The 144,179-nt window shown below is 43.6% G+C and overlaps 2 protein-coding genes across 5 annotated transcripts in view; one reads left to right on the forward strand and one right to left on the reverse strand.

The window, feature by feature from the left end:
• Positions 1–11,071: 11,071 nt before the first annotated feature.
• On the reverse strand, positions 11,072–83,887 carry mapk8b (mitogen-activated protein kinase 8b). Of its 4 annotated transcripts, none has more exons than XM_055661830.1 (12): positions 83,758–83,887; positions 46,447–46,622; positions 45,412–45,541; positions 40,804–40,862; positions 40,169–40,307; positions 35,664–35,829; positions 32,939–33,010; positions 29,364–29,546; positions 25,182–25,306; positions 20,949–21,012; positions 20,064–20,141; positions 11,072–14,353 (listed from the first exon to the last, which is right to left on the reverse strand). In XM_055661830.1, exons 2-12 carry the CDS (start codon positions 46,566–46,568, stop codon positions 14,208–14,210), a joined length of 1,284 nt encoding a protein of 427 aa, XP_055517805.1. In that variant the 5' UTR covers positions 46,569–46,622; positions 83,758–83,887; the 3' UTR covers positions 11,072–14,207. The 4 variants fall into 4 exon arrangements, with proteins under 4 accessions (XP_055517805.1, XP_055517809.1, XP_055517807.1 ...); XM_055661834.1 differs by having other exon boundaries at positions 11,072–14,358; XM_055661832.1 differs by lacking the exon at positions 32,939–33,010 and adding an exon at positions 33,905–33,976.
• A 25,888-nt stretch (positions 83,888–109,775) lies between these two features.
• Positions 109,776–144,179, forward strand: part of LOC129712842 (tyrosine-protein phosphatase non-receptor type 13-like) — a 212,237-nt gene continuing 177,833 nt past the window's right edge. The window contains exons 1-2 of the mRNA XM_055661561.1: positions 109,776–110,147; positions 136,031–136,171. Coding sequence (XP_055517536.1) covers positions 136,048–136,171 — 124 coding nt within the window. The 5' untranslated portion in view covers positions 109,776–110,147; positions 136,031–136,047. The remainder of the gene's footprint in view (positions 110,148–136,030; positions 136,172–144,179) is intronic.

The following is a 144,179-nucleotide window of genomic DNA, read 5'->3' on the forward strand; positions in this document are numbered from 1 at the left end:
TCGTTAGTGTTAGGGATGTCTTACACATCGTGCAAGACAGAGGATATAAAATAAGCTTTTTCAAATTTCAGTTGTACCCATGGATGTTACATTTCAAATCTCAATTTTTATTGAGGTGAAAAATGTAATGAATTACTTCCTATATAGTTCATATGTTTTATCACTAACAGTCAAACACATCTGCTATGATGATATAATGATACGTGTGAGGAAAGAAATAATATATTCTGAACAAAATGTGTTAAAGAACTTTACAAGAAAACAGAATTCCTCCAATTGCAGTTTTAGAGATATCAAACTTGTCTGAGATATTTTTTTTACAGATTCCAATAAAATGAAGTTCAGAAATCTCCCCCAGGTTTCACATAACTTTTAAGGCAATAAAGAACATACAGAAACTTCTATTAATAACATATCACAATCTAACTGTGCAAAACAAAGAGCTGGAACTGCTCAGCAGGTCAGGCAGCATCTGTGGAGGGAAAGGACGGGCGACATTTCGGGTCAGGACACTTCAGATCGAAGTCTGAAGAGGGATCCAAACCAAAACCATTGTCTTTCCATTGTGTCTGAAGGAGGGTCCCAACGTGAAATGTTGTGTGCTCAATCCCTCCACAGATGCTGATCTCGAGTTACTCCAGCACTTTGGGTTTTGCTCAAGATTCCAGCATCTAGAATTCCTTGTGTCTCCATAATCTAGCTGGGTGCATTCATGAGCGCAATGCATTTCACTATTACATATTGATCAACTCACATTCTTTGTAACCAGAGAACTATAAATATTGCTAAATACCTTGGACTGCCATTCCTACAATCATTAGCATCAACTACAACATTGATAATAATACAAGTATGGCATTTATTTGACAATATGATGAAACATACTTACATTTGATAGGGCATCTTTGAACACCATATTCTCCATAATATCTGCTCTACCAACTTTAGTGAACTAGATGCGGAGGGCGCTCAGCATCGCCAAGGACTGCTCTCACCCCAACCATGGACTGTTTACCCTCCTACTATCCGGGAGGCGCTACAGGTCTCTCCATTGCTGAACCAGCAGGTCGAGGAACAGCTTCTTTCCGGCGGCTGTCACTCTACTCAACAACGTACCTCGGTGACTGCCAATCATCACCCCCCCCGGACACTTATTATTATTTATTCAAATCGTTTGCTATGTCGCTCTTCCAGGGAGATGCTAAATGCATTTCATTGTCTCTGTACTGTACACTGACAATGACAATTAAATTAAAATTGAATCTGAATCTGAGATTCAGATTCAGATCTGAATCTGAATCTAGATGCACTGTGGAGCGTATAACTGGCAAATGCAATTGCACTGACCGTCACTGACCAATGTCTCCCCAAAGTTTTTTCGACAGTCGCCTGCAGTTGCCTAAAAATTTCCCTAAGTGGGACTGGCCCATTAGTGTGCAGGGATCGCTGGTCGAACGGACTTGATGGGCTGAAAGGCCTGTTTCCCTGTTGTGTCTCGAAACTAAACCAAAAAATCTGAAAATACTGTACATGAATACAACCAATTTTTGGAATATCAGAAAACAAGGATATGGGAGACTGGGGTATCAGAGGCGAGCATAGATCAGCCATGATGGTGGGTTAGGCTTGGGGCACTGAATGGTCTAATTGTGTTCATATTTTCTTGTGCTATAACACTGGAGCAACAGTGTTGGTTCTGCAAACAGCGAGATTTGAGCACTGAGCACAAAGATAAGGAAATGCATGAATAATCACAGCTACTGATTTATAGTTTCACAAAAGAAATTGCACAGCTATGGAATTTGATGCGCATACCAGTAAAAATGTCAGTATAATGTGCAATGAATGTGAGCAATTATTCTGTGACAACATATCAATGCAATAATATATCACACATGTTGTAAGCAATACTCCTGTAATGGAACAATGTCCTTTGAAAGAGGGCAAAGTCGTGGAAGATCCAACCTTGTTAAACCTGTGCATCTGACATGCATATTCAATGCCACACTTTGATCATCATTGGTGAATATATCTGTCCATTATTGCCTCAAATTTCACATTCATGCATTGGCTGGATAAGCATCCAGAATGCCAATGAGTAGACAAAGGCAGCAATTAACACATATTCTTTAAAAACCATAAATCATAACACAAAGCTAATCAGATTGCTCCAAATACTTTTTGAAACTCCATTCGAGTTGCTTAATATGAACACAAACAGCGGGGCATTAGTTACAGCTGACAGGAGCTTTGATCTAATACCATTTGTTTGTCAGTTCGAGGTCGGTGAAGAGGCAAGCATATTGGATTCAGATGTCCGAGAAGCAGCAGCTTCAACAACAAGGCTACTCAAATGAGCAGAGGTTTCCACACACACACAACACACACACACACACACACACACACACACACACACAATGCACACTAGTAACTGCCCCGTGCGAAACCCACAAAAATCTTGTTTCCATTGAAAAACTCTCCAACATAACTATATATTGCACTGTAAACAACAAGTTTGTTGATTTCCTTGCATAAAATATTGAAGAACATAGAACATACAGTAGAGTGCAAGAACGGTTTGTGTTGAACACGACACCAAGATTCCTTATTTGCTTGCACATAATCTGCATATGTCCATGTCCCTCTCCTACAGACTCTTCAATGCCTCTATCGTACCTGCTTTAACCACCGTCGCGGGCAGTGCATGCCAAGCACGCATCATCCTTGAGCTGCACATCTCCTTTACATTTTCACCTTAAAGCCATGCCCTCTAGTATTTGATGTTTCCATCCTTGGGAAATGGCTCTGGCTGTCTACCCTATCTATTTCTCTCAGAATTTTATAGCCTTTTGTCAGGTCTCCTGGCAACCTCCCGGCATTTCAGAGAAAATGATCAGTGTCTGTCCAACCTCCCCCTGTAGCCGATACCCCCTGATCAAGGCACCATTCTGATAAACCTCATCTGCACCCTCACCAACACCTCCGCATTCTTCCTGTTATGAGCGATCAGATTTTCGTTAGTTTAGTTTTGAGATATAGCCCGGGAACACCGAGTGTGCGCCGACAAGCGGCCCCCCACACACTAATATTATCCTACACACTAGGGACAATTTCCAATTTACAGAAGCCAATTAACCTACAAACCTGTACATTTTTGGAGTGTGGGAGGAAACCGGAGCACCTGGAGAAAACCCGCGCGGTCATGGGGAGAACGTGCAAACTCCGTACAGACAGCACCCGCAGTCAGGATCAAACCTGGGTTTCTGGCGCTGTAAGGCAGCCACTCTACCGCTGCGCCACCGTGCTGATCTACTCAAAAAACTAAAAATGCGGCTAATCAAAGTCCTATAAAACTGCAACTTCCTGACTCTTATACTCAATGCTGGGAGCAATGAAGGCAAACATATCTTTACCACATCATGCACATTACTGCCTGGTGGACTAGACCAACGGAAAATGTTATTTCCACAAATGAAAATTTCCAAAAGAACTGCTTATTGCACTGACAATAGCCTATAGCTTGCCTTGCGTAAAATGTTGAAGATAAATTAAAGGATCAAATTAATATTTTTGTAACTAGGCAAGAAAAACAATTGTTAAGCTGTCAGAAATAAATTATTTAATGATTCAGATTATTACGAACAATTTAACATCATATAGACAGTTTTCCCAAGAAATCCTTGTAAACCAAACCCTAATGTCTAATTTGCCATTAAGCAATGATTTGCCTAATATTTTATGGTACAATACATATCCTTCCAAATATGGGCAGTGCAGTCATGCAGCTGATAGAGATTCAGATAATTTCAATTTTAATTGAGCTGTTGCCTCATAGCTCCAGCATCCCTGGGTTCAATCCTGACCTCAGGTACTGTCTATGTGGAGTCTGCATGTTCTCCCCGAGTTAATAGGAACAATTCATATGGAGTCTGGGGTTTACTTTCAGAACAAGCTCTCTTTATTGCAATGGGTAGGAAAGAACTGCAGGTGCTGGTTTAAATTGAAGATAGATACAAAATGCTGGAGTAACTCAACCGGACAGGCAGCATCTCTGGAGAGAAGAATGGGTGACGTTTCTGGTCGAGACCCTTCTTCAGACTTTATTTTTTATTATTCTCTTTATTACAAACTTGCCAACTTGAGAGACAAGTCCTGGGGCAGCTGTTTATAATCCCAGGACAGATGTTCATAAACACAAAGCATATATCGATTTCTGTACTGCCCTGTGTAAACCTATCTGCATTTCCCCTTCCCCCTGGAGTCGGTGGAGTGGTTGTTAGACAGTGTCCAGGCATCGGCTCACTGGAAGGTCACCTTATTTGCAACTGGGCAGTGCCACCAGGTGGCGCCGTACATGTCGTCTTGTCCCTCTCTTTTGTTGTTTTCAGTCTGTTTTTACTTGTATGTTTTAGTGTATCTTTAGTTGTTGTATTATTTGAGGGTGGGGGTTGGGGGAAACTTTTTTTTAATCTCTTCCCTCGACAGAGATGCGACTCTTTCCGTATCGTATCTCCGTCCGCACTGCGGCCTTAACATCGTGAGAGCTTCGATCTCCCCGACGTCGGGGTTACGATCGCAGACTGCGGGAGCTTCGATCACCCCGACTGTGAATGTTTCGATTGCCCCCGACCACGGGAGAAAAGGAGGGAAGAAGGTATACGTTACTTGCCTTCCATCACCGTGGGGAATGCGAGTTCACCGAAAAACAAGATGGCCGTGCTGCCGGCGCTGGTGGGGACGCGGAGGGATTGCCGTGAGTGCAGTGACCTTAGTATTTGCAGGGACATGGCTCTGTGAGGACATCCCCGAGTCTGGCGCGGCTTTCTGACTGTTCGGGCGTACAGGGACTGCAGCGAGAGTACAACAACTCTGGTCACATCACGGTAAAGGAGCGTGTGTGTGTGTGGTGCGGACATTGAACTGATGGCTATGAGTCTCAGCTTATGCTGTGTGCCCTGGGGATTCTCACACTCCCCTGTGGTGGATGTTTAAGTCTATGTTGAATCTTCATGTAGTTATGTATCGTGTTGCTTTTTATTTGTATGACTGTACAGTAAATCAGATTTTGCTGTATCTCGGTACACGTGACAATAAAGGACCATTGACTGGTTTAAAGAGAGAGCGGCCACTCACCCAGGCTTGAAGATCATCCTACATCTTGGGCTGATGTACCTCAGCCCACTCTCCACTTTACCCCATTGTCTGCCATGACCTATAATGTCCCTGTGACTGCGTGAGTTTCCGCTGGGTACTCCACATCCTCCCCACATCCCAGAGATGTGCAGCTTTGTAGGTCACTTGGTATTGCCTGCACAGTCGGAATCTGACTACTGATGCAGGCTGCCCTTGGGACGGCTGCTACGGAGAGGAGACAGTTGCCCACCTCTTTGCAGTGTGGGGATTTGTAGAGAGAGCCTGGAGATTGATGCAAGGGCCCTTTTTACGGTTACATGAACAGAGGACTCTCTGATTTACAGACATCAAGTGGAGATGACAGATCATCAACTCACTTTGGTCTGTCAGAAACTTGTTGGCCTCCCAGCAGAGCAAGATGTCCGTCGGGGGATGTTGCCCGCTGGCTCGCTCCAGTGCAGGAGTGCGTGCTGAGGGATGCACTGGAGCTCGGTGCAGCCAACGCCAAGGCTCTGTGGGAGAGGACCACTGTCTGGGCCCCATCCACCACAGGACACTAACAGGCAGAGTCTAGTGGGGGGACACACACCCCTCAAATGAGAGAAGGGATATCACCCCAGTGGAAAGGGGGTTGTGTTTAAAAACAAGTGCGAACACTACAGGGCACGGCACAAATAAATGCATAGATGAGAGAAGAGCTTTGCACATTGTTTATTTTGTATTTATTTTTATTCTGAATAAATTTTATTTTTGGATAAAATACTTGGCAGCTGTAAATTACCCCAAGTGGGCGGATGAGCTGCAGAATCTGGGGGTGGGGAAGGAATTGAAGGGAATGTGACATCATTAAAATGGGGTGTGTGGAAGAACGGTATAGATGTGTGCCTGACCCCAAGTGTGAACGTTGAGAGTTATAGACTCGGTTTCCATCCCACACAAGTTTGTCGTAATTTCGTGTGGCTTTTTAAAACAACCTTGCCCTTGCTGGGAACAATAGACACCATTAATTGTCCTTTCATGCTTTAACGCTATTATCATCATCATCACTTGGGGTCGGCAAGGTGGTGCAGTGGTGAAGTTGCTGCCTTACAGCACTTGCAGCACCACAGACCCGGGTTCGATCCTGACTATGGGCACTGTCTGTACGTTCGCTCAGTGACCCCCGTGGGTTTTCTCCGAGATATTCCGTTTCTTCCCATACTCCAAAGAAGTAGGTTAATTGGCTTGGTATAAGTGTGTGTAGGACAGGGTTATGCCCCTGTCCCACTTAGGAAACCTGAACGGAAAACCCTGGAGATTTTGCGTCCCACCCAAGGTTTCCGTGCGGTTCCCGGAGGTTGCAGGAGGTTGCAGGTACTGGTAGCAGGTAGGGAGACTGACAAAAACCTCAGGGAACCTCCGGGAACTGCACGGAAACCTTGGTTGGGGCGCTAAGTCTCCAGAGGTTTCCGTTCAGGTTTCCCAAGTGGGGCAGGGGCATAAATGTACGGGGATTGCTGGTCGGTGCAGACTCGGTGGGCCGAAGGGCCTGTTTTCACGCTGTATCTCCAAACTAAACTTTCCTCATGTATAACATTCCCGTCAACAGAACTCCCATTTCAGAATGGTCTCAACCTGAAATGTCCCCCATTCCTCCTATCCAGAGATGCTGCCTGTCCCGCTGGAGTTACTCCTTTGTGACCATCTCCCATTTTAGCTGATTGTAAAAATTAATTTGAAGCAATTAGAACAAAGACAACTTGATGTGTCAGTAAATCCTATCCATGAGAAACCTTGCCAAACATTTCCCCACCACAGATGCCAGGCTCACAGTCTATAACTTCCTGGATTATTCCGACATCCCTTCCCAAACAAAGGAACAACATTGGCTAGGTGTGATTAGTGCAGATACAACGATCTTTGTCAAGGTCCTAACATTCACCTCTCCCGCCCCTCAATAAACTGGGATAGATTCCATCAAGTCCTGGAGACTAATCTATCTTAATGCTCTTCAAGAGACCCAACACCACCACCTCTGTGTCAAAATGCTTTGGTATAGTCCATACCTCACACTGTTCACTATTCTCCAAGTCCTTTTCCTCAGTGATGGATAATGAAAATATGCCTTTAGCACCTTGCCTGCACACTATGACTTCAAGCATAAATTTCCCCCCCTCCCTTTATCTTTGAGTGGCCCCACCCTCTTGTTTTTAACTGTATGTAGAAAATGCCTTGAGACACTGTGTAATCTAATCTGAGTCATATTTCTCTGCCTCTTCCAGCCTCCTAACTCCCTGTTTAAGGTCCCCCCTGCTTCCTTTAAATTCCTCAAAGACAATGTCTGATTTAATCAGCCTAAACCTTCCAATTCCTTTTTGACCAAAATTCCAATCTCTCTCAACATCAGAAGTTTCCCTACCTTACTTGTTCCTGCTCCTGCTTGCTGGAATATGCCAGAACTCTTATCAGCTGCTTTTTAAATGACTTCCACATGTCTGCTGTGGACTTACCCAGTAACAGCTGCACCCAGTTAACTCATCAAGCTCCTGCCTAATCAAGTGTAGGAAGGAACAGCAGATGCTGGTTTATACCTGAGATACCCACAAAAATGCTGGAGTAACTCAGTGGGACGGGCAGCATCAACGGAGAGAAGGAATGGGTGACGTTTTGGGTCTCAACCTGAAATTTTGTGTCTATCTCCTGCCTAATTATGTAATTTTTTGCCACTTCACCTGGTCAGCCTCATTTCCCAATATTGATGATTAAAGTCACCCACTAAGATAACCTGTTGCTTTTACATGTTTTTAAATCTGTCCACATATCCGTTCCTCTCACATTGGCTGGTGGAAGGCCTATATTATAAGGCAGCAGCACAGTGGCACAGCGGTAGAGTTACTGCTTTACAGCACTAGAGACCCAGGTTCGATCCTGACTACGGGTGAAGTCTGTACGGAGATTGTATGTTCACCCTCTCTGTCCGTGTGGGCTTTCTTCGGGTGCTCCAGTTTCCTCCAACATTCCAAAGTCGTGAAGGTTTGCAGGTTACTGTAAATTGTCCCCAGTGTGTAGGATAGAATTACACACACGTTGACAGGTGACCAATGGTCAGCTTGGCTTCAGTGGGCTGAAGGGCCTGTTTCCATGCTATACCTTTAAACTGATCAGTGAGTGTCCCCGTGTTATTTTCTAGCTCTCCCCACATCACCTCAGTCCAGCTGTGACATTGTCACTGATTAGTAATGCAACTTCTCAACCTCTCTCTCTCCCTCTAGGGCGGCACGGTGGCGCAGCGTTTGCAGTGTCGGAGACCCGGGTTCGATGCCATCGACAGGTGCTGTCTGTACGGAGTTTGTACGTTCTTCCCGTGACCTGCGTGGATTTTCTCCAAGATCTTCGGTTTCCTCCCACACTCCAAAGATGTACAGGTTTGTAGGTCAATTGGCTTGGGGAATGTCAAAATTGACCCTAGTGTGTGTAGGATAGTGTTAATATGCAGGGATCGCTGGTCGGCACAGACTCGGTGGGCCGAAGGGCCTGATTCTGCACTGTATTTCCAACTAAAACTATCATGCCTAAAACACTGGCCCTCTTACCACCATGTCTCTATAATGGAGACATATTAATGAGCACATATCATAGTTCCATTAGTACTAGTATAGACCATGTGCTCCACCAGCCCTTGAGGGAGAAAGTAAAACTAAGGGACACTGTTCAAAAATCAAGTGTGTTCAATGGAGACAGATCGAGCTAAGGCTTTCCCCCTACAATGTGGCAAGGTTTCCTCAGAATCAGATTATTTTTTAAAGCAGTCTTGATAGATGGGCTAAAACAATTACTGGGGTTCAGTAGGAATGCAGAGATAAGGTTATATTTAGATCAGACAAGAACTTATTGAATGATAGAAGACTTGAGGAGCTACGTAATGTAGCCTATTCTGTGTACTATTCATGGCTGTATGTTTACTTGCATGCCAGGGATTTTGGATGCAGTTCCTTCTCACTCTTTCTCTCTCTCTCCCCAGTGCTTTAATATTCCTGCTCCATGACTTATGAGGGTATAGGACAGCAGTGTGTTACTCACAGGAAAACCATGGCAGATGAACATGCCAACAAGGATTTTGCTGTGCAGACCTGCTAGCCAAATGAGACCCTGTAGGAAGGAACTGCAGATGCTGGTTTACACTGAAGATACACACAAAATGCTGGAGTAACTCAGCGGGACAAGCAGCATCTCTGGAGAGAAGGAACAGGTGACGAATGAAACATCACCCATTCCTTCCATCCAGAGATGCTGCCTATCCTTCCGAGTTACTCCAGTATTTTGTGCCTAACTTTGCTGAACGAGACAGTTCTCCCATATGTCACTTATGGCTCGGTTACATCATGGTGGGTCAAACCTGTTGAGAATACCCAGCAAATCTTGGTGGTTTTATGGTATTACCGAACGGACTAAATTTAAAAGGTGCACGCACAGTGGCACAACTTGTAGAGCTGCTACATCCAGAACTGAGATGTACAAATCGACTTGGGAGTGCTGATCGTATTGGCAGTAAAGGCAAACGTAATGCTAGTATTTATTTAAAGAGGGTTAGAATACAAAAACAGGAATGTAATGCTGATGCTCTATAAGGCACTGGTCAGGCCTCATTTGGACCATAGGGAGGAATTTTGGGCACCATATCTGAAGATGTGCTGGCTCTGGAGAGGGTCCAGAGGAGGTTTACAAGAATCATCCTAGGAATGAGTGGGCTAACTTATGATGAGCGTTTGACAGCACTGGCGTTTGACAGTACTTGCTGGAGTTTAGAAGAATGAGGGGGGACCTCATTGGAACTTACCGAACAATGAAATGCTTTGATAGAGTGGATGTTTCTACTAGTGGGAGAGTCTGGAACTAGATGTCATAAGGATATTCCTTTTGGAAGGAGATGAGGAGGGTGGTGAATCTGTGGAATTCTTTGCCACAGAAGGCTGTGGAGGCCAAGTCAATGGATATTTTAAAAGCAGAGTTAGATTCTTGACTTGTATGTAGGTTTCTCCCGGTGCTCCGATTTCTTCTCACATCCCAAAGATGTGCTGATTTGTAGGTTAATTGGATTCTGTAAATTATCCCTAACGGGTAGGGAATGATATTGGGAAGTGGGATAACACACGACTAGTGGGAACAGGTGACTGACAATCGGCATGAGGTCGGTGGGCCAAAGGGCCTGTATCCATGCTGTATCTCCAAAACTAAAATGTATCCAAATGGCTAAATCCAAATCACAAAAATAAAGTTAGCTGAAAAAAATGCTAGTGGTATAAAAGCAGACTATAAAGTTGGTAACATGTTTATTTCCTTACTGGGAAATTTCTGTTGGTATCTTGGGTCCTGTAGAGACAAGAGCTGGGAATTCCAGCAACATGCCTGCCCGCCCGTTTCAGTTGCAGCTGGAAAAACTCAATTATCTCTTCTTGGGCAGTGACATGGGATTGTGGAAGCCTTGCTTCCATCCTGATATTGTGGGTTCAGAAGTGGCTGATGAGACCCCATGTGAAGCCCACAGAATCTTCCACAGATGGGGCAGGCAAGCAGATTGCAAGTTGGAGTGCTTCCTCCCTCTGCTAATTCTGGGACGATTGCAGCAATTTTAAGACTATTTCTTGGGGGAAACAGAGTCACTTGATCATTTTGAAGGTAGACACAAAATGCTGGAGTAACTCAGCGGGACAGGCAGCATCAAATATCATAGAAGGCTAAGATAGACCACTCCTGCAAAATCCAATGGACTGACGTGTAGTACGCAACGGATCGGAACCTCCGCCATTTTGGGCAGCATCTCTGGAGAGAAGGAATGGGTGACATTTCGGGTTGAGACCCTTCTTCAGATGTGATCATTTTTCTCAAGTTGAACTCCTCCTGCCAATGTTCCCACTCTCCCATCCATCCACCCAGGCAAGACACGTCAGATCCAAGAGAGTTACACTTCCAACATTTATTTTTCCCATATTGGAAGATCATGGTGCATCGACAAAGCATGAAATACAAATTCACAAAGTGTAGCTTCACGTAAAATGTTGGGACTACCGAGGGTCACAGTGGGTATAAAAAAAAGAGCTTACTGTAGGAATTAATTCCCAGAGAGGATAATATGCGACTGAATGACAAATTTTGTGTATGAATTACAGTGAAAATAAACCATTTCTTCCGCCCCCTTTAAATTTGGCACTGACAGCATAATTATTTGTGTATCTCACACGCGCACACACACACACACAGTCAAATGATGAGAAAACGGTGAGAGTGATTTTCACTGAGGGAGGGGGAGAGGAGAATAAACACTGACGAACAGGATAAGACATTTTGTCTTTAAGTAGTAATTTAAATGTAAAACACACAACACTCAGAACCACTGCAGCGTATATTTTGTGATCTCTTGATTTGAAACAAACTGGAACGGAAACAGAAAATACTGCAAAATTCAGAACGGGATGGTGGACTCTGTGAATAGACTGGCTTCCATTTTCATGTTGATAGCTGAATGTGGTGACAAACTTTAACCAGTTTCACTTTCAGCTGCCGACTGTTATTATGTTTGTGCGGAGATTTTCTTCTTTTTGAACCACAATTTAGCGGGTAATTTCACTGCACCAAGCGAGCAGCTATGATGCCCTAACAGTGTGATATATCGAGCTTCATGTTTACATAATTATAAAAATCTATAGGTTAAAAATAAAACTGGTTAGCATCTAATTTGCAGCCTGGTTCAAATTTCAGGGTTGTATTAAATTATGCCAGTAAATTATGAAGGGCGGAACATTTTCATGAAACCCTCAACATGATTTAACTTGTGTTTTAACCGACTGTAATCAGGATAAGCAGACAGGTATTTAAATCTTATCCCCACCTTTAATCACCAGTGTTAAAGGATGATCCACTTCCAGCACAAAAGGATTAAGCTTTGACTGTGTTCAGGGTGGTTGAGAGAATCTTTGACAGAAGGAGTTACTATTTCAGAAGGTGTTTTGAACTAGAAGGTTAAGAAACTAAGTTATCCTACGCTCTGGGAAATTGCTCACGTTAGATCGTTCTGCCACCATGAACATCCCACGAACCCATTAAGCTACGCTTATTACATGAGCACTCATAAAATGAAATAAATCATTCCATTTTGTTATGAAACTGTACATACACTGTCAGCTCACAGGATGAATGGGGTTCGTTAAAATGAACATTACCTTGATTTTAGTTTAGTTTAGAGATACAGCGCGGAAACAGGCCCTTCAGCCCACCGAGTCCGCACCGACCAGTGATCCCTGCACATTAACACTACCATACACGCACACACTAGGGGCAATTTTACATTTTTATACCAAGCCAATTAACCTACAAACCTGTACGTCTTTGGAGTGTGGGAGGAAACAGAAGATCTTGGAGTAAACCCATGCAGGTCACAGGGAGAAGGTACAAACTCCGTACAGGCAAGCACCCACCCGGGTCTCTGGCGCTGTAAGGCAGTAGCTCTACCGTTCTACCATCGAGCCGCCCAATATTATTTATTAGTTAATATATAATATCCACTCTGCTTCAGACATGCCAACAGTACACGCTGGTTATCCCCATTTAGTAGAGGGGTGGGGAGGAGGGGGGCAGAAATATTGGGGAGGGAGGCAAGAACATCATTCAACATATATGCACTAAAATGACTAACCCAGACAGGGTGCCCTCAGCGACCCAACGTGGCACTTATTACCATTGTGTTTCTCATTATACGGGAAGAAAACACCATCATCCCCTTCAAATCCCCTCCCCATCCTCAAAAATAGGTCTACCATACCACAGCTATTTCCATCTTTACAATTAAATCTGTATCACAATTTGCAAATATTATTGCAGGTTGACTATGAGTAAACAAATATACAAACACATTAAACATTTCTCTAACAAAGTACAGGCAGAACAATATTTTCTCTGAGGCGACGGTTTCAGCTGTGAACTTGGCTAACTTCCGGGGATGGACCAGAGACTTCTTTAACAACAGAAATAAATTAAATAAGTTACGTTCCATATTGTACTGACTGGTAAGAAAGTGGGCAGCTCGACGTCCTTGAAATCGTACATTGATTGTGTGAGGTAGTTCATTCATTATTTAAAAACCTCTGGAGACACGATGCACTTTATACGTGACAGATCTTAATGCCTGGAATATAACACTACGCCATGGATTCTGGTCAAAGTTTTTTTTTGTCAAGTTGTGTTAGGAAAAGCCAGCTACAAATGAAACTTTTTTTTTATTGCTGGGCACTCTACACTGTGAACTCCTGGAATAATAGAAAGGAATTAAACCAAATCACCTGTAATTAGAAAGAACAGCTCATTAGGGTCAATGTGATCGTATTACAATGAATTCAGAGCTGGCACTCGATAAAATAAAACACTCATTCAGTCTTGTGATATCTAATCTTCTCAAAACCACGTGTTCACATCTCAATTCTGCTCCCCTCCACTGCCCTGTGCATGGAGAGGTGATTGTTCTTACTGATATTGTGTCATTATTCCTAACTCTGTACACAGTAGCCCGACTCAAAATGGCTGAATCAAAATTTAAAACGCACTCGGGCTTAGCTTTGGATGTGTAAGCAGGCAAGCCACAGTCAACCAGGATTTATTATGGACACTGGCAACATGGTAACTTATAGACCTAGTCCACAACTAGCAGTTAGCCAAGTGGAGTAGAGAAGTACCCAGAATACTCAAAGGGCAGAAATCACTTCATGCGACAGTGACACGTAGCCTAACTAAGTTGCTCCTCAACAAACTGGAGGCCGGAGCTTATTTGTATTTTTCTGTTCCTTCTTCCTCCAAAACAGACTTAAATGTAGTGATGTTAAATGCAAGTCCTTTACAAATGTACAAGTCATGCTTTAGGGTTGTTGCCCCACACTAAACGTTGCTGTGTTTAAGTTACTGTGTCAAAATCCAACAGAATTCAAAGTCATATTTATATGGCAAACCGATTCCAATAAAATTAAAATGCAATTAGAGCTTTTTAAAAGCTGGTCTACCCTCTCTATCATTCAGCGCGAACAGTTAGAACCCAGAGAGAGGAAGGCTAGTCATCTGCAACAGCCCAGAGGTCCTGTTGATGTCTCTAGGCTGCTGTCTGTATCCGAGGCCAGCGTTGGATCTGTTGACATGGAGGATACATCGTTGACAGATGAAGATGAAGATGGATGATGTGAACCATTGATCATTGCTGCACCTGTGCTATGAGAAATAAGGAAACACAGTTAGTAATGGAGGAGAGGGGTCATTTTTTCGCGTTGTTACAAATGAGCGAATCGACCACATCAATAAAAGTCAATGTCACAATATAAATTAATCAAAACCACATTGTGCCAATTGAAACTGACGAACTAGAAAACCCAATCACGCGTAGCAAAGCAATGTGGATAACTTTGACAACCAGTCCTTTTGTCACCAGCGGTACAAATTCAGGACTAATTTTCCACCAGGTGGCATGGTGGTGCAGCATTAGAGTTGCTGCCCCACAGTGCCAGAGACCCAGGTTTGAGTGTGACTACAGGTGCTGTTGGTATGGAGTTTGTATGTTCCCTCCCTCCCCAAGACCTGTGTGTGTTTTCTCCAGGAGCTCCGGTTTTCTCCCACACTCCAAAGCCATACAGTTTTGTAGGATAATTGGCTGGTATAATTGTAAATTGTCCTTAGTCTGTGCAGGATAATGTTAGTGTGTGGGGATCGCTGGTCGGCGTGAACTCGTTGGGCCGAAGGGCCTGTTTCTGCACTGCATTTTTAAACTAAACTAAACCGGCTCAGATACCGGTGCAAGTCTTGTCAACGGCTTTAAACAAAGTTACAGTGGTCGGAGAAGAAATTTCAGGCTGGTAAGATAAGTCCCGACCCGAAACATCGTCTGTTCATTTCACTCCACAGACCCATTGAGCTCCTCCAACACTTTGCTTTCTGCTCAGTGTGGTTTATTTGGTTCCAACAATGAGGACGTTTGTTTGGAGACTGACAATTTCCAAAAGAAAAAAAATATTAATTTAACAAAAAGCCCTTTGAAGTAATTACTCCTTTCCTGATATCCCACCATTGGGCATCTTTGCATCAGCTTAATATCTCTACTTGAACCTTTCCATTTGTCTGCTTGGCTTCAGTAGATGCTATCATTCTACCAAAAGCCGTTCTCTGAACTGCTTCCGACATCATTCTTGAGCAGACAAAATAACCAATAGTACTTCTTCCCACCCTGCTTCCTGTAAGGACTCTATTCCCTACTCCCAATTCCTCCGTCGACACGGCATCTGCACCCAGGATGAGGTGTTCCAAACCAGGGCATTGGAGATGTCCTCATTCTTTAGGGAATGGGGGTTCCCTTCTTCAACGATAGACGAGGCCCTCACCAGGGTCTCTTCACATATCCTGCAGCTCCGCTCTCACTCTCCATCCCCCCCACTCATAACAAGGGCAGAGTCCCCCTTGTCCTCACCTTCCACCCTACCAGCCGCCACATACAACAGATAATCCTCCGACATTTTCGTCACCTCCAACGGGATCCCACCACTGGCCACATCTTCCCATCTCCTCCCCTTTTGGCTTTCCGCAGAGCCCACTCCCTCCATAACTCCCTGGTGAATTTGTTCCTTCCCACCAAAACCACCCCCTCCCCCGGTACTTTCCCTTGCAAATGCAGGAAATGCTATACTTGTCGCTTTACCTTCCCCCTTGACTCTTTCCAGGTGAGGCAGAGGTTCACCTGCACCTCCTCCAACCTCATCTATTGCATCCTCTGCTCTAGGTGGCAACTGCTCTACATCGGTGAGACCAAGCACAGGCTTGGCGATCGCTTCGTCCAACACCTCTGCACAGTTCGCATTAGGTGCCTGGTGGCTCAGCCAACTCCCCCTCCCATTCCGAATCCGACCTTTCTGTCCTGTGTCTCGTCCATGGTCAGAGTGAGTCCCACCGCAAATTGGAGGAGCAGCACCTCAGCGGTATGAACATTGACTTCTCCAGTTTCAGATAGTCCTTGCTTTCTCCCTTCCCAGCTCTCCCACAGCCCACTGCCTCCACCTCTTCTTTTCTTCTTCCCACTCCCCACCTCCCCACCTCAAATCAGTCTGACGAAGGGTCTCGACCCAAAACATCACCTATTCTTTCGCTCCATAGATGCTGCCTCACCCGCTGAGTTTCTCCAGCATTTTTGTCTACCTTCGATTTTTCCAGCATCTGCATTTCTTTCTTAAACAAGTAGTTTTAAATATCAGATTCAGAGTTTGCAATTACCCGGGACAGAACAACCTTAAAACTTGCGCCACATTCTCCACTCTGTCTGTGCCGAACATGATGCCAAGTTAAATAAATCTACTGTGCCTGCATATGATTCATATCCTTCCAGTCCCAGTATATCCAGGAGCATGTCCTAAAGCCTCTTAAATGCCACTGCCATATCTATCGCCACCATCACCCTTGCTGTGCATTCCAGGTACGCATCACTCTCTGTGTCAAAAAAACACAACTCCTTTAACTTTTCCACCTCTGACCGTAAAGCTTGCCTCCCTAGTCATTACCACCCTGGGCACAAGGTTGTGACTGTCTACCCTATCTATGCCTCCCAATTTTATATACAACCAGGACTCCACTCAGCTGCCGACACTTCAGGGAATACAATCCAAACCTCTTCTTGTATCTAATACTCTAAAATCCAGGCGGCATTCTAATAAATCTCTTCCGTACCCTCTCCAAAGCCACGATATCCTTCCTGTGATGCAGTGATCAGAACTGTACACAATACTTCAAATGCAGCCCCACCAAGTTCTGTAAATCTGCATCACAACTTCATGAGTCTTATACTCAATGCCCCAACCTTTGCAGTCAAACATATCATACGTTTTCTGTACCCACCATCTCCTTGTTGCCACTTTGTGGGAGCTAAAGACTTGGACCCCAAGATCCCTCCGTACATCAATGCGTTAAAGGTCTTGCCATGAACTGCATATTTTTTGCCTTATATTCAACCTCCCAAAATGCAACACCTCACACTTGCTCATAATTAAACTCCATCTGCCATTTTTCTGTCCGTTCTGTAACTAATCTATGTTCCGTTGTATCCTTTGACAGCCTTCCTCACTGTCTGCGACTCTACCAATTTTGGTATCACTACAAACTTACTAACCGGCCATCTATATTTGCGCCAAAGTGGAACAATAAGTGGCAGCTCCTAGATCACGGGGAACTTGGTGCAATGATGGAAACTGTGTGAACTGTGGAGAAGCATTGAAACAATGGAATCAAGTTGACATACAATTGCAGCAGAACTGTTACATTCCTCCTGCTTTTGTTACACTATTCACTACTCATCAACACATCAAAGAATAATTTAGAGTAATATGTGATAGGTATGCTCGCCATGAAATCATGCCGAAATATTGTTACTTGGCAATGCATGAACAGCACAGATTTATAATAACAGGAAGCCAAGCAGATGATGCTTTTTCTGATACTCTTTAAGCAGACTGGCTGCAACAATGATTTAAACGGGACTCTTTTTGTTCATATTCTCAGAGCCAGCAGCAGTTGGCTGGGGCTGAACAAACTTGGAAAATGCAACTCTACTACAGAAAGAGATAATTAATTGCGGATAGAGAAACAAAGAACTGAAGATGCTGGTTAATACCCAAAAGGTCATAAAATGTTGGAGTAACTCAGCAGGTCAGGCAGCATTTCTGGAAAACATGGATAGGTGGCATTTCAGGTCGGGACCCTTCTTCAGAATAGACCCAAGAGCAAAATGGAAGTGCTGGGGGAACTGGCTCAGCAGGAAGGAAAGGACAGAAGATATTTTGGGTTGTGATCCTTTATCAAACTGATGGAGAAGTGGGGTGTAAGCTGGAAAATAGAGGTGGGTGGGACAAAGACTGGCAAGTGACAGGTTGAAAACTGCAGAAGCTAGTTTACAAAAACGTGCTCAGATTGAAGGGTCCCAACCCAAAACATCACTTATCCATGTTCTCTACAGACGCTGCCTGACTACTAAAGCTTCTTTATATAGTAGTAGATATTTACAGGGGAAGGGGTTGATTGGCAGATGGGTGGAGTAAATGTCAAAGATTAGAAGAGGTGAGAAGGAGACGGTAGAACATAGGCGCTTTGGCTCAACTTGCCCACATCGACCAACATGTCTCATCTGCCTGCACCTGCCTGCATTTGGCCTATATCCCTCCAAACTTGTCCTATCCCTGTGGGTTGAATGAAATGTGAAGCACAAGGGAGGGATAGGGGTGGAAGGGGAGAGAGAGGACCATATCCAATAACCCAAGATACCTGGACCCAAACTTGGAGGCAGCAGGTACCAAACAGACACCATCAAACTGGCAGCAAGTATATAACTTGTTTCAAATTAGCATTCATCGGATAGGAAACCACCTCCCACATTAGGGGTCACCGATAGGAAAGGCTGGAAAGGGAATTTCAATTTAGTTTGTTCAGGAGATACTGACACCTCTTTGGCAGAAGGTGATCAACAGGTTTCAAGGATCAGATCAAGGGCTATGGGGGAGGCAGAAGCATTAATTCCTCAAATGATCTTTCTCTGTGCCCATTCCTGAGCACCATGTCCTGAATGTTTGATGCTGAATGACTTCCTGCTAGTCCCAGCACAAACTCCTCTCCAGTAAGGCTTGTCACAAATGGATTTGGAAAAATAAAAAACAGGGGTTCGCACAATTTTTTATTGTTAGAAAATAAGTATTATTTGCATTTGCAAGTATTGGATTTATTTTACTTAGGTGCTGAGCAGGCTTTAGTTTAGTTTATTGATACAGCGCGGAAACAGGCCCTTCGGCTCACCGGGCCCGCTCCAACCAGCGATCCCCGCACATTAACACAATCCTACACCCACTAGGGACAATTTTTACATTTACCAAACCAATTAACCTACAAACCTGTACGTCTTTGGAGTGTGGGAGGAAACCGAAGATCTCGGAGAAAGCCCACGCAGATCACGGGGAGAACGTGCAAACTCCGTACAGACAGCACCCGTAGGCAGGATCGAACCCGGGTCTCCGGCACTGCATTCGCTGTAGGGCAGCAACTCTACCGCTGCGCCACCGCGATGGCTAATGGCAAACAACATTCGATGCTTTGAGACAGACGATACAAACTGTAGCCATCTAGTATCTGAATGATGCTTTCGTCCCAGGGTCATCCATTCTCACTGTTGCTGGCTCAGTAAATACATACGGAAGTTCATTGGATTTTCAAGTAAATTAATTCCAGGCTGAATTACTTGGCCTGGACATTAACACTGGAAATTGATACCTTATCAAAAGCATCTTTAACTAATCATTCAGGAATGAAACAATCCATGTGAAAATATAATAGAAAATGGAAAAAAAATGCTGTAAAGACTCAGGTCAGTCAGCATCACTGGAAAGAGAAAAAAACATTTTGTGTCTGTGACTTTTGTGAGAATAGCCAAAAAAACATTCCAAAGTTAATGCTGCAAGAATGTCTGCCTCCAGCAGATGGTAGTACTGCACCATGTAGTTTATTGAACAGGAAATACGTGTACCTGCAGGCACTGATGCTGGAATTCTGAGCAAAATATAAAATGCTGAGTAACTCAGCGGGTAATGCAGCATCCATGGTGACTATGAATCACATTCACTCTGGTTCCCTTCCACCGTGTTGCTCAAAATTAAAATTAAGACTCTCAGTGCCGGGCATTAATTTCAGTTGAAACGATGTAGCTTTATTTGAAAGCAGCTCCATTAAAGCACAAGTAGTCAATTTTAATATCAAGATCCATCCCCAATCATTTCAAGTAAACTAAGCTATATTCATATGGGAGTGGAAAACATTCACAATGATTCATCACTATTAGCCCGGCAGATCCACAAACACAAATGTGTACAGTATTGCACTAAAATATGTTTGCAATAACTAACCTAAAGAAGGTGGCTGTCCTCTAACAACACCATTCTTCATTCTTTCTTCCCACTCCAGAACTTCCTTATATATCAACTCTGCAGACACATTTACAATCGTTATTAATTAAATGATGTTCGGAAGACACAGTCACCACAATGCAATAATCGTTATATCTCTATTGTCTGGCAATTAACTAGTGTTTACTGTTCATCTTCACAGTAACCACCCTCAACTAGGTAATTCTGCATGTAACATGGAACTGCGGATGCTAGAATGTTGAGCAAAGTATAAAGTGCTGGAGGAACTCAGCAGGTCGGGCGGCATCTGTGCAGGGAATAGACATGTGCCATGTCGGGTTGGGGCCCTTCTTGACTGATGGAGTAGAGGGGAGAGAGCTGGTAGGAAGAGGTGAGGAGACTGGGTGGGGAAGAACCTACTCCACCAGACTGAAGGGTCCCGACCTGAAACATCACCTTCCCATTCCCTCCGCAGGTGCAGCCTAATCTGCTGAGTTCCTCCAGCTCTTTGTGCTTTGCCGTTCTGCAGGTAAATTAGCATTTGTAGTCATTACAAAAATGTATAGGAAAAAGCAAGCTTGCTGGGTATCTTCGTGGAAAGCTGAAGATTAGACATTTGTCAGTCGTCACCGCTGGAAACATTGGTCTAGAAATTCACTGGTCACCATGAGGCTCATTAATTCACCACAATACGTCACCATTAACAACTCTCGAGGTCCACACAATTTTGTGCATACCTTTGGTATAAACCAGCATCTGCAGTTCTTTCCTACACATTGGTTCTTCTGTACACATAATGCAGAGTACCTGTAATATTCTGGGCATGGGTCATGCACATCCCAAGCATTACACCTCAAGCCCTAGTTTTAGAGTACATCTCGTTACCTTTCCATTCATCTATGGTGTGATCCCTCTCATCCAGTTGCTTGTCATAGATCTTGGGTGGAGGCTGGAAAAATAAATCAAGATCGCATGAGGCAAATCCATGATCAATAGGGAACTTTCAACAATAAACAACTCAAAGAATAGATTGTAACGGTTTGATCACTAAAGGGCCTGTCCCACTTGGGCGCCATTTGTGCGTAATTTATGTGACAGGCCAGTAGTGAAAATCGCGCGCCAAGTGCCACTGAGGGCCCTGCCCCCTTTGAGAGCCATTTGCGATGTCGTTCATACTTAGTCCGATCTCCGTGGCAAGATTTTTCCCAGTAAAAATCAAAGAGACTATGGTGAAAAATTTTCAAAACTACGCGCGCTTTATACCCAGGTGGTCACGTGGTGCGGCGCTCAAATGGCGCGCAAATGGCGCACCGACGGCGTACAGGCGGTGCATGGTTATGGACGTTGACGCACGGTGATGAATAGGCAACGTTCGTGCGTCACCGTGTGTAACCATGTGTCACCACGCGCTACACGTATGCCGTCAGTACATCAGCGTATGCCATCAGTATGTCAGTGTACACCATCAGTGCGTCACGCAGGCGGCGTGCGAGGATTTTGAGCCTCACAAAATCCAGGGGTGCCACAGGTTACAGCGCGTCACTGCATACGCCTCCACGCCTCAGGACGCGCCAACCAATTTTTAGGATTTTGCGTAAATGTCGCGCAAATGATGCCCAAAGTGGGACAGGCCCTTTAGTGCTTGAACTATGCCTTGACTGATAGCACGTTATAGGGCAATGGTTCGGAAATGTCTCCAATGATTAAGAGTAAAAATAATGGCTCCAATTCAACAGAGCACATACAGATTAGGCTTGTTGCAACTCTTACAACTAGACACACAGTAGAAGGTGCTGGGTTAACCCAACATTAATCATAAACATAACATGGCCCTGCCGCCCACGGCAAAGAAACATTTAACCTTAGCAACATTACATGCCTGAGAAACAAGCGCTTTGGGAATCGATATATGAAGGTCACAGAGCCTTCTTTAAATTAGCCTTTACTTGAGCTGCTTCATGGACGGAAATCATTCTTTAGAGTCACTGATTTTCATTGCTAGCTCCGGGGGAAAAGACGACATTACTAGTCAAATTTAGTTATGGCTTAAAGTGGGATAGGAATTGGGTGAATGAGGACAGGGGCAGAGAAATGGGAAAGCAAAGATGGGACGTTTGATCTGCTTCCAGTATCGCGCATGAATTTACATCCTCTGGGTGCTCCGGTTTCCTCCCACATCCTAAAGATGTGCATGTTTGTCAGCTGTCTGGCCTCTTTAAATTGCCCTGAGTGTGCAGGGAATGGATGAGAAAGTGGGATTATATAGAAATGATATGAACGGGTGGGCGATCGATTGTCCACGTGGACTCAGTGGGCCAAATGGCTTGTTTCCATGCTGTATCTCTAAACCAAACACAAATTAAATTAATACCCTGCACGCCTGCCTCTGTCTGAGGGATAGACACAAAAAGCTGGAGTAACTCAGCGGGACAGGCAGTATCTCTGGAGAGAAGGAATGGGTGATGTTTTGGGTCGAGAACCGAAACGTCACCCATTCCTTCTCTCCAGAGATGCTGCCTGTCCCGCTGAGTTACTCCAGCATGTTGTGTCTATCTTCGGTTTAAACCAGCATCTGCAGTTTCTTCTTGCACATTTAGTCTGTCCGAGGGACAGCTGGCTGGGAAAGCTGAAGGGATTTAATTTTACCATGGAGTTTTAATGGGATTGATAGATCCACAGTACCTCATAGTCTGCATCCCAGAGTACCAAAGGTGGCTGCCCCAGGAATAGCCATTGATTTGGTGGTTACGTTCCAATACTGATTAGATGCTGGATTAATTATTACGTATTAGAGAGGGGCTTATTTTACTTTAGTTTATGAGGTACAGCATGAAAACAGGCCCTTTGGCCCACAGATTTACACCGACCAGGCAGCTGAGGCCAAGTTTTTCCATATAGGTAAGGAGGGGTTTGATCAATGTAACTGGGAAGAAACACAAACCGGGTATTAAATATGGATAGGTCAAGAACACACTGAATAATAGAGTGTGTTATACAGGCTGAATGCTCCAACTCCTGCTCCTGATTTCTACGTTTCGTAATTTAACACAGGTTGAAGGCAAGCTTGTAACTGGAATCACTTCAAGACGGGCAGCGATGGGTTAGCTGAGCTCAGGCCACTTCAAATGGTCTCCAAGGCTAGGCCTAACTTCCACCCAATGTGTCCATACATCAACAGCAACATCTGTTAGCTTGTCTGTAATATATGTCACAGAACAGTGGAGTGGAGCTTTTATGTAATCAGGTTTCTGTCAGAAATATCTTTAAAACAATATTTTATGTGCAGCACTAAACCATATTCTATTTCTGTTTCAGAAACAAGGGACTACTCTATGCAGAAATTGTTTCTCCCTGCTCCCAATCCAATCATTTTTTATTGACTTCATGTTAGAATGCTCAACACATTTGTCCTTCTAAATTAACTGACTGACTAAGAAATGTGATGAGCAGCAGTGTTCCTTTTTGCGCAACAGATGGGGGAAGCAAAAATCAATCTTCAGAGTGGAAAGCAATGGTAATCATATGAGGCAAATCACCACACTCCAGATATACAGGCACTCACTTTCAGCTGCAGGTCACACTGACACCAAAGGCATGTTTTTTTTACCATCAGACATGTTCCTAATGAAGTCACACATAGTTAAATTAGGAACAGATGACGTTTCAGGGGCTCGACCCAGAGCTTCACCTGTTCCTTTTTTCCAAAGATGCTGCCTGGCCCACTGAGTTACTCCAGCTTTTTGTGTCTATCTCCGGTTTAAACCACCCAAGGTTTCCGTGCGGTTCCCGGAGGTTGCAGGTAGTGGAAGCAGGTAGGGAGACTGACAAAAACCTCCGGGAACCGCACGGAAACCTTGGGTGGGGCGCAAAGTCTCCAGAGGTTTCCGTTCAGGTTTCCTAGGTGGGACAGGGGCATTAGGAGCATCTCTAGAGAACATGGATAGGTGACATTTTGGGAAACGTCACCTATCCATGTTCTCCAGACGTGCTGCCTGACCCAGTGAATTACTCCAGCACTTTGTGTTTTTTTTAAAAAAGAGAAAAATAGAGATTCTTCATATCCATGTGCCTTTATATCAAAGGTTCCCACCACAAAATGGTCAACGCTGCACCACAGTAGGGAAACCAACAGCCGTATGAGCAAAGAGACAACTTTGCAAAAAGGAATGACCAGAAAGCCAATCTGCATGGCAATAAAAACCACAGAGATACAATTTGTTCAGAGTTCAGAATATTCCAAACACAAATTTGTCATTAAGTGCTTTTATATATATTGTCCACGGGATTGCTTAAAACCTAACATCAAAACACTAATGAAAGCAAAATGCACTATGACTACAAAGTGCTTCAAACACTTGAAAATTAAAGCAACATGGGATAGAAAATGGATAAAAGGTACAGAGCTGATGCAGAAAATGTGCCTGCTAACTCTGTACATGTTGCCCAGCGGCTTGTGAATAGTTAATTCTGGAAGATATTGAAGACTTAGGCCAATAGATTTTCGAACACAAAGGAAATCCAAGGATAAGCAGAAAACGGGAAAAGACAAAGATAAGATAAATCAGGTTAGAGCGGCAGCAAGGCTACGGCTGTTCCTTTCTTAAAATGTTTTTGGGCTTAAGCTATGTTTTTTCTGATCTCTAATATCTGAAAAAAACATATTTTCCGCAAAAAGCAGTTTTGAATTGCAGGCAGGACTTCTTTATACTCATTTTGCTAAGACTTTACTTTAGACTTTAGAGATACATTGCGGAAACAGGCCCTTTGGCCCACCGAGCCAACCAGCGATCACCCCGCATTATCCTACACACTAGGGACAATTTACTATTGCCAATTATCCTACAAACCTGCATGTCTTTGGTGTGGGAGGAAACCGGAGCCCCTGGAGAAAACCCACGCAGTGTCAAGGAAAGCGTGCAAACTCTGTACAGCCAGCACTTGTAGTCAGGATCAAACCCGGGTCTCTGGTGCTGTAAGGCAGCATATTTACTGCTGCACCACTATGCTGCCCCAAAGCTTTCAGAAATGAGTTTAAAAATGGTTGCTTCATACTTGAGGCTGCGAGTCATGTATGTACATTGATCAATGTGTGTTCAAGTGCAAAGACTCAATACTTACAGCTTCTACTTCCGCAGGATCATACCAGACATTAATGTACGGGTGCTGCAGAGCATCATCCACAGAAATCCTCTTTGATGCATCTATTACAAGCATTTTACACAACAAGTCTCTGGCTTGACTTGCTGTAACAAAGAACAGAGTCCTTCAGTTATGTAGCGCTCATCGTCAGATTGAGTGTCTATAAACACAATATAAACCTTATAACAAACACAATTTTAAAAAGTGACTTTAAATTGATTTTATTTTTGGTGATATGAATTTGATACCAAGGTGGTATGAATTTGGGTTGACAAGCCAAGACAGAACATGTTTGATCCTTGGCTGTATGGAACACGGATCAAAGAAAGTTGTCCAGTTAAGTATTGCTAATTGTCAAAATGGATACTGTCTATAAGCGTAATATGAATTTTACATTAAACAATACAAAGTGATTTTCAATTAAATGTTTTCCTGAACCAGCAATAAGGCACAGAGATCTAAAGAAAATCCACAAATACATGCAATTGGTGATCGATTAATTAAATTTGACCATATATCCAGCTGCAATTGGTGATTGCCGGCATTAATTATATTTGACCACACATAATGCATTAAACAAAAATGGTGTAAAGTTCCTTTAATTTAGAACAAATGAATTTGCTGTAATTTAACAGCTTTCGTGTGGAGTGCTGGAGAAGACTGGAGATCCCGGAGAAAACTCACACAGTCACGGGGAGAATGTACAAACTCCGTACAGACAGCACCTGTGGTCAGGATTGAACCCGGGTCCCTGCTGCAGTAAGGCAGCGACTCTACCGCTATGCCGCCACCAGTTATGGTGCTGCAAATAATTTTTGGTACGTGATATTGAAACACTCTCGACTCTTGCTTCTCAATTGAGCTTAATAGCAGGGAAAATACTTCAAAACAAGGCAGGAAATGTACACAAGGCATATCTGTTCCTTTCAAACAAATCCATGAGACCTGGAGAAATCTACTTTGAAAAGCAGCACCAGCTTCTTTGATGTTTACTTGCTAAAGTAAATACAGTGTCGTCTGTCTAAGCGCTGCCTAGATTACGTAACAAAGACTGAGTCACAGTTTAAACGCATGATGTTCTAACTGAGAGATGGCTGCTTCCAATGAGGCAAGGATGATACCAATTAAGGTGATATGAATTTGTGTGGACAAGCTAAGATCCTTGGCAGTATGGAACATGGATCAAAATAAGGTGTCCAGTTAAGTATTGCTAATTGTCAAAATGGATAGTGTATCTATAAGCATAATATAAATTTTATAATGAACAATAAAAAGTGACTTTCAATTAAATGTTTTTGTGAGCCAACAGAGATCCAAAAAAATCCCCAAATATCTGTAATTGGTGGTTTTTTTGTTCTGTTGAAGTGGAAAGAATGGTAGATTGTTTTTTATTTAATGTAGTGGCAATATGGCCAAAACGACCTTGGTTTCCAGCTTTGATGGAAGCTGTTAAATTGATTTGACATCACCTCGAATTTCTGTAACAGCTGATTCAGATCAAAATTGAAGACCAAAAAATGAATGCTGCCTCATTCGACAATTTTTCATATAAACTGGAAACATAACATATTGTTCATTCTCAGTTTGAGGTGGAAGTTGCTTGCTAATTTGTGCTGTAATTGCACAACCCTTACATTAGCTAGTGTTACAATGTGTAGTCAGATATCTTTAGCAAGAGTGCACAACTCAAGGTGAGCCAAAAATTCATCCAGTCTAGATGAAGGGACTCGACCCAAAATGTCCACTGCCCATCTCCCTCCACAGATGCTGCCTGACCTGCCAAGTTCCTCCATCTGCACTCTTTATTTTGCTACAGATTCCAGCATCTCATGCTTCCGGTGAACTAATAATTGACTAATCCCTAACTGAAGGAGTTGAGCGGAATTTAGTGTCGGTGCTGAATTTTTCAAACAGGATGCAAACTGGAAAGGAAATCCAGAAGCATTTATTTATGCAAACACAGCTGTTCTTGCAGACGCCTATGCAACAAAATCGTTATCTATATGTCTAGCTCCTGGTTCTGGCCTCAGCAGGCCCTCACACATGACATTGGGATAAATATTGCAGAACAAATTTTAAGACTGCTGATAAACTCAAATAGCAGACACAAAATGCTGGAATAACTCAGCGGGACAGGTAGCATCTCTGGAGAGAAGGATTGGGTAACATTTCGAGTGGAGACCCTTCTTCAGACTGAGATTCAAAGGAGGGGTAGATACAGAGATAAGGAAGTGTAAGGTGTGAGAACGAGACATCAAAGGGGGTGGAGATCGAGGAAAGTGTCAAATAGATCATTATTAGCTGGGAGAAGTTAACAACAAAGTAAACAGTGATAAAATTAAAATTTTCTCTATCAAGCATCATTGTATTAATGGGTGGACAAACAGGAGAGAAGATGATATAAAGTGATGGCTGTGTCAATTCAATTTTCATGGGGGCTTCTGGATCATAAATCGAGTGCTCAGTAAGAGCAAAGGGGCAACTTGCAAGTAGTCATGGACATATCTTGTTAAAGAAGGAACTGCAGATGCTGGAAAATCGAAGGTAGATAAAAATGCTGGAGAAACTCAGCGGGTGAGACAGCATCTATGGAGCGAAGGAAATAGGCGACCTTTCGGGTCGAGACCCTTCTTCAGACTGATGTGAGGGTGAGGAGGGCAGGGACATATCGAGTGGTTACGGTGGCCAGTCTGTCTAAAATCTTAATTATAAATTATTAAAAAATATTCAGCATGAAAGGGTTGCTTGCAGGGGAACTACAACAGAATTGACCACCTAGAGAGAGAGGTCATATACAAAATATTGTAAACTGGCAGGTAGGATCATCTGTTGGGCAGTGGTGATGCAGCTGGCAGAGCCACCTCATTGCACCAGAGATCCTGGTTCGATCCCGACCTCTGGTCTTGTTTGTGCGGAGTCTGCACGTTCATCCTGTGACCACGTGGGTTTCGTCCAGGAGCACTGGTTTCCTCCCACGTACCCAATGATGTGTAGGTCAGCGGGTCAATTAGCCACTGCAAACTGCCCCTAGAGGGTGCTGGAATCTAGGAGTTGATGGGAATGTAGGGCGAATAACATGAGATTGGGTAGAGTGATACTGGCTGTCACCACGGACTCTGTGGGCCGAAGGGCCCGTTTCCCTCTGTATGACTATCCATGACTTTTGTTGATCTGCTTTTCTGTTAGCCTTGACCTTTTCTTTTATACCTGGATGGGTTTAAACCAAACTCAGAATATCTGTCAGAGAAAATATCTTCAAATGACTGGACTCAAATGCATAAAGGCTTAAGTGATTTTGGAACCCTCATCTATAAAAAAAACAGGTGATAAAAACCACAACAACCCTTTAGTTCAGTATCTTCAATATTTGATCGCAGGCACCCTGGTAGATCAGTAATTGAAGGCTCAACCTTTGACTCTTTCAGATCACGAACTGAACTGAACTGACCATCATATTTAGTAATTTCGCCATTAAAGTAGAAAGACTGATTCAGCTGAACTCCTGGAGGTTCAGAGACTATAACTGAAGCAGTAAACATTCGGATCAGTTGACTATTAAACATGATGTGGTGAAGCTATATGAAGAATTACATCAATAAAATTCTGAACATTTTCAGTTCAAATGCAGATTGTGAATTTTGAGTGCCATTACTTAGTTTTCTTTTAGTTTTAGCATTAGAGAGATACAGGCTCTTCGGCCCACAGAGTCCGGGCTGACCACCAATCACCTGTACGATAGTTCTGCACACTAGGGATAATTTACACAAGCCAATTAACCAGCACATCTTTGGGATGTGGGAGGAAACCTCAATCACCTGTAGGCTAAATCCCCGTGTTATCGCACATTCGCATCTTACACATGGGGGGGAATTTACAGAGGCAAATGAACCTACAAAGCTTTGGGAGAAGAGAGGAATCCGGAGCTCCTGGAGAAAACCCACACGAGGCAGGGACAATGTACAAATTCCACACGGACAGCACCTGTGGATGGAACCTGAGTCTCTGGCGCTGTGAGGCAGCAACTCTACCGCTGCGCCACTGTGTCAACCTGTTGTACTTCTACTACAGTCCCCAAACCAACACACGTTATTCTCATAAATCATACAAAAGCATTAAAATAACACTTGAGACACTATTGTATAAATTGTATCTTTCCATTACCTTTCAGCTTGTTGTGCTCAGAGTCTGCAGGAAAGAGAACATCAGGGAAGAGTTTCTCAAAGCTGTAGCCTGTATACTTGGGCCTGTTCTCAACGTACGTCCTAACTGTTGGCTGCAACTTCTTCATGAACTCGGAGGCCGGTGTTCCTAATTGCTCAATCACTTTGTTCCACTGATCAATGTCTAGAGTTAGGTAGCTGAGAAAAATATTGCATAGATGGCACACAAAAGAACAGCAAAGCTGTTTCATCAACTTTAGCATTGTCACTTTGGGTCATAGTTTTTCATTCAGAACAGTGAAATGTGAATGTGGAGCTATATATTTAAACATCTCCTGCAAAATGAATCATCTTTGGTTATAAAGTTGCCAAAGTTTGTGCAAATCAAAATAAAAGGCAAAAAATCTCTTTAAATGCTGGAATATAATTTTATAACCAACTTGGAAATTTCCACTGATTCAATCAGTTTATTTTCTGCACCGTAGAAAGTTATGGTCAGGGTAGTAAATCAAATAGTTTAGTTATACAGCGGGGAAACAGGTCCTTCGGCCCACCGAGTTCACGCCCACCAATGATCCCCGCACATTAACACTATCCTGCTAGGGACAATTTACAATTTTACCAAGCCAATTAACCAGTTCGCCATTGGAGTGTGGGAGGAAACCGGAGCACCCAGAGGAAAACCCACGCAAGTCACGTGGAGAATGTACAACATACGTACAGACAGCACCCGTAGTCAGGATCAAACCCAGGTCTCTGGTGCTCTAAGTCAGTAACTCTACCACTGTGCCTCCCTTATATACGTCTCAAAACTCACCACAAATATTTGTCAAATTACATGCTCTAGTTTTAAACATGGGTTTGGCTTAGATTCTAACTAAATTACACAAGTACAGTTAAACCGAGTGAGTGAGTAGTGAGGGATGACTGAAAGGCACGACAAATAATGTTGGAATAAATATCTAATGCCGCAATACCTTCATAGCAGAGGAGGCAGTTTAAAGTCAGAGCATGCCACTTTAGATTGTAAAATGTTCGTAACCATAAATGTTTCAGTGCCTTGGTGTAGCTGAAGACACTTAATATTATTATCGGTAAAGTTGGTTTTCTGACTTATTAATTTCTATTTGAAGGGAACGTTTAAAACTAAACATTCAATTGCATTCAACTGCTGAAATCAAGTATAGTGCCCTCTGTAATGTTTGGGACAAAAACCCATCATTTATTTATTTCCCTCTGTGCCCCTCAATTTCAGATTTGTAATAGAAATAAACTCACATGTGGTTAAATTGTCAGATTTTATTAAAGGGTATTTTTAGACATTTTTGGTTTCACCATGTGGAAATTACAGCTGTGTTTATACATAGTTCTCCCATTTCAGGGCACTATAATGTTTGGGACACATGGCATCACAGATGTTTGTAACTGCTCAGGTGTGTTTCATTGCCTCCTTAATGCAGGTATAAGAGAGCTCTCAGCACCTAGTCTTTCCTGCAGTATTTCCATCACCTTTGGAAACATTTATTGCTGTGTATCAACATGAGGACCAAAGTTGTGCCAATGATAGTCAAAGAAGCCATTATGAAACTGAGAAACAAGAATACAACCAGCCATACCTTAGGCTTACCAAAATCAACTGTTTGGAACATCATTAAGAAGAAAGAGAGCACTGGCGAGCTTACTAATCGCAAAGGGACTGGCAGGGCTAGGAAGACCACAGCTGATGGCAGAAGAATTCTCTCTATAATGAAGAAACACCTATCCGACAGATCAGAAACACTTTTCAGGAGTTGGGTGTGGATTGGTCAATGACCACTGTCCGCAGAAGACTTCATGAACAGAAATACAGACACTACACCGCAAGATGCAAACCACTGGTTAGCCACAGAAATAGGATGGCCAGGTTACAGTTTGCCAAGAACTACTTAATAGAGCAACCACAGTTCTGGAAAAAGGTCTTGTGGACAGATGAGACGAACATTAACTATATCAGAGTGATGGCAAGAGCAAAGTAGGGAGGAGAGAAGGAACTACCCAAGATCCAAAGCATACCACCTCATCTGTGAAACGCGATGATGGAGGTGTTATGGCCTGGGCATATATGGCTGCCGAAGGTACTGGCTCACGTATCTTCATTGATGATACAACTGCTGATGGTGGTAGCATAATGAATTGTGTATAGACACATCCTATCGACACAAAACTGTATAGACACATCCTATCTGCTCAAGTTCAAACAAATGCCTCAAAACTCATTGGCCGGCGGTTCATTCTACAGCAAGACAATAATCCCAAACATTGCTAAAGCAACAAAGGAGTTTTTCCAAAGCTAAAAAAATGGTCAATTCCTGAGAGGCCAAGCCAATCACCCGATCTGATCCCAACCGAGCATGCCTTTTATGTAGCCCCCAAAACAAGCATAAGCTAAAGATGGCTGCCATACAGGCCTGCAGAGCATCACCAGAGAACACACCCAGCAACTGGTGATGTCCATGAATCGCAGACTTCAAGCAGTCATTGCATGCAAAGGATTTGCAACAAAATACTAAACATGACTACTTTCACTTACATTACATTGCTGTGTCCCAAACATTATGCTGCACTGAAATGGAGGGACTATGTATAAACATTGCTGTAATTTCTACCTAGTGAAACCAAAATGTATAAAAATGGCCTTTATTAAAATCTGACAATGTACACAAGATTTATTTCTATTACAAATCTCAAATTGTGGAGTACAGAGGGAAATAAATACACGATGGGTATTTGCCCCAAACATTATGGAGGGCATTGTAGATTAAATATCAAGATAAATAAATTTGCAAGCTGCATAAGGAGATTAGTGGGTCTGAATTCAAATCCTGAATCGGAGTGTAATTTACTCACTGTAGTTGCAGGTGTTTGTATCACAGTTAGGTTAGGAGCGGAGAGGGTCCCTTTGATTTCCAAGATCATAATTTGTTGTCTGTGTAGAAGGAAGAAGCACTTGCCTCTGTGATACATTGGGCCGACAATACAGACAAGGTGCCATATGTAATGTTGGCGAAAGACTCACTCCACCTCAGGAAGGTTACAGTTTGCAAAGAGGGGGGTGGGGAACCTATCAGAAAGTGACCAATGGTTTATTCCTTCTCGGTGGAAATGTTCCGTGCTCTTGCAAATGTCTTGCATTAAGATGGCCATTAGGGCTGCTCTGTAATCAATCAATTGATGCCGTAAAAAATATTCCAGAGAATTTCACTCCATTTGCATCAGCCTACATTAAAATTGCTCAAATCAGGCAAGCAAGCTTGAACGTATCGCCATATCCTGCTATTCTTTACAAGTGTGTACTGTGATTTCAATGCTAAACCTGGATTTAAATCTCTTCACTGTATCAACAGAAGTACATGATGAAATAATGACACATGCAAGGAAAATCAGATAATGTTCTAAAATGCACTATAGAACTGCTTTCTTCATGCAACATCCTAACACAGGGAGGAAGAAACAAGTACATGACTTGCAAACACGTGGGAATCTGGATGGCTAATCTGAACCTTTGCACACAATGCTCGAGGTCAAAGGGAAGGATACGATCTGTACCAGGGAACAACACACCACCTCTGATCATTTCTCCCATGATGCACCCAACTGACCAGATATCAACTGAAAACAAAATGCAATGACATGAAATTAGCATGCAGAAACTGGATTCAAAATAAATTTAAAATAAGATCAAACAGACAAACGAGGACAAGTTGCAATCTGACTGAAATACTGAGGAATGCTGCAGAAAGAGGCTGTTTGTGTCTGGCTCCTGGACATCAATTGTCAATGTGTTGGAAGGAACTGCAGATGCTGCTTTAAACCGAAGATAGACACCAAAAGCTGGAGTAAGTCTGAAGAATGGTCTCGACCCGAAACATCACCTCTTCCTTTTCTCCAGAGATGCTGAGTTACTCCAGCTTTTTGTGTCTATCACCAATTGTGAATTGCAGGATTAAATCAAGATTGACACGTTTTATTCAAAGCTCTGTTTTTGTTTCCCAACCAATTTTCTACTTCTAAGGAGATATTTCAGAATTTTTGTTTAAATAACTTTGTTATAAAACAGTAATTTGTGATGATTCCCTCAAGTGAAATCTCAAAACTAATCAACATCAGAAGTTAATGCAAGTTCGCCCCAAAACAGCCGACTGCAGCATTCATGATTAGATTTGATGAAAATGCACGGGTCAGACACAGACATACAAGCATCGCAAGGCCACAGGTATATGGTCACAACAGATTTAGCATAGATGGTCAGTACATACAAACTCAAAAACAAAATAACCAGCAGAGACTGTATGTCCCACAGCCAGGTGCAGCCTCCCTAAGAGAAATTTGCAAGGAACAGCTACAAGTCCTACCTGGTTAATTTAAAATCACGACAGGGAAACAATCAATTTTAAAAACTTGTTTTGATAAAAAAAAGATTGCATCAATTGTTACGGGCTTTGATTTGAAATGGCAAAACGGAAGTTGCCTTAACAGAACCACTGCAAGCAGCATTAAGGATACAGTCCCTTCCTGGAAAGAGGATTTTGTGACGAACCATTTCTCCCATAATGCACCCAACAGACCATAAATCCACTACAAGTTTCCGTCGTAAAAAAAGGATAAGTTATTTTGTTGAAGCCGATTCGACCAAAATCACTACTTATAATAGAAGCACGTCTTACACATGTATTGTTTGTAAGACACAAAGAAACAGTACGTTGCTGGAAAATCATACCACATTAATGAAGCTCTCAACCCTTCCCCGCCCACCTCAACAAATGCAGTAACGGCGTTGTGATGGGAGCACATTTACAATACAGTAGCACATAGAGATGGATTAATTCAAAAGAAAGCACATCAATGCTCAGGACATCAAATTCAACATTATCATAAATAAAAAATAGTTGTATACACTGCATCACTCAATCCGCATAAAAAGCTTTCCTTTACCATTCAACTTCATAATGAATTAAGAATCTCAAGTATTTAGTGAAAATAACACTCATAAAATAGGTTGCAGCACCGAAAAATATCTCATCAACAACAGATACCGCCAGGCGTATTAGTTAACCTCGAGTTTGTATTATTACATATTTCTCAAATTCTCCATAAATTAAGTACAACATAATTTATATATCGGATTATGATTAATACCACTATTTTCATCTATCACTTCCTTGCCACTTGTGTGAATCTATTTACCCGCTTCGCTCATCTTTCGGAGTAAATACTTCCAATATTTCAACCCAAATTGCTCAATTTTTCGATCTAAAATCAATCCGAATCCAGAATTAAAGCCCGAGTATTTTTTAACTCTAGTCTTGTCACTAGATTTCCAGAGTTACTAACAGGAGTTACTACCATGGGATCCATGTAAAACAACAGAATTTTAGGTTTTTGTTGGTTAAAAAAAAGAGACTTTGCAAGCTCTGATTTTTAAGCATTTTCCAGTTTACTCTGATCGATGCTGCATTAAATTAGACTAGTTTTATAAATGCTGACACATTACCTTTAAACAAATCCAAAATTGCTATATTCCCTAATTACAGGTCCACCACTGAATTTCCGACAACTGATGGTTGGTGCCTTCTTTAATTGGGACAAAATCATCAGAACCTTCTTGAAATCCCACCCAGACGTCCCCCTCGAAAATGTGACACATTGGCCGGGAAAGGCGGCAGATCTCAACCTCAACGGGACTTCCCTGTTGATCAGCTGGTCGAACTTGCTGCCTGCGGCTGGGACTCTGGAACTCCAGTCCGGCAGATCCCAGAGACTAGTTCCACAGCCGACTTTGCGGGCCAGTATTTCAGCCCATCAAGATCGTGACCTGTATACGCCCGGCAAAACGGAAAATGTGGCAAGGCTCGGGATCCAAAGGTGTTTGGAAAATCGGTGGTGGACCTGTACTAACAAATTTACTGCAAGAGTTATATATCTTTAATGTTAATCAAAAAAGACAGCATAAAAAAATAGTAGAAAGTACAACTCTTGCAGAAGTACATTAGTAAGTACGATCTTGCAACGTTGTATACAATGCAGTATAATTCACTTATTCTACATTGCAGAGTTCAACAATTAATCTTTAACCAGATAGATATATCCATTGTTAACTGTAATTCGATCGTCAATCCAAATGAGTAAAAATGGGTAAAATATGTACAGATATTTAACTGTGAAATATCCAGATTGACTCAATAAGACCAAAACATTTCTAATACGATGATCCAAAGCAATAAGTAACCTTTCCACATGTGCACATACGTGAGACAACACTAACCATTTTCTTTATATCCCATTCCTAGTATGACCTCTGGAGCACGGTAGTATCGTGTAACTACATAAGGCGTCATCAGGAAACTAGTTCCTGCTGTTCTTGCCAGTCCAAAATCTAAGATCTTCAGTGTGCAGTCTGCTTTCACTACTATGTTACTTGGCTTCAGGTCCTAAAAGGCAGAAACAACATTATATATATTTTTTTGGTTGCAAAGTCAGAAATAGTATCCCATTTCTCATTGTGAAGTACAGTCAGCACAAGATGGAAAAAATAAAAACAGTGCAGGACACGAAGTGCCGGAGTAACCCAGCAGGTCAGGCAGCATCTCTAGAGAACATGGATAGATTCACAAACTGCTGGAGTAACTCAGCAGGTCAGGCAGCATCTCTAGAGAACATGGATAGATTCACAAACTGCTGCAGTAACTCAGCAGGTCAGGCAGTATCTCTAGAGAACATGGATAGATTCACAAACTGCTGGAGTAACTCAGCAGGTCAAGCAGCATCTCTAGAGAACATGGATAGTTCAACAGAACCAGGAATAGAAGATAATCACAATGTAGATGAGTAATATGATTGGGATATGTGGCTTAAAAACCTATAAAGATACACCTCTTAGGCCAGAGCAAGTATTCCTTGCAGTTTAGTTTAGTTTAGCGATACAGCACAGAAACAGGCCATTCGGCCCACCAAGTCCCATCTTGCATAGTAGGGATAATTTACAGAAGCCAATTAACCTGCATGTCCTTGAGATGTGGGAGTAAGCTAGAACACCAGGTGAAAATCCATCCAGTCGGGAGAAGGTGCAACATCTGTACAGACAGCCCCCGTAGTCAGGATAGAACCCAGGTCTCTGGTGCTGCAAGGTAGCAACTATACCGCTGTGCTATTGTGATGCCGGTAAACCATACTTACAAAGGTAACTGCATATCAGCCCCACAGGAGCACAGAAAGTGGGTGTAAATACACATTTGAAGATATCAAGCCACCATCCTATCACATTTCATAATTTGGACTATGGGTCGTGATGCAACATGAGAAATGTCAAGCCAGAAAGTTCCCATTTGCTTCACTGATCATGCAGTATGTCACTGACAATCAAAAACACAAGCTAAACGAGGAAGATGCATAGATGAATCACTAATCTATTCGATTTTAAGGGTGGTTCTTAATAGTTGCACCCATTTATAGAGTTCCTCCTCATCAATTAACTTTTCTTTCATATAACACTTACCCAGACTGTGTTCTTCATGTATTCCTGCTGCTTTGCAATAATTTATTCACAGAAATACAATTCCTGAACAATCAATTGCCTTTAACACTCAGCCCAATCAGATAACATTTTATCAAAGTTGTTCAAACAGCAGAATTTAATTCAGAAAGCACAGATAATTGATTTATTATATCAGTGGGAAGGCTTTGAGTACCAAGCTACATTATATTGTGTCGTACACAAGAAATAGAAAAATGGACAGCACAGTAACACAGCTGGTAGAACCCAGATCCTGACCTCGGGCGCTATCTGTGTGGAGTTTGCAGGCCCAAGTGGGCTTCCTGCAGGTGCTTTGATTTCCTCCCTAACAGCAAAGACGTGCGGGCTTGTCGATTAATTGTTCTCTGTAAATTATCCCAATTGCGTAGGAGAGGATGTGAAAGTGGGATAAAATAGAACTAGTGTTAAGGGATGATCGATGTGCACTTGGTGGGACAAAGGGCCTGCTTCCATGCGCTATCCTTCAATCAATCCATCTCATTCAGGTTTGGAAGAGCTAAAATAGTTGCAAAAACCGACAAATGCAGTACGTTTTATTTAATCTTTCACTCTGCAATAATGAAATGGGCAAGTTACCTTTAGGCAGCTGAACAGAAGAACAAGGCAGCATGATGAGAAGTAATTATTTGAAGGTTGAGCAGAATATAAATACAAACAGAGACCAATTGAGTCAAACATCTGCTCCACTTTGTGACTACCTTAGGTCACAGAGAGTACAAAGGAATGCAAGTTCAGTCTGTGATGTTAGCACTAATATCTGCAATGTGCTATCAGCTACAGACCTCACTGGTGAATAATGCCTGCATTATCAGGGTATCTGAAGATAATGACGGTCTTTGGAACTATTCTTCAACCGTGGAATTGCCCTTTAGAAGGAACAGAATTTGCAAGAAAATAGGGCAAGAGTAAAAGTCACAGGTTGATCAACCTTTTCGTTGAAGTCCATCCTGATGAAAATGTTTGACATTTAATGGAATAAGTGATGCAGCATGGAAATAGGCCCTTGGCGCACAAACTCCATGCCAGTCATCGATCATCTATTCACATTAGTTCTATGTTATCCCACTTTCATATCCATTCCCGACACACAAGGAGAAATAGTTCAAGTTCAAGTTCAACTTATTGTCATGTGTCCCTGATAGGACAATGAAATTCTTGCTTTGCTTCAGCACACAGAACATAATAGGCATTGACTACAAAACACATGAGTAAATAAACTGATAAAGTGCAAAATAACAGATAATGGGTTAATGGGAAAATGAAAAATAACAAATAGAGGACAATTCACCTACAAACCTGCACGTCTTTGGGATGTAGGAGGAAACCAGAGCACCCAGAGGAAGCCTACATGGCAACAGTGGAATGTACAAACTCCGCACACACACCCACAGCACCCGAGATCAGGATCGAACCCGGGTTTCTGGTGCTGTGAAGTAACTGGTCTACCAGCTGTGCCACTGTGCCGTCTCTCAAGTTCCTCCAACAGTTTGTTTTGCTTCAATTCTTTTTGAAGAGCCCAACAAATTCAACCAGTGGATATCTGTGAACCTCAACCAAATAATCCTTGCACGCTGAGAATGTGAATGAATGTTGGTGGACTGATTATGGACATGATGGGTCAAATGGCCTTATTCTGTTCCTAGAACTTATGACCTCCCAAATACTGACTGTACATTCTCACTTCAAAAAAGTTGACGAGAAATCTTTCTATGAGAAAATCTATGAACCATTTGTTCCTTTAAGACAACAATAGTACAACATCCTCCCCCTCCCCTCCACCCGTACCACAGACTGAGAGCCAATTTGAGCCATTTTATTTAGAAACAAAGAAAATTCCAGATTTAAAAAAAACATAGTGTTGTTACAATGAAATCAATCTCTCTGTGAATTTAAATGTTAAATCAGAGCTGCATTGACTCCATGACATTTGAAAATAATAAATTCTAGTTTTTGGGCCTTATTCCAGAAACATAAAATCTATACAGGGTTATGTTTAAAATCCGCGTTTAGAATGACTACGTCAATACAAATGATTTCTTGTCAACATCCCCTGTAAACCATTCTGCCCATTACAATCAACTAAAACATCAAACCACAACTCTTGCACGGAGGGAATAAATATAAACTCACTGCAGTTTTGCACCTCAACATGTGTAGGAAGGAACAGCAGATAAGACACAAAATGCAAGAGTAACTCAGAGGGTCAGGCAGCATCTCTGGAAGAAAGGAATAGGTGATGTTTCGGGTTGGAACACTTCTTCATTTCAAAAAAGATTGACGAGAAATCTATTTATGAGAAAATCTGTGAAGTAATTGCTCCTTTAAGCCAAAAGAAAACAACCTGAAGGGTTCCGAAATGTCACCTATTCCTTTTCTCCAGAGATGCTGCCAGATCCACCGAGTTACTCCGGCATTTTGTCTTGCATTTCAACATTCCTGAAACAGGGACAGATTATGACCTTGCACTCAGGACGATTATAGTTAGCACATTGATTCAATATAGAATATGTCTGAAGGTTAACCATCAACTACTTGAAACATTTTCACAAGCAAACACACAGCAAAGCAGAACTTATAGGTTAATCCTGAAGAGGTGAGAGCACATTAGAAAATGGCCACCTTAGTCAAATACTTTCTTCCCCTCTCTTCAGCTATACATTTTAGTGTTAATTTTCTTTCCTCAGAGTATGAGTAGCAGCAAAAGATTTCACTTAGAGTTTTCTCTAATATTACTGAAAACTAGGAATTAACTAGAGCAGAGGAGGATTTCTAAATGCCACGCGATCCTTCTGTAGGAAGGGATCTCACCCTTCCAGACCTTGCAGTCAGAAAATAAAAACCAGGAACAAAACTACAGCCTGGCATACTGGGCGTTACTACAAAGTACCAGTCAACATGTTACCACTGGCAAGATTACATGAGCAATGATCGATTGATTGTGTGATACTCTACTGTCACCTGTGCTTGGTACAGTCAGATTCTTAGTTTGCATACAGTATTAGAATGTAAGATTTGCCGCATAAAGGGCACTGACAAAAGGTAACACTAAATATCTGAAGACATGTTCTGACCTGAAACATCACCTGTCCATCCCCTTCACAGATGCTGCCTGACCTGCTGAGATCTTCCAGCACTTTGTATTTTGCTTAAGATTCCAGCATCTTGCAATTCTCAATGCTAGATTTGGAATTGCCACACTATAAATTACAGAAGATTCATCAATAAACGCTACTGACCCGGTGTATAATGCCAGCTGAATGGAGGTGCTTGATGCCACACAGCATCTGATAGAGTAGGTAAGACATTCGCTCATGGTCCAGCTCCATCTGGATCACCTGGCAGAGATTGGCATCCATAAGCTCCATCACTATGTAACTGCCAGCAAAGAGGACAATCACAGAGAAAGAAAAACATTCATAGATCATCAATGGACAAAGAATGCATCGAAAATTTGTATTCATTTATTGACTAGCACTGCAGTAGACTTTAGAGATACAGTACGGAAACAGGCCCTTCGGCCCACCGAGTCCGCACTGACCAGTGATCCCCTATACACTAACACTACCCGGCACATACTAGGGACGATTTACAATATTACCAAAGCCAATTAACCTACAAACCTGTACATCTTGTGGGAGGAGAAACCCCACATGGTCACAGGGAGAACGTACAAACTCCGTATAGACAGCACCCGTAGTCAGAATCGAACTCGGGTCTCTGGCGCTGTGCGGCAGCAACTCTACCGTTGTGCCACTAACATTGGACTAATCTACCAGAATGAGCAGACACAATGATGGCAAGGTGTGAAAATATCTGACTTCAATATTAAATTACGTTTTCCTTCTATACACAATCATGATAACAGACTTACACATCTTGAAATTCTTCAAGGGATTTTTGTGGAGTAAATACATTCAGCAGGCCAATTATCTGGAATAAATTGAACATCCCATTATTAATTTAACAAGTGTTCGATTCATGCAAATTATAAGTGTACTCCCGTCTATAGACTGTAATAAGAAGTTAATAAATTTCATTGCCGAAGACATTCAAACTTAATTATTAATAGTCATTAAGTGAGCTGGCAAGCAGGAAATATCACCCAAAAAATTTAACTCGTTAAATTAGCATTTTAATTAGTTTGAAATTTCAATTCTAATCATGAAACAGAGGAAAAGGCTTTATTGAAAAAAGACCAGTTGTTTAGTGTCAGATGAAATAGAGAACCCAAGGTCTCAGCAAGATGCTTGCAGCATCTTATCAATTATTTTGTGCCATCACAAAAAATTTTTTTCCAGTAAAAAATAATTCACACCCTTATTCATAACCGCATCCTTTAATTACTGATCCTACATAAAGGTGTGAATTCCTGTCCTGCCACAAAATGTTCACGGAATGAACATTACAATGCTGTGAATCCATGGGTTCCAAAGATTTGAAGCCGCATTTTGTGATGCTGTCGAAAGAACAGCAGATGTCAATTTATTTTCTATGCAGATAAAAACCAAATATAATTCTGGTACGTTGTGCTGGAGTAGCCTCGTAATTTAAAAACAAATTCATTTTTTCAAAATTGTGACTAGGTTCTTGTGGGAGAAAAGATACCTATCACAATAACAAAACATTTGGTATCACAGATAGATTCTGCATCGTACTTTACTCCGCTAGGAGGTTCTTCGGCCTCCACCATCCAGAATTGGGGAATAGAGAAAAGGATTAGCAGAGTGTGTCGTGCCCCCCCCCCCCCCCCCCCCCCCCCCCCCCCCCCCCCCCACCCCACATAACCTACAACTACTGCTGGAAAGCACAACGGGACAAATATCCAGCATGAACCAAATCTGACATTGACTTCCCCACCGCCGCCGACCATTCAGTTATCATGGTCAAAGCTGGTATGGAGACTAACATCTTAAAAGCAAAACAAACCCCCTAAAAATAAAAAATAAAGATACAGGCTTTGAAACAGTCAAAAAGTCATATAGCATGTAAACAGGCCCTTTCGGCTCCAGTTGCCAAGGTGACCAAGATGCCCCATCTACACTAGTCCCACCTGCCTGTGTTCGGCTTTATCCTTCTAAACCTTTCCTTCCCATGTACCTGTTCAAATATCTTTTAAATGTTATTATAGTGCCTGCCTCAACTACCTCCTCAGGCAGCTCGTTCCATATACCCACCAGCCTCCAAATTGCCCCGCCGGTTCCTTTTAAATCTTTCCCGTCTCGCCTTAAACTTATGACTTTTGGTTCTCATTGCCCCATCCTTAGGCAAAAGACTGTACCGCTGCGTCACCAATGTGTACATGAGTGGTAAATCTGGGAGTGTGGTGAGTGGGGAAGGGTGTCGTTGATGGAAATGCAGGGAGAATAAGGTGGGTTAGGACAAGGTTAATGAATGGTCAGCACACACATATCGGGCCAAAGGGCCTGTTTCCATGCTGTACTGCTCTGCAACTATGAAAAGGAATACCCAGCCACGGGAGAGAGCATGGGGCTGAATGCCAAAAGGAAGTTGTGGCAGCTGCAAGAATGGCAAGGGCTTGTTAAATGCAGTTATAAGTCTGCAGAAAGTACAAACAGAAGGACATGGATCAGGACAGAAAAGCAATTTAAATTTTGCAATTGTTTGGCAATGAGACAAGATGAATTTCAAAAATACCCAGCATTTTTCTCGAAAAAAAAAAGTTAATATTACAAGTTGTTGTTGACCTTTTACAATAAAAGGGCCATTTTTGGAGCAAACAGGAAAATAGCTGGTTATCTGAAGTTCACTGTCGGATGCAATGTGCCAAGCTTGATGAGGAGCTGTGGTTTCTCGAGCTTCCATTGGGCTTAGCTGGAACAGCGCACAAGACCAGACCAGGGGTCAGAGAGATTGGGACGGGAAACAGAGGTGACAGGATCTTTGGAGATGGTGACTTCATGCACTCCATGTATGCAATGGGCAGGCACTTTTAGTAACAGCAATGTACATCATCATCAACATCATTTTTGCACATCAAAACAGTAAATCAATTTTCCAGTTGAAATGCAAAAAATAATATCTCTAATACCTCTCTCCCCTGTCAGTTACCTGGATTACACCTCCTCCAACTCTGCATCTTGCAAAGACACTATCTCAATTTCTCCGTCTCTGCTCCCAATGTTGAGACTTTCCATTCTTGGACATCTGAGATGTCCTCTTTCTTTAGTTAATGTGGTTTCCCCTCTGCTGTCATAGATGGATCCCACGGTTCTGTTCTTGCACCCCTTTCCCCAGATGGAACAAGGTTAGAGTTCCCACATCCTCACCTTTCACCCCACCAGCTTCCGCATTCCCAACATAATTTTCCGACTTCTCTGCCACTTCCAACGTGATTCCACCATCAGTCACATCGTTCCATCCCACCCCTTTTCGTCTTCTGCGAAGATCGCTCCTTCTGAAAATACTTGGTTTGCTCATCCCTTCCCACTTTGTCTTTGCATCCTTGGCCTATGCCAATCATCTGCCTACCAACCTCCCCCCACCTGCATCCACCCATATCTGGACCTTCCCCCATTTCAGCTCTCTTAACCCCCCTCCTCACCCCACAAACAATGTCCTGACCCAAAACAGCACATATCCATGTTTTCTAGGTGCTGCCTGACCCACTGAGTTACTCTAGCACTTTGTCTTTTTTTGTGATCTGCAGTTCCTTGATTCTCTCTTAAAATGATTTGTTTGCATGCACATCTCTCATTTGCATATGTTTTATCTCTCATGCGAGCATTCTTTTTATTTATAACATTGAAGACATTCATACATTGCAAATATCTCCTACAAAGACTATTTGAGACACGTTGAACACACCAGGGTAGGGGAACTACCCTCAACCCACTAACCATGTGTTAAATGCGCAGAATGGAAGCTAATTCCAAAATGTAACCCCACATACCTTAATGCTGCAAAGCAGCCAAGGTCATATTTCCATCTCTTAAATTTGAGCCCTATCATTAATCATAAAACACCATGGGTCTGGATTTTGCTCCAGCTGTCACACACACACACCAGGGACTGGACTCTAGGTCTAGCCAAACCCTGGCCAATTTCATGGGTTTTTGAAAAATCAATTATACTCGGCAGCTTCCCAGTAATGTACCTGCTCTGCTGAGGAAACGTGTCAGTTGGCCCGTTTGAAAATTTGAAAGCAGATTAAAGCGATGTTGAAAATACAAGCTTTGCACCTGATTGTCATAAAAATATTGCAAGTGGTTTATTAACATCCTTTGGGGAGGGAAATCGCCTTTACCCTCATTGACCAGTCCCAAAGATCAGTGGCTGAACGCCCTCAAATGTGACTCTCCAGGAGGAGAAGTTTGCCATTCGATGTGCAACAAATACCAGCCCTGCCACTGAATGCAAAGAGGATCAACAATTCATGGGTACAGAAGCGTTCTAAATAACAACACAACATTTTTGAGAAATGCTCTCTGAAACTATTGGAATTAGCGCAATGACAATTTAAAAGCCCTGTCCCACTGTACGAGTTCATTCAAGAGCTCTCCCAAGTTAACAAAAAAATCAAACTTGTGAAAGCACGTAGAATGTACGTAGCGGGTACGTCGGAGTTCAGGGACGTCTCTTAGCGGCTCGTAAAGCTAACGGCAGGTACTCAGGAAACGCGGTATGCTCGGGAAGACTCGTGAAGATTTTTCAACATGTTCAAAAATGTGCACGAGAGCCCCGAGTACCTACGAGCGGCCAATACCGTAAATCTCCGAGTTCGAATCAGGGCAAACTCGGGAGAACTCTTGAATGAACTTGTACAGTAGGACAGGGCTTTAAGTGGTACAGCATGCAAACTAAACTTGAAGCGGCTGAATGGGTACAAAGCAAGGCAAGGCACGACAATAGAATTAGATGGTTTAGAACAGAAATCTCAGGCCGAGGGAAAAATATCTCAAGTTGGGGATGAGATATTCTGCATTGTCCCTACTATAAATTAATAAAACATCTAATCTATGGAAAAAAAGGCACTGCACCTGTAATACCCAATTTTATTTAATCATCAATATAAATATGATCTGGAGAAGATGGAAACATCAAAGGAGACTACAACTATTTGCTTACTTCCTAAAGTGCAGAGATTATATACAAGGCAATGGAAACATTGTAACGAAGATCAGGTTTCAAATCCACTCTGATGTTAAGAGCCTCTTACAAGAAAACAATTCAGAACGAGGATAACATTGGTGATCATTTAATTCAAAACACGGAAAGCATTAGTGGGAAGGAATTCAAGGCATTACTGAATTAGCATTAACTGGCCTTGAACATTGCGAATTAAGATTTTCTCCATAAAATCATCTTTCATTAAAATGATCAAAGGACTGCTTAAACAACATTCAAGAAATGAGAAAAAATAATTAAACCATAATCAAGTTAGTTCTCAGCATCCAATGGCTTTTTTTTTTAATTGGTGAATTAACTTTGCACGATAAAGTAATATATTAGAGCTTCTTACATTTTTATGGTTGACACATTTCATTAGAACTAATTCTCTGTAAGCCCTTTTTGCATGGGTCTGGTTTTGAAATGGCCGGCTGAGCTTCTTGATCGCCACATTCCTGTCGAGAATTGCATCGTAGGCTGCACTATAACATGAAAATAAAACATCCGAGAAAAACTTTGTATGCAATGACAAAGCAAACATATTAAATTCAATTCACTAGTTCTTAATCAATTCATGTGCTTACAGTGAACATGAAAAGCAACGTGTTATTTAATCAAACTTGAATAGCACATTGAAAACTAAATGATTCGAATATCTGAAATGGTGGGACAATGGTGGGACACCCCCTCTTCTTTCCCTATTTAACACTCTTCAGTCTCCTTTTCACCTCGTCTTTGTCACTTTCCTCGCCCATTTGTCAATCAAACCCACCTCACCTGTATTCACCTATCACGCTCCAGGCTTGGCCAGTCCTGCAATTCTTTTCCAGCTTTCTCTCCCTATCCAACCCCCACCACAACATCAGTCTGAAGAAAGATACCAACCCGAAACGTTGTCCATCCATTCCCTCCACGGATGTTGCCTGACCCACTCGAACACTTTGTGGTTTTGCAAAAGCAAGTGCTGCTCTCTTGTGCAATGTTAGATTCAACCTGCATGACCATAGAACCGTTGGGACAGAAAAATTGGTATTGATGCTGCTATATCCTATACCAGCCATATCTCTTCTAACCTGTAAGTTCCAGGTTATTAATTTGTTGTCTGATATATGCATTACAGTAAAATACTGATCCTTTATTAAGGTAGGCAAAAATGCTGGAGAAACTCAGCGGGTGAGGCAGCATCTATGGAGCAAAAGAATAGGCGTCGTTTCCGGTCGAGACCCTTCTTCAGACTCAATTGGCAACGTTTCGAGTCGAGACCCTCCTTCATTAATCCTTTATTAATGTGATCTTTCCTTACTATATGAAAGGGTTGTTTCTGGGAATCACTACCTTTCCATTTATACGTTTTAAATAAATGCGGATGTCAAAGCAGTGAACTCACCACACAATGCCCTGTGCGCCAGAACCAATAGGTTTTAGGTTTTGATAGCGTTTGAGGACAGTGAAGGTCGAGTCCCCAACCTCCACACTGTAGAACAGGTTGTCACGTTTGTTCCTGTTCATGTTGGCTGATTTGGTTCAACAATGTGCATTCATACGCAAGAGTCTCCGTCCAACCTGCAAGGAATGCAAATATTTTAAAAGTTGAACAAGGAAAGTGATGAAAATAATATAAATTGAGCACATATCATGTTTGCTTCCTAGATGGTTTGGAGCAAGTTATTAGCAACTTGTAAATGGAGCAAGCATTCAAGGATATCAGGCTAAGTTGAAAAAGTGGACTGTACCTATAATGGTTCAGCAGGTTGGAATATTCCTGGAAGGTTTCAGTCTCTATACTTAAACCTCACATTTAACATATCCTACCAAACCCTCAAGACTTGGTGTCAGCACTCTTCTCTGCAACTGGATCCTTGATTTCCTGACCAACAGACTCCGATCAGTGAGGATAGCAGACAAATCATCCTCCATGAGAATCCTCAACACTGGTGCTCTGCAAGGATGTGTTCTCAGCCCCCTTCTTTTACTCCTTGTACACTCACGACTGTGCAGTCTTGTACAATTTTCAAATTCGCAGACGACACCACCATTGTGGGCCGGATATCAAATAATGATGAGTTGGGAGTACAGGTGGGAGATCGAGAACCAGGTGTCCTGGTGTCGAGACAACAACCTTCCTCTTATTGTCAGCAAGACAAAGGAGACAGTGATCGACTTCAGGAAGCGAAGTGATACACACACCCCAGTTTGAATTGATAGTGCCAAAGTAGAGATGGTTAAAAACTTCAAATGTCTAGGAGTCAATATCTCCAACAACTTCTCCTGGACCACCCATATTGAAGCAACGACCAAGAAAGCACACCAACGCCTCAACTTCCTTGGAAGGCTTAGGAAGTTTGGCATGTCCCCTACAACTCTCACCAACTCCAACAGATGCACCATAGAAAGCAGTTTATCAGGATGCATCACAGCTTAGTTTGGGAGCAGCTCCATCCAAGACCTCAAAAAAAAATCGCAGCAAATTGCGTACACAGCCCAGACCATCACACAAATCAACCTCCCTCCTACTTATACCTCATACTGCCATTTATACCTCATGCTACCTTGGCAAGGCCAGCAGCCGAATCAAGGACGAGTCGCACCCTGGCCACTCCCTCTTCTCCCCTCTCACATCACTCAAAAGGTATAGAAGTGTGAAAACGCACACCTCCAGATTCAGGGACAGTTTCTTCCCAGTTGTTATCAGGCAACGGAATCGTCCTACCACAACTAGAGAGCAGACCTGAACAACTATCTTTTTGGTGACCCCTCGGACTATCCTTGATCGGATTTTGCTGGCTTTACCTTACACTAATTGTTATACCCTTATCATGTACCTATACATTGTAAATGGGTCGATTGTATTCATGTATTGTCTTGCTGCTGACTGGATAGCACGCAACAAAAGCTTTTCACTGTACCTTGGTACACGTGACAATAAATTAAACAACTGAATTATTAGGAATACTGTATAGTATTGTTGCATTCCCATCCTGTGTCGTTAAAAGATAGACAATTTAGCAAAGTGGAGACATGAAAGTCTCACACCAACAAACAATTACCCACAGATATAGCACAGAATCAGGCCCTTCGGCCCATTGATCCACGCCAACCAGCGACCATCTCCATAAACTAGCACCATCCTACAACACAATTTACAATTTTTACTGAAGCCAATTAATCTACAAACCTGTGCATCTTTGGAGTGTGCAAGGAAATTGGTCCCTGGAGAAAACCCACGCAGTCACAGGGAGACCATAGAAACAGCACCCGTACTCAGGATCGAACCCGGGACTCTGGTGCTGTAAGGCAGCAACTCTACTGCCTCATTGTTATTTTGCTTCACAATTCTATGCCAACATTTTCCCTTATAAATCCCTATCCCCAAAGTCCCAAATTTCGCCTGAAGAAGGGTCCCTATCCAAAAGATCACCTATCCATTTTCTCCAGAGGTGCTGCTTGACCCGCTGAGTTAATCTGGCCCTTTGTGTCCTTTTCTGTAAACCAACATCTGAAGTTACTTGGTTAAGAAAGAACTGCAGATGCTGGAAAATCGAAGGTAGACAAAAATGCTGGAGAAACTCGGCGGGTGCAGCAGCATCTATGGAGTGAAGGAAATAGGCAACGTTAAACGTTGCCTATTTCCTTCGCTCCATAGATGCTGCTGCACCCGCTGAGTTTCTCCAGCATTTTTGTGTATCTGCAGTTACTTGTTTTTACAGTTTGTAGTGATAACCCAATTGCTCCTGACTTGAAAACCCCGCCTTGAAAAATAGGAGGAAAACACCAAAACCAGTATAATTACAATTTGCGCTCTGAAATCCTCTGGATAAAACAGGAAACATAAAATAATACACAATGACGTACACTGGCAGGATGTGTAATCTTAAAATGCTCTGACTACAAGCAATTAAGCACTATAAAAGGTCACACTGAAGTAAATATTTGCCAAAAAAAAATCAACTAATGCACAAAATTGCAAACAAATGCTTGCTAGAAGACCGACCTCGGGAATATATTTTATTATCACCATCCTGTTTTAATCAATTAAAATGTACTTCAGTATGCTCCCCTTTAACCCCAGACCACACTACTTCATTTATAAGCTCACAAAATAGTTTATCAATAAGCTGAGTTTATCAAGATCCATTTAACTTCAACTATCTTGGCCTTTAATATGCCCCGCCATGTTTACAAAGGTCAAATTTTGTCATGAATAAGGCAGGTTCCTGTTATTCTAACATTGAATCTGCCAACAATCAGTTCCTCGGTTTTACTAATGCTGAGATCTAGGTTGTTGTTCTGGCACCATTTGGTCAGTTGATTGGTCTCCCTCCTACACACTGACGTAGTCGGCAGATTTGAAGATGATGTTGGAACTATATCCAGCCACACAGTCGCAGGTATAGAGTGGTAGAACAAGGGGTTGAGCACGCAGCCTAGAGGTGCTCCCGCACTGATAGTTATCGTGGCGGGAGTGTTGCTGCTAGTTCATACAGATTGTGGTCTGTTGATGAAGAAATCCATTTTCAGAGTGATCCGCAAAGACTCAGTTCTGTAGCAATGTTACAAAATTTTGAGATTAAAAAAATCAAGTCTGCAATTTATCCCATCAGATAAAGCATAACAATAAGTTTAATTTGACACCTAATTCACTTTCATATCTCAAGTAATAAAAAAGTTATGGCCATTTTCATACTCGGAAATTAGCATCTTTGTTCCCTATTGATTTTCTATGGACATAACAAAAAAAGCTGTGATCGAGGACAGTCAAAAGCCCATAGCCTTCTTAAAAATTAAGAGAACTGAATGAAATTTTCAGTTATCATAGATTGAACCATTCTGAAACAAATATAAAATAATCTTACTTGGAGGACCTGAAATTAAAGCATATAATTAGTTAGTCACCCAATTGTAGCTAATTTCAAACTTCAATTACTAGATCTAAACATCTATCCATTTCTTAATAAATGATTAACATTTTTAAATAGCCTAAGTGTCCAAATAATATTCACAAATAATTCACAATAAAACATGATTTTTAAATCTCATTTACATCAATTTATAGGCCAAATGGAAGGAATTTAGTGTTCAATTGCTGTAAATTAAAGTCAATTTAAATCGGCTTTCTAGTGGGTTCCTGTGAACGCGCTGGTTTAGAACGTTCACATTGCGCTGGATTTGTGCCCTCAAATGCCCAGAAAAATACTGCGGGATATAAAGAGTCCAAAATGAACTATTCGCTATAGAAAACTTTATATACAGGGTTCTTAAGAAGCCCTTTTTAATGTGAAAATAAGGTACATACCTTTAATTGTTTGCTTTATAAAACCCTGGGGCTGCGAGAGATTGCGGGTTGAGAGAGTGATTTTTAAACTACTATAACTATTATACAAGGCCATAAAAACTAATAATACCTTTTGCGACGGGGTCTTTCAGCGATTTTCCATTAATGATTTACTAGGCTGAACATTTTCGATTGCAACAGCCTAGTAAAAATCGCGTTTTAAACCCGCCCCCTCTAAACAGCGCCAAAATCACACATGGGGCTGGGACAGATTCTCAATGACGATTCAGGTAGGTTTTGTAACATACCTAAGTTTTGCGAATTTGGTTAGTTTGGTGGGGGTGAATGAGTGTGTTGAAGGCCAAGCCAAGTTCTAGGAACTAATTGCAGCATTTCTCCTTAAATTTATTTTTATTTTTTTTGATTCTCATTGAGTTTAGTTTTACAATGGCCCCCTCAATGCTGGAATTTAATACTTGCTGTCGTCGTGCCAAGGGCTGTCACTCTCACCTCACCTCTCAAATTTGTAACACAACATCACAAGGCGATTGAGCCCACTGTACTCTGCACATTCTTAAATGCAATTACAGATGAGCAACAAATGTTCGTCATGCCAATGATATTTACTTTTCTTAAATGAATAAAGCCACACACAACTAAAACTGGTTTAATCTTCCACAGTTCCCAGAGAGAATGCATAACAGGGCAATAGACCCCACTTTTTGTGGGGCTTTTGTGATTGATACAAATTAATTATTTATCTATCCTTGGTGAAACAAGAAGATAGTCATGCTTCAGAATCTCTTGTCTTATGTCCCTTCATTTATCTTCCTAATATTTAACCTTTGTACGGTTTAGATGTATTCACTATATCTAGGGTGGCACAGTGGCGCAGCAGTAGAGTTGCTGCCTTAAAGTGCCAGAGACCCAGGTTCGATCCTGATCACAGGTGCTGTCTGTACAGAGTTTGTGTGCTCTCCCGTGACCTGTGTGGGCTTTCTTCGGCTGCTCCGGTTTCCTCCTACGCTCCAGGTTTGTAGGTTAGTTGGCTTGGTAAAATTGTAAATTGTACCTGGTGTATGTAGGATAGTGTTAGTGTGCGGAGACTGCTGGTCGCCACAGACTTGGTGGCCTGTTTTGGTGCTGTATCGTAAACTAAACTACATCTCATGTTCCAGGTTTCCACATAACAATCCAGACCTCACAGTTAGTAAATGACCTCCATTCGCTTGCTGCATCAATTAATATAGCAGTATAAACAGTGTATGAACCGTATACACTGACCGGTGTGACATGTATGCTCAACACCTAATGAACAATGCAAACGGTGAAGCATTTGTCCCTTACCCATATGATTTCATAAACTGAACCACGCAAGGTCACACTGGATCTGTCTACTGACATACACAGTTAAAGACAGCAGAAGGTCAAGCTCTTTACTCCTGATATATGAACTTTCTATAGAAGTAAAGACCGATAATCATTTAAGAATAGAAAGCCGTGACCTTCAGTCAGTAGATTCACCAAATGGAGGTGCAAAGCTTCATAGATAGACACAAAATGCTGGAGTAACTCAGCGGGTGAGGCAGCATCTCTGGAGAGAAGGAATGGGTGATGTCTCGAACCGAAACGTCGCCCATTCCTTCTCTCCAGAGATGAGGCCTCACCCGCTGAGTTACTCCAGCATTTTGTGTTTACCTTCCATTTAAACCAGCATCTGCAGTTCTTTCTTACACATTTATGCAAAGCTTCATTTGCGGCTGCCCGTTTTGACAATCTAACCATTGATGCTTCATGAATAAAATCACATTCATTATCTAGGACCTTTTCTTTTTAAGGTCTAGGCACTCCATTTTCTTTGTGCTTCAGGACCTCTCTTTTTTACAAGCCACCCATTTTCAAAAACAAATGCTAGCAGAAAAAATGATCCTCTACATATCAGAAAGATATAAGGAAATATTAAATTGTTGCATTGTTAAGTCATAAATTAAGGCATCGTTCCTTCTTACCGCTACATGTAGCACAGTCAATTTATTTAGCTGGAATTAAAAATTGCCATTTCCCACGCAAATAAAATTCCAGGATCATAAGAGAGTTTGACTTAGTACAAATAAACCAGCGGTCGGCCAGGCTTATAATATTGCACGCTTCAAGAACAGCCACCTGCAGATTTTCAAATTAACTTCAGAAGGCTGAATGGAAATCAATTGCCACTCGAAGGATTTAAAAGATTTAACTTCAACATTGTTCCACCACCCGCTGAGTAATTTTACAGCAAGAAAATGATAACATAACCAAGAGCAAGCTAAAACAATTAAGTGGAATCTTTCAGCTCGAAAGCATCCCAAAATAAATTACAGAATTCACAACTCTCAAACCAAGAGAAGAAAATCAATGGATTGATATTTCAGTCTTTCCTTCAGGCATATTTCCCAGCAAAAGAATTTTCTGAATTTTATGATCTCAGGTCAATGCAAGGAAACTGTTTGCCAAGATTAATGGCGATGGGTTATATTGCCTTCAATCAAATGTCTGGGTAACAATGGATGTTAAATATGAGATTAAGTTATTTTGCCAATTCTTTTCACAAGAGGAAAGCCTTCGGCACATCTGCCTTTCCTGTACAACCTATTATTCTGATCATGTTTTTCTGCCAACAATGGAAATAAAGGGTGTAAAAATGTCTTTAATTATGTTTTTACAAGCTCTGGCCAATAGATGGAGCAAGGAGATGCGTCCCAGTCTCTCTCAGTTCTGTTGCCATTTTTTATGTTAAAAAAATCAATTGGCCATGAGTAACCCAAAAATCAATTTACAAGTCTCGTGTTAGATAGGCAGAAATACTGAGACAGTGATCGAAAAGACAGGTGGGTGATGAACTCTAAAGCAGATCAAACAAAGTGCAAATCAGTGAGCAGAATGAAAAGCAATCTAAACTATATGGTGCACAATTTTAAAGAGGTTTCACAAATTAAGCTACCTGTGGACGCACATACCATGACAAACGGCATTATAAATTGCGACCATTTTGAAAAACATAAATTTGCTTTATTATGATAAAACACCATCGGATCGTAGTTATGTAATTACCAAGTACCGCACAATTTTCACAGATATGACGGCACGGTGGGGTAGCGGTAGAGTTGCAGTCTCACAGTGGCAGAGACCCGGGTTCGATCCAGGCTTGTTTGTTTGTACATTGTCCCCGTGACCTGCGTGGGCTTTCTCAGAGATCTTCGGTTTCCTTCCACAATCCAAGGACGTACAGATTTGTAGGTTAATTGGCTTGGTATAAATGTAAAATTGTCCCCAGTGCGTGTAGGATAGTGTTAATGTGCAGGGATCGCTGGTGGGTGTGGACTTGGTGGGCCAAAGGGCCTATTTCCGCGCTGTATCTCTAAACTAAAACTAAACTGAAGTTAAAGGTGCACTGAACTAGCCACGTGAATGGGTTAACGGCTGAAATATGGAGTGCACAACCAGGTTTGTCTTTAAGATGTACAGTCACATATACCACCGCGTCTGAAGATGATGAATTGGAAGCTCGTAGCCTTCAACAAACAGACAAGAATGCACTGACAGTGCTAATCAATATCATTCACCATAAAACTCCTGAACCATCAAAAGCTGTACGAAATGGAAAGGAGTTAAAAAGTCGCATCTATTGGCCATGGTACAGTGTAGCAATTCACTTGGCAAGCAACCTTCATCAAAAACAGGTCGGCTTTACATTCTACAAGGTTTTCAACCTCTCGTTTAAAGATAGAAAACATTTCAATCTGCTTCATGGGAAGTAGTGGTTACCAACTAGAAAGTGAAAATTGGGACAAACTGCATACTAAATAAGCAGAGGTGGATGCAAAAAAAAAAAATAGTGACTCGGATTTGATGGTCCCCAGCAACGAAACTGCACTCAATATTTACAATACAACTTCCCCAGATTTGTGTAAGCTTTTGAATAGAGACTTGATGCTCGAGTGCAATGCTTTTTGATCCACGCATGAACAGATACTTCAGCTACAACACTCTTCAAGCAATTAATTTGAAAAATGTTTGATGAACCACATATCGCCTACCCTCGTAATTAGGGACCTCTTAAGACCCCTTGCACTTTCCATAACACGGGGTCGCCTGTACGAGTGAACACAGGTTCAAGTCAGAGGAAGAATTGTTTCTTCGTTTTAGTTAGAGATGCAGCGCAGAAATAGGCCCTAGGACCCACTGTGTGTGTCCGTGCCGACCAGCGATTCCTGCACACTTGCTATATCCTACACAAACTAGGAACAACTTACAATTATACCAAGCCAATTAGCATGCAAACCTGATCATCTTTGGAATGTGGGAGGAAACAGGAGCACCTTACAGCACCAGAAACCCGGATCGATCCTGACTAAGGGTGCTGACTGTAAGGAGTTTGTACGTTCTCCCCATGACCTGCGTTGGTTTTCTCCTAGATCTTTAGTTTCCTCACACCCTCCAAAGACATACAGGTTTGTACGTTAATTGGCTTGGTATAAATGTAAAGTATACTCCGGTGTGTGTAGGGTAATGTTAACGTGCGGGGATCGCTGGTTGGTGCGGACTCGGTTGGCCGAAGGGCCTGTTTTCGTACTGTATCTCTAAACTAAACTAAACGTAATCACAGATGACTTTAAAAAAATATATAGCAAGTGGAAAGTTATAATGCTCTAATACATCAGAGTGAATGCAAAAGTAGGCATAAAATGAGGTTCATTAACTCATGAGAGCAGCTTATAATCAACCTATTCCAGGAGACCCAGTCTGCAGCTGCCTCTATTGCATTTGCATCGACAGAGCAACTCATGCCAATAACATTTCGAAATAGTTGGTCAGATGTAATGGAAAACATCTTAGCGGTGACCTTCTAGAAGTTTTTAAACATTTAAGGCCTTGACTTGTTGGGCACTGTGGCGCCTCCTCTGTGAAATTAAGACAATTGAAGTACTATTAACCGATTAACCCATCAGGGAATTCAGGCAATACTGGATACTTAAGAGTGGCCAGAATGTGGTATTTGTGAACTCAACCATAACAGAGGTCACTATAGGAAATTGGCCTAACACAGCAGAAAATCAAATAGACAATAGACAATAGACAATAGGTGCAGGTGTAGGCCATTTGGCCCTTCGAGCCAGCACCGCCATTTAATGTGATCATGGCTGATCATCCCCAATCAGTACCTCGTTCCTGCCTTCTCCCCATATCCCTTGACCGCTATTTTTAAGAGCCCTATCTAGCTCTCTCTTGAAAGCACCCAGAGAACCTGCCTCCACCGCCCTCCGAGGCAAAGAATTCCACAGACTCACAACTCTCTGTGAGAAAAGTGTTTTCTCGTCTGTTCTAAATGGCTTACTCCTTATTCTTAAACTGTGGCCCCTGGTTCTGGACTCCCCCAAATAAAGGGATAACTGATCAAATTAGATGAAGATAGTTGGGGGGGCTCTTATGGCCAAGCAAAGTTGCTGGTGTCCTGTGCCACTGTCTTGGAACTGTGCCTGATCCAATCGAGCTCCAGGCTACTGCAGGGCCTCCAGCGACTCGTCCACTGAAGTCTCGATGCAGACACGTCGACCTACACCTCATCCGGCCACCGCTCAGTCTTCGTGCCCCGGGGATGCCTCCCGCAGCCGACCACATAACATCCAGAGCGTTTTTGAGGGCAGGGGGAGGCAAGAACCAAATCCGTTTAGCAGCACTCCTGTCTACACTGCTGTCGTAGCCTTGAATCTTGAAGTAACTCAGCAGGACAAGCAAAGTTTCAGTTTGGGTAATAATCTTCTGCAAGGTCAGAGGGTCATAAAAGCTGATTAATCAGCCCTTTATTTTTAATCAAGCACAAGCTTCTCATAAATATACCAGCAATACTACCTCCGTAAATTATTCATACTTCACATTGCCATGAAACCCAGGTCTGGACAAGTGATGAATTGGTTTAATGTAAACCCTGTATCACACAAGTTGTAACCACTCTCACTGAACGAACATACTACCTCAATGCCTACTGTTAGGTGCTCACACTTCCTCCCCATCCCCCTTCACCAAAGTTTCCTGTCTTCAGACCCTGGTTTGAAGAAGGGTCTCAACACGAAATGTCATCTATTCCTTTTCTCCACAGATGCTGCCTGGCCCGCTGAGTTACTCCAGCAGTTTGTGTCTATCTTCAGTTTAAACCAGCATCTGCAATTCCTTCCTACAACATATCATGGGTTTATTGATCTGTGTTAGCAGCATTAATGGCAACTAATCCCATAGCATTGAATTCTAAGTGCTCATCCAGACTTCAGTCACGGGAGGCCACAAAGTGCTGGAGTAACTCAGCAGGCCGGGCAGCATCTCCGCAGAACACGTATAGGTGATGTTTTGGGTCAAGACCCTTCTTCACACTTCTTTCCAGCACCATGCTTCAGTCATGTTGGGTAGTTGAGCATCTCAAATAGACAACAGTTTCAAACAAATGGACTTTAATGGAGCAGTAGAAGGATGCCACAAAGCGGTCATTCATCATGTGATGATATTTGAATTCTTGCTGAATTTTAGATTCTGAATTTAAACCACTGTTGGCGAGTTATGAGGGATACTGGTTGGGAATCTTGTTTCAGTTAAGTAGAATGACTTTTGTTTATGATTATGCACTTCCATTCAGGATACCACTCTGGCTGGGAGAGAGGTCCATCCATTCTTAGATGAAGACAACAAAAGAGCAGAGAGGAGAGAATTTCTGTTGTCCAAATAAATTGAGTAAATCATGGATGGAGTTCAGAGCAGGGACATTAAATTCTGAGGAATTTAAATTTGCAACACTGAATTTACAGTCTCAGACCTTGCCCTCCAGAGGATCTGACACAACATTTGCACTGGAAAAAGAAAGAACTGCAGATTCTGGAACCAAAATAAAAACAGGAAATACTGCAAATACTAAGGTCAGAGAAGCAAAGTTAACATTTCAGGTTGATGACTTTGTCAAAAAAGAACCTCACAGCACCCAATGGAAATGCACTGCAGGGCAGTGTTTGGAGGAGGTTGGCAATCAGAAATGTTCATCTTGTTCCAGAGATGCTGTCTATCCTGTTTCTCCAGTATTTTAAGATTTCTAAATACATATTGCCCTCTCACCTTCCAAGCAGCCTTTACATTAATTGAGAACTGCAGCAAAAAATAATCCTAAATAGATTTGATTTTACACTTGCCACTTCTGCATTGTAGACCACAAGAAAGCTAGTTTCACTTCTATTGAATATGCTTGTTCCCTAAAAAAACAATGCTATTTTCCTGTCTACTCCGCTGTGGTTTCTCTTATTCAATCTAGCCCAACTAATGTTACCTCACCAGTTACAAACTTGTATCTTTCCCTTAATTCCCTCTTATCTTGACTCTTCCCTTCAAAGTTCATCTTTCCCAGGACTCAGCTCCTGCTTCCAGTTCCCAAAGTACTGAATCACCTTTCTCTCCTGGACCTACGTAAGCTGAAAACGTTAACTGCCACCTCTCCCCAGGCACTGTAACCCCCTCTCCTTGAAATCTACCACCAGTCTGTGTGTGAATGGAGTCTGGGGGAGTTGAGGGGAAAGTAGGGAGAATGAAAATGGGATGAGTGTAGGATCAGTATCAATGTGTGCATAATGCCAGGAGCAGACTCAGTGGGCCAAAGGGCTTGTTTCTATGCTGTACAACTCTATGATCTTTCTGAAGAAGGACCTCGACCAGAAACATCACTTATGCCTTTTCTCCTGAGAAGCTGCCTGACCCACTCCAGTTGCTCCAGCATTGTTTGTCTGTTGTCACTGTAAACCAGCATCTGCAGTTCCTTCCTACACACTGTGACCTTCGCCCTGTGCATTACAAATATCGCTTAGCCAACAAAGCTATAGTCGCACTGACTTCCCCTCCACATTTTCTCTGGTGCTCCCCCTCCACTCCAGTTTCTAATCTACATGCTGCCTTGCGTTTCCATGTGTGGGAACGATGCCCAACTTCACATCTTTCTCTAAACTGTCTACCATCCAGCAAATTACCCCTGACAAGGTCAGAATGTTTCACTTTTTGCTTTAATCTGGTAACATTGTTATTTATTACAGCTCGATTAAGTTGATTTGCATTAATTCTGATAATGTTATCAAAACATGTCATAGTGTCATACAACTTGGAATGGTCAATAGGATGAACCAACCATTTGTTTCCCCCAGTTACTAAGTGTAATTAAAGTGGAACTTTTTCCAATCCTAGCTGCTTGTTGGATACAGATTAACAATGGGGTAGTGGGGGGTTGTGCCATTCATGCTATTGTCTTCACCCAAATACGCACATAAGTTAAAAATAAACCTGATGTGCTATCTCTCAAGAAATACCATAACTCACAATGAACCTTTGGTTTTCTTTAAGCCAAGGTTGTCAGTTGCTTTGTTGGATTTTTGCTGGGTGACACAGCCTGAACAACTCTGCATTCTTTCATGTAATGACATACATAGTTGGTTTTGTGCTTCATTCCACCTACGCTTTTATTTTTTTGTACACCATCATCACAACATTGATCAGCGCATTCCATAACCAAATGCCATTGTTAGTCTTCTTGTAGCACAGTTTAAAAGGCACACACAGCAGAGGGTGGAGGCAAGATGGACATTTTATTTGGTTGCCATTTATTGTTTGTATTGAATTTCATCAGGGAACAAAAACGGCAAAGACTTTTCCCCAATAGGTTTTTCGTAAGCGTTTGATTGTGTTTCTAAAAAGAGAAATCAGTTAACATTGAAAAACACTGAAGACGGGTCTCGATCCGAAACGTCACCCATTCCTTCGCTCCATAGATGCTGCCTCACCCGCTGATTTTCTCCAGCATTTTTGTCTACCATTGAAACATTCAAAGTCCTCGCACTGGGAAAACTAAGGCCAACACCTCTGGTCCATACGAAAGTGGCGTCAAGAGGCATTTAGATAGGCACGTGAACATGCGGGGAATGGAGGGTATGGATCATGTGCATGTAGATTAGATTATTTTATCTTGGTATATTCGACACAGCCATCGTGGGCTGAAGGGCCTGTTCGTGCTGTACTTCTCTACGTTATATATAATGAACTCCCTTCCTTCACAACAGATTCATATTCTTGCCCCAGACTGCCCTCTGAAACCAAATTCATATTGTTTACAAGTTCTGTATCAAATCGGATAAGGACCATATCCATGTAGCCTTTGTCCAGCTATTTCTATCTCTGCAACATCATTTGACTTGTCTCCCCTCATCTATTGTGTAACCTTCAGACATTTCTGTTTTGTATACATTTTACTTTCTCATTCATTCCTAGTTGGCTTCCTTTATTCTACTCTCCATGAACAGCCGGGTTTGGGACTGTTCCAATGAGCAACAAGCCCTGTTGATCTATCATCTCCATACCGGTTGGCCTTCACTGCCCCTCGACATCAGCTGCTGTGACAGAATATGACTTAATTAACAGTTTTTAATTAGCATAATTTTTGTAGTCTTAATTTAAATATTTTAACAGCTTTTAAATCGATTTCAGATACTCTTGTATGTTCATGGATGCCAAAAATATTCAGAAACATTCCCATTGGGAAATTTCACATCCAGTGATCTCAGGAGTTGATTTTAATTATCAAATTTTAGAGATACAGTGCGGAAACAGGCCCTTCTGCCCACCACGTCTGCACTGTCCAGCGATCAATATACTCTAACAATTTCTACACACTGGGACAATGGAGTGTGGGTGGAACGTGGAGCACCCGGAGAAAACTCACGCAGGTCAGGGGTGTGGGGGGAGGAAGGAATATACAAACACATGTAGTCAGGTTTGAACCTGGGTATCTGGCGCTGTAAGGCAGCAACTTTATCACTGCGTCACTGTGCCCGCCTGTAGGGCATCATCCTTGATATCACTGGCTGTCACGGTACATCAGTACAAGCAGCCACCTGCCCTAGGTGAGGGAAGCCCTGTACATGCCTCAGGAGACAGTCTGCAAGAAGACGACTTCACCTTCACCACACTAGAAGCAGCAGTGCGGTGCAGGGCCACAGGTGGCAAACAATCTCAGGGCAGGAGTCTGCCCATCCCATTCATCTATTGTCACAGCTCTTTAACATTTATAGCAACACTAACCACTCCAGACTGCACCACTGCAGAAGCAGAAATGACTTTCCATAAATAATGTGTGTCCAAATATTAATGTGGCACAAACATTGCTTGTGAGAAATCGAGCATCTAAAAGTTTTGCCCTTTGTCTCAGTCACAAAATGGCACCACATCATTAAAATAAAAAGACAGGGTTGGATAAATAAAATCAGGTGTTTTTCCTTCCATACTATCCCGTTGTATTAATTTAACAGCTGTGAAATAACATGATTCACTTGAGCATGTTCGTCCCATTTCTAGGTTCATATCAAAATAGTCAAATAGAAAGAAAAAGGTAAAGGGGCATCCTGGCCTTGTTCAAGATTTTATCCTGTTGTGCGGTTTTGCATACGTTATCATGGAAAAGATCTGACAGCAATGGAAAATTTGCAATGAAGTTTCATTGACGTGGATATTGATGGAAACAAGAAGGTATAGTTCCTCTGGGAATGAATTAACCCTTCATTCTAATGAAACTGGGATCATTAAGGGAAGACAAAGATCCAGAGTATGACAAAAGATTCTGATAAAAGTGAATGTTGACAGGTTATTTCAAGCACCAGCAATGACACTAATGAGAATACAAGTTTAACATTTAAACCAACTTAGAAAAACATTGGCATGCGTTGCAAAGGTGGACATTTTCAGCTGTGTCTTTTTAAGTAAACAATTAGATAGTTGCTTTTGAAAGCTGAATTTTAAATGGTTGGAGAATGTGTGAGATTGGACCAAATGCGTTACGGAAGAAAAGCATTGGTGTAGAATTATTGGGACAATTGCCTAATATTTAGTGCTCATTTAAAACAATGTACCATGCCATAAAAATGAATCAACAGTTTTGGGCAGCATTGGATTAAAAGCACACTGAAGTCTATGCAAACAAAAGTGATTTCAAAACATTTTCTTTGCATAATAAATGCATTGTGGTTCTGAGGAGGAAGAGTTTCTAATGGCCATTGCTGGAAGATTTGCAAAAACAAAGTTGTGCACAAAACCAAAAGTCTCGGCACGCAGTTCCATCTGCCTAATCTCTCTCCTAACTTGGTTACAAGTAGATCATTGACCTGGAATAGGGAAGGGAAAACAGATTAATTTTATAACAGATGAGCACAAATTACTAATCAACCTCAATTAAGTTTGATATTTACAACAACAACAAATTGTGCTTCTGTCCATCACACAGACCAGTCTTCCCACCACTGACTCCATCTACATTTCACGCAGCCTTACAAAAGCAGCCAACGTAATCAAAGACTTGAGATGGACACAAAATGCTGGAGCAAGTCAGTGGGTCAGGCAGCATCTCTGGAGAAAATGGATAGGTAAAGTTTTGGGTCGGGACCCTTCAGACTGCCCAAAACACCACCTACCCATTTTCTCCAGAGATGCTGCCTGACCTGCTGAGTTGCTCCAGTATTTTGTGTCCATCTTTGGTACAAACCAGCATCTGCAGTTGGTTTTTATTAAATGGAATCAAAGACTCCCCACCCTGGGTCATTCCTTCTTCTATCAGTCCAGTCCGGCAAACGGTACAGAAGCTTGAAAACGCACGCCTGCAGATTCACAAACAGCTGCTGCCCTTCCATTATCAGACATCTGCATGGTCCTTCCATAAGTTAGCATTCTGTTCAATTCACCTCTACATCACTGATTATGCCTATGCATCATCAGTTCCTTTGTCTAAGGAACTGATGGCCTACAATGCTGAGAGGTATGTTCAGACCGTAAGGTCTGAATGACAATAAAGGATCTATCTATCTTGTGCTCTCTTCCACTTTGCTTTATCTATTGTACTTGAATTAGGAGTAAAGAAAGCAAACTTAATGCTAGCATTTATTTCAAGAGGGCTTGTATATAAAAACAGGGATGTAACATTGAAGCTCTATAAGGCATTGGTACGGCCACATTTGGAATATTGTGAGCAATTTTATGATTGGCATAATGGTGAAACCAATATGTATAAAAATATCCTTTAATAAAATCTGACAATGTGCACTTTAACCACATGTGTTTTTTTTCTATTACTAATCTCAAATTGTGGAGTACAGAGGCAAATAAATAAATGATGGGTCTTTGTCCCAAACATTATGGAGGGCACTGTAAATCTATGAGGAATCCATTGCTGGCAATAAATAAAAACAGATAAAAAGCAATGACAGTTGCCCACAAGACAGGTACATGGATAGGACGGGTTTAGAAGGATTTGGGCCAAGAGCAGGCAAGTGGGACTAGTCTAGATGGGATATGTTGGTCGGTGTGGGCAAGTTGGGCCGAAGGGCCTGCTTCCAAGTTGTATGACACTATGACATGCTTCAAGAGATTTCATATGTGTAGAACAGTGGTCTACACACGTTTTGTCCCTGTGAACAATACTTGACTAACTAAATTTATTAAATACATTTTTTACTAGCTTAGACATTTGGTATTGCCAATAGCAGGACATTAAATGTCCAACAGGAAGAAAACACTAGGTTGTACATTTCATCTCACAGTTTATGGGTGACAACATTTACAACACCATTGTTGTCTCAAAACGATGCAATCACGACAATGGCAGTGTCCAGCTTGCCATTATATACTTCAAATCTGGCCAATTAACTCTTGAAGGCATTCCATTTAATAAGAAATTTAACATGCTCTAAAGCTAATTTGAAACCCAACTCACAAGTACCATTCCATTATTTCTAAGAACATTATACAGCTTGATGCAATACATATTTGACCTCTAATTAACCCAAATTGCTCTAGCATTGCATTAACTTAATTATCTAAGAGTGCGGTTTGAGTACGGGGTTAAATGTCCAAGTAACAGTAGACTTATGGATTACTTCAACAAAACATCTTCCCTCAGGTCAATACTCCCACGGCAAAAGGCTGTAAATTTCAGAGATCAGGTTCTTCAGACTAAACCTCGAATGCTGATTCCTACGCACACCAGCACTATAATGCCAGATTAATCGGCTAAAAAGGAGTCTTTTAGTTGGCCACGTTTTAACTATTGGAATTTGCTGGATAGAAAACCAATCCTCAATATGTGGGATCTGGAGAAATGTATCAATTTATCTGACCATCCAAAATGCACAACTTTGTTTTTGCAAATCTTCCAGCAATGGCCATTGAAAACTCTTCCTCCTGAGAAACACAATGCATTTATTCTGCAAAGAAAAGGCAGGTTTTTAAATAGATTTTGCTTGCAAAAATGCGTTATACTGTTCAGCACGCACTGCTGCTGGAAGGAATACTCAGAGCTGGTGATACACAGTGATACACAGTGCTGGATCTGAAGAATGAATTGCCCCACATGCTCACTCCAGAAGACAAAGAACTGTGGGATACTTACACCAGGTCCACTTAAATCAGCAGGGGAACATAATTTTAAAAATGTGTCGAGGAGGCAGAAGGACAAGGCAACCATTTATCCACTATTAAAAAAATAATAATAATCTTAAGCATCATTCAACTGGTTGGTAAATAACAAAACAGAAATTGGTTGAATACAACTATAAGCAAAGCTTCAATTGGCACAACTAAAATATAATGTGGCATTTCAAATAGAATAAAATACAGGTCCACCACCGGTTTTCCGGTTCCAGGGCCTTGCAGTATTATCTGTTTTGCCAGACCGAGAAACTGGCCCACAAAGTCGGCCGCGGAAGTCGACTATGGGAATGGAACTGCCGGCTCCAGCTGGGCTGGTATTCCAGAGCCCAGGCTGCAAGGGGCAAATTCGACCTGCCGATCGGCGCGGAAGGCCCTTGTTTAAGGATACAGAGTAAGCCATTTAGAACGGAGATGAGGAAACACTTTTTTTCTCACAGAGAGTTGTGAGTCTGTGGAATTCTCTGCCTCAAAGGGCGGTGGAGGCCGGTTCTCTGGATACTTTCACGAGAGAGCCAGATAGGGCTCTTAAAGATAGCGGAGTCAGGGGATATTGGGGAAAAAGGCAGGAACGGGGTACTGATTGGGGATGATCAGCCATGATCACATTGAATGGCGGTACTGGCTCGAAGGACCAAATGGCCTACTCCTGCACCTATTGCCTATTGTATATGAGGAACACAATATGACAATAAACTTATAATCCTTTATAATGGATGCATGTTTGTAAGACAACATGGATAACAATCATAACTAATGGTTTATTACTGTCAGATACAGTGAAATGCTCTGTTTGCATGCGATCCAGTCTAATCATACCATACAGGGATCCAATCAAGGAATACACTAGTACAATAGGTAGTTGAAAGAGAAAGTTGGCAGAGTGCAGAACATGGTGCTAGATCGTTTTTTCATTACAGCTACAGAGTAACATAGATTTAAAAAACTGCGAGGGCCACAAGGAGTAGAGTTGGGAGATTGGAACTACACCCTCAGCTAATGAGAAGACTACTCAGGAAGCCTTTTAGACCATTTTTAATCCATTGTATCCATAAAGTCTTCCCACACAACCGTGCCAAGTGGTATAATAATAGGTATATTAAGATTTGAAATTTAGCCTGAAGGTTTCCAAGTTCTATTGTAAAATATTACAATTTCTTACCAGTTCGATTCATGTGGTGTATAAGATACATAGAAGGAAAAATTGGGTAAGGTTTCAAACAGTTTAAAACAACTTTCTAACCAATTGTTCCTGTAAAATTCTAGCAGCTGGAAAGTGGCAACATCCCTTCCAGCCCCAAGCGTTCTTTAGTGGACCACTAGTGGTGGGAAGATACAATGTATATTCCAAAGAACAATATTATTTCTTTCAGCATTGATACAATGTACGTGTAGTAATCTGTAACAAAATCACAAGAGGAATAGAATGGGTAGACGCCCAGAGTCTCTTGCCCAGAGTAGGGGAATAGAGAACCAGAGGACATAGATTTAAAGTGAGGGGGGAAAGATTTAATAGAAACCTGAGGGGTAACTTTTTAACACAAACGGTGGAGTTGTATGGAACGAGCTGCCGGATGAGGAAGTTGAGGTTGGTACTATCGCAACGTTTAAGAAACATTTAGACAGGTACATGGATAAGACAGGTTTAGAGGAATATGGGACAAATGCAGGCAAGTGAGACTTGTGCAGATGGGACATGTTGGACAGTGGGGCAAGTTGGGCCGAAGGGCATGTTTCCACGCTGTGAGACTCTATGATTATAATAAAATAAATATGATGAATTCAAGCATATGTCTGGAAAAGACTATCTAAACATGGTTAGATAAACCAACAGTGAAAGAACACTGAAAATGTGAATTAAAGAATACAGCCTTGAAAGGGTTACAGACACGATATGGGAGGAGCTTAAATCAAGGTCAATTTCAGGAATGGAGGAGCCTCAATGACAGTAAAACACAAAGTGCTGGAGTAACTCAGCGGGTAAAGCAGCATTGCTGAGAGAATAGACAGGCGATGCTCTTCTTCAGCTTGAAGAAGAGTCCCGATCCAAAGTGTCACATTTAGTTACTCTGAGTTACTCCAGCACTTTGCGTTTTACTCGAGCTTCCAGCTCCTTGCATCTGCAGCCTCAGTGGCAGCTCGGATATAAGGCACAAAAGGTTAGTGTGTGCTCAACAAGAACAAAATGGTAGTTTGTCAAAGTTCAAGCAGTGCCAGCTGGTTGAGCCTGTGTGTGAGTGCCGGTGAGAGCTGACCATCATTTTATGCTGCGAACTATAGCAGTTCCTGGTCAATTAGACAGGTCTGAATGTAATAGGCACAGAAATACATTTAGCAAAGATAAAGCACATGGCAAATAATTTTAATTAAACTCGATGAATAATTCAGAAACTGCTTCAAGTTTACCAGAGGTCCCTGCATTACAAACTGTGTTCCAATTGGATCACAACAGATGAAGTGTAGTCTACATGCTTGTACATCACATTCTGCAAAAACAAAAATTACAGGGAGGCATCTGCACAGCCGGTGGCAAGACACTGTTTCGACAAGTCTATTATCAGAAACAGCAAAACAATGTAAGCGCATGATTCATTTTGATGGGAGAAATAACACCAGTAAATTAGGCCAATTTAATTACGCTTATGTAGCTAATTAAACCTTAACCGAGCCATATAATTAAAAAGTGTAATTCCTGTGCTTGTTAATACAATTATGAAGAACCGGGCTGGAAAATCATAGGTAGACATAAAATGCAGGAGCAATTCAGCAGGACAGGCAGAATCTCTGACGAGAAGGAATGGGTGATGTTTCGGGTCGAGACCCTTCTTCAGACTGATGTCAGGGGAGTGGGCGGGACAGAGATAGAATGTAATCGGAGACAGTAAGATTGGTGGGAGAACTGGGAAAGGGGAAGAGAAGGAAAGCAAGAGCATTTGAAGTTAGAGACGTCAATGGTCATACCGCTGGGGTGGAAGCTACCGAAGTGAAATATGAGGTGCTGTGTTTCCAATTTGCGCTGGGCCTCACTCTGAGAATGGAGGAGGCCCAGGACAGAAAGGTCAGATTGAGAATAGGAGGGGGAGTTAAAGTGCTGAGCAACCGGGAGATCAGGTGAACTGAGCAAAAGTGTTCAGTGAAATGATCGCCGAGCCTGCGATTGGTCTCGCCGATGCACAGGAGTTGACACCTGGAACAGCGGATACAGTAGACGAGGTTGGAGGAGGTGCGAGTGCACCTCTGTATCACCTGAAAAGACTGTTGGGGTCCTTGGATGGTGCCAAGGGGGGAGGTAAAGGGACAGGTGTTACATCTCCTGCAGTTGCAAGGGAAAGTACCTGGAGATGAAGTGGTTTGGGTGGGAAGGGACGAATTCACCAGGGAGTTGCAGAGGGAACAGTCTCTGCGAATAGAAGATAGGGGTGGAGATAAGAAGATGTGACCAGTAGTGGGATCCCGTTGGAGGTGGCAAAAATGTTGGAGGATTATATGCTGTCTGCAACGGCTGATGGGGTGGAAGGTGAGAACAACGGGGACTCTGTCCTTGTTACAAATGGGGGAAGGGGGAGCAAGAGCAGAGTTGCGGGATATGGAGGAGACCCTAGTGAAAGCCTCAGCTATAATGGAAGAGGGGAACCCCCATTTCCTAAAGAATGAGGACATCTCCGATGCCCTGGTATGGAAAACCTCATCCTGAGTGCAGATGTGGTATAGACGGAGAAATTGGGAGTAGGGCATAGAGTCTTTACAGGAAGCAGGGTGGGAAGAAATGTAGTCCAGATAGCTATGGGAGTCAGTGGGTTTATAGTACATATCGATCAATAGTCTGTCTCCTGTGACGGAGACGATGAGATTTAGAAACAGCTTTGCTCTCTTAAAGGTGATGTACAGCTTTAAATAAAGCCAGATATGATTACTTTAATGAGGGACAAGATTTAGAGTTAATTTATTAATAGTAAAATGGAAATTAAATAACATAAATAGGAATAAGCAATTGGACCCCTGCACCATAACACCACTTTCTTTGCACAACATGGTACTCTTGATTCAGAAAACAAACATGAAATCCGTTTCAAATATGCTCATCCACAGGCCTTTTGGGCACAGAATTACAAAATTCACAATCCCAAGGGTGAAACAAAAAATCTTACATCTGTCCCAAATGTCTCTACCCTCGTTTTGAGATTGTGACCCTGGTTTCAGACACCACAAATATGGGAGACAGCAGCCCTGCATTGACCCTGTACTGGCCCCTAGTGAGACCACACCTGCATGCAGTTTTGGTCCCCTAATTTGAGGAAGGACATTCTTGCTACTGAGGGGGTGCCGATAATTTCTCCAAAGAATTAACATCAATGTTTACAATTTTCCTTTTTAATCTATTTAGTTGTATATACTTCATCATGCTTCTCATTGGATTACTGCAATATTCTACTATCCATTTTCTTGTTAATGCCTGGATAATGAATTGGAAATTTTCCATTCCCCCTTTAAACATCAGGATTAGTTTCGAAGGAAATGACCACCTTTAACATCTCAATAGTTACCACTGGACTGCTTTTTCTGCTGGTTATTACACCTTAAAAGGATTTTTTGTTCTAAACTATGTCATCATTATTTCCTTGTTAAGGTCTTATATTTAAAGTTTTTGAGTTACTCCAGCATTTTGTGTCTATCTACCTATATTTGCCCAGGAAGGAACTTTAGTTGCTGGTTTAAACCAAAGGTGGACACAAAAAGCTGAAGTAACTCAGCGGGTCAGACAACATCTCGGGAGAAAAGGAATAGGTGATGTTTTGGGTCGAGTCTGAAGAAGGGTCTTGACCCGAAATGTCACCTATTCCTTTTCTCCTGAGATGCTGCCTGACACGCTGTTCTACCTATATTTGCCATTTGCTTTGAGTTTAAAACATTTGCTTCAAATTGAACTAAAATCACTTCAATCTTTGAATAAAATTCTACTTTAGTATGATTACCCTTCCTTGAAAGTTCCCTCAAGTGTAAGATTGACCATTTCTCATACTTGATCTAAAATATGTTTGCTTAACATACAGATGTTGAAAATCAATTCATAGGTACTGCATGAATTACATTACTAATTTGCTTTTCCAGTCTACATATAGATCAACGTCTTCCATCCCACACACATTTATGAGTCAATTTCTATCTCTCCAAACTAGATTAACGCGTACCGATTTCTATTTTTGCATTAATGCATCTTATGAATGCTGCATGCATTTACACGCAACATTTTTTATTTTGTCGTTTTACAGATTTTACCGACTCTATTTTTTGTATGTTCTTGTGTTTTCTCATTCTGCCTGCGATTGACATATTTTGGATACATCACCCGATGCTACCCTGCATTATCACTTCATCCTTTCCCTATTGAACTTGCAAATTTCCCCTCACCCGATCCCCTCCTCAAACTGGATAGTTAAAAGCCTTATCTGTAGACCTTGTTATTGCATTCACTGGGATGTTAGCTCTAGTTCATTACATGCAAAGCCTGTTTCAAAAGAGCATCTCCCTCTTTCCCGAATATTGGAAGCAATGCCCCACATTTTAAAACCCACATCACCCACTACTCTTTGAACTGTGCATTCAGCTTTCAAGTCTTAATGACCCTATGTCCATTTGCATGCGACTTAGGTAGCTGTACAAAAAGTACTGCTACCTAAGTCACATCCCTCCCCACCCAAGTCGCACTAACTTCTCATTTTCACCCTCCAAACAGCTTATAATGGCCTGTTTCCTTTATCATCGTAACTTTTTTGCATATCTTTCATCCATCCTTCTTTATCTCAAATCACCGTCTATATCTCTCGTTTCCCTTATCCCTAACCAGTCCAAAGAAGGGTCTTGGCCCGAAACATCACCAAACGTTCGCTCCAGAGATGCTGCCTGACCCGCTGAGTTACTCCAGCTTTTTGTGTCTATCATCATCTCTAAATTACACTGGTTACCCAAATATCTCTCAAACACAAAAAGATCAAATGGCACATGGAAATGCCATCACCCCAAGTTCTCCATCATCTCAAAAATATACCACCAGTCTATCATTGCCACTGGCCAAAATAGTGGAATGCTTTTACTTAAAACTTTCAATTCATTAATCGCCTTCTCATGGGGAATGAAAGGATGGACTACAATGTCATCCTTTCCAGTCACACCTACAACTCATGAACTAATTATAAAAGCGGTAACCTATTTTCAAATATTAACAAACCATATCTTCAAGTGCCAGATGATTTATTTTATTCTGCCAGCCTTGAATGACAAATGAATATTAGCCGACTAATCATTATTTGTGGCCATAAATTATAACAGGAGAACCAAGAAAAAAATAATCTGGAATTCTTCAAGTCAGGTGGCATCAATGGAAAGAGAAAGGGTTTCTCTTTTCATCAGAACAGGGAAGTTGGTTAGTGGCACTGCTGTATAGTGGCTACTTCACAGTGCCAGAGACCCAGGTTCGATCCTGACAATGGGTGCTGTCTGTGAGGAGTTTGTATGTTCTCCCTGTGACCATGTGGGTTTCCTCCGGGTGCTCTGGTTTCCCCCAACATCCAAAGACATACTGGTTTGTTGGTTAATTGGCCTCTGTAAATTCTCCCTAGAGTGTAAGATAGAACTAGTGTATGGCTGACTATTGGTCGGTGTGGACTCGGTGGGCCGAAGGGCCTGTTTCCACGCTGGATCTCTAAAGTAAATAAAGTGGCAGAGTGAGTAGAGGGAGTGATAGCAAGTACAAAGGGAAACTCTCTGTGTGGGTGAGACCTGGGTTGCTGAGAGGATGAACAATAAACAAAAGGCATACAGTCAAAGGGGTGGGTTAGAAAGAGGAAATCTGAATGAAGGAATACAGATTAACACTATCCTACACACTAGGGACAATTCACAATTTTTACCAAAGCCAATTACCTTACAAACCTTTTTGTCTTTGGAATGTGGGTGGAATGTGGGAGGAAACCGGAGGACCCGGGGAAGATCCACGCAGGGAGAATTTATAAACTCTGTACAGACAGCACCCATAGTCCGGATCGAACCCGGGTCTCTGGTGCTCTAAGGCAGCAACTCTACTGCTGTGTGTGGGTCTTGGAAACAAAATAAGACATGGTTAAAAGGGAAAAAAAATCCTAAACTTGTAATTTAGAGATGCTGTAAAGTAAAACATGTGGGCATTGGTTACTGGTTAGCATAGGAAGATGACGTCAGTTTCTGAACACTACTTGCACAATAGCCAAACTTCAGTTTAAAATTGAAAGGTTGCCATGATTAGTTTTAGATTTTCACAGCTAATCCTATGAGGTGTTCAGAATTTATTCTCAGCTAGTCAGCCTCACTTCACATTGGCAGTACAAAGTAAAAATATCATCCGCCCCAACAAAGATTAAGAGTTTGCTGCAAGCAGAAAGCTAATTTGCCGAAACAAATATCTCCCTCGGATATTTTGCATCAGTGATGTCAGTTGTGAAAAAGACATAAAAATAAAGTGCAGAAATGGTGATGTTCTTTTTCAATAACCATTTGCATAAATGTGGTTGTGAAATGCAAACTATTTTAAAATATGGCATTTGCAGTATCCCCTCTTACACAAGTTGGATGGTTTAATTAAGCGAGAGCATTAAATAAATTGTGACTGAAGAGAAGGGTTTTACTGCATACTTTCTCAAATTACTACAAGTGGGCTGAAATTCCACCGTTTGTAAGATTATGCAAGGATCGATGTTGGTAGCTGACTTAAAGGTCATGGGGCTTCTATCATTAAATACTAACAGGCCTTGGTTAATAATGTACATAGTTATGACGGCCACTTAATTCAACAGTGTCCTCCTGGCCAACAACTATAATGAGCTCCTGACGAGTGTATCATTGGGCTCCAGTCAATCTAATGAATGGACACAAACAGCAAGCATCATGCATTGAGAGTGGACAGGATTTGTTGAAGACACAAGTTCAAATCAACACAGAAGATGCCACATGCAAAAAGTATTGCTTTAACCCCGGGGAGTTACCCACTAGGAGGTTATTTTTCTCCTATATTTCAACACGTTTAAATCCTGCCACTCTGCAGTTAGTCATACTGTGCACAAACAGGCCCTTCCACCCAACTAGCCCATGCTAGCCAAGATCTTCACTGGTCCCACCTGCCCACTTTTGACCCATGTTCCTCTAAACATTTTCATGTACTATCCATGTACCTGTTCAAATGCCTTTCAATAGTTGTTATAGTAAGTAAGTTCTGGTGAATAGCAAGTTAGAAAAGTCCGACTGTTCAAAAACCTGAGATTTTGCACCTTTTTCATTTCTCACAAGTTCACCTGTTCTATTTGGGCCAGAAGTGAGCATACTGTTCCTGTTGTCCCCACTAAACATTCTCGGCCACCTTGAAGGTGGCAAGAAACACAGCGGAGTTCAGAAGGTCTGCGATGACGCATATCGAGCCTACGATAAATGCATTTAAAAAATAAAAAAAAGATCAGCAGGCCTTGTAGCGCGGAAGAAGCTGTCCCTGAATCTGGTGGCGCTTTCAAGATTTTGTATCATCTTCCCAATAGGAAAAGGGAGACGAGGTAGTGACAGGGGTGACAATGGTCCTTGATTATGTTGGTTGTTTTCCAGAGGTAGTGTGAAGTGATTGGGGAGGGGGTGAGGAATTTTCTACAAAATATTGCAGCATTGGGAGGAGCTGCTGCCAAACCAAACTGGGTTGCATCTCGACAGGATGCTTCCTACACTGCATATGTAGAAATTGGTCAGAGTCGGAGACATGCCGAACTTCCTTCGTCTTCTGAGGATGTGGGTATGGTTATTTTTTGGTTTGATTTGATTATTTTGAATGGCTATGATACTTGGTGCTTAACATTTCTGTGGGCATTACACTGTGCACAACACTGAAGAAGAGTCCCGACCCGAAAAGTAATCCATCATTTTTCTCCAGAGATGCTATCTGTCCTGCTGAGTTACTCCAGCACTTTGTGTCTAACTTGATCATTAGGTCTGACTTTCTTGAGGAAATCACATCAGGGGACCTGCTTGTAATAGGTGTGGTTTAATGGGCAGATGACGTCTAATAAAGATATAATATTTGGAAGTCATTGGCAAAGCCAGCAATTATTGCCTATGCTTAATTGCCCTTGAGAAAGCATTGGGGAGTTGCCGTCTTGAACCACTGCTTTCTTTCTGGTGAAAGTTCTCCTACTGGTGGTGTGGGGCAGGAATTACCAGGACTCAAACTAGCCGTAGATGAAGGACTGGGTGATACACTTACAAGTCAGGAAGATGCACTGTTGAGAGGAAATACATGTGATGGTATATTCCCATGCACGTACAGCCCCTATCCATTTTAGTGAAAAAGCCAATTCAGTCACTCACCCAGTCCACTGTATAATTAAAAATGTTACTAACCTAGCATTTCTGTGCCAACTACATATTTCAATCATGTCCAAAGAACAACACTTACTGTATGCAAAAACATGTACGAGTCAAACAAATAAAAGGTTGATGCAAATCCTGACAACTAATTAAAACATGCATACTGGTTTGTGATTTCATTAATCACTATAAAAATATCTACATATAGCCCAGATTTGGAATGAAAATCTTTTTTTTTTTTCCATTATAGCCATTCACTATGGCATGTGCACAAAATCACTATGCCAACCCCCATGATGGCAAATGGGAAGCTCACAGAACAGATAGTGAAGGCAAGGACCCAACCCGGAACATCAACTATCCATGTTTTCTACAGATTCTGCCTGACCCGCTGAGTTACTCCAGCACTTTGTGTCATGTTTTCATAAACCAGCATCTGCTGTTCGTTGAATGCAAAGAGTATAAACATCTACTGTTGGAGTTAAAGTAGCTTGAAAGAAACAAAATAACCACAAATAAAAATTGAGCCTTCCTCAAGCAATTACTTGTTAGAATTTCAGGGGAACGAGGCACCAAATATGTTGGCCAACGACACAGCTGAAGAATCTCTCCAAACGACTTAATTGAGGACAAATTAATTGCTTTAACAAGAAACTGCAGATGTTGGAATCTTGAGGAGAAAAACAAAGTGCTGGAGGAACTAGTGGTTGAAGCAGCATTGTAGTGGGTATGGACAGGCGATATTTCGGGTTAGGAACCTTCTTCAGACTGATGGTGTAGGGAGGAGAAAGCTGGAAAAGGCTGGGTGGAGGTGGGATGAAGCCTGGCAAGTGATAGGCGGATCTGATCTGAACATCAAAGGCTGAAGTGAAAAGGAGACAAACGGTGTCAGATAAATAAAGAGGAGGCATGACATGTAAAGCATGAGAGAGCGATATGGGTAGAATGAGACTGGGGGGGGGGGGGGGGGGGGAGGGAAATGTGGAGTGGAAATATATTCACCATACAAAAAGGCTTCCTTCTAACCAAACTCTTTTTTTCCCAGGATTTCATTAAGCGACCTCAGCTGCCAAAAATATTATATTTGTTGTCAGCACAAGAGCACAACAGTTCAGTTCAATTCAGTTTATTGTTACGTGCACCGAGGTACAGTGAAAAGCTTTTGGGTTCACAAATTTATTTTCCAAAGGCACAAAGGTGACAAGGGCATGTAGAGCATCATTCTGAGAGAAGAAATCCATAGGCAAAGTCAGAAGGATTCCAGAATGACTCGGTGACCATCTTAAAAGTGTGTTGTTGAGTGGGAACTAAAGTCAAAATTTGACAAATCGGTTTTCTTGACCAAGCATAGATAAGTGATATAATCAAACTGCATTAGGTTAAAATGAAGGTACCAAGAAAGAAGTGTTGTATAATGTTTGAACTGAAAACAAACACCAATCATAGAAACAGTCTTATGGGTATCATGTCAAGATTAGTCAAAGGTGCTTGCTAAACCACACAAACAAAAATATTGCCAACACTGGGTAAAGATGGGTCAGTGATAGAAACTACTGATCTTAATCTTAAATGCCAAACCAATATTGTGATTTATGATTTTAACACACATGAACTATAGCAAGATAAAAAAGTTACACAAAGTACACAACAGGGCAGGCAACATCTCTGGAGAACAGATACAAAAGATATCAGGCAGAGACCCTTGTTCAGACTCCACCACTTTTGTGTCTTTTTTTTGTAAACCAACATCTGCAGTTCCATATGTCTTCACTATTGTGAGATTCATGGGCAATGACCAGGATGAAGCCTCGCAAAACTATCAAAACAACTCAGTCGTATAGCTGCCTTATAATTTCTATGTGGAGGAAAGAACAGCACAACAGCTGGTTTAAATCGAAGATAGACACAAAATGTTGGGAATAACTCAGCGGGACTTACTCAGACGTCCATCAGTCTGAAGAAGGGTCTCGACCTGAAACGTCATCCATTCCTTCTCTCCAGAGATGCTGCCTGTCCCGCTGAGTTTCTCCAGCATTTTGTGACTAACAGCACAGCAGCGCAAATTTTCACAAAAGTTTTCTCCCTCCACCACATATAAACACTATTGTGCTTTTTTTTATTGACAGCCTCAATTCCAATATTTGTCACACATTAATGCAACGTGACGTCAAATAAATATAATAATCAATAATACAATAATTTGTCTGTAATATTCGTTAACCAGACTATTATAGTTCAAACAGAAGTACTTAGTGAAAGGCATGGAACGTCCATTGTAGTTCATTGCTGACGTAGAGATGTGCTATATGGTTCAAGGTTCTGATAGAAGAGTCAGTGTAATTTTCGATTGACAAAAGGACCAATGCTGTACATAACATGCCAACAGCAATGTATGTCCCGCATTGAAGGAGCATATCAAGTTGGATTCTCAAGGTCCATCTCTTTCTATATTCATGACACCTTCTTTGTTGTTTGATAGTATGTGTTAAATGTATGTTTTAGTGTTCTTTAGCTTGTTTTATGTGGGGGGGTGGAGGGGTATGGAGGAAACATTTGCTAATCTCTTATCTTGACAGAGATGCGATTTTTTTCTGTATCGTATCTCCATCCGCACTGCGGCCTAACATCGAGGAGTTGGCAGCCTCTGCTGGAGACCGACTTCGGGTGCTCCAACCTTGGGAGCCTGCAGGACTTTAACATCGTGGAGCTCGCGGTCCCTAGTAAAAGACCAACTTCGGGAGCTCCTAGCCGCAGGAACTTTGACCATCCCGGCGCGGGAGCTATGATCGCCCAGATCGTGGGAGCTTCGATCCCCGACTGCGGATGGTTTGACTGTCCCCACCGTGGGAGAATAAAGAGGAAGAAGATTAGACTTTATTGCCTTCCATCACAGTGAGGAATGTGGGGAATTTGCTGTAGTGGATGTTTATGTTGACTTTTATGTAGTTGTGTGGCTTGTTGCTTTTGTTTTAGTATGGCAAATCGAATTTCACTGCACCTTAATTGGTACATGTGACAATAAACTGACCTTGAAACCTTAATTCACTTCTAAATTCCCCATCACCTTGATATTTCATGTTCAGTCACGCTATGAAACACAAGGACACAGTTCAGCTTCATAATAAAAGATCACATAAATCACACTACACATTATAAATAAGAATGTATGCATTCCTACCAATTCAGACTTCTAAAAAGCTTTTGATGATATATCACACAACGAGGTTTCACCAAAAGATTGAAGAATCCCTAGACGTTTTGTTACGATGAATTTGGAATGGGTTTGCAAACCAAAGTAAAAAAGAAATTTATGATTTGTTTGGTGACAAGTAATTAAGGACATCACTCAGGAATTCTTGCTGGGATTATAATTTGATTCATTTAATGATTAACGCACATTTGTTGGAAGTGAGGAGTGCAAATTTGCAGATGACACTTTTGAGTGCAAAGGCAATGCACAATACTTCTTTGCTTATGGAGTGGTCCTCAATTAGTTTAGACATACAGCATGGAAATAGACCCTTTGGCCCGCCAAGTCCACGCCAACCATCGATCACTCATGCACTCAAGTTCTATGTTATCCCACTTTCTCATCTCTTCCCGACACACAAGGGCAATTTTACAGAGACCAATTAATCTACAAATCTGCATGACTTTGGGATGTGGGAGGAAACCGGATTCATAGAGTCAGACAGTGTGGAAACAGGCCCGGCCAACACCAACCAACATGTCCCATCTACAATAGTGCTCCGCGGAAACCGACATGGTCACGGTGAGAATGTACAAACTCCTTAAAAGACAGCTCCCATAGTCAGGATCGAACCCAGGTCTCTTGACTATGTGAGGCAGCAGGTCTTTGAGCTGTGCAATTGAGTTTAACATAGACAATCCATAAGATAAGGATCATAACGGGTCACTGGCACTGAGGCAGCAGCTCTATCCACTGCACCATGATGTTTAACTTAGATATGTGGTGCTCACATTCAGGGTAAATGCTCACAAACAAGCATTACAGCAAAATGCACTAAAGGGTAGAAAAAGCAAGAGAAATTGATGTTTTCATGCACATATTGAAACTACTTGAGCAACAATGGGGTAAATAGGGTACATTAAAGGAAAAACATGTTCCTGGTGAAACACATTACTTACTGTATGTTGTCCTTTTAGAAGATTGTATCTCCAGCTCAAAGTGAGCGATAGCAAGATTTGAAAATGATTTAATAGGCTGTAGATCATGTTCTGAAGCAATACATCTTCTTTATCAAGGCAGGCAACAGAACTGCGAGTCTGAACTTTACAGAAGCATTTAATTGGGAGCTGAGATTCAAGGTGAATGTAATAGCATGTGTCCCAGTTAACAGTCTGGCCCAGTTAATTGTTTAGAAAAAAAGCAGGGTAACAATTGTTATTCAAGGCCATACCCACACACAATGTCAGGAGGTGATTTGTCCTCCAGAAAACAGAACCTGTGGAATGGCTACCACATCATGCAGTGAACACTAGGCCAGTAAATCACTTTGGGTGATACAATAAGAAAAAAAACAGCTACAAGGATACGCCTGAAGGCTTGTTGGCCGATGGGACTGGGATACACCTGAAGATTCATCAATCGGCAGGACCACCAACACGCAAGCCTGGCTCGTCAGTCGGCGGGACCGGGAACTCACCTGAAAGCTCGTCGGTCAGTGAGACCAGGAACTCACTGAAACGTTTGTCGGTCAGCGAGACCAGGAAGAAGCTGGAGATGTCGAATACCAGGAGCAAGGATAGGAGGGTGAACGGACCGGGGTCTGGCCTCCCGCACTTTCAAGGTCTGCTGTGAGAGGCGACCCCCGGGCAATAAAGATGGATGCTCATCCATTCACTGTCGATCTAGATGTCCAAGGAGGTGATGGCTGAAGGCCCTGCAACAGCCTGGGGCCTGCCTGGATCGACCACTCATAAGATCTAAAGCATGGACTGGACTTTGAAAATAGCGCCAAAACCTGGCACCTCTTGCATGCAGGATTATTTCTGTACACTTTGCTATTCTGGGATTGTGATCATGTTAAGTTATTGCTTGTTGCAAAGGAAATCTGGCAGATGAGGGACGTTTCTCCTGTCACTTTGAAATCAATGCCAACTACACTATGTTCAAGAAGGAACTGCAGATGCTGGAGAAACTCAGCGGGTGCAGCAGCATCTCTGGAGCGAAGGAAATAGGTAATGTTTCGGGCCGAAACCCTTCTTCAGACTGATCCAACTACATTATAATCTGTTCACTAAACATTGACGGCATGTACACAATTAACTTGTATTCCCTCATCCCCACCATTCTAATCAAATGGAGATTAAAAAATTGTTCCATTTGAACATAGTCAAACCACACACAAAATATACTGGGTAGAAAGTAGCCTTGCTCAAAGGTTTTTTTTTTAACTTGCACTTTGCATGCTTACAGACACATAAACATTGCATGAACTCCATAAAATTCATAATGTAATAAAAAGGAACTACAGATACAGGTTTATACCAAAGATAGATACAAAATGCTGGAGTAATTCAGTGGGTCAGGCAGCATGTCTGGAAAATACAGATAGAATAAGAACATTGACAAAATATCAATTTTCTCCAGAGATGCTGCCTGATCTATCAGTTACATTGAGTCCATAAAATTGATACATTTCTTGTAAAATTCACTTGTGAAATGTTAGGGTAAAAAATTAAAGCAAATGATCCTGCATTATGTCAGGTAGACAAAAATGCTGGAGAAACTCAGCGGGCGAGGCAGTATCTATGGAGCAAAGGAATCGGTGACGTTTCGTGTCGAGACCCTTCTTCAGAACTACTCCTCTCTCATGCCTACTTTGAAGTTTTCCTCTCTCTCTACTCCACTGCAAAATCTCCTCAAGGTATGCCTACTTTGAAGAAGCTCTCCTCCTTTCTCTTACTCCACTGCATTCTGTAAGAGTATATTTTGAGCATAAAATTTGAGGCCATTTGCAATGTTTATGAGCGTCACCAACATGACCTTCAAACCGAAGTAAAAGCTGTCACGTGACCATTTCCCTTGTCATTTAAGTTGTTCTGTGGGAACAACCCCTGCAAGACATTTCTAGCTAGACTATTTAAAAGTACGATCCTCTTCTTTATAGGGTTTACATGCTGCGCAGCTGTCGTTATAGGAAATCAAAGCAAACATTGCACACAAATGTAAAAATGGCATCCAAATGTCCAGAGACCAACAGGATTAAATTAAAATGCACCACTCCACATCGGTTGTTAAATTTAAGGTAGACCGTTTGATAAGCAGGTAAGCTACTAAGTCTCAACACCCACTCCAATATCTGCAAGTTATGGATGAAACTACAATACAGACAATACTCACATTCAAAGTTTTGATATATTTTAAGTACAGTGCACTGTAATCATAATCATAAAATAAAGAAATATGTTCAAATTGCAAATAAAAACAACATGATAAAGCTCCTTCATCCTGCATGTTAATGCATTTAATGAGGTCCAAAATATCTTTCCTTGCACCTCAAAAGCTCTCTAAATTTACCACAGAAACAATTTGAATATACACAAATATTATTTACAAATAGAAAAAATGACTTCAAACAGGCAGCAATCACAAAGTCACAAACTAACAATGTCCAAAATATATATTTCCTGGCACTTCGAAACCTCTCACTAAATTTATCATCATAACTATTCCACGGTACACAAATTTTGTTTACAAATAGAAAAATGACTTCAAACCCAGCAATCACAGAGCCAGATATTAACAATGGAGAGAGCTACTCTGCACCATCTTAAAAAAAAACCAAAAGCTGTATTAAAAGGATTCAACAAACCTGATAAACAGTTTTGAAGAGAGACAAATGGTGTTTATGTCACAATATCTTATTGGAACAAATATTTCATACAATCAAATGATGACAGGGCTTGTAAATGATAGATGCAAAATATATATGCTTGTGGTGAATTTAAATTTGGATAGTTAAATTATCAAAGATGAATAGTCAGGGTTTTTTGTAGATCAAGAAGAATGTAATATAACTATTGTTTATGCAAAATATTGTATAGCATAATTTTCCTATGCTACGTCTATAAAAACATCTAAGCATGCCCAAAAATAACAATTATCAAAAATAATCGGTCCAAATTACCATCCAAATTCTGTTTCTTGAAACAATTTAACCTAAACTTAAAAACTACAACTGTTTTTGAACCTCGCCTTCCTAAATAACATAAAAATAGACAGAACCATAACCATTTAACCGAAGCCACTGCATTCTGCATCAGGTAACGCGCAACTACCTGTAAACACCTTTCAACATTTCCACATCAACAGGGACGATAAAGGACGCAATTCTCCAAAGTTATTGATCGCTGTATTTTTGCGCTACACCGAATAGCGCAAACAAAGGAACAGCGGGGGAGGGTAGGAGTGGCAACGGGGGAGAGAGCGAGGGATATGGAGTAAATACGACAACTGGAGCGTGTAACATTTGTCTTGCAATCGGGAGAACAACCTAGGATCCATTCGCTACGAAGAGCAAATTAAAAAAAAAAACCTTATCCGGTCTGTCGTTACAAATATAAACAAACAAATACATGTACCATAATTAACACTAGAAAAAACTGGCTTCTAATAAATACAGGCGTGAAATCAAAAGGATCTGCAATAATAGTTTTCAGTGGAACGGTATCCGCCTGGTAAATTGACAGTCGCTGAGCTTTTGAGCATTTTGTTATGTCTGTCGAATGCTTTCCATTTGGAGAGGCGCTGCTGAAATTTGAGGTGTCGCTTTATCCTCGCATCGGATTGAAAGTGACATGGTTTTAATGCAAACAAAAGGGATCACAAAATGATGGGTTCAGAAAGGAACGATGAACAATGAGATGGGGAGGGGGGTGGGTGGGTGCTGTCAAAGTATCACCGAATTATTAAAAAAAAAAACAGCAAGCTATCGGAAATATCAACAGTGAAGAATTGTAAATAATTTCAAGTTCTACACAAACGCAACATTTGTCCTAATGTTTATAAATAAACAGAGGATTCATCGAGCACGATCGCAATCAAAGATCCGGCGATTGTGTAAACCGCTTGGTCATGCCTTGCATTAAAGAGTCCTCTGGGCACAATCTTCTGTCCCCAAAACGCGTGTGTGGGTGCGCGGATAGAGGACAAGACTGTGAACTGACGGCCACTGTAGAAACAGAGGGCTCGAGTGAAAGTCAAAGGGCTTTGCAAATCATTCCAGGGGGTTGGAAGGGAGCGCTGGGGAGTCAGTGTGAGCCGTGGGGATGGCAGGGAAGAGGGACAGTATCCCACGGTGGGACTCCAGGGTGACAGTGGGAAAAGATGGAACGTCAGGGTGACAGAAGGTGGGACCTTGACTGGGAGAGGAGGGGGGGGGGGGGGGAGGGAGGGTGGGGGAGAGAGGGGGGGGGGAGGGGTGGAGAGAGGTGGGGGAGGAGAGAGGAGGGAGAGAGGGGGGTAGTAGTTGGGGGGTAGGAGCTGTTATAGTACGTGCCTCAACTACCTCCTGACAGCTCGTTCCATATACCCATCACCCTCTGTGTGATAAAACTGTCCCTCGGGTTCCATTTGGAGAAGTAGACCTTTCACCTCTCACCTGAAACATACGCCTTCTAGTTCTTGACCCCCCCCCCCCCCCCCCCCTCTCCACTCTGGATAAAAGGCTGTGCATTACCCCGATCTATTCCCCACATTATATTATACACCTCTATCACCTTATCAACGAATAGAGTCCTCACCTGCCCAACCTCCCCCTGTAGCTGAGCCCCTTGAATCCTGGCGACAACCGCTGGGTGTAGAAGATTAAAGGGTAGACCTCACTGGTCAAAAATAGGATTCCAGGAATATTGGGTGGGGGGGGGGGGGTGTTCCTCAAGGATATAGGGGGAAAGTTAAACTGATCTCCCTGGATTAATGGGAAGAGGTACCCTGATGCCAGGATTATTGTGTGGGGGGTGGATTACTGGGATAGACACTGATTCCACCTTACTAGGGAGAGACACACCGATCCCAAGATTACTGGGGAGAGAGTCACGGATCCCAGAATTACTGGGGTAGACAGACATTCATCCCAAATTTACTGGGAAGAGAGAGAGGGAGAGAAAAACTCTGATCCCAGGATTACTGGGAGAGCCAATGATCCCTGAATTACTGGGGAGAGAAGCACTCATCCCAGGATTACTGGGGTAGACATAGATCCAAGGATTAATAGGGAGAGACATGCTGATCCCAGGATTACTGGGGTAGAGACAATGGTCCCAGGATTACTGGGGTCTGAAGAAGGGTATAGACGCGAAACGTCGCCTATTTTTCTCTCCATAGATGCTGCCTCACCCGCTGAGTTCCTCCAGCATTTTTGTCTACCTAGGATTACTGGGGTAGACACTGAGCCCAGAATCACTGGAGGGGGGAGAAGAGATACATTGGTTCCCAGGATTATTCGAGGAGAACTGGAGATGACAGACCCTGGGATCTGGGGGAGGGACACAACACGTCCCCAAAGTTGGTCTCCCGGGATTTGGGGATGGGGAGATAACAGTCCCCAGGATTGGTGGCGGTGGGGCGTCAGTGTGAGCCGTGGGGATGGCAGGGATGAGGAGGACGGTATCCCACGGTGGGACTCCAGGGTGGCAGAGGGTGGAAAAGATGGAACGCCAGAGTGGCAGAAGGTGGGACCCTGAATGGGAGAGAGGGGTGGAGAGAGGGCGGGTGAGGAGAGAGTAGGAAGAGAGGGAGGAGGAGAGGATGGGGGGGGGTCAGGGGGGGGGGGGAGGAGGAGGGGAGGATGGGGGGGGGGAGGAGATTGGGGGGGGGGGATGAGAGGAGGGGGGGGGGGGGAGAGGAGGGGGGGGGAGAGAGGGGGGGGGGGGGGAGGGGGGGGGGGGGGGGGGGAGGGGGGGGGGGAGGGGGGGGGGGGGAGGGGGGGGGGGGGGAGGGGGGAGGGGGGGGGGGGGGGGGGGGGGGGGGGGGGGGGGGGGGGGGGGGGAGGGAGAGGGGGGGGGGGGGGGGGGGGGGGAGGGGGGGGGGGAGGGGGGGAGGGAGGGAGAGAGAGGGGGGGGGGAGAGGGGGAGAGAGAGGGGGAGGGAGAGAGGGGGGGGGAGAGGGGGGGAGGGGAGGAGGAGGGGATGGGGGGAGGGGGGGGGGGATGGGGGGAAGGGAGAGGGGGGGGGGAAGGGGATGAGGGGGGGGGGGGGAGGGGGGGGGGGGGGGGGGGGGAGGGGGGGGGGGGGAGAGGGGAGGGGGGGGGGGGGGAGAAGGGGGGTAGGAGGGGGGGGGGAGAGGGGGAGGGGAGAGGGGAGAGGGGGGGGGGAGGGGGGGGGGTGGAGAGGGGAGGGGGGGGGGGGGGGAGGGGGGGAGGGGGGGGGGGGGAGGGGGAGGGGGGGGGGTGGGGGAGGGGGGGGAGAGAGGGAGAGGGGAGGGGGGGGGGGGAGAGACCCCAGGGTGAGAGAGGTCGTTCCCTCCCACTACTACAATAACATGGTGCCTCGTCACCCACTCACCCAGTGCTCGGCCTGGCTCCTCCACCCGCTCTGCCCCGACCCCGGGCTCCCGTGTTCAGGCGGCGGCGGCGGCGACACAAACAAGCGAGCGGCCCCTTCTCCCCAACGAGCGGCGGCAGCGGCGGCAGCGGCGGCGGCGGCGTCCCTCACTACAACTGCGCAAAAAACCACCGTCAACCGTCCCCCCCGTCCCCTTGCGTGCGCGTCCCCGCCACCTCACGTGCGCGTCCCCGCCGCCTCACGTCCGCGTCCCCGCCACCTCACGCGCGCGTCCCCGCCACCTCACGTCCGCGTCCCCGCTCTGCGTCCGCGTCCCCGCCACCTCACGTGCGCGTCCCCGCCGTCTCACGCCCGCGTCCCCGCTCTGCGTCCGCGTTCCCGCCACCTCACGTGCGCGTCCCCGCCGTCTCACGCCCGCGTCCCCGTTCTGCGTGCGCGAACCCTGCGTGCGCGCCCCCCAGTCTGATGGAGAGCAGCCAGAAGACCTCACGTCCGCGTCCCCCCTCAATGGCGTCCGCGTCCCCGCCGCCTACTCGTCAGGAGACGTCCCCCGCCGCCTCACGTCCGCGTCCCCGCCGCCTCACGTGCGCGTCCCCGCCGCCTCACGCCCGCGTCCCCGTTCTGCGTGCGCGAACCCTGCGTGCGCGCCCCCCAGCCTGATGGAGAGCAGCCAGAAGAGCGTCACGGTGAGTTCTCCTGTTGTCACCCTCGCCGTGACAAGTTTTTAGGCTGGTGGGATTGCCCCCTCCCCCACTTGCTCCAACCCTCGATGTCTCAGGAGAATTTTGGTATCTTGTCCGGATCCCCCAATTGCCCAAGGAAATCACCCTATTGCCCAAGTAGTTGAGGTACGGACTATCCCAACGTTTCAGAACCAACTGGACATGGTCTCTGGAGTCTGAAGGAGGGTCTTGATCCGAAAGTTCACCCCTTCCTTCTCTCTGGAGATGCTGCCTGTCCCGCTGAATTACTCCAGCATTTTGTGACTATCTTCGGTGTGAACCAGCATCTGCAGTTTCTTCCTACACGTGGATAGGACAGGTTTAGGGGGATATGGGCCAAGCGTAGGCAAGAGGGACTAGTGTAGATGGGATATGTTAGTCGGTGTGGGCAAGTTAGGCCGAAGGGCCTGTTTCTACACTCGATGACCCTTGGTGATTCATTATTGTCTTATTAGAAACATAGAAAGTCAAGTCGTCACTTTTATTTCTATAGCACATTTAAAAACAACTCTCGTTGACCAAAGTGCTTTAGAAAAATAGGTGTAAGTCAAGTAAAGTCAAGAGAATTTATTGTCAGATAGGACAATGAAATTCTTGCTGCAGCACAACAGAATATGTAAACATAATACAGAACAGGAGATAAAAGTTCAGTGTGTCTATATACCATAGACCATATATATATATATATATATATATATATATATATATACACACACAGTAAATACACAGATAAAGTGCAATAGGCTGTTATTGTTCAGAGTTTGTTTGATGGTGTGTTTCATAGCCTCATGGCTATGGGGAAGAAGCTGCTCCTGAACCTGGATGTTCCAGATTTCAAGCTCCTGTACCTTCTTCCCAAAGGCAACGGGGAGATGAGTGTGTGGCCAAGATGGTGTAGGTCTTTGTTGATGTTGGCAGCCTTTTTGAGGCAGCGACTGTGATATATCCCTTTGATGGTGGGGAGGTCAGAGCCGATAATAATTTTCTGCAATCTTTTCTGCTCCTGGACGTTCAAGTTGCCGAACCAAGCCACGATGAGATCAGGCAGGAGTAGGCCATTCAATATGATCGTGGCTGATCAACCAAAACCAGTACCCCGTTCCTGCTTTCTCCCCATATCCCTTGATTCCATTAGCCCTAAGACCTATATCTAACTCTCTCTTGAATACATCACCTCCACCTCCCAAGCAATTTTACGGTGTCCCAGTGTTCTCCCTCTCAACCCCCCAACACAGTAAAATCCTGGCACCCACGTGAAGAGAAAACCCAACGTCCTATCATCTTACACAGAGTACTATGTCCAAAATCCACAAACAGAACTGTCCTGACAGACCCATTGTTTCTGTCATGTCATTGTTCATGTCCCACCAAATTAATTTCCACACACCTCAACTCCATCCTATCCCCCCCGGTCCAATCCCTTCCTACCTATGTCTGAGACACCTCACACACTCTTCGTCTCCTCAATTACTTCTGTTTTCCAGGCCCCCACCCCTTTATCTTTACTATGAATGTCAAGCCACTCTACACCTCCATCCCCCACCAGGAGTGTTTTAAAGTCCTCCGTTTCCTCCTCGACCTCAGAACCAGCCAATTTCCATCTACCAATTCTCTCCTCCGCCTAGCAGAGCTGGTCCTTACCCTCAAAAACTTCTCTTCAACTCCTCCCACTTCCTCCAAATCTAAGTTGTAGCTATGGACACTCGCATGGGCCCTAGCTATGGCTGCCTCTTTGTATGGTACATCGAACAATCCCTCTTCCAGGCATACACTGGCTCTATCCACGAATTCTACCTCCGCTACATTGACGACTGCATTGGTGCTACCTCCTGCACCATGCAGAACTCACTGACCTGCAATTTCACCACCAATTTCCATCCTGCACTCAAATTCACTTGGATCATCACTGGCATCTCCCTACCATTTCCAGATTTAAGTTAATTAGTACAAGGATCAGCAAAACTGAGGATTTTATTTAACCATGTTGGCGGTGGCAAACTGAAACTCACAGTCAAAAAAGCAGTGTGTGAGGTGATCAACCTATGAGGCCACAGTCCAGGAGCTGAGATACAGATTAAGTTGGAGAGCGTAGAAACAAGGAACTGCAGATTCAAGTTTACAAAAAAAGAAATGCTGGCATAGCTCAATGGGTCAGGCAGCATCTCCGGAGAACAAGGATAGGTGGCCTTTTGGGTCAGGACACTTCTTCAAACTGATTGTGGGGGGGAGTAAGAAGGTGGAAGAGAGTGGAGGGTGGGGGGGGGGGGGGGGGGGGGGGGGGGGGGGGGGGGGGGGGTGTGGCAGGGCAAAGCCTGGCATGGAATAGGTGGACACGTGAAGGGAGTTTATGTTTTGATAGGTATATGGTTGGACAAAGGTGAGAGGTGTTCCCAATATGGCTTCCTTTCCATTGGCAAGTTCAATTGAATAAGGGTACTGACTAAAGTTCCAGTGTAAATAACCAATTTTTTAAAATATGTACTTGGGGTCATGGAGAAACGTCATCATCTTTGTTGTCGAGAGATGCTGCCTGACCCGCTGAGTCATCCCACCACTTTGTGTCTTGAGCTGTAATGATTTGGTTCTCTGTGGTTTCCTTGTTGCTTAGTATTTTGGAGTACATTTACCCAGAAAATATTGAAGTATAATATTGAGATATAAGAAAATATTTGAAAGTTTACTTTGTTTAATCCACATTTCTATTAGAGCAAGATTGGACAGAACATACATTCTTCTGATTTCTCATGGAGCGCACAGCCAGAAGCAATATAACATTAGCACACAAACAGGTACTATGGAAATTCCTATTTGCAAATATAAAGATCAACATGCGGTCTAAGTCTCGAATAGCACATTCAAAAACCCCAGGTACATAAAACAATTGGTTATTACCCTTTAGTATCTGGATGAAAATACTTTATTATCTATAACTTAGTTTAGTTTAGAGATACATCTCTAGAAAGATAGACAAAATGCTGGGGTAACTCAGCAGGACAGGCAGCATCTCTGGATAGAAGGAATGGGTGACGTTTCGGGTCGAGACCCTTCTATCCAGAAATGCTGCCTGTCCAGCTGAGTTACTCCAGCATTTTGTGTCTATCGTTGGTTTAAACCAACATCTGCAGTTCCTTCCTATACATCTTTAGAAAATTGTCCTTAGAAACTATCTTTTGGAAATTGAAGACATGCTACATATATACTGCTCATTTTCTCTTATCTGCTTTTTTGGGGGTATGCGTACTGAATTGAGTGCCATTAAGTCAAATCCCCACCACTCATTGTCAAAAGAAACTACACAAGCAAGCCTGCGTTTTCCTGAAAGCAAGTTTGAAAACCCAGAGAAAAGTACCACAATAATAGTCATCTAACAACGACAAACCAATCTAAAAACAGAAAGATTGTCAGCAAATAAAGCAAAATTATTGTTTGGATTTTATGATTAAATACAATACATTCTACCTTAGTTGCTCGTTAAGTCTAATTTGTTTTGTTTTTCAATTGAAAAAGAAAGGCATTTCATCTTTGAATTTGCATACAAGGTTTCCTTTACATAAATCACAATTGTTTCCCAGTGGAATTAATTTAATTTTATAAATTAACTCACAGACCCGCAATTATGTTCATTTGTCAGTCTATTTCTTAATACATTGAATTGGCACGGACTGTTTAGATAAGCTTTTATTTTTTACCTTGTATCTCATTAAATAAAAATATGTTTTCACAAGTGATCACAGGCCCTTAAATATACATATTGCAATGCTGGTAAAATGTACACAATACCTGTTAAAACATTAATTACGGAACTTCATAGATTAATGATTCTTCAGTGAAGCACTGAGGTTAAAAAATGTTCTTTAAACTGGGGCCATTTGTCACTTGAGACATTAAAAATGTATGCATTATCTCTGTTGAGAAGGATGTAAAGAATTCCAAGATAATGTCCAAAATAAAGCATTATCTTATCAACATTTATCCTTCAACGAAAATCACCGGAACAGGTCGCTTTGTGACTTGAATCTCAGATATTTATATAACCAATTCTTGCGCAAAAATAGAGAATACAATTCTCGAACCTTAGAAGCCATTTGGGATGTCTCATCGACTTGAAAAACACAAAATGGAAGATCACTCTTTGCGAATAATTCTTATTTCTCTTGAGAATGGTTCATGTGGTTATATCCCCACACCTCTTCTAACAAATACATTAATTTAATGATTGCAAACTCCTTTGACAGTTGTTAAAAGTTTTGTTATTTTGTTTGCTTTTTGCATCTTTAGAATATTATTTTAACATATATAATCTTTTTTTCTTTTTTCCTACCTTCTGAGAATATCTTTTGTAATTAAGATATTTTTACTTTCAATTAACAGAATGTATCTTGGGACATTGCTTTAACAGTGTAATGAATGTGTAATGAGCTTTGAACAGAAAATAACTGAAATGACTGAACAAAACCTCTTGAATCTGATAGATTTATCTGTATAATCAGATTTGCATGCAATTTTTGTTCATTTAAAATTTATCACGTGTACTTTCAACACAAGGACACAAAAAGAGTGAACACAGGACTCGAAAGAATGGGATAAAATGAAACCAATCTTTGCCAGCTATGTCAGCAACAAGTGAGTCTGCAGAAGAGTCTCAACATGAAACGCTACCTATCCATTTTTCTCCCGGGATGCTGCCTGACCCGCAGAGTTATTCCGGCATTTTGTGTTTTTTTTTGTTGTAAACCAGCATCTGCAGTTCCTTGTTTCTACATTCCACAAACCTTCCTTGATTTCAGCCTTCCTAAGGATAGGAAAAGTTTAGAGATGATGTGGACCAAACCTGGTAGTTGGGACTACTGCCGATAGGGCATCTTGGTCGGCATGGGCAAAGTGGCCCATAGGACCTGTTTCCATGCTGCATGACTCTATGACTCTATTTGACATGAGATGCCTTAATCCCTGAATCTCAGTGTGTAGACCAAGCCTGCGCAGTTACAATTAGGCCCAAGACATGTTTGAGGAATAACATCTCATCTTCTATCTCAACATGTTGCAATATGCTGGACTCAATACTGAATTCTACAAATTCAGATACATTTATTTCTTTGTCTGTGTCAGTCATCTATCTGTGATATTGGCTCATCTTGTTCGTTCCTCCGCTTTTGTCTAGCCTGACCTCAGAACGTGTCTAGCCTGACCTCCAGGGCATGACTTTCTACTTCATATTTTGTAACTCTAATTATTAGTTTAAAGACAGAGCGCAGAAACAGGCCCTTTAGCCCATCGAGTCGACCAGCGATCCTCATACACTGGTCCTATCCTACACACTAGGGACAATTTACAATTTTTACCAAAGCCAAATAACCAGTAACCTGTACGTCTTAGGTATGTGGGAGGAAACCGGAACATCCGGAGTAAACCCATGTGGTCACGGGGAGAATATACAAACTCAGTACAGACAGCACCTGTAGCCAGGATCGAACCCGGGTCTCTGGTGCTGTAAGGTAGCAACTCAACTGCTGCACCGCCCTAGTATCCCCTGTTAGCTTTTGTGTAAGATCTCACTCTCTAACTACTTCCATGCACTCACTGGCCAGATAAGCTTGTTTATAGTTTATCTCCATGGTCACGCTGCTTTTACCCTTTCATCATCGTTCCCACTTCCCCACCCTTTCTGCAGCTTAACAACCTTCTTTGCTCACCATCCCAGTTCTAATGGAGGGCATTCCACATGCACACCACATGCCTTCTTTACCACTCAATCTACTCGTGTTGCCATTTTCGGGGAGTTATTGACTTGGACCCCCAAGATCCCCCTGCACACCAATGCTGTTAAGGGTTATACCATTATCGGTATATTTTTCCCCTAACATTTGATCTCCTAAAGATTAAACTCCATCTGCCATTTCTCCGCCCAATTCCTGTAGCTGATCTATAGCCACACTGTTGTGGCGCCACCCGGTGGTTAGGCCATTGGCTATGCCAACCCTCAACAGTGGGGGGTAGGGTCACGTGACTGGGCAATGGCGGGAAGGAGTTGGCACAAGGGTTAGAGGTGTTTTCCCCAGAATAAGTAATCAGCCCCGGGTCAGCCTTCCCCCGTTCCCGCGTGTTGTTCGTTTTACTTCAGCAATAAAGATCTCTTTGATTCACCTCACGTGGCTTGCTGTTTCGCCCGCCATAGTGTACACCTTGACAGCTTTCCTCACAGTCCACAATCCCAGCAATCTTGGTGTCATCTGCACACTTATTCACCGACCCCTCTGCGATTGCGTCCAGGACATTTACAAATATCACAAACCGAAGTGGTCTCAGCACAGATTCCTGCGGAACTCCACTGGTCACAGACTTCTTGCCCGAATATTGTACGTGTACCACAACCCTGTCTTGTACTGGTAAGCCAGTTCTGAATCCACACGGCCAATAGTATTAAATACTTTGGTAGACTAAAATGCTGGAGAAACTCAGCGGGTACGGCAGCATCTATGGAGCGAAGGAAATAGGCAACGTTTCGGGCCGAAACGTTGCCTATTTCCTTCGCTCCATAGATGCTGCCGCACCCGCTGAGTTTCTCCAGCATTTTTGTCTACCTTCGATTTTCCAGCATCTGCAGTTCCTTCTTGAACATTTTATCTACTCCATTGCAATATCTCCTCAAGGTATGCCTGTATTAAATACTTTATTCGATTATGTCGACAATTAATAGTTTGCTTCTAAAATTCATTCCGCTGCAGTTACAGAATGGATTTTGAAGACGGACACAATGAACGGAAGTGACTATACAGTCCACTAGTTCTGCTTATGCAGTATAAATTTCTCAGCTTCAGAATAGTTAGTGCAGCAATTGTAGTTGGTTGAAGTATGCGAATAAATCAAAATTCATTTGACGTCTGCACCTTCAGACCTAACCTTTCAATCATAATGTGTCTCCATGCTAAGTGGCAAAGTTCAGAAACACTAATGCTTGCTGAGGCAGAGAGTGTATAATGCAAGAGGATATTGACCAGGCTACTCAGCAGAATATCACACCATCTCTGATGTGTGAGGCCCATAAATCCCTCTAAACCTGTCCTATCCAAAGCTAAAAAATCATCAGGAATGGGTCAACGAAAGCATGTTTTTGTAAGAAATAACAGATACACAGTAGAGCACATCTGAAATGTTTGCCATCTCAAAACAGAGTTTCATTGAATGGCCAGAATAAGCATTGCATATAACTTCAAGGAAGTCCTTTACATGTGTGTTTCAAGTCTAAGGACAATGTATACGGAACCAGGAAATCATAGTGTTGTTACTATGTTAAAGAGGGGACGTTTGGCTCATCAGCTCCATGACAACTCCATGTAGCACAGCACAGGCAGAAACATTCCTCCATTTTGTCCTCCTGCCCTGTCCATTTAAATCCTTTGTGGTTTTCCAACTTTCTGTTAAACTCATTATTAGTCTCCACTTTCTCACTACCAACAAGTGCGGTGAAATTGGACCATATCTGCTAATACACCGTGTCAATATCTTAGAGTTATAGAGTCTTGCAGGATGGAAACAGATCTATCAGCCCAACTTGCCCACATGTCCCATCTACACTTGTCCCACCTACCTGCGTTTGGCCCATATCCCTCTAAACCTGTCCTATCCATGTACCTGTCTAAATGTTTTTTAAACATTGCGTTTGTTCCTGCCTCACCAACCTCCTCTGGCAGCTCGTTCCAAACACCCAAAAGATTACCCCTCGGGTTTTTATTAAATCTTTCCTCCTTGATTGATAATTTATTGATTGAATCATCTTAAACCTATGTCCTCTGGTTCTTGATTCCCCAACCCAGGGCAAGAGTCTTTGGGCATCTACCCGAACTATCCCTCTCATCTTGTTGACCGAAAGATATATGCACATCAACCCCAGGTTCCTTTGCACCTGAACTCCAATTCAAATAGTGCAGTTAAGTTTCTATTGCCATTCCTTGATGGCAAAATACATCACATGACACTTCTCTGTTCTAAAATCCGTCTGCCATTCATCCTGGTAGATTATCTGTATCTTGTTGCAGTCGACAAATATCCTCACTGATATGTGCGATCAGCAACTGTCAAAACTTTTTTTTCTACATCAAACTAAAGTAGTGATCCTAATATTGACTCCTGAGAAACTCTGCTGTCTATCACCCTTCACATTGAAAATCAGTTGTTAATCATGGTTAGCCACTTTCTATCCTATAGGCAATTATTTTACATTGACCCTTCTATACCAGGAGATCCAATTTTGTTAACCTTATGCTTTTCTTTCCAAAAACTCTCCGAAAATCTATAGAGATAGCATCTAGTGTATTCCCTTCACCAAACTTCTCTAATAAAAAAAAAAAATCAATTTGGTTGGTCAAACTCAATCTACCTGCTACAAATGTATTTGTCTCTCCTTAATTAACTCAAACCACTCGAACTGTCTGTTATATTGTCCCCCCTAGTTATTGGTTCTAAGCTCCTGGTAAACTGATGATCCTGTAGCGTAGGGAATATCCTTAAGTATTTTCTTGCTGATGATACAAAGGTAGGTGGGGAAAGTGAGTTGTGAACAGACTACAAATCAATGTGGATTAGACAAGGATCTAACAAACGGAGTACAATGTGGGAAAACGGAATTTGTCCATTTGAGCAGGGGAAAATAGAGAGATGTATCTTTTTAGAGAGATAACAACTCTGCGATGCATCTGAATATCTAATGCATGATTTATAAAAAGGTTTAATAGGGGTCATCGTCATGCGGCACAATGAGAAGGAATGGGCGACCCTTCTTGAGGGTCTCCACCACAAAAAGTGATCCATTCTTTCTCTCCAGAGATGCTGCCTGTCTCGCTGAGTTACTCCAGCATGTTGTGTCTATCTCTGTTACTAGATAGTGGTGATTATCAATAATAATATTGAAATGATGAAATGAATATTCAAATAATAATGAAATGATGTTGATGCCAAAATTCATACCACGATGCTTTCTGATCTCCATAAAATCTTCCATTTCTTCAAGCATCAACCAATAAGTTACGAGTAACCCTCATAATTATAATTGTCAGAAGAAGGGTCTCAACCTGAAACATCGCCCATTCCTTCTCTCCAGAGATGCTGCCTCACCCGCTGAGTTACTCCAGCATTTTGTGTCCATCTTCAGTTTAAACCGGCATCTGTAGTTCCTTCGTACACATAATTATATTTATGTTGACTGGAGACTTGGCAGGAGATGTAGCAGCATTGGGTTAGATAGTTAGTTACTGCCGGAGTTGTTTTGAAGGATTGCATTGTAATTTCCTTTTATCCTTTCAGCAGTTTCTTTCCCAATGTCTGGTACTGGTTCGATTACAGTCATCTTCCAGCAGTTAACATAATTAGCTGTTTTATTCCACCCAAACATTCGTGTTTGTTCTGATGCTAAGAAACGCTTATGAATCAACATTGGAAAAACAACACTGATAGTTGAATGAGGAAAATCAGACTAAAAGGTCTCTGGCCATTGAGGAGGGCGTTTGTGCCCAGAGCCATTGCAAGGAGAAAGTGCACTGATTTTCCATTCTGGATCGGTCATTATAATGTGGCCAATGTTCCCACTGATATAATGCAGGGCAACACTGTGGTACAGCGGTAGAGTTGCTGTCTTACAGCACCAGAGACCGGGATTAATTCCTCACTACAATTGCTGTGTGTATGCAGTTTGTCTGTTCTTCCCCTGACCTGCGTTGGTTTTCTCCGGGTGCTCCAGTTTCCTCCCACACTCCAAAGGCGTACAGGTTTGTGGGTTCATTGGCTTTGGTAAAATTGTCCCTCGCATGTGTAAGATAATCTTAGTGTGCAGGTATTGTTGTTCGGCACGGACTTGGTGGGCCAAAGGGCCCGTTTCCATGCTGTATATCTAAACTAAGACTGGTTAGCTTGATGTCGTTAAATATCGATAGAGGCCAGCTTGAGGGTGGTCAAGAAAGCCTGTTTCGTAGGGTTGGCCTCTTTCAGCATGTGAATGTTATCCCTGTGACTTTCATTGCCATTTTAGGGCCAGCCTAGTCAGAGCTGTGCTGTTCTTCTCTCCCATGTGGTAAAGCTGGAGGGCGGGGAAGGGTAAAACTATTATTCAGGAGTTATAAGGAGCAACTGAGCTCCCATAAACAAGCTGGACATTGCCAGCATTACAATTGCAGTCCTCCTTTCTCTGCAGACTATGTTGCCCTGAGCTACCTGTCGTAAGACAGCCCACACACTGAAGATTGGTGTGGAAGCCTGCAGTTCACCAATTCCCTGCAGGAACATTAACATCAGCAATGGTCTTTGCTTTAAACATTAACTTTAGTAAAATTATTACATCCATTTTGCTCTGCAGTATTGTGTTCAGTTTTAGGCACACTGCTGTAGCAAAGATGATAAATTGGAAAGAGTGCAAATAATACTTACATGGATGTTGACAGGACTTGAGGGCCTGAGCTACAGGGAGTGGCTGGGCAGGCTAGGACATAATTCCTTGAAGCCAAGGAGAATGGGGGGGAGGTGATATAGAAGTGTATAAGACCATAAAAGGAAAAGATAGGGTATATGCACAGTCTTTTACCCAGAGTAAGTGAATCAAGAACCAAGGGTCATAGGTTTAAGGTGAAAAGGGAAAGATTTAATAGGAACCCGAGGTTGCAATCTTTTCAGTCAGAGGGTATGGGTATATGGAATGAGCTACCAGAGGAGGTGGTTGTGGCAGGTATTATAAAAAAATGTAAAGGACACTTCGACAGGTACATGAAAAGGAAAGGTTTAGAGGGATATGGTCCAAACTTGGGCTGGTGGGATGAGTGTAGTTGGAGCATCTTGTCGGCATGGACAAGTTGGGCCGAAGGGCCTGTTTCTGTGTTGTGTGACTGTGGCTTCTGCAGCAACCGCAGGAGTCCAGTACGTCTTTGTAGTGTAGGTGGAAATGGAGCACCCGGGGAAGAATGTACAAACTCTGTACAGATAGCACCCGGAGTCAGGGTCAAACCCGGTTCTCTGGCGCTGCAAGGCAGCAACTCTACCGCTGCGCCACTGCGGCCCAACCAAGTGGCTAAGCATTCCCTTTAATAATTTGGCTTGGCTATTAAGCACGCTGCAACTAACGTACTTGGGGCCAATTTATTTGATAATCATACTCAGACCATTGTTTGGAACAGCACACTTAAACTTCATTACCAAGAAAACATTTTGTGCTGAAGACAAGCTAACCAACTGTTTCAATGCATGGGCTGGCTCAAGCTGGTTTACTTTCATATTTTCTTGCAACATAGAAAGAGACCATTCAGCCCATCAAGTCTGTGCCCATTCCCATATCCCCCACTATTACCCTGCCAAATATTCTCTCTCGTGTACCTGTCGTTCTTCTGCCACCCACCAACACTCGATGGCCTGAGCTACAGGGAGAGAATGAGCGGGCTGAGACTCTCATCCCGAGAGTGCAGGAGGATGAGGGGTGATCTTATAGGTGTGTACACAATCATGAGAGGAATAGATCAGGAGACGCATAGAGTCTCTTGCCCAGTGTATGGGAATCGAGAACTAAGGTGAAGGGGGAAAGATTTTATAGGAACCTGAGGGGGTATCTTTTTCACACAAAGAGTGGTGGGTGTATGGAACAAGCTGCCAGAGGAGGTAGTTGAGGCAAGGACTGTCTCAACGTTTAAGAAGCAATTAGACAGATACATGGATAGGACAGGTTTAGAGATATTTAGGCCAAACGCAGGTGAGTGGGACTTGTGTAGATGGGACATGTTGGTTGGTGTGGGCAAATTGGGCTGAAGGGCCTGTTTCCACACTGCATCACTCTATGACTCGCAGTCATTTATGGTGGTCAACACATCTTTGAGATGAGGTAACGTGAAAGGAAACTGGAGCAATGGAAGGAAACCCCCTCGGCCAAACGGAGAATATGTAAACTCTGCACAGACAGTACTAGAGGTCAGGATTGAACTTTGGTCTCTAGAGCTATGAGGCAGCCGTGCTAACTACTGCGTTCTGTGCCAAGTTACCAGTATTTGGTCCACGAAGGAGATCCATGCATTTTCTAATCTCTGTAAGCTGACATAACACCCTTCTCTTTCTAACACAACAGAAATGCTACCACCAAGTCACCAACAACACACTTGGATCAGTCTGAAGAAGAATCCTGACCTAAAATGTCACCTGTACATATGATCCCCAAATGCTGCCTGAAATGCTGAATTACTCCACCAATTTGTGTTGAACTACATATAGTTCCTTGCTCAGAATTATCTATGCATACTTAACCATAAACCTGGCAAATTTACCCCACTGTTCTATTAGATGAGAATAAACATAATTCAATCTGCTGGTGTCTGTACTGTATTTAGAAACATAGGAAATGGGTGCAGGAGTAGGTCATTCAGCCATTCAATATGATCATGGCTGATCATCCAACTCAGTATCCTGTACCTGCCTTCTCTCCATACCCCCTGATCCCTTTAGCCACAAGGGCCACATCTAACTCCCTCTTAAATATAGCCAATGAACTGGCCTCAACTACCTTCTGTGGCAGAGAATTCCAGAGATTCACCACTCTCTGTGTGAAAAATGTTTTTCTCATCTCGGTCCTAAAAGATCCTTAAACTGTGACCCCTTGTTCTGGACTTCCCCAACATCGGGAACAATCTTCCTGCATCTAGCCTGTCCAACCCCTTAAGAATTTGTAACCAAAGTAACTGGAAGTTGATGAGCCCGACAGATTTTTTCATGGGCTCTGTTGACGATATGCTTGGTTGAGGTCTGGCATCCAACAATTCACGTTGTCAATGGCAACTCTTCAAGTGCTTATCAAATGTAATAGTCACAATAATAGGCCACACACTTCATTCTAAATTAGCAACTGAAGTATGAAAGTAATGAGATCTGTGATGCATAATACTCATTATGGTAAACAAGCTTTTAAAGAAATTATTAAATGTATTTCAGTAAAATATCCCAGTAGAGCCTGAAAGGCTGCCTACAATGCATGTCTACCTTAAGGCAGTCATCTGACACTGCGCCGCAGTGGAGACAGCTCGCATAAATATGATTATAAATGGCCGGATGAAGTCTGGAAAATATGCAATAGCCTATTTTAAGTAGCATCAAAGCAGTTGTAACTAAACAAACCAAAAAATGCAATAGTCTGAGTAGCATCAAAGCAGTTGTAACTAAACAAACATATAAACAGCAAATAAATGGCACATAATGATGAGAATAACTAATTCCATTAAAAAGATGTAACCCATCAGTGATGGCAGCTGAGCTTTCCAGGTCACACTCTGCTCTCCTTTTTAACTGAATCATTTATCCTTTGAATACTAATGGAACCAAGATGATTTATGTATGTCCCAGTACATCACCCGAGTCGTTCTTCCTCTGACATGAGTGTTGACAGTAAAGAGCAAGCTTTTCAAACTGGGATGTCACTATCAGGAACTTGGAACTGGTAAATAGCCCTCTTTGCATTAAAGATTGATAAGGGGCTTATTTCCACAAAGCAGCACCAAGAAGAGAAGGGCAAGGAGGTTGAAAGTATAGTGCATCAGCTATGCTTTAGAAATATGGCACTACTTAGTATGTGGTTTAGGAAAAGAGTCATAGTTAAAGTACAATTAAAACAGAAAGTACTTGTGTTATAACTCCAGGATAAGGATGCAAAACATATTAACTAGCTCTTTAAAAAAAAAAACGAATCCTGCCGATGCAAGTATATAATTGGCGTTATCAAGTGGGCACCTCCCTTCACTGGTATTTTATTGAGTTTGGCCCACGGCACACTGGTGTGACCAGTTGGGGTGAAGGACCTGTTTCCATGCTCCATGCTCCATGCTCTATGCTCCATGCTCCATGCTCCATGCTCCATGCTCTTCTCTCCATGCTCCACGCTCCATGCTCCATGCTCCATGCTCCATGCTCCATGCTCCATGCTCCATGCTCCATGCTCCATGCTCCATGCTCCATGCTCCATGCTCCATGCTCCATGCTCCATGCTCCATGCTCCATGTTCCATGCTCCATGCTCCATGCTCCATACTCCATGCTCCATGCTCTCTGCTCCATGCTCTATGCTCCATGCTCCATGCTCCATGCTCCATGCTCCATGCTCCATGCTCTTCTCTCCATGCTCCATGCTCTATGCTCCATGCTCTTCTCTCCATGCTCCATGCTCCATGCTCCATGCTCCATGCTCCATGCTCCATGCTCCATGCTCCATGCTCCATGCTCCATGCTCCATGCTCCATGCTCCATGCTCCATGCTCCATGCTCCATGCTCTTCATGCTCCATGCTCCATGCTCCATGCTCTTCTCTCCATGCTCTATGCTCCATGCTCTGCTCTTCTCTCCATGCTCCATGCTCCATGCTCTATGCTCCATGCTCCATGCTCTATGCTCCATGCTCTTCTCTCCATGCTCCATGCTCCATGCTCCATGCCCTGCTCCATGCTCCATACTCCATGCTCCATGCTCCATGCTCTGCTCTTCTCTCCATGCTCTATGCTCCTCCATGCTCCATGCTCCATGCTCTATGCTCCATGCTCCATGCTCCATGCTCCATGCTCCATGCTCCATGCTCCATGCTCCATGCTCCATGCTCTATGCTCCATGCTCTTCTCTCCATGCTCCATGCTCCATGCTCCATGCTCCATGCTCTTCTCTCCATGCTCTATGCTCCATACTCTGCTCTGCTCTCCATGCTCCCTGCTCCCTGCTCCATGCTCCATGCTCCATGCTCCATGCTCCATGCTCTATGCTCCATGCTCTTCTCTCCATGCTCTCTGCTCCATGCTCCATGCTCCATGCTCCATGCTCTATGCTCCATGCTCCATGCTCTTCTCTCCATAGAAACATAGAAACATAGAAAGTAGGTGCGAGAGCAGACCACCAGGTCCATCGAGCCCGCACCGCCATTCGCTCATGGCTGAACACTAAACAGACACACTTACCCACAAACAGTAGACACAAGACACAGAACACAAGACACTACCCTCCCCTTTATACCGCTATCACCCCTCTCCACCCCAAGAACCTCGTGATCTCCTGGGGGAGGCAAAAAACCGGATAAAAACCCAGGTCCAATTCGGGAAAAAAATCCGGGAAATTCCTCTCTGACCCCAATCTAGGCGATCGACACTTGTCCAGGAGATCACTCAGGTCTTACTATACTAACCATACCTAGGTCCATATCCCTGCCCTCTCCCCGTAGCCCCTTATCCCCTTGGCAGCTAAAAAACCATCTATTTTAGTCTTAAATATATTTAACGTTTCTGCTTCCACTGCTCCCTGGGGCAGTGAATTCCATAAATTAACCACCCTCTGGGTGAAGAAGTTCTTCCTCATCTCAGTTTTAAAAGAGCCCCCCCTTATTCTGCAACTATGTCCCCTAGTTCTAGTTTCCCCGATCATTGGGAACATCCTCGGTGCATCCACCCGATCAAGGCCCCTCACGATCTTATATGTTTCAATGAGATCGCCTCTCATTCTTCTAAACTCCAAAGAGTAGAGTTCCAGCCTACTTAACCTTTCCTCATATGTCAATCCCCTCATTGCAGGAATTAATCTTGTAAACCTTCGCTGCACTGCCTCCAGGGCTAGTACATCCTTTCTTAAGTATGGACCCCAGAACTGTACACAGTATTCCAAATGTGGTCTCACTAATACTGTGTACAGCTGCAGCAAGACCTCCGTGTTTTTATACTCAATCCCCCTAGCAATAAAGGCCAAAACTCCATTGGCCTTCCTGATTGCTTGCTGCACCTGCATACTAACTTTCAGTGATTCATGTACTAATACCCCTAGATCCCTTTGCGTTGCATTACAACGCAGCTCCTCCTCATTTAGAAAATAACTTGCCCTATCATTTTTTTTCCCAAAGTGAATGACTTCACATTTATTAGTATTAAATTTCATCTGCCAAGTTGTTGCCCACTCACCTAGCTTATCTATATCCTTTTGCAGACTCTTCCTATCCTCCTCATCCCCTACTTTTCCTCCCATTTTTGTATCGTCCGCAAATTTTGATATATTACACTTGGTTCCCTCCTCCAAATCATTTATATAAATTGTGAACAACTGGGGTCCCAGCACCGACCCTTGCGGAACCCCGCTAGTTACCGGTTGCCATCCCGAGTATGAACCATTTATCCCCACTCTCTGCTTCCTATTTGTTAGCCAATCCTCTACCCATGCTAATATATTACCCCCAATCCCATAATTTTTTATTTTTAGCAATAGTCTCTTATGTGGCACCTTGTCAAAAGCCTTTTGGAAGTCCAAGTATACCACATCCACCGGTTCCCCTTTATCCACCCGGGTTGTTACTTCCTCAAAGAATTCGAGCAGATTCGTTAAACAGGACTTCCCCTTCACAAAACCATGTTGGTTCTGTCCGATGAAGTCATGTTTATCCAAGTGCCCCGTTAGTGTTTCTTTAATAATTGTCTCTAACACTTTACCCACCACCGATGTTAGACTAACCGGTCTATAGTTACCCGCCTTCTGTTTACTTCCTTTTTTAAATATAGGTGTTACATTGGCCATTTTCCAATCCACTGGGACCGTTCCTGCCTCCAGGGAGTTTTGGAAAATTATCACCAATGCATCCACAATCCCCACCGCTATCTCCCTCAAGACCCTTGGATGTAATCCATCAGGCCCAGGGGATTTATCCTCCTTCAGTCTCATTAATTTCCCTAATACCACCTCCTTGGTGATCTTAATAGTATTAAGCTCCTCCATTCCTACCGCCCCCTGTTTATCCAGCGTTGGAATATTTTTTGTGTCTTCTATGGTGAAGACTGATACAAAATACTCGTTTAATGCCTTTGCCATTTCCATGTTCTCCACCAACAACTCTCCAGTCTCACCCTCCAATGGACCAACGTTCACCTTAGCCACCCTTTTTCTTTTTATATAGCTATAAAAACTCTTACTATTAGTTTTTATGTTGTTCGCTAAATTCCTTTCATAGTCTATTTTCCCCGTCTTAATTAATCTCTTAGTTATTTTTTGCTGACCTTTAAATGCTTCCCAATCCTCTACCCTCCCACTATCTCTGGCTACCTTATATGCCCTTGCCTTCAGCCGAATACTATCCTTTATAGTTTTACTGAGCCATGGCTGACTGTTCTTACCCTTACCCCTTTTTTTCTTCATAGGAATAAATTTTTCTTGAAGGTTATACAGTATACCCTTAAACGTACACCACTGCTCATGTACCGTCTTATTCTTGAGTCTGCTATCCCAGTCAACTTTGATCAGCTCAGTCCTCATACCTTCATAATCCCCCTTATTTAGACTAAGCACCCTAGCCTGAGTTTCAACCTGCTCCCCTTCTATTTGAATATGGAATTCGACCATATTGTGGTCACTTGTTCCCAACGAGTCCCTAACTATGACATTTTTAATTAATCCTGCTTCATTACACAGGACCAGATCCAAGATTGCCTCCCCCCTTGTCGGTTCTGTGACATACTGTTCTAGGAACCCGTCTCTAATACTTTCTATAAACTCTTCCTCTAGTCTACCCTGCCCAGTTTGGTTTGCCCAATTAATATGAAAATTGAAGTCCCCCATGATTACAGCAGTTCCCTTTTTACATGCGTCAACTATTTGCAGATTTATGTTCTGACTAACAGCGTCACAGCTATTTGGAGGTCTATAAATTACACCCACTAGTGTTTTTTTCCCCTTATTATTCTCTATCTGTACCCAAGCTGTTTCACTATCCTGATCCTTCAACGCAATATCCTTCCTCTCTATTGCCGTTATTCCCTCCCTTATTAAAAGGGCCACCCCTCCTCCCTTTCTTTCCTGTCTATCTTTCCTAATTGTCGAGTACCCCTCTATATTTAACTCCCAGTCCTGATCCCCTTGCAGCCATGTCTCCGTAATGGCCACGATATCATAACTATATACACTTAATTGCACCGTTAATTCATTTATCTTATTATGCTCCATGCTCCATGCTCCATGCTCCATGCTCCATGCTCCATGCTCTATGCTCTATGCTCCATGCTCCATGCCCTGCTCCATGCTCCATACTCCATGCTCCATGCTCGATGCTCCATGCTCTATGCTCCATGCTCCATGCTCCATGCTCTATGCTCTCATGCTCCATGCCCATGCTCCATACTCCATGCTCCATGCTCCATGCTCCATGCTCCATGCTCCATGCTCCATGCTCTTCTCTCCATGCTCTCTGCTCCATGCTCCATGCTCCATGCTCCATGCTCCATGCTCCATGCTCCATGCTCCATGCGCCATGGTCCATGCTCCTGCTCTATGCTCCATGCTCCATGCTCTATGCTCCATGCTCCATGCTCCATGCTCCATGCTCTATGCTCCATGCTCCATGCTCCATGCTCCATGCTCCATGCTCCATGCTACATGCTCCATGCTCCATGCTCCATGCTCCATGCTCCATGCTCCATTCTCTCCATGCTCCATGCTCCATGCTCTTCTCTCCATGCTCCATGCTCCATACTCCATGCTCCATGCTCCATGCTCCATGCTCCATGCTCCATGTTCTCCATGCTCCATGCTCTATGCTCCATGCTCTATGCTCCATGCTCCATGCTCCATGCTCCATGCTCCATGCTCTTCATGCTCCACGCTCCATGCTCCATGCTCCATGCTCCATGCTCTTCTCTCCATGCTCCATGCTCCATACTCCATGCTCCATGCTCCATGCTCTTCGCTCCGTGCTCCATGCTCCATGCTCTTCTCTCCATGCTCCATGCTCCATGCTCTTCTGCTCCATGCTCCATGCTCTATGCTCCATGCTCCATGCTCCATGCTCCATGCTCCATGCTCCATACTCCACGCTCCATGCTCCATACTCCACGCTCCATGCTCCATGCTCTTCTCTCCATGCTCCATGCTCCATGCTCTTCTCTCCATGCTCTATGCTCCATGCTCCATGCTCCATGCTCCATGCTCTTCTCTCCATGCTCCATACTCCATGCTCCATGCTCTGCGACTGTGATTGCAAAAATTGTTAAATGAATCCTAGAGTGAGCAGACATAGCATGGCTTCCCATGTGCCTTTGAATGTAGGTAAATAATCAAATTGGTTTCGGGTTTGGATGTGGTAATGTAATATCTCTGTCAATGGGGTGGACAGAATCTTCGATCAGAGACGCATGTGCTTCCTTTCTGTCACAGTGATGGCAAGTAGATTGTTAGCAGCTGGGAAACATGCAGCGTGAAACTATATATCTGTATGATCATGCCTTTGTGTGTGAGGATTTGGTCTGTATGGCTCGGTTACCAGAGAACACATGTAGGTGCCAAAAAATCTTGAAAGATTAGCAGGTGGTTAAGCTGAGGGTAGCAATATGAAACTAAGCCGTGGTGTGGAGCTGATACTAGTGGACAGTCCGCCAGTGGAGACACACTGTTATTTCTGCAGTATTTAGTTTAGTTTACATAGAAACATAGACATAGAAAATAGGTGCAGGAGTAGGCCATTCGGCCCTTCGAGCCTGCACCGCCATTCGATATGATGATGGCTGATCATCCAACTCAGTATCCCATCCCTGCCTTCTCTCCATACCCCCTGATTCCTTTAGCCACAAGGGCCACATCTAACTCCCTCTTAAATATAGCCAATGAACTGGCCTCAACTACCTTCTGTGGCAGAGAATTCCACAGATTCACCACTCTCTGTGTAAAAAATGATTTTCTCATCTCAGTCCTAAAAGACTTCCCTCTTATCCTTAAACTGTGACCCCTAGTTCTGGACTTCCCCAACATCGGGAATAATCTTCCTCCATCTAACCTGTCCAACCCTTTAAGAATTTTGTAAGTTTCTATAAGATCCCCCCTCAATCTTCTAAATTCTAGCGTGCACAAACCAAGTCTACCCAGTCTTTCTTCATATGAAAGTCCTGCCATCCCAGGAATCAGTCTGGTGAACCCTCTCTGTACTCCCTCTATGGCAAGGATGTCTTTCCTCAGATTAGGAGACCAAAACTGTACGCAATACTGTTGTGGTCTCACCAAGACCCTGTACAACTGCAGTAGAACCTCCCTGCTCTTATACTCGAATTTAGATGTACAGCACAGAAACAGGCCCTTCAGTCCACTGACTCCATGCTGATCAATTATCCTACACACACTAGGGACAAGTTACAATTTTACCAAGCCAATTAACCTACAAACCCGTACGTCTTTGGAGCATGGGAGGAAACTGGAGCACCTGGAGAAAACCCATGCGGTCACAGGGAGAACGTACAAACTCCATACAGACAACACCCATAGTCAGGATCGACTCCTGGTCTCTGGCGCTGCAAGGCAGCAACGCGAACACTGCACCACTGCGACGGCATCCTAGAATTTTATCACTTCCATCAAAAAAATGATATGGTAAAATAATGCCAAAACATCACTTCATTGAAAAACTCACGTTCGTTGGCATCTTGGCTGACATTGTTCACTTGTTGCTATAGTAACATTGAGCTTGTCACCATTTCATTTGGACCTTTCGGCCCGCTGAATCCGTGCTGACTACCCTTTTACATTCCTCCTGTTTCATTCTCCCCCCCCCCCCCCCCATTCCCATCCAATCCCCGAGGGTTCTATGTCTCGCCCACACAGTGGCCGATTTACCCACCGACCCGCACGTTGGGAGGGAACTGGAGCTCCCAGGAAAATCCACGCAGTCACAGGGAGAATTTGCAAATTCCACACACACGCACACACACACACAGTGCGGAGGTCAGGATCGAACCTACGCCTTTGGGGTTGTCAGTCAGGGAACCTTGCCCACTTCAAGGAACCTTGTTACTTGACATGATATTCTTGGCAGTCCAGTCATTAATATTGTAACCCTTCTCACCCTAATGCCAGCAAATGTTGAAAAATACATAATTTAGTAAATGATTAACTAAGAAAAGATATCTGATAAGTACGAAGGAATCTAGCTGCAAACCTGCACCAAGAACGGACTGCTGAACTTTGCCCGCTCTCTTATATCGCCCATTGAACTTTTTCACGATTGCATTATAACCTTCAAAGTCAGCCAATGGTTTGGTAACAAAAGTAAACGACTCTCGGTCGTATTTCCTGCCATAATCTACCTGAACAGAGCTGGAGTCACAATGTTCAGCTATTGATTCCCTAATCCACCAAGACGTTCTTCAGTACTGGCTTGTGGCAGCTAAAATGATCTTAAAAGGACGATGCTTTTCCGACGGGCTTCAGAAAAGCATATCACTCGTTTTGCAGTCTTTCTGTGAAGAACCTCTTCCGTTTAATTATTCATTAATTTCATTACAAGTGTCCAAATGAAAATGTTTTAATGAATTTTTCCATTGAGTCCAATGCCGGAATGGAAGTGGAATTCTTGAGGATAAAAGGATTGCAGTGAATTCACCCGATCCAAAGTGTCTAATGGGGCATTATAATCAGCCATTCAGCCATTGACACTGTGGAAGAGGAGGCCATTTGTCATTTTGTGCTGTGTCAGCACTTTGTTAGAGTTCTCCAGTTCGCCCTTCTCCTCTGTTCTTTTGCTCCAGCCCTAAAAACCATCACAAATGTATTCAGATCCTTTTTGAAATGTATTATTATTGAACTTGTTTTCTATTATCCATTCACATTTTGTGTCCCAGATTACAATTAATTATGGAATAATTTACAGGAGGTAAATAAATATAAGCACTCTCCATTTGTGGGATTGACTTCTAATTACAATTAAATCAGATTGCTTTAGTTTGACAAAATGATGATGTTTGCCTGCATGATATCGATGTATATTACCCCCCTGGTGGAAATGCTGTGGATGAGGTTGGTAGAATTATGGAGACGATGGAGTATTTTGAGCATTGTGTTGGAAGGAAGTAACTGCAGATGCTGGTTTAAAACACAGTCTGAAGAAGGGTCTTGACCCGAAATGTCACCTATCCCTTCTCTCCAGAGATGCTGCTTGTCCTGCTGAGTTACTCTAGCATTTTGTGTCTATATTTGAGCATTGAATGGACTTTGACCAGCTGTTTCTGTTCATGCCACGTGACCAAATTTATTTGCAGGAAGTTCAAACTATTTTGACACCTTGCATAATTTCCATATCCAGCTGATTTAAACGTTATTGATGTGAAATATTATCGTGCCCTTTGAAGATACAAGGTTGGTCTATCAATCGAATAGTTGACTAAACCTTTGGTGGTCCTATTAGGTATAATATTGAAACCTGATCTTAAGCCAACCATGGCCATAAACTGAACTCAAAGAGTTATAATATTTAGAAACAAGGAACTGCAGATTTTGGTTAATACACAAAAGGACACAAAGTGCTGGAGTAACTCAGCAAGTCGGGCAGCATCTCTGGAAAACATGGAGAGGTTATGTTTTGGGTTGAGACCCTTCTTCAGAAGAAACATCTTCCTTCTTTCTTCTGAAGAAGGGTCTCGACCCAGAATGTCACTTATCCATGTTCTCCAGAGATGCTGCCTGACCCGCTGAGTTACTCCAGCATTTTGTGTCCTCCTGAATTACATTCTTATTCCATATCCAACCCAATTGAAGCATGATGGTAAATATAATAATCTCCTCAGTTTATTGAAGGCGATTTACTAGTGGATTGAGAACTGTGTCACTTAGAAAGCAAAGAGTTTGAATAAATGGATCCTTTTCAGACAGAAAGTGGTGAAGCAGCTGAAGGATCAGTTCTTGTGTGTTCTCAGCTTTCTGCTTGCGCCACCCTTATTGTCATCTATCTCTCCTGGATGCTCCTTAAACGTGTCCAAAGAGATCCTAAGAAGGATATGCAGCGGTAGAGTTGCTGCCTCACAGCACCAAAGACCCAGATTCGATCCTGACTACGGTTGTTGTCTGTACGGAGTTTATATGCGCTCCCTGTGACCTGCGTGGGTTTTTCTCTGGGTGTTCTGGTTTCCCCCCACAACCCAAAGACGAAGAGGTTTGTAGGTTAACTGCCTTCTGCTCATTACAAATTGTCCCCAGTGTGCAGGATAGTGCTCGTACATGGGATGGTCACTGGTCGGCATGGACGGTGGGCTGAAGGGCCAGTTTCCACCCTCTATCTCTAAAGTAAAGTAAACTAAAGTAAGTGAACATCTACCGCACCAGGTGGATTGTTAGCTGTTGGTTAGTTACAGTCAAAGTTGATTAGTTATCATTGAATTAAAACCAGCTGCTTCTCCTCGAGGCCTCTGGAGTGTATCTCGATTATTGCTCCATTTTACAACTCAGTTTGTATGCATATGCTCAGAAATCTCGAATGATATTTGCACAAACAGATTTTCATTGAAACCTCAACCGTCTTCTAAATTTATTCCACAGAGTTCTCAAATGAGATGTGGGAACCAATGACATGGAATTGTTTGCAAGGGAACAGTGAACCTCTTGTTTTCTCAATTGACTCATTCAGCCTGGTGGTAAATTGATCTCAGTGACGTAGCGTTAAAGCAAGGTAAATGGAAGCACAGTGGCACAACTAGGAGAGCTTGGGCAGGCCAGGCCAACCCGGCAACGCCGCCAGGAGTCAAGTCAAGTAAAGTCAAGTTTATTTATTTGTCACATGCACATACGAGATGTGCAGTGAAATGAAAGTGGCAATGCTCGCGGACTTTTGTGCGGACTTCTACTCTGATCAAGAAGGCTCATCAGCGTCTCTTCTTCCTGAGGAGACTGAAGAAGGTCCATCTGTCTCCTCAGATCCTGGTGAGCTTCTACCGCTGCACCATCGAGAGCATCCTTACCAACTGCATACAGTATGGTATGGCAACTGCTCTGTCTCCGACCGGAAGGCATTGCTTCCTCGCTCCCCTCCATTGAGTCTGTCCAAAGCAAGCGCTGTCTGCGGAGGGCGCTCAGCATCGCCAAGGACTGCTCTCACCCCAACCATGGACTGTTTACCCTCCTACCATCCGGGAGGCGCTACAGGTCTCTCCGTTGCCGAACCAGCAGGTCCAGGAACAGCTTCTTTCCGGCGGCTGTCACTCTACTCAACAACGTACCTCGGTGACTGCCAATCACCACCCCCCCCACCGGACACTTATTATTATTTATTCAAATCGTTTGCTATGTCGCTCTTCCAGGGAGATGCTAAATGCATTTCGTTGTCTCTGTACTGTACACTGACAATGACAATTAAAATTGAATCTGAATCTGAATCTGAAAAGACAAACAACAAAACAACCAACCAAACTATAAACACAATCATAACACACATATTCTTTTGTCAAGTCAAGAGTCAAGAGAGTTTGTGGCCATGTGTCCCAGATACGACACTGAAATTCTTGCTTGCTGCATCACAACAGAATATTGTAGGCATAAATACAGAACAGATCAGTGTGTCTATATACCATAGACCACACATATATATATACACACACATAAATAAACAGATACAGTGCAATAGGCTGTTATAGTTCAGAGGCCAACAGACCTTCATGGTCAGATCAAGATCCCTGCACTTACAACAACTGGGACTTGAAAATTGTGCCAAAAAGCTTTTAACTGGACCATGGTCCATGGGGCGATAACAAATTAAACCAAATTAAAGAGAATGGAGGAGGGGAAGGAGGTCGGGCAGTGGGGGAGGAGGAGGAGAAGGAGCCGTGGAGGGGAAGCGGAGAAGGAAGCATGATTGGAGGGATTGAGGAGGGGGGGAGGAGAGGGGGAGGAGGAAACGAGTAGCAGGGGGCGAGGAAAGGGAGCAGGAAGATGAGTAGAAGTGGAAGGGAAAGATGAAGAGAAGGAAGACACACAATAGCAGGAATAACTCAGCGGGTCGGGCAGCATCTCTGGGGAGAAGGAGTAGGTGACGTTTCGGGTCGAGACCCTTCTTCAGACTGGACTGAAGGGGTTCCACTTGAAGAACCGACATGAGGCTGATGGGCCGAATTGTCTCCTGTGTGGTCTTGGTTCAGTGAGACTGGGGCGTTGAGGCATTCAATGCGTTCACATCCCCCACTCTCTGTTCTGCTTCGCCGCCTGCCCGGGTAACTAGAGTCTTGGAGATGTTTAAGAAGGAACTGCAGATGCTGGAAAATCGAAGGTAGACAAAAATGCTGGAGAAACTCGGCGGGTGCAGCAGCATCTATGGAGCGAAGGAAATAGGCAACGTTAAACGTTGCCTATTTCCTTCGCTCCATAGATGCTGCTGCACCCGCTGAGTTTCTCCAGCATTTTTGTCTAGCTTAAGAGTCTTGGAGAGTTTTTTTGACAACTTCTCTTTTGACCCCCTGCCAGGTCGGCCGGCTAGCTCCGCCCAGCCTCTCCACATCCATTGGCACTTCAGCACAACTTAGCGTTGCATCTCCTAGGTTTCTGGTCCCTCCTTCGCCAGGGTTCATTCGCGGTGCCGGTGCCAGCCCCGGCCCGGACCTGGTTGCATCTCTCGGGGGCGAGAAGGAGGAGAGGACGAGGACTGCTCCACCGACCGCAGCCACGGAATTGCTGGCCGTTCTCCAGATAGGACGGCACTGACTGAAGAGCGAGTCTAACAACTTGGACCGCCGCGCCGTTACCCCCCGGCAGGAGGGGGGATTGCGTTGGGATCGGACGCTACCCGGAGCTCAGGATGAAATCGCAGCGTTGGAATTTCACCCGCTGGCCAGCTCTGGACGCAAGGAGCGGTCAGCCGTGACCTGGCCGCCTTCAACCCCGGTCTTTGCCCCAAAGAGCACTGGAAACACAAGTAAGACTTCCCCACTCTTCCTTGGCCCTTAGTCCTAGCTAACATTGTGCCCCCCTCCCCTCCCTCGTTGTTCCACTTTGCGCGGCGACATTTGAGACAATTTGCTGCACTAACTTGTGATATGATCGAGTGAAGCCGGCGGGAGCCAGAGTCCCAGGCACAGTGTGATTTAAAACAGGGACAATGCCGACCACTGTGGCCGTTGTTAACTACTTTGTATTGAGCTAGACAGTTTTTTAAAAATATAGCATCCGTCCAGAAACGTACAAACTACCAGAAAGAACGCGGATAGTTATAAAACTAGGTCGTGTGCATGCATGCGTGGTCTTTGGTGGTTGAAGTAAGGAAAGTTGTTGACCTTGCTGGTGAGAAGTGGTGGAAGCACTTCGGGAGGTGTGTGTCGTTGTGTTCAGACTCTGACTGCCCGCAGCACTTTCATTATCCCAGCGTTCATTTCCATGGAGATAATAGACAATAGACAATAGGTGCAGCAGTAGGCCATTTGGCCTTCGAGCCAGCACCGCCATGCAATGTGATCACGGCTGATCATCCCCAATCAGTACCCCGTTCCGCTATTTTTAAGAGCCCAATCCAGCTCTCTCTTGAAAGCATCCAGAGAACCTGCCTCCACCGCCCTCTGAGGCAGAGAATTCCACAGATCAGGGGAAGTGAAACATTGCCTCGATGGATGGAGCGTGGCTCCGGTGGCACAGATCATTTGTCCTTTGTGATAGGAGTATCATTCGGCCCATCAAGTCTACTCCGCCATTCAATCATGGCTGATCTATCACCCTCATAGCCCCATTCTCCTGCCTTCTCCCCATAACATCTGACACCTGGACTAAACAAAAATCTATCTGTAGACAGCATTGTTGAAGTCTAAAGCTGGAGTGACCCTTGAACAGAATTGGAATCTAACTGGATTGGAAAGCCAACCAGGAATGCGGCTTCTGTTGCTGGTTCAAACGCATGGATCAGAGCAAGATTCCAAAGGAGGCAACCAGGGAATGGGGCAAAACTAATCTAGGCACCACTGCAAATCATCATAAGCGTAGAAAGACACAAAATGCTGGAGTAACTCAGCGGGTCAGGCAGCATCGCTGGGGAAAAGGAATAGACGATGTTTTGGGTCAAGGCCATTCTTCAGACTGAGAGTCGGGGGAGAGGCAAATGAGAGATATAAAAGTACATAGAACAAATGAATGAAAGATATGTAAAAAGCAATGATGGTCAACATAGAAAAACATATAAACATGGAAATTAGGTGCAGGAGTAGGCCATTCGGCCCTTCGAGCCTGCACCACCATTCAATATGATCATGGCTGATCATCCAACTCAGTATCCCGTACCTACCTTCTCTCCATACCCTCTGATCCCCTTAGCCCCAAGGGCCACATCTAACTCCCTCTTAAATATAGCCAATGAACTGGCCTCAACTGTAGCAGAGAGTTCCAGAGATTCACCACTCTCCGTGTGAAAAAAGTTTTTCTCATCTCGGTTTTAAAGGATTTCCCCCTTATCCTTAAGCTGTGACCCCTTGTCCTGGACTTCCCCAACATCGGGAACAATCTTCCTGCATCTAGCCTGTCCAACCCCTTAAGGAACCTCGTCAAGGAAAGATAGAGCTCACAATGGTCCATTGTTGGCTGTGGGGGAGGTGATGATGAGTGATACCAACAGTGAAACTCAGCGGGACAACAGTGAAACTAGCAGGATGATTAAGGTGGGGGAGGGATGGAGAGTGAGGAGATGTAAAGGTTACTTGAAGTTAGAGAAATCACTATTCATGCCGCTGGGTGGTAAGCTGCCCAAGCAAAATATGAGGTGACCATTATAAGTGGCTGGTCTCACACTGGGATGGACCCGAGAGATACAACATCGAAACAGGCCCTTGGGGCCCACCAAATCCATAATGACCATCGATCACCTATTCACATTAGTTCTATGTCCACCTTCTCGTCCACTCCCTGCACACTAGGGGCAAATTTACAGAGTCCAATTAGTCTACACTAAAGTATGTCATAGGGATGTGGGAGGAAACCCACGCAGTCACAGGAAAAACATGCAAACACCACACAGACAGCACCATAGGCGAGGATCGAGCTTGGGTCTCTGGCGCTGTGAGGCAGCAGCTCCACCAGCTGCACCACTCTGCCGCCCTTGAGCAAGAGTATTGGCGTAGGAGAAAGAGTGGGGCTCCACACAATTTCATTTGGTTTCTCTACTATCATTTGGTTAAAGCATTTGCTGATCTTGTAGGAGCCAATTTACCCAATTTACAACTTTCTTTTAATTACCATTTACAATTTACAATTCCCCCCAATTACAACTCTCTTGTATTCAAGCTCCACATGAGACAACCTTGCTCTAGCCAGCAAGGCACCGATGTGTGAGGATGTAATTGCACAACACTGACCGCCCGGCAGTAATTTTGCTCAAGTGATCTTATATTTGACTGCGATAAATGTTCACTTTCTACTCCCACTCTCCACATGCATGCATAAATATGGTCAAAATATCGCAGCAGTTTGAAGTATTGATGAATTCTCACTCATCTGCTGTGGAAAAAGTTATGGCTAACATTGCCGTTGCCCAGGTTACTGAAAATGCTAAGTGTACAGGAAGGAACTGCAGGTGCTGATTTACACCGAAGATAGACACAAAGTGCTGGAGTATCTCAGCGGGACAGGCAGCATCTCTGGATAGAAGGAATGGGTGACGTTTTGGGTTGAGCCCTTCTTCAGACTGCTATCCAGAATGCTATCTAGCCAGACTCACTGACATCCATTGGATTGCCAGGGACAGTATAGGGACAATAGGCTGGATGAGAATAAGCCTTGTATGCAGTGGCCATTTCATCACTCACCCATTGTAAGTCTAAAACAGGTCCTTAAGATAAATACACAAAATGCTGGAGGAACTCGGTGAATCAGGCTGCATATGGGGAGGGAAATTGATGGGTAACATGATGGTCAGGGTCCATCTGAGTCTGAGGAAGGGTCCTGACCTGAAACATCATCTGTCCATTCCCTTCACGGATGCTGCCTGACTCCCTGAGTTTCTCCAGCGCTTTGTGTTTTGCTCAAAATTGCAGTTCCTTGTGTCTACAATTTCTTTAAAAAGTTGACCAAGCTTCACAGGGAACTGTTTTATGCTCAATAATACAAAATCATGTCTACTGGGAAATGTATTTTATTTATTCTCTGACAATGCATTTCACAGCAGGCACTTTTCGACATCCACTTACATTTTCTGTATGAATATATTTTGATATCAAATATTGAGGGGGAGGAATCTATTTAAAAAATAATTTGATGAAATGAAGAAAATACTGCCTCAATCCTGACCACGGGTGCTGTCTATGCAGTTTGTACATTCTCCCTGTGACCACGTGGGTTTTCAACAAGTGCTCCTGTTTCCTTCCACTTTCCAACAATGAGTATGTTTGTAGGTTAATTGGCTTCAGTAAATTGCCCAGAGTGTGTAGCATGTTGAAAGTGGGAGAACATATAACTAGTGGATGGATGGTAGACAAAACTACTGGAGAAACTCAGCGGGTGAGGCAGCATCTCTGGAGCGAAGGAAATAGGCGACTTTTCAGGTCGAGACCCTTCTTCAGACTCTGAATGATCGATAGATCGATGGAGGATGATGAATGATGGATGGATGATCGATGGTCACCGTAGACTCCATTGGCTGAAGGGCCTGTTTACATGCTGTATCTCTAAACTTAAACTCCTAGCATCTCAGTCATACAGCATGGAAACAAATCCTTTGGCCCATCATGTCCATGCCAACCATCAAGCATCTCTTTATGCAGAGAGAATAGTTAATGTTGCAGGCTCATGAAACTTTTTATTAGAATATGATAGCTATAATGCTGAAGATTTGCACCAAAGCTGGCAGTACCTGTTGCCTAGCTTTTTCAGTAGTATTGCCATATTGGAAGCTATTGGATTGAATGAAGGTTTGCTCAGGAAGTTCTGCCTATAGTGTGAAGGTGAGGTGAGAATATCTTCCATGGCATTCAAGGCAGAACATGCCTGAGTGCAGCATTAAAGACCCCAGTGACACTGAACCAGCTTCTCCTTACCAAGAAATTAACTAATTTTACAGGTGCATCTCAATTAAAAGGGTTTGATTATCACTTTTTTAATGCTTAATGGTATTATCATTGTCAAAACTGTACTTGGATAGGAAAAGAGTAGAGGGATGTGGGCAAATGGGATTAGCATAGATTGGTATCATGATTGGCATGGACAAGGTGGGCCAACAAGTCCTGCTGTATGATTGTGATTTGATCATCAATATGTCTGATATTTGTTGATATGTCTGGTATCGGCATTGACTGGAGTATATCAAACTCAGAGGAGGTAGACACAAAGTTCTGGAGTAACTCAGCGGGACAGGCAGCATCTCTGGAGAGAAGGAATGGGTGACATTTCCGGCCGAGACCCTTCTTCAGACTGAAGACAGACACAAAGTGCTGGAGTAACTCAGCGGCTCAGGCAGCATCTCTGGAGAGAAGGAATGGGTGATGTTTCCTGTCGATACCCATCTTCAGACTGAGACTCAGAGGAGTATTTGTGGTTACATTTGTGCGAATATGCCAAAGCAACCCCTCCCTACCAGATGAACTGAACGAGTTCTACGCACGGTTTGAGGTTAAAAACAGCACCCAGACACGTGCACCACTGCCATCTCCCAGTGACCAGTCGCTCAGGCTGTCCGCAGCCAGAGTTAAAAAGGCCTTCGCCAGCGTCAATCCACGCAAAGCTGCAGGGCCAGACAACATTCCTGGATGCGTTCTAAGAGACTGTGCCGAGCAACTGAAGGATGTCTTCACAGACATTTTTAACATCTCACTCTGCCAGGCAGTAGTGCCGAATTGTCTTAAGAGTGCCACCATCGTCCCTGTACCGAAGAAACCAAACCCAGCCTGCCATAACGACTTTCGACCAGTGGCCCTAACACCCATTGTAATGAAGTGTTTTGAGCGACTAGTTATGCAGCACATCAAAAACAGTCTACCTGCCAACCTAGACCCACTGCAGTTCGCCTACAGAGCCAACCGATCCACAGAGGACGCAGTCTCAACAACACTGAACCTCGTGTTGTCACATCTCGATCGGAAAAACACCTATGCCAGGATCCTCTTCATAGACTTCAGCTCCGCTTTCAACACAATCATCCCGCAGCAGCTGGTGGAGAAGTTGGAGCTGTTGGGGGTTGATGCTGGCACATGTAGCTGGGTCCTGAACTTCCTGTCGCAGCGGCAGCAGACAGTCAGGGTGGGCAGTAGGACATCAAAAACGATAGCCGTGAGCACTGGCTCACCCCAAGGCTGTGTCCTAAGCCCCCTTCTGTTTAGTCTGCTGACACACGACTGTACTGCCAGACTCAATAACAACTTCATCAGCAAGTTCGCTGATGACACAACAGTAGTGGGTCTCATCAGTGACAACGATGAATCGGCGTACAGGATGGAGGTGGAGCTGCTCACAGGTTGGTGCAAATCCCACAACCTCATTCTTAACGTGGGAAAAACTAAGGAGATGGTGGTTGACTTCAGGAGGGCGGGGAAACAACACCATACACCTCTGCACATCGACGGAGCTGATGTGGAAAGGGTCAGCAGCATGAAGTTCCTAGGACTACACCTGTCTGATGACCTGACGTCCACGGCCAACACCACAGCTCTGGTCAAGAGAGCCCAGCAGCGACTTCACCCCCTCCGAAGACTACGGAAAGCAGGCCTCCCCACCACACACCTACGGACTTTTTACAGGGGGACTGTTGAGAGCACACTGACATACGGCATCACTTCCTGGTTCGGGAGCTGCAAGGCGTACGAACGTCACCAAACTGGACAGGATAGTGAAGACCGCAAGCAGGATTATTGGTGCTCCACTCCCCTTCCTGCTGGACATATACAGGAAGAGATGCATCAACAGAGCCATCTCCATCATCAAAGACCCTTACCACCCATCGCATGACTTTTTCACCATCCTCCCATCTGGGAAGAGGTACAGGAGCATCAGCTGCAAAACCAGCAGGATGCTCCTCAGCTTCTTCCCACAGGCTATAAGACTGTTAAATGAACTTTCCCCCCTGCCAAGTATCGCGCACAAACACCCCGCTGCCAGTCGGAACGGCTGTTGAATGTTATTGAATGTTATTAGAGGGTTAAATTGTTCATGACATGTATTTTAACTTTAATTGCTATTTATTTTGTAACGAAAACTGAATGGACACTGGTCGAGAAACGTTTTTTTTGTTTCCTCTGAGTATGCGAATACTCAGGAAATGACAATAAAGATTTACAATTACAATTACAATTACAATTACAATAGGGTACCAACACCAGTCACGGGGAATTCTCCCTGGAACTCTTTAAAATAGAAGTTAAAACATTTAACGTCCACATAAATACCTGGGAAACATTTGGATGGGGGTTGCTAAGTACCAAGTAATGAATATAAACATGACCATAGGACTTGGGAACTGGAACTGACCGTTTGGTCTCTTGGGTCTGATCATGGCTGATAAGATGGTAACCTCAACTTCCCACTCCTGTCTACTGCAGGAAGTTTTCACTCCCTTGCCTATGAAGAACCTATGTACTTTTGCTTGACTATTACCATCATGAGAGTCTGACCATCATCCACTGACATTAGAAGGCATTAACATTGTTGAATCTTTGTCCAGCAATTTGCCTGGCATCGTTATTGATTAGAAACATAACTAGGTTTCCTTAAGTATCACGGCTCCAAAGGCAGAGGAGAGCAACAAGGTTGGTGGCTCACCAAAACCGTTCCACCATTTCCATATGGGCAGTGTAATGGAAGATTACTGCTCAGTCAAGATGCTCGTTGCCAGCGAGGGTAACAAGTGTACCCTGCCGACAGATTCCGCCAGCTTTGAGCAAATCCTCAGCATTCCTGCCATCATATTCTCATGAGAATGTCATCAGGCTGAAACATCAACATTGGATCTAATACTGTATATTCCTGACCATATACAGTTTGGCTCAGGGCACATGCTGTGGGCTCCATATAAAGGAATTGTGTTTCCTTATAGAGCCGGGTTATTGCCAACAAGTTGCGTTGGAAGAAAACGATGAGTTGGAATTATAAGACTACTCCATGCACTCTCGCAGCATGCATAAGGAGTATGTAAGTGGTTAATTCCAGCGTCAAATGTTACCTTCCGAGCAAGTCTTAGAAATGAACGAATGCATCCAGTAAAAAAAATACTATGCCATCTTATTTCCCCATGCATTGCTGTTAACCATGTGTTTGTTTAATATGATTTATCCATAAGTATGCTCCACCTCCTTAAGATGCTCCACTGTCAATTGTATTTATTTTAGTCCCATCAAAAGCCACAGTCAAGCAGTACTTATGTAGTTGTATCATGAACACTAGGGTGCATTCAATGGGATACAGGTAGTTCTGCCATAACGAGACTAAGAAACCTCCAGTTATAAAAAATTACGAGTCAATGGGGAGAAGTGGGTTCAGGGCTCGGGAGTTTCAGACCAGCAGTGACAAAGTTTATTTCTCTCCTAGATTTTTTTGAACTAAAAATATTAATGGCTGCATGTCACATTGTTCAATAGAGTATCATTGTCCAAGTTTTAATAAAGCCAATTTCAATGACAACTTGTGTTTAAAGTAGCAACTGTGTTCTTAAGAGAATGATTACTGCATGGAGGCTGCATGGAACATTTTTTGTTAAAAGAGTCTTTTTTTTCTGCTTGTAAATTTTCAAAGTAACTTCCAAGTGGACCTAAAATTCCCGATTGAAATCGCGATAAAACCAATTAGGCCTGCGTAGAAAAACAGCGTGTCCCTAATTCATTGTCTAAGGGCCAGCGGAGCATAAGGTGTAGGAGCAGAATTAGGCCATTCGGCCCATTGAGTCTACTCTGCCATTCAATCATGGCTGATCTATTTTTTCCTCTCAGCCCCATTCTCCTGCCTTCTCCCTGTATCCTTTGACACCCTTCCTGATCAAGAACCGGTCAATCTGTGCCTTAAAAATACCCAATGTCTCGGGTTCATATCCAATTTGCATTGTGAAAATGTGTAGGAAGGAACAGTCTGAAGAAGGATCTCGAACCGAAACGTCACCCATTCCTTTTCTCCAGGGATGCTGCCTGTCCCGCTGAGTTACTCCAGCTTTTTGTGACTATCTTGCATTGTGAAAATGTGTGTAACAGCAGAGCTACCTGTTAATTTAAAAAAAAAACTTCCCATTAATCTCTTTGTTAGACCTACTTTCACAATATGGTGTAGAATTGGGAGCTATGAAATATATCTTTCAACATTTTATTAAATTTCCCCATCCTTTTGACTTTCCTTGTGTTGAACTGATATTAGAGAAGTGGCCCTGCAGTCCACTGTTGATCTTTGCTCATTCCACTCATGTGAGAGAGCACTGATCAGTATCTTATCTTTATGACATTGATAAGGTGAACATAGCGGTACGCCTTCAGTCCACACATAAAGGCGAGGGGTGCTACCTGTTTGGTTCTGACTTGGGGAAGTGTTTAAGATCAAATGAAAAACCTGCAAATGCTGGAAAGTGGACATAAACATTGAAAAGTTAGGGAGCGCATAGACGAGCACTGAGCATTGCTCTTGAGGTTGGTATCTATAAGTATCATGGTTAAAGCCCTGTCCCACAGTACGAGTTCATTCCAAGAGCTCTCCTGAGTTTGCCCTGATTTGAACTGGGAGATTTACGGTAATGGCCACTCGTCGGTACTCGGGGATCTCATGGACATTTTTCAACATGTTGAAAATCTTCACGAGTCTTCCCGTGCTTACCTGCCGTTAGCGAGTCTTCCCGAGTACCTGCAGTTAGCGTTACGAACCGCTAAGAGACGTCCCCGAGCTCCGACGTACCCGCTACATTCATTCTCCGTGCTTACCACGAGTTTGATTTTTTAAAAACTCGGGTGAGCTCTTGGAATGAATTTGTACCGTGGGACAGGGCTATTAAGAAGCCAGACAATAGTAACAATGCTGGTGACTCACCAAAGCCTTCTGCCATTTAAAGATGTAATAAGTGATAGTAGAATTAGGCCATTCGTCCCATCAAGTCTACTCTGCCATTCAATCATGCCTGTACTATCTCTCCCTTCTAACCCCATTCTCCTGCCTTCTCCCCATAATGCCTGACACCTGTACTAATCAAGAATCTATCTATCTCTGCCTTAAAAATATCTACTGACTTGGCCTCGCCAACCTTCTGTGGCAAAGAATTCCACAGATTCACCACCCTCTGACTAAAGAAATTTCTCCTCATCTCCTTCCTAAAATAAAGTCCTTTAGTTCTGAGGCTACGACCTCTAGTCATAGACTCTCCCACTAGTGGAAACATCTTCTCCATATCCACTCTATCCAAGCCTTTCACTATTCTGTATGTTTTAATGAGGCCTCCCCTCATTCTTTGAAACTTCAGCGAGTAACAGGCCCAGTGCCGACAATCGCTCATCATAGGTTAACCCACTCATTCCTGGGATCATTCTTGTAAAATGACAGTGTAATGGAACACATTCAATTTTTTAAGATGGGTACAGCTTCAACATCCATCAAGACACTCGCCACCAGCCTGGACAACACAATCCACTTGTCTGAGTCTGAAGAAGGGTTTCGGTCTGAAACGTTGCCTATTTACTTCGCTCCATAGATGCTGCTGCACCCGCTGAGTTTCTCCAGCATTTGTGTGTACCTTCGATTTTCCAGCATCTGCAGTTCCTTCTTAAACACAATCCACTTGTTTGTTTGCCCTTCCTCCACATTAAACATTTGTTCTCTCTCATTAGCACTGCACAAATGAGTAATGAGATTGGCCTTTAGAAACATAGAACATAGAAACATAGATAAAAAGGTGCAGGAGTAGGCCATTTCGTCCTTCGAGCCAGCACCACATTCAATATGACCATGGCTGATCATTTAAAATCAGAACCCCGTTCCTGCTTTTTCTCCATATCCCTTGATTCCTTTAAGCCCAAGAGTTAAATCTAAGTAGTTTGTAGCTGTGGTAAGGTTGTGGTTGGGGTTATGCAGGTGGTTGATGAGAGGAAGCTCTTCTTGGACGTGACCTTTATGAATATACAATTAGAAAGAAGATTTGCTGAAAACAAGATGTCTGTCGAAAACGAAACTGAATTAACAGGTCGGGTTGAAAACCCTTGAAATGCAGAAACAGAATTCTGCTGTTTAATTTTCTGGTGGAGGTGATGAAGTTGATACCTGAAACAACACATTCATGTTATGCGTCTGATGCCACCAGAAGCCCATCTTTCACAGACCCTGACTCATCACATATTTCCTGCGCTGATTCATGTTTCTGTTAAATGCGTCTTCCACCGTCTGAAATGAATTATTCATAAAGGCCTCCTCAATTATTTTTTCACTATCAATGGAGACAGCTTCGGCAAAAACGTCACGATTCTAGTCTGCTGCATCTGCTCCTTTACACTGGTGAGACCATTAGACATAGGAGCAGAATTAGGCCATTTGGCCCATCAAGTCTACTCTGCCATTCGATCATGGCTGATCTAATCTTTCCTATCAATCCCCTTCTCCTGCCTTCTCCCCGTGACCTTTGATACACCAACTGATCAAGAACCTATCAATCTCAGCATTGTGTTGTCCTCCGCAGCTGTCTGATTCAACCAGCCGTTCAGTGGTGAATCAGTGAATCAATTCCACTGATTCACCACCCTCTAGGTAAAAGATTTCCTCCTCATCTCCAATTTGAAGCTGCGTCCTTTTATTCTGAGACTCTGCGCTCTGGTTCGAGACTCTCCCATTACTGGCCACATCCTTTCTACATCCACTGTATCTAGGTCCTTCATGATCTGGTAGGTTTCAACAAGATTTCCCTTTATCCTTCTAAAGCCCAGCCCCTTGCTAGCTATTGCTTTCGAGCTCTTGCCACACCCCTCCCCCACCTCTTTATATCGACTAGTTTTCCTCTCTGCTTTCATTCTAAATGCATTGCCTTGAGCTGAAATGCCACTTTCCCTCCATAGATGTTGCTCGACCTACTGAGTTTCTTCAGCTGATCTCTTCATTGCTACATGATTCCAGCTCTCTCTTCATTCCGCTGCCTGGCTGGGTATATCCAAATGCCCCACACTCACACACAGAATATTAGTAAGCTAGCGTGATGCTATGGCAGGCCAAGAAGTGAATATGCTGCACTTTGCTCAGGTTTATTGTTTGTTTGTGTTTACAATTGCTGCAGCAACCTATCACCCCCTGCTCGCTTTGTGCTAACTTCACATTTTGCAGATATTTTAATCTGATTTCACATGTTTTGCATGTGTGCAGAATTGCTGGAAGGAACAAACTTGGGTAGACTCATCCAGGCAACACTGAGTCACCTATAAAACTTTCAGTTACAATATTGCATTGTATTAAATTGTGAAAAATACAGATTCATAATGCATGTTTCAAATGTATCAATGAATAATGAACAAGGAATGTGGGTGGAGTAGTGATTTGTTGTCGGTTGATGGAACAAGCTGACTGGGCCTATATGTGGTGGAAGGAACTGCAGATGCTGGTTTACAGCGAAGATAGACACATAATTCTGGAGTAACTCAGCGGGACAGGCAGTGAAGATATCTCAACCAGAAACGTCACCCATGCCTTCTCTCCAGAGATGATGCCTGTCCCGCTGAGTCACTTCAGCATTTTGTCTATCTTGGGCCTTGATGCACTTGAGTTCCGAAATCTTTTTGAAATAAACATTGTCCGGAGGCTTGGGAGGGTGACAGAGGGAGGGTGCTTCTCCTGGCTGGAGTGTTTGGGAAGCAAGGGTCAAGGTGAGGGATTGGCCTTTCAGGATCGAGAGGAGAAAAAGCTTCTTCGAACAGAGAATGGTGAATTCTTGGAGTTCTCTACCCAGCGGGAATGTGGATTCTCAGTTAGTGAGTGATACAGTATGGAAACAAGCCCTTCGGCCCAACTTGCCCACACCGGCCAACATATCCCAGCTACACTAGTCCCACCTGCCAGCATTTGGCCCATATCCCGTCAAACCTGTCCAATCCATGTGCCTCTCTAACTGTTTCTTAAATGTTGGAATAGTCCCTGTCACAACTACCTCCTCTGGCAGCTTGTTCCATACACTCACCGCCTTTTGTGTGAAAAAGGTTCCATACATCCACCACCCTTTATGTGAAAATGTATTCTGGATAGAAACTAGTCCATTTTTGGACATTAAGGAAATTCTTCATCACACAGCACGTGGGTCCAACACAATGTATCTCTATGCCCTACTGGCTGATTGAATTAGTTCTACCCTCCGTGAATCTGAGTGAATTGTGAGCAGTTTTGGGCCCCACATCCGAGGAAGGATACAAAGCCAGCCATGTTGGATAGGAGCGTTGGGTGAAATGGCCCACTTCTGACCCCATTTCCAATGTCCTTATTGCCTTGGCTGTGTGCTGATTTATTGAAACAGGGTCTCCTTTGTTGGCATCAGTAACATTCTTAATCATTAACATATTTCTTTTGTTGTCTAACTCTAACACACTGATTCTTTTGAATTACTTCTGAGGTATGGCACAGTGAAACTTCAGTAAAGCTTTATGCCATTGCCAACGTTTGGTAAACGTACAGGCATAGCAATGGTGTGTGCTCCTTGTGACCATGCTGGGTACTGCAGTCGTGCATCTGGTAGTGCCGCTGCCTCTCAGTGACCAAGCTTCAGTTCTGACCTCTGGTGCTGCCCGTACGGCGTTTGCAAGTTTTCATTGTGTGAGTGGGTTTACTCGGCTTGACTTATACCAAGGCGCGCCCGCCACCCTCACATCAGTCTGAAGAAGTGTCTCGACCCGAAACATCGCCTTCGCTCCATGGATGCTGCCTCACCCGCTGAGTTTCTCCAGCATTTTTGTCTGCCAAGTCTTGACTACCTGGCTTGACTAATATCTTGACTTATACCAGTCAATTAACCTACAAACCTGTACGTCATTGGAGTGTGGGAGGAAACCGCAGATCTCGGAGAAAACGAACGGCGTCCTGAGGAGACCATACAAACTCCGTGCAGACAGCACCCGTGGTCAGGGTTGACCAGGGTCTCAAGCGCTGCAAGCACTGTACGGCAGCAACTCTACCGCTGCACCACCTTGCCACCGCTGTTAACCACTGTACATTGCCCCATGTGTATGGTTGAATGTAAGAGGGAGTTGATGGGGAGTGTGGGAGAATAAAATGGGATCTTTGTAGGGTGATTGTAAATGACTTGGGTTGAGATTTGTTATTGTCACATAGCAGGTACTATCGCAACATTTAAGAAAGAATTTGGCTGGTACATGGATCGGGCAGGTTTAAGAGGGGAATGGACCGAATGTAGGCAGGTGGGACTAGTGTAGATGGGACATTGGCTAGTGTGGGCAAGCTGGGCTGAAGGGCCTGTTTCCACACTGTATAACTCTATGACTATCTATCTATGACTCTATACAGATGTACAGTGTCAAGCTATGTGTTGCATGCTACACAATCAAATCAGATGATAAAATAATAAATACAGTAGGGCCAAACTTAAGCACAATTAATAGCAAGATATACAGGTGGGAAAGGGTTTTACAACAGTGAGGTGATTGTATTGAATGATAATAGATCCTCCTCTGGGACCAGCCTACAATGAGTTGTCCCTCTCTGGCATAGTCAGCTATGAGGAAGTTGGCAGGGACTCAGTGCTGCATGACTCTAACTCTAAATGGAGCCTACTTAGTAGCATATTTAGCGCAGATATTCAAGTCTCAATCACCTGGAACAAAACCTGCGTGGCACGGTGGTGCAGCGGTAGAGTTGCTGCCTTACAGCGCCAGAGACTCTGTACAGAGTTTGTACGTTCTCCCCATGACCGCGTGGGTTTTACTTGGGTGCTCCGGTTTCCTCCCACATTCCAAAGACATACAGGTTTGTAGGTTAATTGGCTTTGGTAAAGCTTGTAAATTGTTCCTCGTGTGTATAATGGTGCTCATGTATGGGAATCGTTGGTAGGTGCGGACTTGATGGGCTGAATGGCCTGTTTCCATACTTTATCTCCAAACTAAACTCAACCAAAATCTTTGTCTGGGTTGAAGGAGTCACCTGCTTGAATGTGCCTCACTCTTTAAACATAGCTCAACAAAGACAAAGCGCTAGAGCATCTCTGGAGATCATGGAAGGGTCAGTTGTAGGTCGGGACCCTTTTGAAGTGTCCCGACCCGAAATGTTACGTACACACGTTTTCCAGAAATGCTGCCTTTCACACTGAGTTACTCCAGTACTTTGTGTTTTTTCAGTAAACCAGCATCCGCAGTTCCTCGTTTCTCCATTTTTGTACCGGTTGCTTTGAATATTGTTTTGGCATAAATCTCAGAGATAACACCTCATTTGTTTACATTGCCAAAAACACCCTATAATCCAATGAACTAAATCATTTTTTAAATTATTCTGGAAAATAATTTTCATTTGAATTGAGCTCTGAATTGCAGCATCCCTTTAGATTCAGTTGTAGATCTGTCATTAGGGGACAACATGTTAACTTAAGATGCCATTGGCATTTTTGTGAAGATGGCTGACATCAGTTTGCTGGAGCTGTCTGTGTGTTGAAGGTGCACTAAGGGTAGAGTTATTTGTTTTTGACCAAATAACAATGCAAAATGGCTGTGAATTTCCAGGCCAATTAACCTCCAAACCTGCACATCTTTGGCGTAGAACTAAAGCTCTCGGTGAAAACCCACTTGGTCACGAGGAGAATGTACAAACTCTGTTACGACAGGGTCTGTCGTCGTGATTGAACCCGGGTCTCTGGCGCTGCAAGCTCTTTAAGGCAGCAACTCTACCGCTGCACCACCTTCACCCTACAACTAAGGTTGGTCTTTGCCAGCCCCAGTCAGGGATATTATTGTGGAATCTTATTGTAGAAGAGAGATTAACGGTGTAAAGAACAAGAAAGGCAGGCGAGGTTTTAAGGAGAACAGTATCTCAGATTTCAGATAATATTAGTAAGGTGCTTAGCTTTGCTGCTGTGGTTGGTTAACTTCTACAAAAGCATATTTGTCTCCGTCTTAATAAGCGTAGAAGCATTTTATTGTGTTTATCCATAGTATGACTCAACCATGACCCTCTCATACCCTTTATAGTTAAAATGCTCTGATTTAGGATCCGAGTTAGAACATTATTTCTCCATGTGAAGTTTAGTTTAGTTTAGAAACACAGCGCGGAAACAGGCCCTTTGGCCCACCGAGTCCGCACCGACCAGCGATCCCCGCACACTTACACTATCCCTACACACACTTGGGAAATTTTACATTTATACCAAGCCACTTAACCTGCAAATCTGTACGCCTTTGGAGTGTGGGAGGAAACCGAAGATCTCGGAGAAAACCCACGCAGGTCACGGGGAGAAGGTACAAATTCCATACAGACAGCACCTGTAGTCAGGATCAAACCTGGGTCTCTGGTGCCGTAAGGCCACCGTGCCACCCTGTATTTGGATGCTGCTACCCAACATTGAGTGCGTTCCACTCACTTGCCCATTGTTACTCATCCCATTAACCTTCTCTTGCCTCTCCTCTCCAACAGTTTTATTCCAAGTGTAATTTTGTGTGGTATTCTTCATTTCTGGAGTAACTCAGCATCCCTGGAAAAAAGGAATAAGTTTTGGGCTGGAACCCTTTTTCAGAAAGGAACTTAAACTTTCACAAGGTCAGTTGAGGAAGGAATTTATCTCTATTTCTGTTTCCTGTTTATATCTTAAAAGATCTTCCCTAATGTTGGCCTTTGTACTGGCCATGATTGTTGCTAGGTAGTTTGCCCCATACCCAATTAATCCTTTTATAGTGGATGAATTTGACTGGTATTGCAGGTAATTAGTAATGCCTCCACAATCAATGGTTCTTTACTATCAAAGGTAGACACAAAACGCTGGAGTAACTCAGCGGGACAGGCAGCATCTCTGGAGAGAAGGAGTGGGTGACATTTTCTGTCGAGACCCTTCTTCAGACTTTATTATCACACGTACAGAGGTTCACAAAGTGAATTTCTCTTTGGTGGTGGCACAGCGGTGGATTTGCTGCCGTACTGTGCCAGTCACCCGGGTTTGATCCTGGCTAAAGTTGCAGTTTGTACGGAGTTTGTACGTTCTCCCAGTGGCCGCGTGGGTTTTCTCCAGGTGCTCAGTTTCCTCTCACACTCCAAAGACGTACAAGTTTGTAGGTTAATTGGCTTCTGTAAACCTCCCCTAGCATGCGGAATAAAACTAGTGTACGGGGATCGCTGGTCAGCATGGACTCAGTGGGCCGAGTGGCCTGTTTCCATGATGTATCTCTGAACTAGAGTCTGTGTGGTAAGTCAAAATATGAGTAAAAACTCTGAGTCTTCTACCCGTGGGCGATGGTAAGCTTATGTTTTAATAATAGATAGCAATGTAATTAGATAAGAAATCACAGAGATATTTACTGCCCAGAGGTGGTGACTATACTCCTAACAATCAGTTCAAATTCAATATTGATCTCAAAGCAAAGCCCATAGTCTTGGCAACAGGACCATAGGTTGAATCTCTGCGCATGTATCTTCAATATTTTAATAATAAATTAAGCCTGTTACAAATAACTTTATTCTTTTAGATTGCACTTTTCTGCCCTTAGATGATTGGTGGCCTTGTGCGGTCAGGTGCTAAACCATAATTAAAATATTCATTGGTCAACTCCATCTTCTAGGCTCCGTTGTCGATCCAGGCTTGTGAGCGGAACTGAAATGGGTGAGTGGCGTTAGAAAAATTGGTCAGCATGGATGAGTTGGGGCCGAAGGGCCTGTTTCCGTGTTGTGGGGCTCTATGTCCTAGTTGCAGGAGGATTATGTTGTTGGTTCCCACTTTGGCGATTGAAGGGCCTCTACTCGCTGGAGTTTAGAAGGATGAGGGGGAGGTTCATTGAAAGTTACCGAACAGTGAAAGGCTTGGATAGAGTGGATGGGGAGAGGATGTTTCCACTAGTGGGAGAGACCAGAGGTCATAGACACCTCAGAATTAAAGGACGATCCTTTAGGAAGGAGATGAAGAGGAATCTCTTTAGTCAGAGGGTGGTGAATCTGTGGACTTCATTGCCACAGAAGGCTGTGGAGGTCAAATCAATGGATATATTTAAGGCACAGACAGATAGATTCTTGATTAGTAGGGTTGTCAGGGGTTATGGGGAGAAGGCAGGAGAATGGGGTTAGGAGGGAGAGATAGATCAGCCATGATTGAATGGTGGAGTAGACCAGATGGGCCGAATGGCCTAATTCTGCTCCTATCACATGAACTTATGAACCAGTGGCCATGCCAACAAGGTTCATGCCCTAAGTATACAGACTTAGTAGTTGAATGAGCCGAGACTGATTGTTCTGTTCGGCTGAGGGTTGAAACGTTTCTATATGGCTGAGGTTAAATATCACTGAAAATCAGAGCAGAAGAGGGAACATGGTATTGACAGGTTTCGCAGGCGGCACGTGAGGCAGAGCGGCCTCTGTAGACATGGTTCTGACGTTTCATACTGTGAGGCATGTGTGAGTACATACAAACGTCCTATGTGTAGGAAAGAACTGCAGATGCTAGTTTAAATCGAAACTAGACACAAAATTTCGTTGTCTCTGTACTGTACATAACAATAAATTGAATCATTTCATTTCATTTCATTTCAAAATGCTGGAATAACTCAGCGGGACAGGCAGCATCTCTGGAGAGAAGGAATGGGTGACGTTTCGGGTCGAGATGAAGGGTCTCGACCCGAAACGTCACCCATTCCTTCCCTCCAGAAATGCTGCTCGTCCCGCTGAGTTACTCCAGCGTTTTGTGTCTATTTGAGTACACTATGTTCCTGTTCATGTAGCGTACCACTCCGATACACATACACACTGTGCTGGAAATGCACTCCAGGCAGCATGAAAGGTTCTGTTTGAAATGCCGGTTTGCCTTGATGTAAGTGTATAGGAGCACGGAGGTCAGTGGCTGGCAGTAAGTTTTCTCATGTTGAACGGGGTTTGAATGATATCATCAGGAGCTCCATGGCACCCGTGAGTAGCCTTGTAATTACAATTATTTCTAAACGTCCTGTTGCTGTTCTTGAATGGATACAGCTTTGACAATCCTCTCCTCCAGTGGAGTTTGTACAACTGTACGATTCCACTAGCACGACTGTCATTGCGTGATCAGCACTAGGTGTTATCAGGTACGGAGATTAGAGTCATAGAGACTCTATTAGAGTCGCAAAGCACGGAAACAGGCCCTTCGGCACAACTTGCCCATGATGTCCCATCTGGGTTTGTCCCACCTGCCCACGCTTGGCCAACAATTCTCTGGACCTTTCCTATCCATGCACTGTCCAAATGTCTTGGTGTACCTGCCTCAATTACCTCATGGGCCTAAACCACCTCATGGGCCTGCAAGTATTTAGCTGTAATGAGAACTGGGAGATTAGCCATCTGATGGTGAAACTGTGTTGGTTCCACAGAGGAGCTTGCTACTAATCACACACTGGAATTAGCTCCATGCTCCATGACAAGCCGGTAGAAACAAAGAACTGAGAGATGCAGGTTCACAAAACAAGAGATGCAGAACGATGGAGTAAAAGACCTGTCCCACTGTACGAGTTCATTCAAGAGCTCTCCCGAGTTTAAAAAAAAAAATCAAACTCGTGAAAGCACGTAGAATGTATGTTGCGGGTACGTCAGAGCTTGGGGACGTCTCTTAGCGGCTCGTCATGCTAACGGCAGGTACTCGGGATAGGCGGTAAGCTTGGGAAGACTCGTGAAGATTTTTCAACATGTTGAAAAATGTCCACGAGAGCCCTGAGTACCGACCAGCGGCCATTACCGTAAATCTCCGAGTTCTAATCAGGGCAAACACGGGATAACTCTTGAATGAACTTGCACAGTGGGCCAGGGCTTTAACTCAGCAGGTCAGGCAGCATCCCTGGAGATTGTGGATAGGTGGTATTTCGGGTTGGGACCCTTCCCAACCCGAGACGTTACCTATCCATGTTCTCCTAGGATGCTGCCTGACCTGCTGAGTTACTCCAGCGCTTTATTTCTTTATTTCCCCACAAAATCCCCATGAAGTTTGATTCTCACATGCCCCATGACATTTGGTGCAGGACTTTAGGCAGGACTGATAGCCTCATGCGTGCAGGGGTCTGGTAGCGTAGTGGTTAAGTTACAGGACTAGCAGCCAGAGTTCTGGATCATCGATCCAGAGACAGGCATTCGAATCCCGATGTGGCAGCTCAGCATTCAAGTAATCAAATAAATCTGAACTGAGAATTAAATAAACCCCAATTACTGTGATAATAAACTGATGCATTGTCGTACAATTCCCAGGAGGGAATATGTTGTCCTTGCCTGGTCTGACCTAGCTACTTGTGACTTCATCACCACCACTTATGACTGCTAATTGACTGTCCTTCGCGTAAGGATGAACAATAAATGGCGGCCATGAATACAAACTATCAACGTACTCTTCACCTATGGTTGCCTTCTGCCTCATGAAATCTTCACCTGAGTCCTCTGGAGCAGAGCTGGGTGCGTCCTTGCTCCAAGTAGGCTGTCTGTACGGAGTTTGTACGTTCTCCCCGTGACCTCCGTGGGTTTTCTCCGAGATCTTCGGTTTCCTCCCACACTCCAAAGACGTACAGGTTTGCAGGTTAATTGGCTTGGTGTAAGTGTAGTGTAGGGTAGTGTTAATGTGTGGGGATCGCTGGTCGGTGCGGACTCGGTGAGACGAAGGTCTGTTTCCGCGCTGTATCTCTATACTAAACTAAACTAAATTAATAGAAAGTAACAGCAGAAAAAGGTGGAAAGGACAAATCATTCACCCGCTTGTACAGATTGAGTAATGGATAGAAAAGTTTTATTGAATCTTGTGAACTTTGCATTGAAAAGTCACGGGAATGGTATTTAAGTATGAACATTTATTGGGATTTAAAAGCGAATGAGAGCTGTTTGTTTCAAACTCAGTTGTCCAAAATACAGAAGAAAGACACAAAAAGGTGTAGTTGCTCAGCGGGTCAGGCTGCATCGCTGGAGAAAAGCTATAGGTGAGGTTTGGGGTCGAGACCCTTCTTTAGACTGGAGAGTCGGGAGAGGGAAACAAGAGATGTACAATGTGGTGTAGCGAGGTATAGAACAAATGAATGAAAGATAAGTAAAAAAGTAACGATGATAAAGGAAACGCGTTATTGTTAGCTATTTGTTCGGTGAGACCGAGTTACAGACAATGAGACTCAACAAGACGGCTTTGAAGCTAGTACGACTTGGGTTGGGGAGAGATGGAGAGAGAGGGAATGCAGGGGTGTCTTGAAGTTAGAGAAATCAATATTCATACCACTGGGTTGTAAGTTGCCCAAGCGAAATATGAGATGCTGTAAAATACAGCGTTATTTACATCCGCGTCAACCATTTGTGACGAGTCCATCTGCAAGGATGTGTACAAAGCCAGAGGTCTCTATATTCATACGTGGAAAGTCTTCACAGGGCAGATGAACGATGGCAAATACCACAAGGCAGAGCTTGTCCTCGGCAGCATTCATCAGATGCTTCCCGAGTCCCCGTCGCCTGGTTATTGAGCTAGGCCGTAATTCATTGCTATAAACTTCAACTGTGCGCTGAAGTTTCGAGTAAATACTCTTTGTCCTTGGGCTTGCCATCAAAGCCTTTGCTTGTGTGCGAACTGCAGGGAGCTGGAAAGGGAAGAGAGAATGCGCTGTTAAAATTCCTGAACTGTCAAGCAGGAGCACGTTACATAAACGGATGATCGGCCTGAAGGGTTGAATTGTCCCTTGCTGCTAAACAATTTCCCAACGCAGACATTGAAGTAAGCTGTTCTTGTAAAATACAAATTGCAGCAGCACCTGGACTCATCAGCGGTGAGCAGCACTCGCTAGATAATGGAGACCAAGGCACGAGGAGAGCAGCCCCATTCTTTGGATCGTGCCATGGGGTCTTCACTGTGTCAGGGCGGAAATCCTGGGGGGGGACAGGGGGGACAGGGGGACAGGCCCCCCCCCCCCCCCCCCCCCCCCCCCCCCCCCCCCCCCCCCCCCCCCCCCCCCCCCCCCCCCCCCCCCCCCCCCCCCCCCCCCCCCCCCCCCCCCCCCCGGCTTTGAGAGGTAGGGGGACGATCCCCCCCCCCCCCCCCATGTTTTGTAATCTGGATTTTATCAGATGCTTTCTAAGGGCTGAATCGGCCCGTTCGTTGGTCCTTTCGGAGCCCGGCGCGGCTTAAAATCAAACTGCTGCATCAAGGTGATCGAGGCTCCCGATGTTGCCCCAACCCCGCCGGCCAATTTTACGCAGTGCCGGGCGATGAAAGGCCCCGCGAACGGGCCGATTCAGGGTGGACGAAGCTGCTGTTGCTGGAGTTCGGAGCCGGTCACCAGCCAGGTCAGCTCATGATGTTACCGTCCACAAAGCCTGACTTGTGTGCGCGTGCGTGTGCGCGCGGCAGCTGCCAATACATTGCCCCCCCCCGCATGTTTTCTTAGTGATTTCCGTACCTGTTCACAAGTTCTAGTAGCAGAATTAGGCCGTTCAGCCCATCAATTCTACGCCATTCATCTGACTGCGGGTGCCGCCTGTACGGAGTTTGAGTGATCTATCTTTCTCACTCAACCCCTTCTCCTGCCATCCCCCCATTACCCCTGACACCCTTGCTAATCAAGAATCTGTCAATCTCCGCCTTAAAAATATCCATTGACAGCCTCCACAGCCATCTTTGGCAAAAATTCCACAAATTCACCGCCTTCTGATTAAAATTTCCCCTCATCTTTCTAAAGGTATGTCCTTTTATTTTGAATCTATGGCCTCTAGCCCTAGACTCTCCCACTAGTGGAAACATCCTCTCAGCATTCTCTCTTTCACTATTCCACATATAAAATCATAAGGGGGATGTTTTGGGTGAATTCTTGGAGACCTTTACTCAGAGTAGAGGCATCAAGACCAGAGGACATAGATGTAAGATGAGAGGGAAACAATTAGTAGGAACATTTTTTATTTTTATTTTAATATTTTATTTTATTAGAAGTAAGTACAGTCATATGGCACCAAAGTGCCTAATATATATTTTCATAATACATTTTATGCACAACTTCTTTTTTTTTTTGTTACATTGAAAAAAGATTAGAATAAGAAAAATAAGTTAGATGGTAAAGGATAGAAAGATGTGAAATATATAATGTGTGAAGAAAGAAAACGAGTAAATGAAGAAAGTTGAGAGAGAAAATAGAGAAAAGAAAATAAAATAAAAAAGAAAAGGAGATCATTATTTATAATCTTGACCAACCCTCGTCCAGCCCTGTAACAGTTATTTTTTACAATTGTGTTGCACCATATGATTCCAAAAAAACGACGAATGGAGGCACATGAAGGGCACCTTTTTCCATACAGACGGTGATGGGTATCTGAAACAAGCTGCCATGGGAGGTAGTTGAAGTAGGTACTATAACAGCATTTGGGCCAAACCAGGGCAGGTGGGACTAGCTAGATGGGGCAAGTTGGGCTGAAGGGCCTGTTTTCTTGCTGTATGACTGACTATGATTGTATCCAGCACTGACTCCAGGAATTACCTCTGGATTGTATTTTATCATCTTATCCCAAATGTATAAATGGGGATGGAGGAGTCTGATGGAAGACTGAGGTAAATACATGGAGATAATGTCCCCATTGGCAATGAAGTGAAAGAAAGCCTCTTGTGTGAAAGTCTATATAGCCTAAGCAAAATTCAAGGCATCTATTTCTGTGATGGTTTTGCCTCTGGGGAACTTTTTGAAATTAGTACATCTTGAGGCAGGGCATCTGTGGAAGCTTTCTTGAAATTAATTTCCATGCACAAGATGTCCAATTACTTTTTTAATGAAACATGAATAAGCTTCCCCTTCTCCATAATTAATGACTTCCTGAAGAAAGTGTGTTCTCATGATTCCAATCCAGCCTTTCTCTGCAGTCAGTGATACGTGTTCTGTTTGTGTTTTGCTTAGAAGCCAATGCAAGAAATCAGACTGGAAATGGTTGAAATGCCCCTTTAAATGTTACTGTGTCTATTTAGTGACATTTATGGCTGGCACACAATTGGTATATCTGAGTACATCACGGTTGGTATAGTTAGTATATCCTTTATCTCAAAGTTGGAGAGACTGAGATTCTATCCAGACTTCTGGTCCTGTCTGTGTGGAGTTTGCACGTGAATGGGTACGTTTCCTCCGGGTGCTCCGGTTTCCTCGTAGAACTCTTCATAGTTTGGGTAAATGGCTGCGGTAAATGCTCCGTAAATATGTATGTGAGCAGGAGAAACTGGCGGGGTGGGTGGGAATGTGGAGAGATTTACGGCACAGTGGCAGAGTTGGTGCCTCACAGCGCCAGAGACCTGGGTTCCATCCTGACTGTGCGGGTGCTGCCTGTACGGAGTTTGTACGTTCTCCTCGTGATCTGCGTGGGTTTTCTCCGGGTTCTCCAGTTTCCTCCCACAGTCTCTCGTGTGCAGGAGAGAATTGGTGTGCAGGGATTGTCAGTCGGCGTGGACACGGTGGGCCAAATGGCCTGTTTCCGTGCTGTATCTCTAATACTAAAAAACTAAAAAACTGTGGATGGTTCGATTGTAATAATAAAGTATTGCCTTTCCACTGACTAGTTAGCACGCAACAAAAGCTTTCCGCTGTTCCTTGGTACATGTGACAATAAACTAACTATCTAATGAACTGGACATAAAAATAGGAGGCCATTCAGCCCTATGTAACTCCGCACCTATCAGCCAGCTCTTGGTGACCTTTAACCTCAGCGCTGCTCACCTGCACTAACTCTACATACCTTCATTTACCCATCTGAATAGCTCTTGACTCTTGCTTTGATCAACTGTGATCCATCTCTATGATAGAAGAGGTTCAAGTGACTGAATGGCTTCCTCTCTATATTCTATACCGAATCATCTTCTCGAAAATGGGAACCATTTGGGACTACAATGCTCCAAAGGTGTAATGACACGGTCCATCACAGGTGATAGACATAAAAAAACTGGAGTAACTCAGCGGGTCAGACAGCATCTCTGAAGAAAAGGAAGAGGTGACATTTCAGGTCGAGACCCTTCTCCATGGTCCATCACGGTAATGATCTACCATCGAAGGGGTCTGTCTATAAGAGGTGTTTTCCCATAACGGCAGCCAACCTTTTCAAGGACCCACACCACCCTGGCTACACTCTCATTTGCCTCCTGCCATCGGGAAGAAGGTATTGGATCACACAACTGTAAGCTCCATGTTCAGGAATAGCTTCTTCCCAACAACCAGCAGGCTATTGAAAGCTACAAAACTCCAACCAAACTCCGAACTTCAAACTGGTTAGCTAACGGAATCGCGGAATATGGGGAGAAAGCAGGAATGGGGTACTGATTTAGGACGATCAGCCATGATCATATTGAATGGCGGTGCTGGCTCGAAGTGCCAAATGGCCTAAACCTGCACCTATTACACTAGCGACCTTGAGGCTTTGTTGTTTGTTTTTTTTTTTAATTGGGTTTTTATTTAATTTAGTTTCATTTATTTAGTTTAGCGATACAGTGTGGCAACAGGCCCCTCAGCCCAGCGAGTCCGCGCCAACTAGCGATCCCCGCACACCAACACTATCCTACACACACTAGCGACCATTTACAATGTTACCGTAACCAACTAACCTATTGAACTTTCTTTTTGTTTGTCTATTATATTATCTATTGAGTACTCTCTTTACAAATGTGTTACGCTGCTGCCAGTGAGAATTTAATTGTTCTGTTTTGGGACAAACGATGACCCCTGACTAGACTTGCGGAGGGAACAAACCCTAAGACCAATGGATGGACCATTGCAAAGCATTCTCTGTGCTTGGCATTGTATTGAGGTGGGCATTGTACACAAGCTGTGGAGATGATCATTTCCAGGGGTTCACTTGTTTGAAGTCTTGGTGTTTGTGTGCTTTCTAACTCTCACTAATTTGCAGAAGGTCTAAATAATTCATGGCCCTGTGCTGATGTAACATCTGAGAGTGATGTTTCTGTCTGCATACATGCATCCTGTGCAAGTGAAAGTCGGTCTGAGTGATGGCATTACCAGCAATGTACCGACGGGAATGTGAACTGCTTGCAAAGGTCGGCTTAAGCCTCGGGTGCTACATAGTTTGTCTGAAAGGTGAACTCTGTTGCTCGGCGGTTATTCTTGCTCGCGGCGGAGGGGCCAGGTGGGCCGTCGAGGAGTGAGGTGGGCCATCAGAAACTCCCAGGGAGTGCCGCGGAATCGTCCAAGAGGGGCGCGGAGGCGGGCAGCCAAGGAAGGGCCCACGGTGGGTGCCGGAGGTCGGTCGAGGAGGCAAGCTGAGAAGAAAGAGGGGCCCGGCATTGGGGGGGGGGGGGCATCGAGAACTAAGCGGGACAATAATATAACTGTGGCAACTCTTTGCCTATTTAATGCAAAAGAAAGAATTTCACTGTGACATGTCACATGTAATAATAAAATATCAATCAATCAACGCGGTGAAATGGCTTTGCCAGGCAGGTGAATTAGTGGCCAGTCGACACTGATTTAAGAAAACTGGTAAAGTAATTCAAGTGGGCGATGAGAATATATCTCTCCCTATGCAGCAAGCTGTAATAATCTGTAACACATTGATTGAAAGCAGTATTAGCGCAAGCTTTAACAAAAAATGAACAGAATTGCAGGACAGTGAGAAATAGTGTTGGTGTGGGAATCAATGAATAGATGATCTGCAATGATATATTGGGCTGAAAGGTCTCTGTCCTGAGATTGTGCGATGTTGTTTTTACGGTGTTGCCAACAATTCTGATTCATATCCACGCTTCTACCATTTCAGGGTTGCTCGGGTCAGAGATGAATAATTCTTATGTGACTCTGACTGAAGTTCTGGAGGCCAAGGGAAGCCCTGTTGAAGATGATGACATCTGGGCTTTGTTACTGCAAGCCTCAGAGGTCCTGCAGGAGAATTCTGTGGAAGGTAATTTATTTTCAAGCTATTTACTGGCTCGATGCATGCCAGTATTTACATTGTGTCTTCAGTGTGAGAAATCTCCCAAGGGTTTCATGGATGTGAATGAAAATAATAACATTTGTTCAGCTTCTCATCTTTCCTGGGCCATTTGGACCATCAAGTCTATGCTGGCAATCCTACTTCCCTGCTTATTTTCCAGTTACCTATTCTCTCCACAATATCTAACACCCACACTTCTCTAACTACCGACCTACACTAGGGACAATTTACTGTGACCATTCATATATCGACCAGCATGTCTTAGGATATGGGAGGAAACCAGAGCACCCGGAGAAAATCCATGCAGTATATATATGTATGTTTACGTGTAGGAAAGAACTGCAGAAATCAAAGCTAGACGCAAAATGCTGGAGTAACTCAGCTGGACAGGCAGCATCTCTGGAGAGAAGGAATGGATGAAGTTTCAGGTCGAGACCCTTCTTCAGACTCAATTCAGATTGTATGTTTATGTGCATGTGTATGTGTAAAGGTATAAATACACACACTGAATTTTTTTTCCTCATTTATTATATTATTTACAGTGTACTATGTTTACATATTCTGTTGTGCTGCTGCAATTAAGGATTTAATTGTGTAGGAAGGAACTGCAGATGCTGGTTTAAACTGAAGATAGACACTGATTGAGGATGGTCAGCCATGATCACATTGAATGGCAGTGCTGGCTCGAAGGGCCAAATGGCCTACTCCTGCACCTATTTTCTATTGTCTATTGTCTAAAAAGCTGGAGTAACTCATCGGGTCAGATTTCCTTTTCTCCAGAGATGCTATCTGACCCACTGAGTTACTCCAGCTTTTTGTGTCTATCTAAGCACTTTGTTGTTCTGTCAGGGGCATGGGACAATAAAACACTCTTGACTTGACTCTTGACACGCAGAGACGCGCTCAGAGTCTGCACAGAGGCAAGCACGCACACACGAGCGCACAGATATCCACACACGTGCAAACACAGAGATGCACGCACACTCAGGCAAACACAGAGATGTGCATGCACAGACTTACCCGCGTGCTCGCACACGCACAGAGGTACACGCACATGCACAGAAACACGCACATGCACAGAAAACACGCGCAAAGTTGCGCGTGCACAATCGAATGGTAGAGATTTGTAGATGGCCCAAGTCAGTTGTGCAGCTCTCAGTTCAACATCATATTGTCACGGGAGCAATTGAGGTTTACTTGTAGAGTGGATGGTGTTGACGATGAGCAATGAACCAGCCTGACAGTTTGAGCAGATGCCTTCAGCTGCATTGCCATCACCAGGTAAATACCCCGTGGTTGCTTGCTTGATTGCCAAGCGTAGAAAAGTGTAGATCTAATGTAAATGCTATCTGACTCTTGCTCACCTTATCATCCGCGGCTTGATGCTGTTGATTGGTTCCTGCATCACACATCACTCCATCAAAGTCTGTTTTGATAATCTGCTAATTAACACAGCGGGCAGATTACAGCCGAGAACAGCTTCACGAAAAACCCTTCACAGCTTCATGAATGAACGTGCTTAATCCCCTTGGGCCTTTGACCCTGTATTAACTGATAGCCAAATGTTGGCTAACAGCATTAACTAACAGTTTGGTGGCGCAGCAGTAGAGCTACTGCCTTACAGCGCCAGAGATCCGGGTTCGATCCTGACACCTGGTGCTTGTCTGTACAGAGTTTGTACGTTCTCACCGTGACCTGCGTGGGTTTTCTCCGCGATCTTCGGTTTCCTCCCACGCTCCAAAGACGTACAGGTTTTGTTGGTTAATTGGCTTGGTGTAAATGTATAATTGTCCCTAGTGTGTGTCGGGTAGTGTTAATGTGCGGGGATCGCTGGTTGGTGTGAACTCCGTGGGCCGAAGGGCCTGTTTCTACGCAGTATCTCTAAAGCTAAAAACTAACAAATGGAGCAGACGGTAACTTGGTTTCTGAATTCCCTTCACTGTCGGTTCTGACGAAGGACTCCTGACCTGAAGCATTACTGTTCCTCCTTCCACAGAGGCTGGCTGACATGCTGAGTGTTTTCCACTTTGATTTTAGATTTAGATTTTTTGAAAATATCTTCCCTTTGCTGTCTCCGAGTCCAGAATGACTTGGCCCTAAGCGGGTTGGGGGTTTCAACATACGACCTGCAGAGTAAGCGGGACAAATCTGCGAGGAGAGAACAGAATGGATTAGTGTCAAACTAATGGTTGGTACGGACCCAATAGGCTAAAGGATGTGTTTCCTTGCTGAATGTTAAAATGAAAGCGTGTGTTTGGCCTCGGATCACAAACCCAGTGACATGTCAGCTCCTGCCTAAAGGTCGCCACGATGCTCACCCTGCTGGGTGTAGCAGGGTTAATGTATGACCCAGGCTGGAGTCGGCAGCAGGCACAGGTTATATCCTTGGAGTCTGTTTCAATGGTTCAATGCTACATTGTTTGTCTCGTGTACTGAGGTACAGTGAAATTCATTTTTGCACACAGTTCAGTACAAGTATCACTATACATTAGCACTGAGAAACATAGAAAATAGGGTGCAGGAATAGGCCGTTCGGCCCCTTGAGCTAGCACCGCCATTCAATATGATCATGGCTGATCATCCATAATTAGTACCCCGTTCCTACTTTCTCCCCATATCCCTTGATTCCGATAGCCCTAAGAGCTATATTGAACTCTCTCTTGAAAACATCCAGTGAATTGGCCCCCACTGCCTTCTGTGACAGAGAATCCTACAGATTCACAACCCTCTAGTTGGAAGTGGTCAGTGCATAAGGCAATGGAGCTGGCTGGAGAACCATGAAGCTGAAACACCACCACTGATATGGTGACCGAAAGGCTTGATTCTTGTTCACAAATAACCTGTAGATCCCCATTGTAAAACTGCATGATTGCCATTTCCAGCCACTGTGAAGGGAAATGACTGCCTTGCCCTTCAGCCCCGATTGAAAGAGCAACCCTTGTGGAATGAATCTGTTGTTTTCTCCAGACGGGATGAGACCCAACAAATGCGTATCAATTATTAACCTGTTTTGGGTTAAGGGCTACCCAGCTAATCCATGCCCAGTGAAAGGGTTCCACTGGTGCAGAATTTTAGTTTAGTTTAGAGATACAGCATGGAAACAGGCCCTTCGACCCATCAAGTCTGTGCCAACCACGATCACCTGTGCACTAGTTCTATCCCACACACTGGGAACAATTTCCAGAAGCCAATTAAGCTACAGGCCTGACGGTCTTTGGAATGTGGGAGGAAACCGGAGCACCCATGCGGGGTTACAGGGAGATCATGCACACTCCATACAGACATTACACGTAGTCAGGATTGAACCTGGATCTCTGGCGCTGCAAGGCGGCAACTCTACCGCTGCGCCGCCATGCTGCCCAATTGGGAAGGTCGCCCAAATGATTCGACATTCCATTTTAGTTCCCCGCCAAGTCTTGTCCATTTTCACACTGGGATCCCATTGATACGCAGACGCTCGGTGCACTTTGTGGGATTAGTGCAGCCTGCTGGAGGAGAGATATCAGCAAGCTTTCTCTCGAGTGTACTGGAGAGCAAGTGGGGAGGAAAATATATTGTTGGCGATAGAGCATGGAACAGTACAGTACAGGAACAGGTCCTTCGGCCCACACATCTGTGCTGAGCATGATGCCAAGTTAAACTAACCTCCAGTGCCTGCATGGGATCTATCTCCCTCTATTGCCTGCACTTCCTTGTGCCTGTCTAAACGCCCCTTAAATGCCACTCCCCTATCTGCCTCCACTGCCACCTCTGGCAGCGCATTCCAGGCACTCACCACTCTGCCCCATACGTCTTCAAACCTTCTCTCTCTGCTAAAAGGTGTCGGTAAGAATGGGTTTATATTTACTGGAATTTAGAAGGATGAGAGGGGATCTGATAGAAACATAAAATTCTTACAGGATTGGACAGGCTAGATGCAGGAATAATGTTCTCGATGTTGGGGGAGTCCAGAACCAGGGGTCACAGTTTAAGAATAACGGGTAGGCTATTTAGGACTGAGATGAGGAAAAACCTTTTCACCCAGAGAGTTGTGAATCGGTGGAATTCTCTGCCACAGAAGGCAGTGGAGGCCAATTCACTTGATGTATTCAAGAGAGAGTTAGATATAGCTCCGTGGGCTAACGGAATCAAGGGATATGGGGAGAAAGCAGGAATGGGGTACTGATTTTGGATGATCAGCCATGATCATATTGAATGGTGATGTTGGCTTGAAGGGCCGAATGGCCTACTCCTGCAACTATTTTCTATGTTTCTATGTAAAAAGCCTCCCTTCTGAACCCTGGTGCTTGTCGGGATTTTCATTTGCAGTAATGTGCAATGATATTAATCATAGTAATATTTGCAGCTGGCCTCTCATGGAGGGGGGGGGGGGGGTGCTATCATTAAGAATGTATGCTGCATTCGCCTGCTGCACAGTGCAGAATCAAATAGTGCCTTGGCAACTGTTCACAGAACTCTGAACATTATTTAATTCACAGTTGACAGATTGAAATTGGCAAAGAATCAGATCCGCCAGTAATGCCTGGAACTGGTCCCAATTATAAAAATGGAATAGAGAATGGCACTGGAGAATGAACAAAAAAAATAAGATTTATAAGTGTGATATTAGAATACCCCGGTTGAAAGCAAGCATTCCAGTGTAGCAGGTAATACGATACGATGCGATACGATCGGACTTTATTCATCCCCGCAGGGACATTGGTAACGGGGAAGGCTTTAGGCAAGACCCTTGCTTCAATGGGATTGGAGTATGAAAGAAAGATTAGGTGTAAAAAAAAGAAAAAGTAGAAGGCAATAGTGAAACAACCTCTAGAGTACGATGAGCGTTCCCCGCTGAAAGAAAGATTTCTTTCATTGGAAGGGGTTCATTAGGCTGCATGGTAGCGCAGCGATAGAGTTGCTGCCTTCAGCGCCAGAGACCTATGCTCCATCCTGACTATGGGTGCTGTCTGTACGGAGTTGGTACGTTCTCCCCGTGACCTGTGTGGGTTTTCTCCGGGTGCTCCGGTTTCTTCCCACACTCCAAAGACGTACAGGTTTGTAGGTTAATTTGCTTGGTATCATTGTAAAATTGTCCCTAGTGTGTGAAGGATAGTGTTAGTGTGCAGGGATCGCTGGGCAGTGTGGACTTGGTGGGCCGAAGGGCCTGTTTCTGCGCTGTATCTCTAAAACTAATCAAAAATCTCCATTTTAAAGGAACGTTCTTTTATTCTTAGGCTTGCAAGCACAACATAAATGAGTGCACTGAAGGTGTACTGCTGTGTTAGAGTTGTCAAATGAGACATTAAACCAAAGCCCTAACCGTCCTCTAGGATAGAAACATATAAAAATTCTTAGACAATTGGACAGGCTAGATGCAGGAAAAAAAGTTCCCGTTGTTGGGGGAGCCCAGAACCAGGGGTCACAGTTTAAGAATAAGGGGTAGGCAATTTAGGACTGAGATTTTTTTTTTCAGATGAATCTGGGAATTCTCTGGCACAGTAGATGGAGGCCATATTCACTGGATGTTTTCAAGGGGATATTTAGGCTCTTAGGGCTAAAGGAGGATCGAAGGGCCTACTCCTGCAAAAAGCAGGAACGGGTTATGTTTTAGATATCTAAAAATGACGATAGCTCGAAGGATCGAATGGCCTACCCCTGCACCTGTTTTCTATGTTTCTATCTAAAAGATCGAATAGCAGTGGCCAAAGTGGAGCAAGAGGATTCCTCTTGGTGTGTTTAGCTCCGCAATAGACTGAGAGTTTAAATTTTGTTGCTGAGGTTGGATGCACTTTTCCTCATTGTACATTGGCTTCAAAATAATTTTGTTCAGCGTAATCTATTTTAGAAAGTGAGTGCTGTGATTAGTGCACAAAAAACAAAGATTATTTATTCTTTAAAACAAAAACTTCAATCTGTGGCTGTTGGACATGTGAAACAAAACAGGTGCCTCAAATACCCATGAAAAAGGGAGGAAAAGAGCCAATTCAATTAATAACCTTTCATCTTTAGCCTTATCTTTGACCCAAGGAAGGATCGTTGTATCAGAATCTGGGCTGGAATCCAGACTAATTATTTTCTACTCTGGGCAATTGCCACAATGATACGACCAATCTTACTGCAACGGACAAACTCGTATTTACACTAAACCCTTGTTGACCATAGGGGAGGGGGGATGTTGTCCATTGTTGCTGCTTGTCTGCTATAGTCGTGTAAGAGATTATCATGCATAAGTAGTTGAAACAAACAACTGCAGTTTAGTTTAGTTTAGTTTAGTGATACAGCATGGAAATAGGCCTTTTGGCCCACCAAGTTCGCACTGCCCAGCGATCCCCACAGATTAACACTAGCCCACACACACTAGGGACAATTTACACTTATACCAAGCCAATTAACCTACAAACTTGTACGTCGTTGGAGTGTGGGAGAAACCGAAGATCTCGGAGAAAACCCAAAAGTCCGCGAGCATTGCCACTTTCATTTCACTGCACATCTCGTATGTATATGTGACAAATAAACTTGACTTGACTTGACTTGACTTGGTCACGGGGAGAACGTACAAACTCCATACAGACAGCACCCGTAATCAGGATCGAACTCGCGTCGCTGGTGCTGCAAGCGCTGCAAGGCAGCAACTATACCGCTGCGCAACCGAGCAGTTGCTGGTTTAATACACAAAGGGACCCAGAGTGCTGGAGTAACTCGGCAGGTCAGGCAGCATCTCTCGAGAACATGGATAGGTGACATTCTGTGTCGAGACCCTTCTTCAGGGTCTCGGTCTGGAACTGGGCCTGCAATCCGGGTGAGTTGATGGCCCCCCTCTGCCTGTGGCCGGGGGAGAGGCGAGGATCGGCGCAGTCGATGGCGGTCGGAGTGCAGGTAAGGGCTGGTGGTGGTAGCGGTGGTAGACCTGGCCTGGACGTAGCTGAGGAAGCTGTGTGGGCCAGCAAGGGTCCAGTCTGCAAGTGGTCAGCCTGGCGGTACGAGCAGGGAGTGCCGTGGGCAGTCGGGTGACGTGAGAGCCGGGATGGTGTCTGCCATCGGACATCCATCCGCTGTAACCAAAATCCATTATAAAGCGGTCCGTTACAACAAGGGTTTCCTTTATCTATATATGGAACCATCTTGTTCATCGATTGGGTGCGTCAGTGCCTTACTTCATGGGGAGTTTACCCAAAATGGCATTATAGTCCAAAAACCAAACCAATCCTCCAACGCACAGGATTGTTGAATGAACGCTCTTTAGTCTTGCGTTATGCTGGATCGATACGCAAGTTAAATAGCGGAATAGAAATTTACAGCACTGGATGAGACCATTTGGCACATTGGATCAGTGAAATATTACATCTACAACAGCTGTAGAGTTTAGTTTAGTTTATTGTCACATGTACCGAGGTACAGTGAAAAGCTTTTGTTGCGTGCTATCCAGTCAACGGAAAGACAATACATGATTACAATCGAGCCGTTTACAGTGTTTAGAGATACAACGCGGAAAGAGGCCCTTCGGTCCATCGAGTCCGCTCTGACCAGTGATCACTAGCACTGTCCTGCAAACTCGGGACAAACCACAATCTTTACCCAACCCAATTAACCTACAATCCTGGACGTCTTTGGAGTGTGGGAGGAAACCGAAGATCTCGGAGAAAACCCATGTGGTCGCGGGGAGAACGTGCAAACTCCGTACAGACGGCACCCTTAGTCAGGATCGAACCCGGGTCTCTGGCATTGTGCGGCTGCAACTCTACCGCTGTGCCGCCCTACACTCCAACACTCTGCACTCTTACACTCGACAGTCTTACACTCATCCCACAAAGATACACCAGACTAGAAACAGGTCAGGCATACACTTGGTATATTCATCTCTGTCCAATAAGCAAGGTCAAATATTCTTGGCAGGTTTTATAACTGTAAAAGCTTGGGAACATAACACCGAAATGAATTTGGAAATACTGCTGCTGTATGACTAAGGGTTCTGATGCTTGAAAGTGGCAAGTCT

This window comes from Leucoraja erinacea, chromosome 34 (genome assembly GCF_028641065.1).
Source record: "Leucoraja erinacea ecotype New England chromosome 34, Leri_hhj_1, whole genome shotgun sequence".
NCBI classification, from domain to species: Eukaryota; Metazoa; Chordata; class Chondrichthyes; order Rajiformes; family Rajidae; genus Leucoraja; species Leucoraja erinaceus.

Coding starts and splice junctions, on each gene's coding strand:
- mapk8b (XM_055661830.1), bottom strand. CDS start 46,568: ATGAACAGGAACAAACGTGACAACCTGTTCTACAGTGTGGAGGTTGGG. Junction 20,142..20,948: donor CACCATAGATGAATGGAAAG/GTAACGAGATGT, acceptor ATGTGTCTGCAG/AGTTGATATATAAGGAAGTT. Junction 14,354..20,063: donor AGGACAGCCACCTTCTTTAG/GTTAGTTATTGC, acceptor CTCATAGCACAG/GTGCAGCAATGATCAATGGT.